This window comes from Lepidochelys olivacea (assembly GCF_965140295.1).
Source record: "Lepidochelys olivacea isolate rLepOli2 genome assembly, chromosome: 7".
NCBI classification, from domain to species: Eukaryota; Metazoa; Chordata; order Testudines; family Cheloniidae; genus Lepidochelys; species Lepidochelys olivacea.
The window spans coordinates 21,021,064-21,165,242 of record NC_140417.1 but is presented as its reverse complement, the minus strand read 5'-3'; the positions used below and the strand labels follow the sequence as shown (position 1 = coordinate 21,165,242).

The window sequence follows — 144,179 nt, the reverse complement described above, 5'->3', positions numbered from 1 at the left end:
GGCAAAGTTATGCCCAAACCACGGACCAGATCAAAAACTTTAAAAGAAATGCTAAGATTCAGATTCAGATTTATTTGTAAAATAGGTCTGAAGGAGGACAGAGCCAAACCTCCTTGAACTTTGGAGAAGGTCAGGCGTAGATCTGAACTTGCTGGTTTAGCCTCATCACGAGTGTATTGGTGCTATATAACTATTCTCAAGTATTAATTTATTATATCATGTATCCATTATGTCATTTAACACAAACATCACCGGCCAAATCCTGAGCTCCTTACTCAGTCTTTACACAGGCACAATCCAAGGTGCAATGGGCCTAGAAATATTATTTTGTTATGCATTACAAATCAGTGTTTGAAGTATTTGGTCAGACTCAAAGCTGTTAAAATAGGCAAATGCTTAAGATCCCAGTTCAGCAAAGTACTTAAGCACGTGATCAATTTAGAACTAATACATTTTGAGGATTATAAAAATAAAAGAACTACTAGTCAATGTCCCCTGCATATAAAGGATTATTCCTGGCAGTGTATTTTCTAGTGTACTGTCCAATTTCTTTCCATTTTTGGATGTAGGAATATAGGCAATATTCTAAGATTGTCTTTTTTAAATAGTGCACTGAGAAGTTGTACTATTGCATGCAATAAATCACATTGCAAGTAAATCTTCTACCAGACTGTTGTTTTATAGGCTGTCTCTGATAAATTATGCTTGTTAAGCAGTGGCCTCCATTACTCAAATCTAGAGATTAATTTAATCTTCTTCCTTCTTCTTCAATGATTTATCTGTTCTATCAGATCTCGTACAGGGAGTGCATGTGGATTGTTCCTCCTACTGTTTTTTGTACCACGTTCTCTGGAGAGAACCCGTTTTCAGATCTAATGCAAGGAAGGAAACCGTCTTCACCAAATTCTTTTGAGAAATAAAACAAAAACAGACCACACCAGAATTGGCAAACAATCACCTCAGATGGTCTGAGACACATCAAGTAATTATGAATAGGCAAAGTCTTCCTAAAACGCAACAAATTTTGTCCTTTATAATTTTGCTGTATGTGATTATGCCACTGTGGGGAGTTGTCTACAGAAATTGAACCCAGGACCTCTGGATCTAAAAAGCATGAGCTACTCCTACTTGATCTAAATTACCACCTCTAGTAGCCCAAGCATGAGAATAGAGTCATAAACCCATATTGGTCTAGGTACTAACGGAGGACAAACACTCTGTGTTAGTATGTGTTACACTCTCCCTCAGGCCAAAGAAACTCAACCCAAGCTCATAGTCCATTGCAGTTCAAATAAATAAACTGATTTGTGTTTGCACATAACTAGCACTTAGTACTAAACTCTAGACTGAGGGACTTGTGGCATGTACCCAGGAATAAAAGTGGCCACAGGTGCCTAATGTAAAGGTATCTTGAGGTTGCTCCTTTTCCTGCTGACAATATTGGAAAAACTCTCATTGATAAAGATAATAATGGAGATAAACAGGCCTTTTATGCATTGGGAATTCAGTGGGGGTTCAGGGTGCTCTGGACCTCCCAGGATACGGTCCCAAAGCCCTACATTTATTGGGTCTCTTTTTTAGGGTCTGACCCCAAAGCCCATTGAAGTTGTCTAAAGTTGATAGAAAGACTCCCGCTGACTTCAATGGGGTTTGGATCAGGCCCACAAATTGTACGATCAGAGAAGAGTTAGCAAAGTTAGTTACTCTGCCTATTTCATGGTACAGCTTGCATATTCCTGGGACACCAAGCATTTTTTATGTTTTGAAGAAGAAAAGCAATATTTCAAGTCAAAACAGAAGGCAGATTTTGCTTACTCCATTGGAAACATCCCAGCTGAGCATCATCTTAGCTTGTTCCTCAGCCTCTGCTGATCCATCCAGAACAAGGCCAAATCCTCCATTTATCACTTCTCCCCTTTAAAATACAAGTATTTACATTTAAAAAAAAATTTTTTTTTAAATGATACAAACCAATCCTATAAGGTATCCCTCCAATCAGATGCACCGGGGGAAAGAGAAAATCTAAATTAGGCCTGGATAGTATTGCTGAAATTGGATACAGGACGCCATCAGTGAGTCTTTGTACTTAAAAGATGGAAAGTTAGCAGTACAAGAAACCAAAGTCCTAGTGTAGAAAAGGGTAGGAAGCCCATTCTGTACTTTCCCACACTATGAGCCAGCAAACCTATTCCTGACCCAAGTGGCAGTGCCAGAAGCTAAGCCCGCTGTAAGTCTCCTGAGAACAGTATGTTCCACATAGCCCTTGCTTTATTTAAAAAAAACAACAAAACAAATACAGAAATGCCAGCATTCCTGATGATTAAAGAGCTAAAGTCACAGGGCTTCTTAAAGGTTAAGCCTTTCATGTTTGCTACATTCAGGTCTAGCATTCAGATAGTATGGTGATGGGGGTTCTGTTGGTATCTAGATGAGGGATCTCAAACACGTGGGGTTATTTCCTGCAGCCCGCCAGACTCCCCTCTCCCCAGCGCGCCACATCCCCACTCCTCTGCCTACCTGCAGGCGCTTCCCACCACCAAACAGCTGTTTGGTGGCACTTAGCACTTTCCAGGAGGGAGGGGGGAGGAGGAGGTGAAGAGGTGGGGTGGGGCGGGGGCTCATGGAAGGGGTGGAGTAGGGGCGGGGCTAGGGGCAGCACAGGCGGGGGCGGGGATCAGTAATGCGGCCCTCGGGCCAATGTACTTGTCTTCATGTGGCCCTCGTGGTGATTCAAGTTTGAGATCCCTGATCTAGACAGACAGACCAACCGACCTATTCATACTCCCATAATCAGAGTGTCACAGCTAAATACAAGATGGAACAGTTTGTTTAGCATAAGGCGTTAAAATACATTTCAAGGGTCCATTCAAGGTGAAGTGGCCTGTGAACACCTCTCCAGTCATATGGAGGAAAGGACTGAATAAAGGCACTGGATTTATGGCCTCCTACAATAATCGATAACTAAGGCAGCACGTTTGTCATGGAGGTCATGAAAGTCACAGATTCCGGGACTTTCCAGGACCTCCGTGACTTCTGCACTGGTCAGTGCAGCTGGCCAGGGGGCCACCTGAGCAGCTCGGGCAACTCCTAGGCCAGCTGCACCAGCCGCTGCTGGGACAGTCTCAGGCCAGCCCCACCCCCAGCAGCAGCAGGAGTTTGGGTGCATATGGGAGTGGGCTGAGGGTTGAGGTGTGGGAGGGGGTGAGGCTCTGGTCAGTGCTTACCTTGGGGGACTCCCCAGAAGCGGCAACATGTCCCTACCTCAGCTCCTAGCTCTGTGCGCTGCCTCCACCCACAGGCACCACCCCCACAGCTCCCATTGGCCATGGTTCCCAGCCAATGGGAGCCACGGAGCTGGCGCTTGGGGCAGGGGCAGGGGTAGGGTACGGAGCTAAGAGAGGGACACGTTGACGCTTCTGGGGAGCTACAAGGAGCTGGGGAGGGAGCCTGCCAGCCCCCCCCCCCCGGAGCAACCGCAGCACCCCCGGACTGCCCACCCCAAGCACCCACAGCACCCCCTGGGCTGCCCCCCCACGAGCATCCGTGGCACCCCTGGGCTGCCCCCTCCCCAAGATTTAGTCAGGGGTATACAATACAAGTCATGGACAGGTTATGGGCCGTGAATTTTTGTTTACTGCCCATGACCTGTTCATGACTTTTACTAAAAATACCCATAACTAAAACGTAGCCTTATGTATAACCCCACAGCTGCTTCCTTCACTCTCCCCCTTTTCTCTCTGTTCTTTTCCTCCCTATGACTGGAGGAGTGTTAACAGGCCACGTCACCTTGAGTGGTCCCTTGAAATGTGTGTTAACTACTTATGCTAAATGACAGGTTTCAGAGTAGCAGTCGTGTTAGTCTGTATTCACAAAAAGAAAAGGAGTACTTGTGGCACCTTAGAGACTAACCAATTTATTTGAGCATAAGCTTTCGTGAGCTACAGCTCACTTCATCTTTCACCTTGCATTTAGCTGTGACACTCAGAACGTTTCCCAGACCAGAAGAAGAGCTCTGTGTAAGCTTGAAAGCTTCTCTCTCACCAACAGAAGTTGGTCCAATAAAAGACATTACCTCACCCACCTTGTCTTTGGTCCACTGAGTGTGACTGATAACCTAGCCAGAATTCCAAATTCTGCTCTCAAGTACACCCATGTAAACCCAGTGTAACTCCTGTTAATTTCTATGCAGTTACTCCAGTATAAATGAGATCAGGACCTGGTTTAATATCTCAGATCATCCCACTACTAATATAGAACAGTAAGAAAATTAGATGTCTAGTTTTTTTGTTTTGTTTTGTTTTGTAAAATAGTCTCTTTGGCAAAACACTTGCAGAAATGTTTTTTAATGGCAAAAGATCTCCTCTGAGCCCAACATCTCAAAGACAATTCTTTGAAGCGTGGAAGTTAAGCGCTAGATTCCTGATCTCAATAATACTCAAGTAAATCCAAAGCAACTTCACTGATTTCAATGGAATTACACCAATGTACATCAGGAATAGCTGGTTAGAATCTGGCCTACCATCTAAAAAGACACCCATAAATTAAACCCCAAACAAGTCATGTTTGTTAGGATGGCTTTGCCAACAAAACCTCTCACTTTTAAAGGAGAGTACTCTGCCTTCATTAGCATTGGGTAATATTTTCAAGTAATTAAAGAAACATGTGGCATTTTGACCTAAGCTACCTCCTATAATTTCCAGATGCCTCCTCGTAAGGTGATCAAAGAAAACCAGGCCCCTCTCACAATCAAGATGTCACACTGTCAACTGTGTAGTTCAATGTTTAAATTACCTCTGCTTTTTTGTCACTACAGTTACACAGACCTCATGCTAATATATATTCTAGTGCAAATGAACAGGCCTCGAGAAATCAATGACATTCAGTTGCTATAATTATGGCCAAGCCTGAGTTATTCTGTACCCACATCAACAGTGCATGTGATGCAGATCCAGCTAAATAAATACAAATCCTGTTTTTTGCTTGTGTTACAAGGTTATAACTTAGTGAATCAAAATGGAAGAAAAACATTTCTTGAGCCGTATAAGGAAGAAGCATCAGATTTGTCAACAATGCTGGTGAAAACAAAACATCTACTGCGAAGGCTGGCTGCCAAATAAACTGTGATCCTCTTTTCTGAATTCTCTAAACAGAAACATTCCAATGTCAAGTTGATTTCTTCCTAACATACGTATATACATACACTCCTTTATCAGTTATCATGGAAATGAAAGAGGAAAAATAAATCACACAGATGAAAAGCCTACATCGACTGAGATGAAGGAGATGAGGTGGCTAATTTTCACCATGCACAAGGAGATTTGTGTATTGCAGGGCCAGCTGATTTCTCATGTCCCCAGCAGTCTTTACAATGCAACACAGGTTCTCAGTTGCTGAAGTGCAACATTGCTGGATGAAAATGGAGGACCAAAGAGCATCTGGCTCTGTAGGGCAAGGAAATCAAATATATTTGTAATGGCTGGGGACTGTATCTTTTTTTAGGAAAAACGTCCTATTATCCCTCCCTTTCTCCCAAGAAGCAAATGCAAGGAGGATGCAGCTCCAACTAGACTGGGTGGCATACAGGTAAACAGAACAGAACCACTGCAGTGCTAAGGCTTTTAGAAAGCTCTCCGACTGCAGCATCTAATAACATGACATTGTTACGACATCTGAGTCTCAGTATAGTGGCTTATTAAGGCTTGTGCAAGGACAGGCCCAATTTTCAACTCCAACGTTCTTTGTGGAAGCCAAACCCTTTCATCACAGAGGGCCAAGTCTACCCCCATGAGTAAAGTGAGCAACAATGAGCCCGTCAGGTACTGTACCAAATACCCAACCCCAAATCATCCATGGCAGTTGGTAGGCTGGGTTACCAGTACCTGCCTTTCCATGAATATTTGGATTCCAGTAAACTTCCATTTGCTAATTTTCTGAATCATTTTGCAAGCACCCCCTTTGTTTTACATTCTGACACACATTCTACTCACTGGTGTAAATCCACTTAAGTCAGTGGAGTTACTCCAGATTTACATTAGTGTAACTGAGATCCCAATCTGGCCCATGCACTCTTCAAGCAAAAGAAGTAGGACTAGATTCCCAAAATGGGGTCCACCATGGGTTATACAGGGGTCTGTCCCTTGAGCCAGGGCCAGAACTGTGTTCTGGCAGTTTTGCTGCATGGAGGATGCCATTTTGTTCTCAAAATGGCATCCTCCAAACAGCGTGAGAGGTCGCACTGGTGGAGGTATTCCCAGGCTGGCAGGGGCATTCCAATAGTACCATTAAGGACCACACGTTCCCTGTGAGGGTTTTTTAGAAGTACTTTTTTTGCCACAGATGTCAAGACTCATGTCACTTCTAAAAGACAGGAAAGTAATACCCCCATTTAGGAGAAACAGAAATACAGATAAAATGAAGTGTAAAGGCCAACATGAAACTGACGTATGAAAAACGAAAGGGGTCCAGGGCGTTTAGGCAGCTGCCAAAGGGGTCATTTGCAGAAAAAAAAATTGGGAACTACTGGACTAGATAGTCTTTTCAATCACTTGAAGTTTGAACAGTCACAATCAATGCATAGAATAAACAATTCCTAAATACAAATCCATTTAAATAACAAATACATTCATGGACATAGTGATCTTTCGGCAGATTTTCCAGCAGCTGACTAAAAAGTCTAAATTCAGCACAGAAATGACTCATTATGAATTATTCGCTCAGGATCTAGTTGTTTTCCATCTCTACAGCCTAAGGTTGAGATCTTCAGAGCAGTTTTGAGGATTTAGAGACATATCCTCCATTATAATTAACGGACATTATGGATGAAATCCTGGCCCCACTGAAGTCAATGGCAAAACTCTAATTGACTTCAACAGGGCCACGATTTCACCCTGTGTGTCTGACTTTCTCAAGACTATGGCCTCGATTCTGATCTCACTCAGGTGTAAGTCAGCAATAACTCCATTGAAATCACTAGAGTTAGAATAATGTAGACAGAATGATCTGACCAACCAAAATGGGAGATTGTTTTAGCTCTAATTAACAAGGCCACATAATAGTCAGTGCCTCTGTGGATAACATCTGTTGCAAGCTCTTTAATTCTGGTTCTCTGTACAGTTGTTCTGTAACATGTTGGAAGGAGAGTGGGTTCTTTACAGCATTTAACAGCAAAAGCTGTGCCCCTCTCAGCAACATGCTGTTCCACTGGACAATAGCCTAGAGACACTGCAACCAGCCAAAGTACCAGTAACTTCATGCCCCTCACACTACATTTTTAGCTGTAGTTTCCAAACTTGCTAGCATACGTTAGACTTGCAGTCTTGGTGACAAGCATTGCAATAGACTTTCCTGCTCTTAAAGTCATGGGCCTGGCTGAGATTTCATCGAAACTAGCAGCCTACTGCAGTGACCTTGGGGGGAAAGGGACATCTAGTGAAATGTCAGACACTGTCCTACAGAGCTTGGGAAAAATAAATGACAGCAAAGCAGTATTAACATTTTTCTTTCACAGATTTGAAATCCTTGATCAGACACCCCTATACTACAGGCAACTACCTTAAACTTGCGAACTAGAGGGTCAATCAGAAAACACTGTCACATTTAACGCCCTACAGCTCCTACCTGACTCACCCAAGCAATACCATGGGACTGCTTGGGTGGATAAGGCAAGCCAAACTTAATGGTATGAGTGATGATGTAATTTTATTTGTTTTATTAATAATCAATAATAAACCCAGTAGATCTATGTAACAACTGTACACCCAGAGTACTCAAGTGCACAAGTTTTCCAGTAAGTCGTTTGCAGATGGGCCCAGTTGGCCCTAAATACCACCCTCTAGCTGTGTTTGCTGGAAGCTCATGCCATGAACATGGAGATTCATGGAAAGAGGACAGTTTTTTTGCTATATTTTGAGGAAAACTATTCTTAAACACTTTTAAAAACTAAATTTTCTGCTTCTTATAAATGAGCCAAAGGATGCCTAAAGAAACAGCCAAGGCTTAAATTCTGCTTGAAGCTACACCAGTGTGAACCTGACATTGCAGTTGATGGAGTGATTCCAGATTTACATTGGTGTAACTGAAAACAGAATGCAGCCCTCAACAATAATAGAAAAGCTGTAACAAATTGCTATATTATACCGTAACAATCTGTCTCTCTACTGCAACATTTACAGAGCACCCATCATCACAGTACATAGAGTCCCATCCAGCAAAGCACTTAAGCACGTGCTTAACTTTAAGCTCTTGAGTAGTCCCACTGAAGTCACTGGGATTTCTCACATGCTAAAGTGCTTTGCTGCATCAAGGCCTAGGTTAAAGAGCCATAATTTAGTTTAGTATATTTTTTTCTGGCATTGTTTAACATGAGAAGGCACGAAGCTCTAACAACACACTCACGTGCACACAGGTAGGGGGAAGAACTTTTTTCCAGATTGTAAGTGGTGATCATCCTATGCCCTGAAACAGGAAGCCTGATCGTCATTAGTTTGTTCTTCCAACTTCTCTGTCTTTTATTAATGGAAATCTGCTAGAAATGAGTCATCTGAACCATCCTTGAGTAGTTTGAACAATCATACAAAACAAAGCAAAAAAGCATCCTCTTAATATTTTATTAGCCATGCTTCCACCTAGCTAGGCATTTCTATCCATGGTGCTTAGATTACATGATGAAAGTCATCTTAGGCAGCTACTATATTCTGATCTGAGATAAGTGCCAGTCCAGAGTAAGTTGTTAGTGGAGTTACTGTGGATTTACACTGGTGTAACCAAGATCAGAATGTGACCTCTGAGAATTCTCTTGAAAATATACATCCCCATCTCTCTCTATGGCAATCATATTGTTCTGCTTCTCACTTTAGAAATCCCTGCAGGTTCAGCATGTAATGCGACAAGGGGGCTGTTGTTCAAACCAGTCCTTGCATTGCTGCTGCCTTTTATCCTGCCAGGCCTGAGCAAGGGAAGAGGAGCAAAGAACTGAATGAAGAAGGACAGAAAAAAGTTTCCTGGCACCTGAGCTGTTTTGTATCAGTAACCCTTTGTTGCACTTTAGCACATGGGCATGTTATATTGGGGTCCTAAGGTCACAGATTTAAATGCAGCTTAAGGGGAAACCTAAACACAATCCATCCACTAACACTCTGGCTCTTCATGTGTGAAGACAATGTTGGAAGTGGGGTCTGTTCAAAAAGACTAAGCCAGTCTGTCCTTGTTTAGCAAATTAAGTTTCCCAAATAGTGCTATGGCCAATGTCTAAAACACTTTTTCTTGACATATGGACATTAATTAAAAAAGCGTCATATAACACCACTCTTCGACCTATAATATACACTTTGAGCTTCCCTTCCCTAAACCTCCATTTTTCCCATGAACATGGCCTTTTGCTGCCGCAGTAGCAAATGTTGACTCTTCTCTCTCTTTCTCACACACACACATCAACTGGATGGAACTGCTCTTCCCTTCAAACAAAATCAAGTTCTCCTTACCAGCCAACTCCACCACCATTGTGTAAGGCAACCCAAGTGGCTCCTCTAACTGCATCTCCTACAAAATTCTGTACTGCCATATCTAGGAAGAAAGGAAATGAGTTATTGCAGCACCAGAATGCTTCATTTATTTCATGTAACGCTTGTTGTTACTTCATTGCTTTTTCTCAGTCTGGGGGAGGGCAAAGGGAAGAGACTATTTTTTCCATCCTCTTTCTTTCCACACAGGAGGAAACACATGTCAGTATCACAGAATGCTCTGCTCGCTCAGGATTGTCATGCTCTTTATACACTGATAATGTGGAGATCTAAAACGAGAGGCCTATGCAAGAGGAACTGTAGAAAACTAGAAAATAAGTAAATAAGGGTATGTCGGCATTTCAATCGCTACAGCAGCACAGCCAACGGGAGGGGTTCTCCTGTTGGCATAGGTAATCCACCTCCCCAAGAGGCAGTAGCTAGGTTGGCGGTATAACTCTTCTGTTGACCTAGAGCTGTCTATACTGGAGATTAGGTCTGCTTAACTATGTTGCTTAGGGGTGTGGATTTTTCACACCCCTCAGAGACATAGCTAGGCTGATGTAAGTTTCCAGTTCTAAAACTTCACTGGAATAGATAAGACTTTGCAGAGATGTGGCACTTTTCATGGTAGAAACATTATTTAATTATAACCCTCAGTTATAAGTCAGAATTGGGTGGGTATTGTCATTTCCATTCACAAACAGAGAAACTGAGGCATGGAAGTTAAGGCCCCAATTTTTAAAAAAAGTGCAATAATTCTGGATGCCTCAGTTATGGGGTCTCACCCTGGGCACCCTTCAGCATGGGCATCCAAAATTAGTCGATGCTTTTGAAACCCTAGACACAAAGTGGAAGAGCCAAGGACAAGAAATCAGGAGTTGCCGATTACCAAGCCCGTGCTCAGACCACAGCTCCCTGTTACACGCAGAGAACAAGCTAAAAGGCCTGTGCATCAATGAAGACTGAGATTTTCCATGGGACTTAAGTAGTGTGAAGGCTTTGCCCCGCACCTCTGTACAAGAGTGAGTTTAACCCTTAATGATTTGAAGTTGCAGAAGTTACCTAGAATATTTCTTTCTTTAAAAATCACACTTAAAAAAGCAAAAAAATAAATTAGAGGCCTGATTTTCAGTGCATGGCTTCCTCTGAAGTGCACATAAACACACAATATACACTCGCCCATGCAACAGCGGGCACTTACACTTGCAAATCCAATTCTAAAATTTCAGCTTTGCATGTACATTTTAGTACATCGAAGTACACACAGAAGTGTGCATATGTGGAAGACATTGCGCACACCAGAAGATGACGGGCTAGATCCCAGTGAAAACAAAACCCTAGGATTTTTGATTCAGGAACAACAGAGCAAGTGCTTTGATTTTATGAGTTCAAAATCAACCCAAAGAAACAAACAAACACACCCCTGGAATCACATTTGCAATGGTGTATGTAATACATATTCAGTGTAAGAACTAGCTAATGTATCCACTGATCCATATTAAAACCCTGTCCAAAAGCTTTCATTATGGCATCATCTTGTCTGGCATAATGTCACTTTAATAACCCAGTTAACATAATTATTACTTTGTCAGATGGCACTGGGGACAAGAGGGATAAGAGTGTACACTCAACATGTAAAAACTTCCATTCCCTTCTCAGGCAAACAGCTGAGCAGAGTCAAGATTAGGAGGGAAGCATGGCAAGCAGAGCAATGATGCAATAATTTGCAAGCCCTCTGCTTTGGAAAAGGTCACTAATTGAGTGAACGACAGCACGGAAAGACACTTTCTTCAACAGAATCTGCCTGGGCTGAGGTGACCCTGATTGTCAGGCTGCACTGCTTAATGCAAAACCAAAACAGATCGGCCAAAGTTACAGAAAATCCCTATGTTCAGTAATGAGAGGACTTCAGATGGGCCAGTTCAGATAAACTACCAGATATTGCAGTGTTGGGGGGGGAAAAAAGAGAAATGAAGAGACCTAAAATGTTCCCCCACTCTCTCTGAGAGCTCGTCCTTAGGAGCTTGGAGAGCTAGGGACTGATCTACAGACCACTGAAAACTATAGAAAGATTCCCATTGATTCCAATGGGCTTTGGAGGAGATCTTTCAAGAGGGTCCATATAATTCAAGAAAACAATTTTATTAAACACTGATAAGCAAATTTCACTCTTAAAAAAATGAGCCTCCATTACAAACTGGAATCCTCAACTAGCCGACAAATTAGTCAAATTTTGCAACTCTGGAAACCTGCTAAGAATACTTTGTCCTTATAGCTTTGTAGCACCTTGCATCCAAGGACCTCCAAGCACTTCACCATCAGCAATTCATGACACCTTGCAACACCCCGAGGCATACAAATTATTATTATTATTATTCCCATTTTATGGTTGGAAAATTGAGGCAGAGAGAGAGATTTACGCCAACATTTTTGAAAGTGTGCACTGATTTGAGTGCCTCCATTTTTGGATGCCAAATCTGAAATACTTTGGGCTTGTTTTTCAGAAGTGCTGAGCACCTTCATTTTCCCCTGGCGCTCAGCACTCTACAAATCAGGTTCTAGGGCTCCCAAAATTACAGGCCCCTTTTGAAAAGGGAACCTGAATGACTTAGCCAAGGTCATTCTGCAGCTTGGTGGCAAAGCTTGGAATCTAATCCAGAACTCCTGATTCTCACTGCTGTGTATCAACCATCAGCCCATTTTCCCCGATGACAGGGCTGGCTCATAGAATCTGAACTGTATTTTCTCGTTAATGCACAGAGTAAAATGAACAGGGCTGTGTCAGTATCAATTCTGTTCAAAACATTTTTGTACACACAAGGTCTGATTCTGATCTTATTTCTACTGTACCAGGTTAATACTGCTGTAACTCCATGGAGAGTTCCTTTGATTTACACAGGTGCAAGATCAAAATCAGGTATAATGTTCCACCAGCTGGGGCAGATTCTACTCTTTAATTACACCAGTGTAAATCTAGAATAATGCCAGTGACTTTGTAGCATTAGTCTAGATTTGCATTGGTGTTACCAAGGGCCCTTCTACTTTAACTAGTTCCATGCTAATTTCTGAAACATAATTATATCCCATAAAGCCGCCATGTCAAGATAACAGGAAATCCGATTAATTGGGATGAAAGGGTTAAACAAAACCCATTTAAATTGTTCTATAAAAACTAATTTCTTGTTTTAAGCCATTTCTTTTGTTTGCCTAGACAGATATGTCTCAGCTGCTCTGCTGACCTGCACAAAAGGCTGATCCATCACAAATGTCTGAGGTCTCTCTGTAAGGACTGTCGGTGCCACTCACATCATGGTGATCTCGACTCAGGACAACCGGTGCCTGCAAGAAACCAAGGACAAGGAAGTGGAATCCTACAGACTGTCAACTCTGTCATTCACAGACTGTTTTTTTGCACATTTCACTCTCCACCTTATTGATTTACCATCTCATTTCATATCTCATCTAAAAAGAACTCGTCACTCCCTACCCTAATCCTCTTAATTTCCTTCTCCCTCTGTCACTAATTTTTTATTATAACTGGTAAATAAATGCTGACTTTTTGTGTGTGAAATCTGGTGGAGAAAATCACCATCATTTCACACCCAGAGATGAAGGGCCCTTTTTTTCGTTTGAGAGCTCTGCGTAAAAATTATATTTTCACACTAGAAAAAAAAGCAAAATGTGGCAAGTAATTGATCTGAATTGACTGCTATCTGAAATTTTAAAGACTTTGTGGAATTGGCTAATCCTCATGCGAAACAGAACAACAAAAAACAGGGCAAAGTCATATTTCTTCATGAATTTGCAACATTTTTGAAAATGTGAAATTAAGTATAATATCTGAGGCTATGAGAGATTACATAGATACTTTTAAAAAGCTCCACATTTCATTTTATAATTTAACTCTAACTTTATCATTTAGTACAATTATATTTGTAACTCTACAGCATTTAAGGAAACTGTTTGTTTTTATGAAAGATGCTATCCAAAATGAGAGACCAGTCCCGTGAACCTTACTCACAGAGAATTCTTTATTCATAGAATATTATTGACTGCAGAGGTACCGCCTGTGTGATCAAAGCTTTGTGAGATCAGGCCTTTAGCTTATCTTGTATTGTTTTCATTGATTCTTAACCACAAATCGCAACACATATGTGTAACTTAAACATCACTATAGATTGTGAGCTCTTTGGGGTGTTTGTACAGCACCTCGCACAATAGGGTCTGGATCCATGTCGGGGTTCCTAAGTGCTACTGCAATATAAATAATAGAGCTGGGTAGAAACTGGAAATCCCATTCCACAGTAAATTCCAAAACAATTAATGTTGTTGAGAAGTAGAACAAGAAATGAAATTTTGAAATTTCTCTTAGAACAAGAATTCCAAAATTTCATTGAGAAAAAATGAGATTTCATTCTGACCTTTTGGAAATGTTTCTGAGGCTTCCTGAGCTGCCCACAGCCCTGGCAGCCCACCAGATGGGGAGCCCAGCAGCTCAGAGGACTTGAAAACCCTGGGCACCCCGGCTCCGCCTGACAAGCTGCCTTGGACCCAGTAGCATGGAGGCCCCGGGAGCCTGGGCTGCTGAGGAGCAGAGAGCCTGGGCAGGCTGGCAGGAAACCAGACAGGATTCTGCTGGAAATTTGTCGAAATAGACACATTCCCCTGGAACATTTCAATGTTGTCAAATGGGCATTTTCCAGTGAAAACTGTTCCACCAGAAAATTTCCAATCAGTGCTAATAAATAATAAACTAAAAATAAGGGAACACTGAAAACTAACAGCTTCCTACAGCTCAGATAAATCTTTCTTGGCCGGCGGATATCTAGCCCATTTGATCAGGCCTGATTCTCCTCTCACTTATGCCAGTTTTACACCACAGTAACTCCATGGACTTGGCACGATCTGGAGTCAGTTTGCTCACTCTGCTCTGTTCTGCCAGTGAATTATGAAGTAACTTCAAGGGCATCTCTATGGCCAGCTCATGAGAATGGCTGAGAAGGGGAATGGAGATTCTGAAAAGATGAAAAAGATACAGAACAAAATCCAAAAGGCATGGAAGCCTGCCCTTGACATTCATAGCTCCGAGGGCTTGGTTTGTCTGGCCAAGTTTAGTTTTTAAGACTAGCTTGCAATGACATTCATTTTGAATCCTGACAAGATGAACGGTATTTGAAATATGTTAAACATTTTCTGAGTAACAAAAACCAGATATTGCTCCAATGACATTCATTGTAAGCATTACATGAATTTGCTTCTTTAAAAATGATGATAATTGAGCTCTGACACTGGAAAGACAGAGACGCGTGATTTAACATCTTTGGGCCTGATTCCAAGTGCACTTAAACAAGTGTGAATCTGGAGCAACTCCAATGGAGTTACACTGTTATAAAACCTGTCTGAGAGGAGAATTGGGCCCTTAGATTTTATGAGCAACAAAAATAGTAAAGATGGGTTTGAATCTCTGGATTTGAACGCCTGTCTGATTTGGGGGGTTGGAGATCAGACTGGGCTCAGAACCCTCTCTAAAACAAACACACATGCTGATTATGTTATTCTGTTGAATAGAAAAACATGCATGCCAGGCCCCATCATACTAAAATACAGGGAGCAAAATGCCACCACAGCATGCATCACTTAAACACCTTTCATGAGAATAAAAGCAAGAATTCAATTTTGTTCACCAGAGGTTTGTATACCACATAGTTTTGCTGTAGTGTAAAAGCCTTTATTATGCATGTACCACCGAACCCAACCATGAGCCCTAGATTCTTTGCAATAATAAGTGTGTATTATCTACAGCAGTGCCCAGGATCTAGGTCCCACAGTGCTATGTTGCTGTACAATCATATACAAAGCCCCAGAGACCTTAGAAAATCCCAATATGTACAAATTCCTGCACACGTACTACATTTCAACAGGGTAGATTCTGCCTCCATTACTCACACTGACTAGTATCTTACTCCTGCAGTAAGGTACCAGCCAGCGTGCACAAAGCTGGTAGTATCAAACACTGTGTTAGTTTCTCTTAATTTTTCACTAGCATATGAAACGTGAGTGAATGTCGACTGTATGACGCCCATACACAACACCAGGCAGATTTCTGGCCTGGGGATTAAATGTGGTATCTATGAAGACATTCTCTTGGTCAGACTCTCCTCTCATTGAATATGTTCCAGTGTAACAGGGAAGAGAATTTGGTTCTACATTTTCTAATATACTTTTTTATTATCATTGGTTGAACCATTCTACTTCTCCCATCCCACCCTGATCTCAGATACTAAACACAATTACCAAGCTGCATTGAGTGGGAAAAGCCGTACCTTAATCCTTTTCTCAGCAATGGCTCGATTAATAGCCACCGCAATAGACACACGACCCTTCCGATCAGAGTACAAGATTCTAGCTTGGGAGCCAACTACCTGGAAAATGAAAATGTCAGAGTGATAACGTTCTGTCTGCAACTGGCTTATCTCCAGACCCCAGCAGTAGACTCTGCCCCCTCCGCTGGAGAAAGCATGGAGTATTAATTTGGAAATAACCAGAAATAAGAAATTAACCCCCTCCCACCCCATTGAACTGAGTTTTATCTACACTCGCACAATGAGACTTATTTTTCTAATTAGCTGCTACAGTCCAGTAAATCCCACTTTTTAAATCAACCTCATTGTCAGGCCCACAATCCCCTATCAACAATCCCCTTATCAACAGCTGAGAAGCAGAGATTGGAACCGGTGGTGGTGGCAGTGGGCTGGAAGGGCAGAGAAATCTGGAGACAAAGAACATCGAACATCTGTCTCACATAGCTATGCTCCCATCCATCCCTTACTTTGTGGTCTTTAGTCTGACTTCCAGCTGGGGGATGGCATGCTTGAATCCTGAAGTGCCCACTGTTAACTGGCTGTGGTGCTTAACTGTGCTTTAAAAAGAGAGAGTCTGTCTAATACACAATGCCATAGGAGGAAATAGCCCTTTCCCCCCTTCTCCTGTAAAAAGCGTTACAGGACTAGAACAGCAGTCCTGAGGGGGACAGGACAGCTCCTTCAAGGTCAGATTTCAGCAGTGGAGCTCAGGGGAAGCTAGTTATGAATAAAGTGTATTGTGAGCCTATGATGCTTTGTTGAAAAATAGAGGTGGACTCGAGCCACAAAAGTTGGCTGTAGACCCAGTTTTCGAATATCTCCAAGTTGAGAGGGTGAGGTGTTAGTTTGGTTCATTATGAAGATGGGGCCATTCACAACGTTTGGATCCGGAGCTAGGATCAGATTTCAAACACCCCTGGGTGGACAGGGCAGTGTTTGGAGTCAGAGTTTTCACGAGGGTCCTCTTTCCTGCTTTTTGGTATGGCCACATGCGAGAAAGAGGCTGTGTATTTACCAAGCTGTGCCTCCCGGCTTGCCGAATCCAGTGGATATTGTCGTGGTATTGCTGCTTCACAGATGCACTGACTGCAAGAGAAACCAAGAAACCAAAAGGTTTAGAAAAATAAAGGCAACATGCTCTAAATACTACGGAATTCATAAAACATCTCCAGGGTTCAAACCATACCCTCAACACAGGCGCAACAGAGGAATATAGGAGCGACCATACTGCATCAGACCAGCAGCCCATCTAGTGGCCAGCTCCAGTTACTTTCGAAGAAGGTACAAGAAATCCTGCAGCAGGCAAGTGTAGGATGATTGAAGCGCTCTTCCAAATCCATAACGGATTGATTTAACCCAGACACAAGAGGTTTCCAATACTTTTGTTCACATTAACTATAACAGCTCTGGATATTCTTGCTGTGCCTATAAATGTCCCATCTCTCTTTGAATCTTGCTAAATTATTGGCCTGAGCAACATCCAGTGGCAATTAGTTCCAAAGTCTAATTCCACACTGGGTGAAAAAGTATTTCCTTCTAGCAATTTGAACTTCCAGCAATGGAACTTCAAAGGGAGTTGCTTATGTGCATCTGAAAGCATAATCTGGTACAACGGTTGTAATCAGTGGGCCACATTCTCTCATTTACAGCTATGTAACTCCATTTAAGTCACTGGGTCAAACTGAGCAGCAACAGAAATGGAAGGGGGAGCTACATGTGGAGTGTAAGGTTAGAAAATGAGTATAAGTGGCAAAGAAGTGTAGCGTGCATCAGTCTGGCATGAGTGGGGGTGTTATAATACAAATCTAACATGTTGATGAGACTGAAGGTAACTGTAGCAGGTAAGTGACTAACGAGATAGAGGGAAGGTGTAAAATAAAGTAGGCGCTGCTTTATTTTGCACCTTCCTTTTAGGTGTTTTTGCTGTTCTACCTTTCCTTCTGCCCCTTGGTGAGTACAGTACAATAATTTGCACACCCACTGAATGCCAAATCAGTACATGTTACACTATACAGCTCACACCCATTTCCTCACCAACTTACAATGGGCATGTAACTTATACCAATATTTCCCTCAACACTGAATTTGGCCCAGAGACTCTCATGAGGTCTGAAACTGACTCCAGAGGGGGCTTCATGGGGGTAAGTGAGGAGTATTGAGACTATTGTCTTTTCACAAGGTGTACATTCAGGCAAATATGAACAGCCAAACTAGAAACTGAGGAAAGAGCCCGATATTGAAGATCAGGTTTAATATATTGCTAAAGAGAAATGTAAAATATATTAATTTCTGCATAGGAAAGATACATTACTGCAGGCCTGCACTAGCAGTGAGATAGACGCGAGATTGTTTTAATGATTCTGTAAGGAAGTTTCAGTGCTTTATGGGTTGGCTATGAGTGTCTCTAAATTATGCAGCAGGGATTAATATGTCAGCTCTTATAATCAGAAGGAGTAAAGGCTGAAACATCTGCTTGCACCGTCCTTTCCTAGAAGACTTGCACTGAACTTTAAAACTGTTACGGAAACATCCTGTAGAATTTAATAGATATGACAACCTTAGGGTACTATTAAAGTTTTACAAGGGTTTATAAAAATTGTTCTACAGAATTTAATAGAGAATGAGATCCTTTCGATAGTTTTAAAACAATATCCTATAGAGTATAATTATCTATTCAGTCCAGGGGTTCACATAAACCTACAGAAAGGACCTCATTCTCTACTGAATTCTATAGGTCTTTTCCTTAAGAGGAGCTAGTTGAGAAAACTGCTGTCATTCAACTAAGACTATGGGGACATACGACAACTAAATAAATCTGACCCTTCTACAGAGCCCGACACATTATCAGGCTCTCTTTTCTAAACGTTGGTGTGTCCCATGTTGAATTTCCTGTTAGTTCTGTGGGGGTGGGGGATAGCATCCTTTCATTAAATCTGACCTGCTGGGATTGAAAGTATTGACGCTCCTTCTTGAGCTGCTGTGGCTCAACCTTGGACTAACTCCACGCCTTTCTCATTTGTTAAACTGTTGCCGTCTCTCTCAAGAATATGTTCCTAAATCAGACAGGCTACTGTGTTGCTTCTGGTATTTCACAGATACTGGTCTTTATTTAGGCTTTAAAGCACATTCTGATCTTACAAAAATAATCCTCATCAGCAAGGAAGTTGATTCCTTGTTTGTTTGTTTTAATTTATTTTTTGCTGTCCAACCCTGTCAAACTCTGACTAGGGTGGTGAGCAAATTCCTCATTTAAATTAGTTATTACTATCTCACTGCCATTTGGGCCTTGATCCAGAGAAGTCAAGTTTCCCAGCAAGTGTCACAAGTGTTTTACAGGTCAAGCGTGGAAATATACACAATAATATGCAAAGTCCCTAGAGGGTTTAAACCATTCTCCTCCCTTTTATTACCATTGGTTGAACTGTTCTACTTCTCCCATCCCACCCTGATCTCAGATACTAAACACAATTACCACGCTGTATGGAAATATACACAATAATGTACTATTCTCCTCCTCTGTTGTGGGTTCACAGATTTTAAACAGAATATGCATGTGTCACAAGTGTTTTACAGGTCAAGCGTGGAAATATACACAATAATACACAGTAACACGCATCACTAAAATTGGAGAGGAGTCCAGACTGAAAGTCCTGATCTGAATTTGAAATTCCCCAAAATTCAGGATGTTGGGCTCCCGTCTTTTGATTCAACCTTTTACTGTAATCTGTAAAATTCAAATTTGGGTTTAGCTTTTGAATACCACTGATGTTAGGGGATGGCCAGATGCAGGATTTTGGTTTAGGCCATGTATATATTTACAATGGCTAAACAGCAAATAGAATAGTCAAGACCATGGGAGGTCAAACTGGAATCCATGAAAGGCTGTGTTTATTAAGCGCGTTTTCCATCCAAGTTCAGTTTTAAATTCTCTCTGAATTCCTCTCTCCATTGTGCTGCCAAGCACAACAGAAAATCCAATAACAGAGTTGCCCCCAAGTCTGCTCCCATCTGCTGGGTTTTAAAGTACCATTTTTATATCAATGTAAAAATACAAATAGCATTCCAATACCTTTACTGCCTGTAAGAGGTGCTTTCTCATATCCTTTCCATGCATTTCTCTGTGTGTGTATATATATATGTATCTATACACACACACCCCACTCATACGCATGTACTTACACAATATTCAATTAATTTGGTATATACACAGTGTGAAACATTCAAATGTCATGTGTTGGCTCATTCTGGGATGGAAAAAATGACTGGAGAATGAATCACATGCCAGATAAGTTGTTGTGTATTTATGCTGCCCTGGTACACAATACAGCACCACAGTTGCCAACTTTCACGCAGTAAATAAGTATCCCGACTTTCACAATAAGCCAAAAATCAAGCCAATCCCTAAGAACCCCAACACTCTATGTGACTAGATCCTCCCGGCGTGCAGTCTGGGACTGTGGTGGGCCCGCTGTGCACCCTGACTCTCTCCCCCCTTGCCCCTGCTTGCCAGGAGCAGATAAAAAAAAAAAGAAGCAACAAGCTACAAGCCAAAAACTAGTCAACAAGCAACTCATAAGCTCATTAAGCCAAAAACAAGCCCAATTTCTACATTTTTTTCATGGGTTTGGCACGTCTGTCCCCCTGCTGCCCGGTGCTCCAGGGTCCCCCCACCACCTGCAGCGGCTCGGAGCTCTGGGATCCCCCTGCCGCCCACAACAGCTCAGAGCTCTGGGGTAGCCCCACCCGTGGCAGAGGGACCCTACAGCTCCCGCTGCTGCGGGTTGAAGTCACAGAGGTCACTGGAAGTCCCAGATTCCATGATTTCCACGACCTCCGTGAAAAAATCGGGGTCTTATTCATCAGTGGTTAGGTTACTAGCCTGAGACGTGCGTTCAAGTCCCTGCTCTGCCACAGACTTACCTTGGACGAGTCACTTAGCCCTGGGCTACACTATGAGTTTAGGTCGAATTTAGCAGAGTTAGGTCGATTTAACCCTGCACCCGTCCACACGACCAAGCCTGTTTTGTCAACTTAAAGGGCTCTTAAAGTCGATTTCTGTACTCCTCCCTGGTGAGGGGTTTAGCGCTAAAATCAACCTCGCTGGGTCAAATTTGGGGTAGTTTGGATGCAATTTGACAGTATTGGCCTCCAGGAGCTATCTCAGAGTGCTCCATTGAGACCGCTCTGGACAGCGCTCTCAACTCAGATGCACTGGCCAGGTAGACAGGAAAAGCCTCGAGAACTTTTGAATTTCATTTCCTGTTTGGCCAGCGTAGCAAGCTGATCAGCACAGGTGACCATGCAGAGCTCATCAGCAGAGGTGACCATGGAGTCCCAGAATCACAAAAGAGCTCCAGCATGGGCCGAACGGGAGGTACTGGATCTGATCGTTGTATGGGGAGAAGAATCCATGCAGGCAGAACTCCGTTCCAAAAGACGAAATGCCAATATATATGCCAAAATCTCCAAGGGCATGATGGACAGAGGTTACAACAGGGACACACAGCAGTGCTGCCTGAAAATTAAGGAGCTCAGGCAAGCCTATCAAAAAACAAAGGAGGCAAAGGGTCACTCCAGGTCAGAGCGCCATACATGCCACTTCTATGATGAGCTGCATGCAATTCTAAGGGCGGGCCCTACCACTACCCCACCACTGTCCGTGGACACCTGCAAGGGGGGAGTCTCACGCAACAGGGATGAGGATTTTGTGGATGAGGAAGATGAGGAGAAGGATGAGGAGGTTGAGGATAGCGCACAGCAGGCAAGCGGAGAATCCCTTCTCCCCAGCAGCCAGGAACTGTTCATCACCCTGGAGCCAATACCCTCCCAACCCTCCCAAGGTGGGCTTCTGGACCACGAAGCTGGAGAAGGCACCTCTGGTGAGTATACCTTTGTAAATATAATACAGGGTTTAAAAGCAAGTGTGTTTAATGATTAATTTGCCCTGAAGACTTGGGATGCATTCACGGCCAGTACAGCTATTGGAAAAGTCTGTTAACGTGTCTGGGGATGGAGCATAAATCCTCCAGGGACATCTCCATGAAGGTTTCCTGGAGCTAAAAGCCTTTGCAGAAGGTTTCTGTGGAGGGCAGCCTTATTCCGTCCTCCATGGTAGGACACTTTACCAGGCCAAGCCAGTAGCAAGTAGTCTGGAATCATTGCAGAACAAAGCATTGCAGTGAATGGGCCCAGCTTTGGTGGCATTCAAGCGACATCCGTTCTTTATCCCTTTGTGTTAGCCTCAGGAGAGTGATATAATTCATGGTCACCTGGTTGAAATACGGGAAATTTGCTTAAGTGGACATTCAGAGGTGCCCATTCCTGCTGGGCTGTTTGCCTTTGGCTGAAAAGAAATCATCCCCACTGTTAGCCACGTGGTGCGGGGAGGCCCGTTCATGCTGAGCTGTTCGCGTTTGGCTGACAGGGATCTTCCCTGATACTAGCCACGCGGGGTGTGTGTGTGTGTGTGAAGCGATCATCCCAGAGAATTGGGGTGGGGGTTGTGCTGAACATTCACCCTAAAACTGCAGCCCCTCCTTTTAAATGGCCAACCTAACGGGCTTTGCTTGGTATGGGAAAGGAGGACAATGCTGTTTGAAACCATTCCCACATGTTATGAAGGTTGAAGAAGCCGAAACCCTTTGCCTTACCATGGCTGCCTGCAAGCCAAATTCTGTTGCCCAGCTGAGCATGTGTGATGTCTCACACCAAACCAGCAGGCACTCAATATAAGAGGCAAAATGCAACCTTGTACAAAAGCACATGTGCTATGTAATGTGAATTGCTTGAATCAGTGTGAAATGGTCTTCCCTTTGTTCTCTAAAATGTATCTTTTTAAATACTACTCTCCCTTTTTTTCCTCCTGCTGCTTCAAATATTTCTACGCTCCCCCTATCATCTCCGTCCCAGAGGCTAGCGCAGATTAGAAGGTGAAAAAACTGCACTCGTGATGACATGTTCTCAGAGCTCATGCAGTCCTCCAGCACTGAAAGAGCTCAGCAGAATGTGTGGAGGCAAACAATGGCAGAGTCCAGGAAAGCGTTAAATGAACGCGATGAGAGGAGGCAGGATGCAATGCTGAGGCTAACGGGGGAGCAAACTGGCATGTTCAGGCATCTGGTGGGGCTGCCTGAAAGGCAGCAGGAGCACAGACTGCCGCTCTAGCCCCTGTATAACTGCTTGCCCTCCTCCCCAAGTTCCATATGCTTCTCACCCAGATGCCCAAGAACGCAGGGGGGTGGAGGGAGGCTAAGGGCACCCAGCCACTGCACCCCAGAGGATTGCCCAAGCAATAGAAGGCTGGCATTCAATAAAGTTTTTAACTATAGTGTGGCCTTGTCCTTCCCTCCTCCCCTCATCCACCACCCTATCCAGTGCTTCCCTCCTCACCCACCCCTCCCAGGCTACCTTGCGAGTTTTCCCCCTATTTGTGTGGTGAAAGAATGCATGATTTTGAAACAATAATGACTTTATTGCCTCTGAAAGTGGTGATTGAAGGTGGGAGGTTGGTTGGCTGGCTTACAGGGAAGCAGAGTCAACGAAGGGGGTGGGTTTTCATCACGGAGAAACAAACAGAACTGTCACACTGTAACCTGGCCAGTCATGAAACTGGTTTTCAAAGCTTCTCTGATGCACAAGGCACCCAGCTGTGCTCTTCTAATTGCCCTGGTGTCTGGCTGCACGTAATTGGCCACCAGGTGATTTGCCTCAGCCTCCCACGCTGCCATAAATGTCTGCCCCTTACTCTCACAGATATTGTGGAGCACACAGCAAGCAGCAATAACAATGGGAATATAGGTTTTGCTGAGGTCTAACCTAGTCAGTAAATTGCGCCAGCAAGCTTTTAAACGTCCAAATGCACATTCTACCACCATTCTGCAATTGCTCAGCCTATAGCTGAACTGCTCCTTACTACTGTCCAGGGTGCCTGCGTATGGCTTCATGAGCCGTGGCATTAAGGGGTAGGCTGGGTCCCCAAGGATAAGTATAGACATTTCAACATCCCCAACGGTAATTTTCTGGTCTGGGAAGTAAGTTCCTTCCTGCAGCTGTTCAAACAGACCAGAGTTTCTGAAGATGTGAGCGTCATGCACCTTTCCTGGCCATCCCACACTGATGTTGGTGAAATGTCCCTTGTGATCCATCAGTGCTTGCAGCACCATTGAAAAGTACCCTTTGCATTTTACGTACTGGCTGCCAAGGTGGTCCAACCCCAGGATAGGGATATGCGTTCCATCTATCGCCCCACCACAGTTAAGGAACCCCATTGCAGCAAAGCCATCCACTATGACCTGCACATTTCCCAGAGTCACTACCCTTGATAGCAGCAGCTCAGTGATTGCGTTGGCTACTTGGATCACAGCAGCTCCGACAATAGATTTACCCACTCCAAATTGATTCCTGACTGACTGGTAGCTGTCTGGTGTTGCAAGCTTCCAGAGGGCTTGCGTCACTCACTTCTCAACTGTGAGGGCTGCTCTCATCTTGGTATTCTTGCGCTTCAGGGCAGGGGAAAGCAAGTCAAAGTCCCATGAAAGTGCCCTTATGCATGCAAAAGCTTCGCAGCCACCGGGAATCATCCCAGACCTGCAACACTATGTGGTCCCACCAGTCTGTGCTTGTTTCCCGGGCCCAGAATCAGTGTTCCATAGCAGGAACCTGCCCCATTACCACCATGATGTCCAAATTGCCAGGGCCCGTGCTTTGAGAGAAGTCTGTGTCCATGTCCTCATCACTATCGTGATCGCACTGTTGTCGCTTCCTCGCCTGCTTTTGCAGGTTCTGCACATGCTGCAGGATAATGGGCGAGGTGTTTGCAATGCTCCCAACAGTAGCGGTGAACTGAGTGGGCTCCATGCTTGCTGTGGTATGGCGTCTGCAGGAGAGCAGAGTTGCAGCAGAAGCAGTGGACGACAACGGATGCCAGGAGAATAGATATTTATACAGAACAACGAGAGGACCTGCGAGGTGGATTCATGGCACCAGGAGAGCAGAGTTGCAGTGGAAGCGGTGGAGGATGACGGTTAGCAGTCCGACTGCACTGTCTGCTGACAGCTGCACCCAGGACCCAACAGCAGTGGTGACGGTGAGCTCAGCTGAGCGGGCTCAATGCTTGCTGTGGTATGGGGTCTGCACGGAAAAAAGGCGCGAAACGATTGTCTGCCGTTGCTTTCACAGAGGGAGGGGCGACTGACTACATGTACCCAAAACCACGCACGGCAATGTTTTTGGCCCATCAGGCATTGGGAGCTTAACCCAGAATTCCAATGGGCGGCGGAGACTGCGGAAACTGTGGGATAGCTACCCACAGTGCACCACTCCATAAGTCGATGCAAGCCATGGTAGTGAGGATGCACACCGCCGACTTAATGGCTTAGTGGGGACATACGCAATCGACTGTATAAAATAGATTTCTAAAAATTGACCTGTATAAAATCAACCTAATTTCATAGTGTAGAAATTAGTCTCTCTGTACTTCAGTTCCTCATCTGTAAATAGGGAACAATAGTACTGCCCCATGTCTGGGGTGTTGTAAGGGTAAACACATTCATAGATTGTGAGGTGCTCAGATACTACAGTGTGGAGGGACCAAATAAGTACCATAGATAGATAGACTGACTGTATAAAAGTGAGAGTAGAATCAGGCCCGATATTTTCAAAAATAGCTGTCAATTGTACAGGCATTGTACAGGGAGAATGATGGGGAAAAATTATTTGCCATCAAAACTGCAACCACAGATCAGGTAGTGAGGATTCAAAATGGGTGGAAGGGTAAGTGCAGATATTTGAGGCCACATTTAATTCTCAGCACGAAGTTGCACCCACAAAACTGGAGATCAGCTGGAGGCCCAGACAGAAATTAAACTACTGGATTAAATGCATTTTTTGTTTTTCTGCAATAAACACATCCCAGTGAGGACTTATCTTGACCATTTTCTTTAGTGCATTTAATGCTTACGAAAGGTGCCAGGTGGACAGCTTTAGACAACAATGTTTTGAGCATTTATCCTAATAACAGGTACGGTATAGCTAGCAGATGTACAGGGCTCCCTAAAACTGTCCCACCTGGGGGCCTCACATACAACCTGGTGGAACCACCCAGGGGTAAAGAAGTACATCAGCATCCCTGGCCTCTATTTCAGTTCATAAAACCCCAAAGGTGCCCATCCCCTAAAGCTGTGGATGCCATGACACAAATGACATCACACAATATCATTCAGGGTCCATGCAAGGAACTAACCCTTCAGCACAAAGCAATAGCACTCCCCTACTTCAGTCCAGTTCACAAATGCCTCAAAGCCTCTCCTGCAGGAGAACACAGGAGCCTTGCGGCAAGCCCAGAAGATTAACATATCTGGGGATAGGCAGACCAAGGAGGGACGTGAATTCTAGAGTCGAAGGGCCCTCATAGTGAGTGCCCTGCCAGCAGCTCCCTCTCAGTTTAATTGAGGGAACTGTCTCCAGCTTGAGCACCTTTGATGACTTTAACTGCATCATCACATATGCTGGGTGAGAGGTGGTCTTGTAAGCGGACTGTTCTCAAGCTATTTCCGGCTTTAAGATCATCCTCCTGAATTCTACAGACAGCCAGTGCAGCTCCCAGAGCACTGGTGTCATGTACTCTTGACATGAAAGCCTACTTAATAAGCAGGCTACTTCATTCTACCCCAGCTTTAGCCTCCAGTTCTCAAGGCCTAGCCCCAGGTGCAGCGCATTACTGGGCTATTGGCTAGATCACTAGACACAGGAGACCTGCATCTTATTTCTGGCTCTGCCACTGGCCTGCTGGGTGACCATTAGCAAGCCACGTCACCACACCGTGCCTCAGTTTCCCCATCTGTAAAATGAGGACAATACTATTGATCTCCTTTGTGAAGCATTTTGAGCTCTACTGATCAAAAACTCTAAATAAGAACTAGGTATTACTACTATTATTATTAGCTGAGTCTCAAGCTGACAAAGGCATGGATAGATGCAGCAAAATCCACACCATGTGCAGATGGGAAATAGTGCTCTTAGTCACAGCTGCAGTTTACGCATCTAATAGCAGCCCTGGGCTCCATAAACCCCCTAAATAGTGCTTGTAAGTCATAAATATTGGCTGCACTCCTTACTGACTTTAATACCTATGTGGAGCAGACAAGAGCTTGGTTTTTCAGGTCTCGTCTGAAAGACACACTAAACTCCTTTGATTGCACCCCATTCTTCAAGAAATTTGCACCTTTTATGATAGAAAAAGAGTTGACATCCTACCTCCCTGATGTATAGCATCTTCAAGCACTGACGTGGCGATTAAGTCAGCGGTAGCCAAATCCTGTGGGTCACCTGACGTACAAACCCAGCGGAATGGTCCAAATCCCAGGGAAAAAATGTCTCTGGGAAGAGAACATGTTTCATTAAGAGATAGTTGAAATTCCTGTCTGATTTATCCTGGCAGTTAGCAATGCTTTTCTTTCATTAACTGAAGATGGAAGAATTCTAAATATTTCAAACAAACTAATCTAAACAGAAAGCACTTGGGATCATTATTCCAGAATTTAAACAATGCTGTCTCACCAAGACATCAGTGGGTGTGGGGAAAATTGCAACCACACTTGTAGTGCTCACAGCCTTTGATAGAAAACTCAAGGCTGTTAATCAAACAAGGGTGTTCCCCAGTTGACTGAAGGTCCTTTCATAAAATAAGATGTTGGAGGCCTGGTTCTCTCCTTTCTTACACCAGGGTAGCTGATTTACACCAGTGTAAGAGGAACACCCAGCTCCTTGTTTTAATGTCCACAGATGAACCTGTAATCATTTACAGAGTGAGGGCTTGATTGAGCCTCTCTTTTGCACCCTTGTCTAGTCATTTATAGCTATGGAAAGTGAATGCAAAGTGGGTGTAAATGTACCCATCCACAGAAGAGAGTGGAGAAGTCTGAGCTGGTAGCATTCTACCTTACACTGCACTTACCGGGCCAGAGAATCTGGCCCTTTCTGCTCCCATTGTGCTTAGGCTGGCCCCTCGTCCAGTATTAAACCGGACAGTCCTGCTTTTCTAGGGTTTGTCCCCTATCCAGAACTCAGACAAAACTGGATGTGGTTTTACCAGATGGGGATGCCCTTTTGAAGAGTGTGCTGCTTAGTCCCCGCTGGCGTGACCTGGCACGTGAGTGGAGGTGGAGTGGTGCGTTCTTAAAAATGGCTCCCCATGTGTGGTGTGACCTCACACGCACCATGCGTTTCAGGTCATGCTGCACAGGGGCAGAGTGGTGCGTTCTTAAAAATGGCTCCCCCTGAGTGGTGTGACCTCGCATGCAACATGCATCCAAGGTCATATCGCGAGCGGTGGAGTGGCACGCCCTTAAAAATGGCAACCTCCATGCACTGTGCATCTGAGGTCACACCAGTGGGGGCGAAGCAGCATACTCTTAAAAGTGGTACTGGACAAAACCACATCCAGTTTTGTCTGAGTACTGGATAGGGGACAAACCCTAGAAAAGCAGGACTGATAGGATACTGGACGAGGGGCCAGCCTGAGCACAATGGGAGCAGAAAGGGCCAGATTCTCTGGCCCGGTAAGTGCAATGTAAGGTAGAATGCTACCAGATCAGACTTCTCCACTCTCTTCTGTGGATGGGTACAGAAAGGGCCAGATTTGGATGTGTGGCCAAGGTCATGCCAGTGGGGAAAGGTTTATGCCAGCAAGAGCAGGCTCATGCCGTTCCCGGAAGACTGATATGTCTAGTATTCTGGGAATGCATGAATGGCCACCCTAATTGTGCCACTAATCCAAAAGGAGTCAGTCTCGCCCCAGAGTAGTGAGAGGTAGCAAATCTATGTATACAGCCACAAACCAACAGGGCACCGCTGCAATGCCAACTCTGCTTTCTGCATATATATAAATGTCTTCCAGAATTACTGAGCTGTTAAGGGTCAAGTCCTGCTTGCCTTAGTGCATATGAGATGTCCCCGGAGGCCTGATTCTGATATTACACTGATGTATATCAGGAATAACCACAGTGAAGTCAACAGTGTCCATAGGCCAGACTCTTGGCCTTGTTCCGATTGTTTTACATTGCTCCAGCATACACACATTCTTCTTAGCCATGCTGGGCACTGCTCCCGTGCAAATGAGCACGTGGCCCACACAAGGGTAATACTAGTGCAAGTGACATAGAACCAAGACATGATGGGATGTCTTAGATAATTCATTGCTGAAGCCCCCTTCCCATCACCATCATTTTACTCTGCAATGGGACTAGGCAGGATTTGGCCATGTAAGTGGGGTCTCCGAGTTAACATATTTTTTGGATATTCTCGTAAAAAGCAGTCCAGTTTGTAGTTTTACTTCTCCAGTAAATGGAAATAGCTCATTGCCCCAAGTTATCTATTCCTTCCAACATACCCCATAATGTGCTGAACATAGGAAGGGTATCGGAATTCTGTTTTATTGGCTCCTCTTTTCTCGACATCAGCACCTGCAAAAGGATTTTAAATGCAGATTAGTTGATGAGAAGAAGAGCTACAAACTTGGGCCCGATTGTACCCTGAGTTCATGCCCGACTGCATCCCTGCCTGCTCAGCTCTTCCCCTGCCACACCGAAAAAGGGGGTCAGACCTCTGCTTGATGGCACTTTCCTTCTCCGGGATCCCTCTCACAGGTGCTGTGTGAAAAGAGGGGTGGGGACTGGGTGGTTATGGGGAGGTCAGTGGGCAGCAGAGGATCTTCTTTTAAGGGAATGATGGAGGCAGCTGTGGTTAGGGCAGTCCTCCGTTGGAGCTGCTCTGCCAGAGAGCTGGATGGGTAGAGGGAACAGGATCCCAGAATCAGCTTTCAGACAAAAGGCTTCTGTATGGAAGGCCATGGCCTCCTGTATATACCAGGGGTTGTGGAAAGTCACACAGCTCATACCATGGGGATGAACAACCCCCTCCCTAAATTGAAAAAGGCAGGAAAAATCTATAGGAAGACCTCTGTGATTTCTTCCCTCTTCCTCCTTTCTATGGGATTTCCCACAAGGGAAGCAATACAGGCTGCTATAAATTAAACCAGAGCAGAGAAGCAAACTGACACCCAGCCGGCCCACCTCGGCATCTCCCCGGCTTAGAAACACTATACTTTCCTGGGCCTTAACATTTCAGGCTCCAAGAGAAATTCTCTTAAAATCACTCACTATTTCTTCTATTTGTTTTAAATATTCTTGTTAGAAGAAAGAAAACAGGGAATAAATGAGTGGCAACGGCAGCTGAATGCAACCAAACAAATTAATGATATTCAAGAGGTCCTATATTTTGCAGAAGCCACCTCCCAAGACATCCTCAAAGCCGTCCCTACTGCTTTCTTTTCTTTATTTTTTTTAAATGGCTCATTTTTTATTTTCATTTTCTAGTTTTAAAATGTCAGCTTGTAAAAGAAAAGAAAATACCCTTGCCAAATCCTGCAGCATCAACAGGGCAGGCTTAAAAAGTGACCTGAAGCCCTTGGGGTGAGATTTTGTGCTGCGCCACAAAACGCATAGCCCATGGGGAAAGAGGGAAGGCACTTTTGTGCCCTTCCAATTCTAGGCTGCTCCATGGGCAGAACCTGCCCCAGCCAGGCTTGTATCTCAGGAGGGCAGGTGCAAAGGTGGGCTAGCCATGCGCCCACCACCAGCTCTGTAACACAGAGCAACTTAGAATGTTTGTCCCTCACTTAGCCCTGCCTTTTAAACCAGGGGACCTCATAGATCAGCATGTGGCTAGTCAGTACAGTGCCTGAACCAGAGAAATTTTTCCCTGGCTGGCCAAGGGACTTTTACAGCCACTGTACATTGTGAAGGGGCCATAGTTGAAGAGGGAATCCCTCCCCAAACATTTTAAGGGGTCAAAACATGTTCCTTGTTCATATATTTTAAGCAACCACTCTGCATGGAGATGTCTTGGCAGCTTTTTCATGTTGATGCTTTAACGATGCAATGGAGTAAAAACAGAAATCCTGAAGCTGTCTCCTTAGACATTTTCTGTTACACAATGATTAAGGGTGAAAATCACTAGTGCTTTAAATGTTGATGCCTTACCAGTCACAGAACCTAGCCTGAAGATCAGGTTTAGTGAAGGAAATATATTGGGCCAGATGCTCAGTGGGTGTAATGTGGCATAGCTCCACTGACTTCAATGGAGCTAGACTGATTTACACCAGTTAAGGATCTGGAGCAATATATTCTACCCCTAACAAAGGCAGATGTCTGCTACATTTTCTTTGTACTTTCAGTTTGTCTGATCTGCATCCTGACAAGCCGCAAGGGTCTGTTTGCAATGCTAAGAAGGCTTTAGAAGATTCCCTTGTAAATCTCTGGTGGGCTTGAGTTTAAGGGCAGCAGGGCCATCTGGAACTGTAACATTTGCCACCCCCTCCTGTCCAGGATAGAGAGGGACATTAAATAAAAAATAAGCGTTGTGAGGAGCGGGACAGAGAGGGGAATTATAATCCTAGGCCCTGGTCATGAAAATGCCTCCACACAGGCAGACCCCTGCACCAGTGGGGCTCTGCATAGGAATCCACTCACACTGAGGCAACTGCAGGATTAGGGCCTTATTTTGCAAATTTCAGACTGGGATGCTGTTACCTTGTGTAGAATGGAGGTATGAGTGTCCAGATTGGAGCCCACAGTTCAACTGCCGGCAGTTGTGCCCACAGAATGGAGGTTTGTCTTTAGAAAGCTTGGCCACTGGAGTCCATCATCTGTGCCCAACATTGGGTGCAAAGTTGTGGATGTGCCATTAGAGGACACTTCAGAAATGTGTATTTTATTTTTCTCCTTTGAGGAAAGACAGACTTTGCTTCCCATCGACCCCCCACCCCACAAAAAAGTCAGTGCTGTTACTTTAAAAACAACGGGCCAGCTTTTCAGTGGTGCTGAGCACCAGTTTCTCCTACTGACTTCACTTGGAGCTGTGGGGGCTCAGCACCTCTGAAAATCAGAAACAAACACTACGGAATAAAGCCCAATACCACTAGTCTTCATGAGAAAAAGAATGGCACCAATTTAACGTCCAGGCAGGACTGACTCCTACCGATACACTCCATTTGGAAGACCTGCTCTAACAAAGATAATGAACTATATGTTACCTGCTGGAAAGGAGAGAAGTGCCCTGGTTACATCTAGGAAAGCCAGCACCTACTCACCGGCTCTCTGAGCTTCCAAGAGAAAAGCATTGCCATAGTCCCAAAACACCATGCCCTTATCAGAGAGCCTGTTTATAGCAGCCACTTGTCTCCTCAGACTGAAAATAAAAAGGCAGAAAGTTAGCTCTGAGATTCATTCACTTATATAAAAGGTTAATGTCACAAACACCTTAGCATTGCTGCCCTGGGCTGTGAAAAGGTGGGGAGAGTTAGATAGATGACTTTGAAAGACTCAAGATCAATCCATGTTCTAAGCCCACCAGACACCAAATAAAAATACTTTCCACTTCTGTAGCACCTGTTATCCCAAGCTCTCCAAATGCTTTACAAATATTAAGTGAACCTCACAACACCACTGTGAGGTAGGGTAAGTAACACACAGGAGTCACCTATTCCAGCTCAGAAATGCAGCCAGCTCTGGGTTGGAACACAACAGATGTTTAACAGCACACAGCAATACTGCCCATCAGCTCAGAAGAGGCAGTGAAGAACAGTATCTTAACTAGCTGAAACTACAGAGATGAATTCAGAGAAGCAGAATGTGGTTATTGTACCTGAACAGGCATTTGGCTAACACAGCCCGGTTATCACCCATCCATTATGAAAACTGCCATTGGATCTTTAATGACCACAAGTGATCAGGAGCTTGGTTTTATGGGTTATCCAGAAGAGACCTCCTGTATCAGCACCATACCTGCTAGCAAGAAGCTGCAACACAGGTTAAGTACTGAGCCAGGGTGAAGAGTGTCACCTGCTAAATTAACAACAGTATTTCCTGAAGGTCTGCCACCCAGTTAAAAAGCCAACACAGCTCCTGAGATCTAACAGGAAAAATTGCAGAAGGTGGTACTGCTAGAGACTGCCTCCTAGCACAGAGCTGGCAGTTTCCAGTGACGAGGTAAACCTACCAAAGGCCAAATAACTTCAGACCATTATATAATGTGAGCAACTCCCATCACTGTCTCCTTCCTCCTCCCTATTTCTAGAACAGAGATCTAAAAACTTCAGGCAGCAAGAGAATTTCACTGCCACTGCTAATCTTTGTAACCTCATTCTTTAATTCCTAGTGCCGGTGGTTATGGTCTGAAACCCCCCCAGCAACTGGCAAAGGCTCAAAAGCAATACAGCTAGGGCTCTTAAATTTGTAACGGTCTCAAAAATAAAGTCCACTTCCAGCAAAGTCATTTGCTAACTTGGTTTTAGATCAAAAATCAGGAAGTTAATGAAACTGCTTCAGTCCTCTCTGACCCCTTCTTTGGAGATTTTTGCAATTCTCTGCTTCTTTTCCTTTTGCTAGCCCTTAAAAGCACGCACAAGGTCTGGGCTATTTTGAACTGGCTGCAGTTTCCACCTGTTTCTTGGACTACAATAGAATCACAAAAAACAGAGATTAAAAAGATCCCAGTAGATTATTTAGTCCATCCCTTGGCCAATACAGGGGCCTAATTTTCCTCTTGCTTTCACTGGTATAAATCATGAGTGAAGGCAATGGAATTAAATTGCTAATTAAGAAGAGAATCAGGCCCTAGGCCTATTCTTGAGAGTACCCTTTTCACTGCTTGTTTTCACAGCTCCCAATTCTAATCTCACTTGCAATGGTGTAAATCAGAAATCAACAGAATTACACCAAAGCATAACCAATGAGATTGGGGTCCCTAAATTATTCTTCATCTTACAAAAAGGTCCTGCTGGAAATTAGCTTTGCTGTTACAGACAGCATCGCCCTCAGAACAGCATCTAAAATGAAGACCTGGGAGACCGAAATCATCATTTTAGGCCCCTGGGCCAAAGCCAAACAGATGACAAACACAAATTCTAGCCTCTAATGGTAAAAACCTCTTCAGCAGGAGTGTTTCCAAGAGGAAGGAGAACAGCAGGAGTGAAAAGTAATAGCACTCAGAGCCAAAGAACTTCTGTAACTGCAAGCACCTGCTGGGTTTTAGTGAAGAACAGTAGCACTGTTCCCTGCTCCTACCCAATTAGTGAAGCTACTAGCAAGCCTGGAAATAATACAAAATAAGGATGTTGTTTATTTTCTGCTCTCTACGTTTAATAACAACTAACTCACATGCTAGGTACCTTACATAGGCTACAAAGCCCAATATATGGTTGAAATAGATCCAAGCAGATATTTTCAGACTTTAGTTCTTATACAAGAGAGAATGACCCTGCAATGGCAGGTAGAGGGACTAAGCAATCTGATAGACCGTTTCTCTTTCTAGAATCTGTGGGGTCGATTCTATGTCAGTTACATCTGTGTGAAAGCAGTCACGCCACAGGAGCTAAAAGAGTTACACCAGTGTAACTTCAATGGCATTACTCCAGATTTACACTGAGAGAACTGAGAGCAGACTCTGACCCACTGATTCTATGAGTCTTATTATGGGGAAGACAAGAATCTGGTCACTGGAGAAGCAAAATAAACACTGAGCCTAGAAATGCTGAGCAACCAAACCTGCATAATCAAGGCTGGATGTTTTTCTAACAGATCTGCTCTAGCAATTATTTTGGGGAAGTTCTATGGTCTGTGTTATGCAGGAGGTCAGACGAGATGATCACAATGGCCCTTTCTAGCCTTGGAATCTATGAATCAGGTAATTGTTTACCTTTCTTGCACCAGGGTACGGAACCTCCCTGGATTAGTAGACATGAGCTGGTTTGCCTCCTCAAAGCTGAGCTGCACGGGGTAGTATCCTCCACTGAATGGATTGTGACAGGAGGTTTGGTCGGATCCAAGATCAACTAGCTGTTCTCCTGTTGTATCAAGTTCATAGACAAGCCTCTCCCTATGGTGAGGAAAGATAATATATAGACTGCTTGTCTGGTGGCTGCCATTGCCGGCATCACCTCGTAGTTATATTTCTTGTGAGCATCAGCAGCACCAATTAGAAGTTCTCAGGAATATCCCTAGAGATTTTTTTATAATATTACAAGGATATCCTGGATTGGCAATGTCTGTTGGTGGATGCCTGATAGAAGTATAAATAATGCTTGTCACTGATTTCAGTGGGCTTTGGATCAAGCCACTAAAGCAGCAAATTTCTTTTCTCAATATTCTGATGACCAAGGGGTTGTCTTTCATTAAGACACCATTCTCCAGTTTCTGATTACCAATGAATTATCTTATTAAGACCCCACTTTGGTTTCCAAAACCAAAGTTATCCATCCTTGTGCCTAAAAGGGGTACTTTGGTCGGCAAAATGTAATTCACCCATTTGGAATTTGGACACCAGATTTACCTCCGAGAGTCAAGATGTAGCTTCAATGGTTGGTTTGAAGGACAATTCCCTTTGTCTACAAGCTTGGACATTGTTCCAGGCTAACTAACAAGGAAAAGTGCCATCTACCATCTGGTACTTACCAAAGATCTACCACATTCCCATGGTAGCCCAAACTAAGGGTAATTTTATTCTCTCTTGCATCTCTATAATAGAGTAAAAATAGAAATGGTTGAAGAAAATTCATCATCTGGATAGTTGCAGTTTACAAACTACACATAAACAACCAAAGCAGTCACTCAAAAGAGCAGAGAAAAGCCTATGTGGGTTCAAACAGCAAGACAGGAGTGATGAACACTTTCAACCTAAACTGACAAGAGGATCCTTATGCTGCGTGGGATTCCTTGAGTAGACTGGGAGTTCTAGGTGCATAAACAATACAAGATTAGGCACTGTACCGGGAACTGGACAATGCACTGAAGAGTCAGTGTTCTTATTCAGACAGACTTTCTGTCTGAAAGAGTTTCAGAGCAAACAGAGCTCAGACTGTGCTGTTAATAGTGAACAGGTTACGGTGCCGGCAAGCCAAATACCATTCCTTTCACTTAAAAACCTCAACAATATTCTTTAAATCCACAACCTCAATATGGAGATTTTATACTTTCACCTAGCTCATCCTTTTCAAACCAGAGTGATTCTGTAAGGGGCTATGGAGTAATAATAACAAGACAGGGAATTCATGAGTTGAATTTCTAATACACGGGCCTGATTTTCTTCTCATTTACCTCATTTAATAGCAGAGGTGATATGAGGAGAGAGATCCTGTAACCCCTCCCCTGCATACCCATGTAGGGGAATTCAAGGGCTGCTGCGGTTACTTCAGCCCTTGAGCAGGATTTAGCACATAGGGACAAACACAGCACTTCATGAGCCATACCTAAGCCGAGCAATGCAGTGGTCCAGGCTATCAGTGATTTCCATCAGCCAACCTTGCCTGTAACGTTTCAAAAGTGCAGCTTCATCAACCTGGGACAAATTGCATAATTATTTCAGGACTGTCATCTCACCTACGGAAGAACTTCTCCAATCCATCTTTAACTTTAAAACAATCCTGGATGAAACACTAACAAATGTACATAAGACCACACTCCTGCATTGGCTTCAAGGTGATGGGCTGGGTGAGCTAATCGTTGTTTTTTATTTCTAGCTTCTAATATTCCATCAGTTCTGGTTTCTGTTGTTTCAAACCAGGAATGGAACAAGAGCGGAATATTTTCTCCAACCACCTCCCAACGCCAACCTTTGTAGTTTTAATAAAATGGGAACCAGATCACTGCTTAATTTGTAATGAAAGAGGTGCCGGGGCTCAAGCAATTTTTTTACTTTCATAAACAACATGGCAAGCCCAGAGGTGCCAGGGATATGAACTGCCAAGCCCAGAGGTCCCAGGGCTCAGCCCTGGCAAGCCCTAGCACAAATTAAGCACTGAGCCAGATCCAAACCAACCTGGCTTTAGAAAAACAAAATCCTAATGAGAGCTGGTTAGGAAACATTTTTCCCCCACAAAAAAAATTAACAACAATTTTTTTATTTCTCTTGGAATTGTTCATGTTTTAACTGAAAAACTGAAAACAAAAAGTGTTTCTGCTTTCAGATTTTCAATGACCCCCCCCCACAATTTTACAATAACCCATTTAAACTGCCATGCATTCCCACAGCCCACCCCCTGCATTTTCTTTCCATCATTTCCAGCCACCAAACCATTGATACGTAAACAAAAAACGTTATATATTTGGGGCTTGATCTAACGCCCATCAAAGTTGATGGAAAGCCTCCTCTTGCCAAGTTATTTCAGTGTGTGAAACGTTCCTTCAATTCCCATGTCACTGATTAGGCATATCATTAAAAAACCCTGGTTTGGGGCAACACCAGTGGAGCAGCAGACTAAGAAGTCAGTTACACAGAGGAGACTGCTTCTCTTGGTATGCTGTTTTAGTACCAGGCAAAACAGCCGTGATGGAAAAAAGAATGCAGACTGGTACATGACAAATAAATGGGTTCTGATACTACAGTTCAAAAAGTCTGAGTGCAGCGCTGATTGGACTATCTAAATCCTCTGTGTTATAGTATCCTATATACTGTATTTCTGACCTATCTTGATAGGGTCTTGGATCTCATTTCATAGACCCCACCAACACACCCAAAGAAATTAACTTCCTTTTCATCAGATTCTAGAAAATCTTTTATGCTCTTTGATCAGCGAGTCAACAGGTTTTAAAATGACATCAACCACATGGGTTCACATCACACCTGGAGTAACTCCATGGGATTAGTGGAGTTACACTAGGGATTCTCTTCAACCCTATACCCCTGCATAATAGTTTAAACAGGCCCCAGCAGGTAGTTTATGCCCCAAAGTGAAGATATGAAAAAAAACCCGCTTTTGTTTTGATTCCAACATACCTATGCAGGGTTTGCAACCCAAACATTGCAGCATTTTGCTAGCATAATAATAGTTATCAGGGAACCTGATCTTAAAAAATGAGAAAGAGGGCCAAGGGGTTCGGAGGCCAGGAGGGGCATCAGGGCTGGGGCAGGAGGCTGGGGCACGGAAGGGGGTCAGGGTGCAGGCTCCCAGCAGCACTTACCTCAAGCAGCTCCCAGAAGCAGCGGCATGCCCCCCCTTCAACTCCTATGCGGAGGTGCGGTCAGACAGCTCTGCGCACTGCCCTGTCTGCAGGCGCCGCCACTGCAGCTCCCATTGGCCGTGGTTTTTGGCCAATGGGAGCTGCGGGGACGGCACTTGGGGCAGAGACAGCGCATGGAGCCTCCTGGCTGCTCCTATGCATACGAGCTGGAGAGGGGACATGCCACTGCTTCCAGGAGCCATGCCGAGCTACGTGCCATCAACCGGACTTTTAACGGCCCAGTCAGCTGTGCTGATCGGAGCTGCCAGAGTCCCTTTTTGACCTGGCGTTCCCTGGCAACCCTACCCAGCACTCACCCCACAGTGGCAGCTCCTGCAGCTCCTATGCTGTGGGGCTGGCTGGGCTTGGCTTTCTGCTTTGAGCATTAAAACCTTCGGGGTTGCAATGCCACTCAGCTTTGGCCCCACCCCCTGACTAGACCAAATTTGTGTGAGTGGAGTTGTGACCTGGCTCATGGGGTTGCAGCGCCACTCACTCAGATTTGGCCTATCTGGACTCCTGTCATCGTGACAGCTGGGCCAAACTTGAGTGGCACTGGGATCCCAGAGGTTGCATTACCTGGAGCAGGAAGGTGAGCCCAGCCAGCCCCATGGGACAGGAGTTGCCATGTGACCCTTTGAAACATTCTGGTGACCTAATTTGAGGTCCTGACCCACAGGTTGAGAAACCCTGCCATAGTTCAATATGTTTCTTGCCTTTAAACATCTATAACTCCTTCTACTGATGTCAAAAACCACCTATCCACCCTCCCACCAAGCCAATGGCCTCATCGGGCCGGCACAGTTAAGGCACACCAGTTTCATAGCCAATGGTACAAAAAGGAGTGAATCAGGAACCCATTTTGCAGCTGGGTGAACTGGAGGTGCCCTTTCAGTGTCAGATCAAATGCGGCTTGAACCCATGACCTTCTACTGATGTGCTTACAGCTATCTATACTATTCATTTCTATAACATACTTATAACCTCGATTCATCATTTATTAACTCTTCTGAAATAGTTTATAAATGTAACTTTACTATAAAGTGTGAAATGTGACTGATATTTCCCTCCAAGTAAGAAGGACAGGATGAGGTTCTATAGAGTTGAAAAGTTTGTTAAAAAATTAAAAGGGAAATAAACTGATCTTTCAGCTCCCTTCAGTGGAGCAGAATTGTATTTATATTCTTTAGAAAAAGAATAAATGATTATATAATGAAACAGCCCCATTATTCCTAGTCTATGCCTGATCTCTGTTTATTACATTTTGGAGTATAGAAAATTATTCTGATCAATTCTGGTTAGAAACCAAAGAAAACTTTAGAAGAACAGAATCATTATAAGGAGCATCAGAACTTAAAAACAACTGAAAAATGCAGGCCCTAAGAGACTTTATTGTTTTTCTTTATTTATATTTCAAATCTGGGTGGATTTTATTTTGGTCTTATGGATACTTACATTTATCAACATTAGAATTCTAGTGTTTGGCTTTTAGATGTGTTGCTTATCCATCATTTTATAAACCTAATGGGCTCATAACATCCAGTGTGCTGATTGCTAATGCATTAGTGGTCTTTAACTTACAGATAAAAGGTAGCTAATATTAGCAAAATATCATTAAAAATTGATCTTACTCTAGGTGGGAATAAGAGAAGAGGCTGTGTTGCTACTTGCTCTCATTTTTTTAAAAAAACTGTCAGACAACTTTCCTCTAGGCCAGCGGTTCTCAACTCTGGTCCACTGCTTGTTCAGGGAAAGCTCCTGGCGCACTGGGCTGGTTTGTTTACCTGCCGCGTCCGCAGGTTTGGCTGATCGCGGCTCCCATTGGCCTCGGTTCACCGCTCCAGGCCAGTGGGGGCTGCGGGAAGGGCAGCCAGCATGTCCCTCGGCCCACGCCGCTTTCTACAGCTCCCATTGGCCTGGAGTGGCGAACAGCGGCCAGTGGGAGCCGCGATCGGCCAAACCTGCAGACGTGGCAGGTAAACAAACCTGCCCGGCATGCCAGGGGCTTTCCCTGAACAAGCGGTGGACCGGAGTTGAGAACTACTGCTCTAGGGGATCAAATAGATGAGCCATTGTGGCAATCTTTGCACAGGCAATGCTCCCATTGGGCCAAATGATAAATTCCACCTCCCCCAGGCTGAGGCTGCACATCAGTGGTGTGCTGTGGTGGAAGAGGAAAAGGCACTCTAGCAATTCCCCAGACAAAGTACTTGCCTCTAAGAGTCCTTTATAAATTGGTATAATTTAGAACAGCTCTGAGGCTGCTCTAAATTATGCTGGGGGCAGAGGGGTAGGGGAGGAGGGGAACCAGCCCCTGGCTGCCCACTCCCTACAGCATTTGGGAAGGTACACCCGGGGACTGACACAAAAGACTTCAGTGCAGGTTCAGGGTGTTCAAAGTCCAAATGCAGAAGCACAGAATGAAGCAGCCCCAAGCTTTGTGTACCAAAATGGAACATTTGAAAGAGAAATTGTATTGACCTTTCATATCTGGTCACTATAATGAGATCAGGACTTGCTGGGATAAAGGCTTGAGACACGTGCTGCCCCAGTGGTCTTTAGCTGATCAAAAGTGTGATGGGCCTTCTTGCTTAAGGGTGGGATTTTCAAAAGCACTTGGTATTGATTTAAATCTGCTCCCATTGAAGTCAATGGTAAAACTCCCAGTGACTTAAACTCCCATTGACCTGGATGGGAGCAGAGTAAGGCCATCGCTGAGCACTTTTGAAAATCCCACTAAAATAACTAGTACATTCCAAGATTTTGATGTGAAACTCCCATGTGAAGTTAAGCACATGGAACCATGGTGAGTTATTGACATGGGATCTTCTTTTTGCTGCTGGTGGTTAATATCTTACTCTTAATGCAGACAGGATTCATTTAAGATTTGAACTTGATCACAACGGATAACATAGTTACAGAAAATGTTATTTTCATTTTTGCCTTATTCTGAGTTGAATAAAAGGGACATCTTTGTGTTCACTGAAAGTGATAGGTAGGGGACAGGTGACAGCAAGGAGCTATTGCTCCATTGGACCACAGGGAATAGTCCACAGAACTGTCGTAAGAGATTTGGGAAGGGTCCGTACATTTGGGGAGAGTCTACCATTAGGCTCTCTTATAACTCTTGATGAGGCTGCTAGATGCATTAACCCTATTATGCTCACCCCTGTTTTAATACCTTGGGCCAGACTGAGTCCTGGTATAAAAGGGCATAATTCCCACTCAAGTTCATTGAAGTTAGGCCTATTTATACTAGGGCCGAATTTATCCCCAACATTAAAAACTGGCTCACTTAGAGAATGATTGTTTATTACTTAAATAGCACTAGGCATGTACCTGGCACTTTGCAAAAGGCAAGGTCCATACTCTGAGGAGCTTATAATTAAATACAGGGAACTGAAAACAAACTATAGAGGGTGGAGGACTTTAGGGAAGGGAGAGGAGCTTATAATAAGTAATGGGAAGGGTACACAGCTGTTGGGGGAGAATATTTTTTTTAATGAGGATCACATAAATTGCATGTTTGACACAATTATTGCCAGTTACACATTTGTGGGGTAGAGAGTTTTATAACTGAGCAGGCGTAGATGCTATCAGAATGGAGTTTAGCACAGGAAGGCAAACTGAAAGGAATGAGGAACAAGCCCCAAGAGAGTAGAGAGATCTGAGACAGTGTATAAAGGAACCCTGCAAAGGAAATACAGAATGAAAACAAAGAGGTGTTGGTCTTACCTCAGCAATGATCCCCACACATCCAGCAATGACTGCAGCTTTAGCCTGAGCACCACTCATCCCTCCAAGACCAGAGGTGACAAACACCCTCCCAGCCAGGTCCTCCTTGCCTAAGTAGCGACGACCTGCATTCAGCACTGTTAGCTAACACACAGTGCAGAACAAAGCAATCATTGGTAACCCCTGTCCCTAAAATCCTGAAAATTTAAAGATATTTAACATGTTTGTGTCTCTATTGTACTTTTGCATTGATTAGGTATTTGTTAAGCCTACATTTGTTTACAAGTAGAATTGGTTAAGATACTCTAAGACACTGGTGTTTTTAGGAGGGTCAAGTGCTCTTCCCAGCCTTTTGCAAAAATGTAATGCTTGAAACACAATGTAACTGGTTTAAGGGATCATTTACATTCAATATCGGGAGAAACTATTTGAATGGTTAAAGAATAGAACAAGCTGCTGAGCAAGGTTGTAGACTCATCATTCCTGATCCTGAACATGTTCAAGAGACATCCAAATCTCATGGATGGTTTAGGGATGCCAGAATCAATCCCTCCATGAGGCCAGGGAATGGAATACATTTTAATTAAAGGTTCCTTTCAATCCGAAGGAGTCTGTGGATATACTCATGGGTTACAGAATCTGTGCACACAAATCTTTAGACAGGATTTTGAGACACTATGCAGGAAGAATTTGGCAGACAACAAAATACTGTATTTCAATACTAAATAAAATGAGGGATCAAGAACAAGTTACATTCAATGTACTAGGCAGTGGTGAGCTGGAACCGGTTGTTAAATTTAGAAGCCCACAAGGGACAACCGGTTCTAAAAGGGCTTCTAAATTTAACAACTGGCCAAAAGTGGTGCTTTAGGTTCCACTTCTCTGGGTGCTCCGGGGCTGGAGCACTGACGGGGAAAATTTGGTGGGTGCAGAGCACCCACTGGCAGCTCCTCGCCCCAGCTCACCTCCGCTCCGCCTCCGCCTCCTCCTCCTCCCCTGAACGCGCCGCCCCGCTCTGCTTCTCCGCCCCCTCCAGTTTCCCCACAAATCAGCTGTTCGCGCGGGAAGCCTGGGAGGGCTGAGATGCAGGCGGCAGCTTCGTGCTCAGGCCCAGGGAGGCGGAGGCGGAGGGGAGGTGAGCTGGGGCCGGGGGGGGGAGTGCAAGGAGTGCAGCAGGTAACCTGGGGCGCTCAGGGGAACTGCTTCCCGCCCCAGCTCACCTCCGCCTCCACCTCCCTGAGCCTGAGTGCGAAGCCGCCGCTTGCTTCTCAGCCCTCCCAGGCTTCCCGCACGAACAGCTGATTCGCAGGAAACCGGGGTGGGATGGGGCAGAGAAGCAGAGCGGGGCGCTGCGTTCAGGGGAGGAGGCGGAGGTAGAGACGGAGCAGAGGTGAGCTGGGGCCAGGCGCGGGGAAGGGAGCTGCTGGCGGGTGCTCTGCACCCACAAAATTTTCCCTGTGGGTGCTCCAGCCCCGGAGCACCCAGGGAGTCGGTGCCTAAGGCGCCACTTTTGATGTGATCGTGGGGGGGGAGCGGCTGCTCCCCCTGCTCCCCCTCAGCTACGCTCCCCCGCCCCTAGGTGCCAGAGGGACCTGCCGGATGCTTCCTGGGAGCTGCCCCAGGTAAGCACCTCTGGGACTCCCCACCTCGCCCCCCAGCAGGTCCCTCTGGTTCTTAGGGGCAGGGCGCGGTGGGCACCCACTACAGTGGCCCACGAGACCCTCCTGCCCGGTTCTGGGGGCAGTCAGGGGACAGGGGAAGGGAGTGGATGGGGCAGGGGTCCCGGGGGGTGGAGGCAGTCCACGACCCCCTCGTGGGGTGAGGAGGGAACCGATTGTTAAGATTTTAGCAGCTCATCACTGGTACTAGGTACTAGGACAATGCATGTTCAGCCAATTTACCTGTTGTTACTGGAGATGAGCCCAGATTAAAACCCTGGATCTAGACACTCTCAAATTATGGCTCTGGATCATGATTCCATCTCTGATTTGAAGAGTTTGGGGGGAGCTAAAGTTCTGTTAATGAGGTGGCAAAACTCATTTCCTTTAGTAGTCAGGAGCATCCTGATATCAACTCAGCACCCACCACCTGTCTCGCAGACAATGTATGACAATGCAGACAACCCTCCCCAAATCTCTTACCACAGTTCCATGGACAATTCCCTGTGGTCCAATGTAGCAATAGCTCCCTGCTGTCATCTGTCCATACCTATCAGTTGAAGTGAACACAATGATGTCCATTTTATTCAATTCAGAATAAGGTTAAAATGAAAACAATATTGTCTGTGGCTATGTTCTCTGTTGTTAGAAAACCTGATATTATCAAGTTTACAATTTAACTGAATCCTGTCTGCATTATGAGTAAGTGATTATCCAGCACCATCAAAAAGAGGAAACCATGGCAATATCTCGCCACTCTTCCATGTGCTGAACTTCAATGGCAGAGTCACCTCAGAAGCCCAAAGCTGGTTATTTATTGCAAGAAGGTCAAATATGGGTATAAAAGGAGCTTTGGGAGTGCACAGCTGCAGCACAGACAAGTAAAATGGAAACATGGCTTTATGTGGGCTAAGCACTCTGGCTGTGACTCCCAGTGTTGATGAAGTGATGTAGACACTGAATCCCCATTGAAAGTCAATGAAAACAGAGGATAAATTTTTCAAAAGCACCTAAGTGATTTAGGAGACGTCTACACTGCAAAAAAAAAAAAACCTCACTGCGGTGAGTCTCAGAGCCCAGATCAACTGACTTGGGCTGCTGGGCTTGTGTTATGGAGCTAAAAAAGAGCAGTGTAGACATTCCCACTTGGGCTGGAGCCGACTCTCTGACACCAGGTCGGGGAGAGGGTCTCAGAGCCAGTGCTCCAATCCGAGCAGGAACGTCTACATGGCTATGTCGAGCCTTGCAACACAAGCCCTGCAATCCTAAGTCAGTTGACTTGGGCTTTGAGACTTGCTGCAGAGAGTTGTTTTGGTTTTGGTTTTGCAGTGTACATGTGACTTGACTTTCAGTGGAACTTAGTACTTAAATCACTTAGGTACTTTTGAAAATTTTACCCTAGATTCCTAACTCGCCTAGGTTCCTTTGAGAATGCTAACCTCCATATTCATGCTCCATATTAACCCCTTTCATATGTGCTCCTTATTTATGTGCACCTACTTCCCCTTGACTTTCACAGCACTGCAACTATTAATTCTCACCATGACATGCAAACTCTTGGATAACTGAGTGAACAATTCCCCTGCTCCATAAACTGGATGAGCAATGAAAAAATAAAATGCAATCACATTATTTATTCCCAAAATATCAAAAATATCATGTCTTGGTCATGACTGAGGCTTTAGACCTTGATTCAGCTGAGTCCTTATACATGTGTTTAACCTTAAGTTCCAATGGGACTTAAGTATGTGCTTAAATCATTTGCTGAGCACAGATGGGATCACTCATGCTTAAAATTAAGCATATGTTTAAGTGCTGTGCTGAATCAGGAGCTTACTTTAGTGATGGAACACAGTTAAAGTTCATCTATATTAGAAATTTTAATCAAAAGGTAACTGGTCTCTAACTCAGATTTAGTTAATATAAGACTGCAAACCTTTGAAACAGGAGTAATAATGAAGCATATCTTACATTGTAACTCCCATTGCAAACATTTTCTCATATTCATCTCTGGAGGAATAGTTGGGAATAACCTAAAAAGAAAAAAATAAAGCTTTGGAACATAGCAATGGTTCTATTCCACAGGCCAAATTCTGCTAGACTTACTCATGCCAGTAGTAAATCAATGAACATCAATGGGACTAATCCCAAGGGTAAGGAAGGGGGCTTTGGCTCCATATGTTCTAATATTATGGAAAAAGTGACTCATCTGTCATGCAGCTTACCTGCTTTCAAATCTTACAGAGGTAATTACCTGTCCACGTGAATAACAGATGAAGAAATGGGTTTCAGAATGGTAGCCGTGTTAGTCTGTATCAGCAAAAACAACGAGGAGTCCTTGTGGCACCTTAGAGACTAACAAATTTATTTGGGCATAAGCTTTCATGGGCTAAAACCCATTTCATCGGATGCACGGAGTGGAACATACAGTAGGGAGATATGAAGAGATGAGGACTGAATGGCTTAGAAGACTGACAATGGAACATAGAAACCACCTCTAGGTCACTCATTCAAATCTGCCCTAGGCTAACTCTGACAGAAAAACATGGCCATCTGATGAAGGCAGAATTCTGCCCTTAATTATCCCAATGCAACCCCACTGACGTAGAGAGGGTTGCACTGGAATAAATGAGGCAGAATTTGGACTTATGCGTTTTCTTTTATTCATGTAATGATAATCTAATAAGGAATAAGTTTAAAAACAGCCTAAGATGAGGCAAACAGAATGAGATGATAATACCCACCATGCCATTGGTGATGATTAATCGAGGTGCATACCGATGGCTGGGGAAGAGGCCCAAAGGATGTCCACTGTACATCACTAAAGTTTGCTCTTCTGTCATCTCAGACAAATAGTGCATCACCAACCAGAACTGAAAATTAAAGCAAAGGAAAACTAGTGAATCTGTTTCTATCTTGCAATGATCTGTCTTCCAAGAGCTCTTAAGTTTCTAGTATAATAACAGCTGTGTGGCTAACATAGTGTATTTATATATAGAAAATCAACCAGAACTTTTGCTACATTCTTACTTTTAATAAGGTCTATTAGAAGGACATTGCTCAACAGCAAACACATACATTACTAGTGAGAACATTCTGAATGAGCTCCAGAAAGAACAGCAAAAAAATCAGTATTTTTCTCCAGTACAAAACTCAGAAATGACTTGCTAGCACTTAATGGATCATTTTTTGAATTGTCCTGATTTTAACCTGAAATCAGCCATTTGGTTCTGGCACTTTTCTGAAAATCTTCCCAAGGCCAAATGCTAAAAATTTCTCTTTAAAATAACAGCTACGAAAACACACACAAACCTCATTAATCTCAAGATTGCAAGGTCTCCTACGGCTTCTCGCCTTTGAAATAAATCTGGATTACAATTGGCACTAGAAGGTGAAAGAAGTTTTCGTCCTAAACAAAAATCAACTCTTGATAAAAGAAAATACGGTCCTTGATACACATTCAGATATATAAAAAAAAATTCCCAACATCATCTGCAAAATTACTCTGGAAGTACACTAGAGAGCAAAATTTGTCCCTTAGTCTATAAACTGGCTGCAGAGTTAACACAAGTCCATTATTTTCCCACAGAACGTTCATATGATTTCAAGTGAATTTTCAAAATGTGATTATGGACTGAAAACACACAAAATAGTCACATTTTGCTATATTTTATGTACAACCACCATCTTTCTGGCTGATTAGCAAGCAGCAATGACTGTCTCTAAAGCAAGACCCATTCTGGCCTTCTTGGTGGAAAAGAATAGCCCAGGTCACAATTTTAAGTCTTGAGGCTGGTGGGGCTAAAGTGAGGGAAATTTGGAACCAGAAATGGATTTTTCTTTAGTAATCTACTTGGAAAAAGCAAGGGGCTGTGCAGATGATGTCAGCACTTTCAGGATAAATTTTGCAATGGCAAAAAAAAAAAAAGCACTCTGATTTCATGACATGAACACAGAGAACAAAGTGTTCCTATTACAACCCAATCATTCATCCGATTGCTACTCTAAGTAACCAGGAACAAAAAAGCATTGTTTGTTCTGCAGTGAAACTCCTGCAGTTCACAGCTCTATCTAATTTGGACAAGACAGCTGGAAATCGAGAAAGGACAGAGTGTTATCAAATTTTGTGTTGCTTGCATTTCACCTTGTTGTCTCACATTTGCCCTGAGGCATACCAGCCTCTGAGACACATGCATGCATCTAATTTAACTGGAGGTGCTGTTCACACTAAAACAGGAAAAGGGTCTCACAAGTAATTTATAATCAATTTACCCTCAAAAAGCCCCTGGTGGGGGTAAGGACTACAATCCACATTTTATCGGCTCGGAAATTGAGGCACAAGTGACTTGCCCAAGGTCACACATGGAGTTTGTTACAGAACTGGGAATAAAACCCAGGTTTCCCATCTCCCAGACCTGTGCCATAACCACAAGATCATTCATATTCCCCTACCTGTAAGTTAATGACAGGTTTCAGAGTAGCAGCCATATTAGTCTGTATCCGTAAAAAGAAAAGGAGTACTTGTGGCACCTTAGAGACTAACAAATTTGAAGTGAGCTGTAGCTCACAAAAGCTTATGCTCTAATAAATTTGTTAGTCTCTAAGGTGCCACAAGTACTCCTGTAAGTTAATGTATTTTTTGCAAAACAAACAAGGGACCAAAGTCAGAGAAGCTTCAGCAGGGATACATCTGACCCAATGCATTTCTGTCTTAAGGGTATTTTTGTTTGTGAGAGGTACAGGAAGCCTTAGAATAACGTGCACCATCTTCAGGTGAGCTCTGGGAGGACTTTAGAGCCAGAATTCCAACTAGATCTTCCAGTCTGCAGGGGGAGGTGCATGCCTGATGCTACATCCTTTCCAGGGGATGCAGCATATTCCTGTCTGCACACCTGTCCAGCTCTACCAGCAGCAAGGAAGGACTATAGCCCCAACTCCTCCTTTCACTTCTCTGCCCCCTTTGTAGTACCCTTGTGCCTCAGAAGATTCATGGAGGGGGCAGTTTCTGTGCTCACAGCAATTGCATTTGTGCCCTGCTGTCCATAGGGGCACATGAGAGCTGCTCATTGAATGTTCTTCCACTTCATCCCTGTTGAGCAACTGTACCCAATCTGGTTCTGAATGACTAAATTGCCCTTGTATAGGATGTAACCGAGTACCCATGTTATTGATGTCAGTGATTTCATTGAAATGTTTTTTTATGTGCAAATTTCAGTGTTTGCAAAGTGTTTGTGTGACAACTACACTGTACTGCATGCCATTACTGGGAAGAATGGGGACAACATATAGTATGCAGACGCTTGTTCTATGAGTAGAATAACACCTAATGCTTCTGAAATCTTCTCATCTAGCTGGGAAAGCAAACTCCCACAGACAATGGCCTGAGAAGAGTATCTGTACATTAGTGGAGAATTGACATTATGTCTCAGGATTATTGAGCTTTTGGGCAATGTGCGTGTCTTCCTCTGTGTTCTGCAAACCTGGCCTTGACCCTAGGTCTCAGATTTGGACTTTAGGATCCATTATACATTCCAGCCCCAGAATTTAGACTCAAGCCTCGACCACACCTCTTTATCAAAGGAGATATAATTCAATGTTACCAAAACTGAAGCTAAACTGGACAAAGAAATGGTCAGCTAGTAATTATGAAATGTCTTCAGCTGTTCTTTGATATTGTTGGAAACAGACTCAAGATTGTGCTTTTTAAGTCATTATTAGTAAGTTGCATGTTATCAAACTAGTGTGAAATTAGTAGAAACAAACAAATATTCCTTATTACATATTAAGATTCAATTTGCCTCTAAAATTATGTGAACAAACCAGAGGCGCATGCAAATGTACGATAGAAAGAAAAGAAATTATCTTAAAATACTCAATTGTCGTCACAACATTCCTATTTGGCAGCATGTCCTCTCCTCACTAAATAAAGCTCTGTACATCTCTACAGTTCATAACTCAGGATTCATCTACTCAGACGGGATGTTTTGGAATATTACGAGACAATGACTGCCAAGAATTTGTCACAAACTCTGCCTAAGCAGAATGGAGTTCCGGTGGGTGAAATATGAATCTGATCTACTTTTTCACAAGACCTCTGGTTGCAAATGTATCAATGTCATACCTGAGCCCAACTGCTGAAGACTTGTCCGTTTCCTCCGTAAGTTACAAGCTCCTGGGGAAACTAAAAAAGGCACATTTTCATGATTTTAAAACTAGTGCTTTCCTGCAACATTTCTGCATGATTCCTTTAACAATCCCAGAGATTAATTTAATGTTAAATTCAACTCGTTATATTTTTGCATCAACATTCTCTTGACTTTTGAAACCAGAAAGTATCATAGTAAAAGTGACAATTTAAGCAAATCAGTGGATTGTAATCTCTCCCTTAGAATAAGGGCTATTAATTATTGCAAAAATGTGGTTACCTATATGCCAAATTACAAAAATTAATCCTTGGCTGCTATTCTTTTAACTAGGCAGGCAATGCAAAAAGCTTCCTTAAAGTCAGTGTGAGCGATCTTGCTTCTGAGATGCATGCTGCACTTTCAAAGATGCAGAAAGGGTTAACATCTACTTTTTGATATATATTGAGGACATAAGATATTGAGTGCTTAACCCTACTCTCATTAAAGTCAATGACTTCAATGGGAGCAGGATTGAGCCCTGATTAATTTGTTGTGCCTGGCAGCCCCAATCAGAGTCCGGCCCCGCTGCGCTAGTCGCTCTGTAAATATATAGTGAGAGATGGTCCTTTCCCCAAGGAGCTTCCAGTCTAAATAGAGAAGGCACAACAAGTGTGTGTAGCAATGAATCGAAAAGAACAAGGAAAGGAAGACAAGTGAAATCAAAAACATTATTGCTTTACGGGGAAGTGGGCGTGGCAGCGGCAGGAGCACCCATCCAATAGCAGTATGGCTGCAAGAGGAACCATACCACTAGGTGGAATGAGAGCCAGCCCTGCCACTCAAAGGGTGGCCATCTATGTGTATGGCTCCTGCCCACATTGATTGGAATGGGGGTGGGGTGGGATGTCTCTTGCCTGCAGATCCCCAGTATCCATGGGGAAAGGAAGCATCACCCTCCAAGTTCCACAGCCCCCCCAGCTCCCCACAAGAGGGGAGCTATAACCTCCATGAGATCATCTTGCTGTGCTTTCTTGACTCATTGGCTTCCACTGTGGGCTTCTTTGAGGGAGGAGACAATACTTTTACTATATTTACTGACATACAGAGGCCTGTTAATTTGAACAACCAAAATCCCTTCCCCTCCCCACAGCCAAACTGAACACCTTGGGTCTCCAGATGCCAGCCAGTACTCCAGACTCCCATGACATCAGAGCCTAATTAATAAAAACGGTCAAATAGTTAAAGGGACTCCAGTAGTCACCATCTCAACCTCAGAGTGATCCAACAGGAGTTGAAAACTCTGAGGAATATTGTGGTCGGTGATAAGGTCTTTATAAAAATCATAGCTTTACCATCTAAAAACCCTGCATGCCTCTTGCATGCATAATTCCCACTGAAGTCATTAGGATTACAGCATATGGGACTGGCAGGCCTAAGCCCTACACAGATCCCTACCCTGAGAAACACAGTGTGCTTTCAGGCCCAACTGAAGCCAAAGGGAGTGGCTGGCCCTCAGTCCCCCCAGGAGATGCTCAGGAACCCTTGGAGGATCAGTCCCACAGAAAGTATCATTTTGGCATGCCACGCTGTACATACACTCTCTTGCAGATACTGAAAATGGCCGGTTTAACTAACACACATAGAAGCCAGCTCTACAGATGTTATGGAGGAAATGCACCCTTGTGTAGAGGACCAGCACAAGGTCTATGCAGCACTACTTCACTCCCATTTAATCATTATACTGAGGGTTTAAATGGGAATAAGTGGTGCATAAACCTTGCACAGGTCCTAAAATACTCCATTTATATGCGAGCATATCCGGAGGGAATTACTTGTAGATTTGCTCCTGTTCTGTGAATAATTTCTATCCCTTTATTTCCATGTTACATTACCTGGGCCACGGAGGGATCCAGATTATTCATGATCATGTGCATTATTGCAGCAGCTGATTTGGTTTTGCAAGGATATTCCTCTATGGGGTAAGCTCTGAAACAAACACACACAGACATTAGGGAGGATTTTGCTTAAGCACATGTAAAGAGAAGGAAAAAAACTGCAATGAAATATTTAACTGCCACCAAACTTCCCAGAGTTGCAGATATTGATTAATAAGGAAAGAAAAAATAAAACAAAACACAGCCCATGCCTGAAAAGACTTCTGTAAATTGAGTTAACATATTTGAGATTGATCAGAGCTAATCCAAGAATATTTGCAAATAGTTTTATTCAGCACTTTTCTACCATTAATTGTTGAATCAATTAATCACAAGTGGGATCTAACTTGATTGACATAAGCAAGTTCATATTACTCCTGAGAGCCCTGAAGAACCAGCACAAAGACAGCTGGATATTTCTGGTGCCCCATCACCTGAATTGTTTACTCCGCCAATTACAGGGCCACTCAGTTATATCTGTGCAACTCCGCACAAGACAATGGGGCTTGAAAGGTTTCACTGGTGGCATAGTTTGGCCTGCACCACCTCTGTTATTTCTGCTCATGCTTGAGAAGAAAAGACTCCAGCTTGATTCTCCATTCCTAGGTTGAGTTTGCAAGGCTGGCAGTTAGGGGAAAAAACACCCACATTTTCTTTTGATCCAGAAATCATTGAGGCATAATGTACATAGAATCCCACACTGGTATTTCTACAGAGCCACTTTTCAGAGCAAGATTATTCTTCAAGGCTAACTACTGTAATTATCTAATTGCTACCCTATGCTCTCCTTCCCACCAATTTGTTCTAAGACATCTAAATATCTCCTCATAGTGTAAGCTTTCCCGGGCAAGGACTGTTTTTTCTTATATGCTTGTACAGGGCACAGTACAACAGGTCTGGGGCCTCTAGGGGCTAACCCAAATCAAATAATATTAGAAAGTGTAACCATTATAAAAAGGTTTCACTGTTTTGCTTCCTCCTGTTCCACAAGCAGAAAAGTTGTTATGGCCATTGGAAGGTCATTCTGGCAGGAAAGATAACGTGGCATGTTTTACATGTCTAAACCATCTTTCTTCTATTTGCACACAGACCCTTGATGGCTGGGCTTTTGCTTCATATAGAAAGATGTTTAATCTGGAAAGGTTCGGATGAAACCTGCCAGTTACATTGATCAGACGTTGGCTGACCAACTTCTGACCCAAGACTGAAAATGTGTATTGTGTAGATTTAGCAGCTGTTCTCATCCCTTGGGTATATTTCCTTTTGTTTACCTGTATTCTGCAGGATAAAGAGGAAAATGTCTTGTAGTCACAGCCAAACTAGAAGGAAAGTCATTTTTAAAAAATGCACAGGGTTTCGTTTGTTTGTGGGAATAACATAGCAAGTACTGGGTAACTTTAAAATAATTTATTACAACATAAGATTACTGGATACATATATCAAAGTTGTATACACTTTGCACTAAGATAGAGGTGATATCATAGATGTGGTCAATTACCCAGACATCTGTTATGGAAATAATTCAGCAAGGCACAGATTATTTAACAAGTTCTTGGAATGCATTGGAGACAACTTTTCACTGCAGAAGGTGGAGAAAGCGACTAGGGGAGAATCTGTTCGGGACTGGATTCTGACAAATAGCAAGGAAGAGGTTAGGTGGAAGGCAGCTTGGGTGAAAGTGATCATGAAATGATAGAGTTCAGGATTCTAAGAAATGGTAGGAGGGAAAACAGAAGAATAAAGACAATGGACTTTAAGAAGGTAGACTTTAGCAAACTGGGAGAATTGGTAGGTATGATCCCATGGGAAGCAAGTCTACAGAAAAAAGGAGTTCAGGAGAATTATCAGTTTTTTAAAGAGACATTATTAAGGGGACAAGAGCAAACTATTCCAATTTGTAGGAAAGATAGGAAGTACGGTAAGAGACCACGCTGACTTAACCAGGTGATCTTCAATGATCTGAAACTCAAAAGAGTCATATAAAAAGTGGAAACTAGGTCAATACTGAAAAGTGAATAAAAGAACAATACAAGCATGTAGGGAGAAAAATAGAAAGGCCAAGGGACAAAACAAGATTAAACTAGTTAGGGACATAAAGGGTAACAAGAAAAGATTTTACCAAGACATTAGAAGCAAGAGGAAGACCAAGGACAAGGTAGTCCCATTACTCTATGAGGAGGGAAAGACAATAACAGAAAACGCAGCAATGGCCATAGCGTTAAATGCCTTCTTTGTTTCAGTTTTCGCCAAAAAGATTAGCAGTGTGAATGGGATAGGATCTATGTCTAAAATAGGGAAACAACAAGTTAAGAATTACTTAGACAAGTTAGATGTCTGACAAAATACATGCTAGAATATTTAAGGAAGTGGATGAAGAGATCTCTGAGCCATTTGCCATTATCTTTGAGAACTCATGGAGGATAGGAGAGATCCCAGAGGGCTGGAAAAGGGCAAATATGGCGCCTACCTATAAAAATGGGAATAAGGACAAGCCAGGGCATTATAGACCAGTCATCTTAACTTCAGTACCCAAAAAGAGAATGGAGCAAATAATCAAACAATCAATTTGTAAGCACCTAGAGCAGTGGTTCTCAACCCTGGTCCACCGCTTGTTCAGGGAAAGTCCCTGGCGCGCCGGGCCAGTTTGTTTACCTGCCACGTCCGCAAGTTCAGCTGATCGCAGCTCCCACTGACCACGGTTCGCCGCTCCAGGCCAATGGGGGCTGCGGGAAGAGCGGCCAGCATGTCCCTTGGCCCACACCACTTTCTGCAGCCCCCATTGGCCTGGAGCAGTGAACCGTGGCCAGTGGGAGCCACGATTGGCTGAACCTGTGGACGCGGCAGGTAAACAAACCGGCCCGGCGCGCCAGGGGCTTTCCCTGAACAAGCGGTGGACCAGAGTTGAGAACCACTGACCTAGAGGATAATAAGGTGATAAGTAACAGTCAACATATATTTGTCAGGAACAAATCATACTAAACCAATGAAATATGCTTCTTTGACAGGGTAACAAGCTTTGTGGGTAAGGGAGGAAGCAGTAGGTGTGATATATCTTGTCTTTAGTAAGATTTTTGATACTGTAAGCAACCTAGGGAAATATAGTCTAGATGAACCTACTATAAGGTGGGTGCACAACTGGTTGGAAAACCATACTCAGAGAGTAGTTACCAATGGTTCACAGTCAAGCTGGAAGGGCATATCAAGTGGGGTCCCTTAGGGATCTGTTCTGGGTCTGATTCTATTCAATATCTTCAACAGTGTTTTGGACAATGGCATTGAGAGTACACTTATAAAGTCTGCAACAATACCAAGCTGGGAGAGATTGTAAGTACTTTGGAGGACAGGCATAGAATTCAAATGATCGGGACAAACTGGGGAAATGGTCTGAAGTAAACAGGATGAAATTCAATAAAGACAAATGCAAAGTACTCCACGTAGGAAGGAACAATCAACTGCATAAATACCAAATGGAAAGTGACTGCCTAGGAAGGAGGACTGCAGAAAGGATCCAGGATTATAATGGATGACAGACTAAACATGAGTCAACAGTGTAACACTGTTTTCAGAAAAAGAGAACATCATGCTGGGATGTATTAGCAGGAGTGTTGTAAGCAAGACACAAGAAGTAATTCTTCCACTCTGCTCAGCACTAACAAGGCCTGAACTAGAGTGCGGTGTCCAGTTCTGGGCAGCACACTTCAGGAAAGATGTGAACAAATTGGAGAAAGTCCAGAAGAGAGCAACAAAAACGATTAAAGGTCTAGAAAACATGACCTACGAGGAAAAAATTGAAAAAAAAAATGGGTTTGTTTAGTCTGGAGAAGAGAAGACTGAGGGGGGACATGAAGGATGTAAAAGGTTGCTATAAATAGGAAAGTGATAAATTGTTCTCCTTATCCACTGAGGACTGGACAAGAAGCAATGGGCTTAAATTGCAGCAAGAGAGATTTAGGTTAGGCATTAGGAAAAATTTCCTAACTGTCATGGTAGTTAAGCACTGGAACAAATTACTTAGGGAGGTTGTGGAATCTCTGTTATTAGAGGTTTTTAAGAACAGTTTACACAAACACCTGTCAGGGATGGTCTAGATAACACTTAGTCCTGCCTCAGTGCAGGGGACTGGTTTCATAAGCAACCATACAATCCCTGGTCTTTGATATCTGCTAACACAAAGAATGTTGCTATGTGAACAAGGATATTAATGAAACAGAAGCACGCTGAACCACATTCCATAGGAAACACAAATAAACAAATGAAAACAAAGTGTGCCAGGTGGAAAAGAACAGACTTTTTATTTTTGAGATTCAAAGAAACTGTTATAAAAATGGAAAACGAAAAATAAACACACTATAAAAAGTATCTGATGCAATCAAAGAATTATTGACATTAGAGATGGAAATGATCTGGTGGGCCATCTAATCCAATCCCAGTCAGGGCAAGTTCGTCCCCAACTTTTTAGTGTTCAGTGCTTTGTGCTACCTAGAGTCCAATCCTGCAGTCCAATTCAGACAAAACTCCCATTGTCTTTAGCGTGCAGTTTGTCTTAGTTTAGGTCCGCAGAATTTGTCCCCAGTCTCATGCTGAGAGCTTGGAGACACAGTTGTCTGCACAAATCTGAGTGCTTTATAGTTACTTGTTTTATTTATTTAGATTTCTGTTAAGATATTAAACATGACCTTGTCTGACACAAATTAGAACACAATTAATCAGACTAGAAACAACAGCTAACCCACCAGCAGGCCCTCAACAAAACTGCTCTGCTCCACAAACCTTTGCCCCTCTCTGAAAGCTTGAGTAAAGTATTGCCCCTTACAGCACTCTCCAAATGTTAACAGGTCTAGTATATTTCAGATCAGGCTCAGGCAGCAGGTTCCAAAGCTGAGGGCCCCTCATGGAGAATGCTCTACCTCTCTTTTAAATCAAGGGGGATCCAGCTCTGAAGCCTCTCCTATGTGGCATGAGGAGAGAGCCTGTCTCTCAAATAGGTGGATCCAAAGCCACTCAGGGCATTTGACCTCTCCCTCTGATTCACCAATTGTTGGCTTCAACATTCCAGCAGTCTCTGGATTGAAATCTACAGTCTAGCAATAATAACCGAGGAGTTTTGCCAGCCAACCGAATTCAGCTTCAGCACAAGCTGCAGTGCATATAAGACTTATTCAGAGCTCGTACAGTTGGGACTGTACTTCAGATGCTTGTGAAACACTACAAGGACCTCTGAATGTGGCCATGTGTCAGACTTCAGTGGTGCATAGGCCTTGTGCAGTCTCTCTGCACAGAGATGAATTTCACCCCAAGTGTTTTACAACCATTCCAGGAGCTTGAACTGATGATGTAAGAGCCCAAAGTAAATGTCTCCAGAGTAGACCTGCTTTTAAATAAGGAGCACAGTATAATCAGAGATAGAGAGGGGAGGGCCTAGTTCGTGGCCACCCACAATATTTCCCTGGTTGGACAGTGGAATGCTCACTAATGCCAAGGGGAATTTTGTGGAGCTAGAGAGCAATATAGAGCCCGGAGTATGAAGAACCTCGGTTATGCAGCTTATGGGGTAGCATTCCAAAACTATGACTGAGGCTCAATATGAACAAAGCTACTGATTTCTAATTACATACAAGGCACAATATTTATTTGTTTGATTGATTCAGGTCATTAATATGTCTTGACACTGTTTCGAGATGGGTGTAAGCGGGGCCTCACTGGGGCATAGGCTTTGGGCTAGCCCTAGGCACAGAAGTGAATTTCATATCCAGAGTACAACAAGCATGGCAGTGGCAACTGATTGCAATTCTGAAAAGTGCCCTCCCAGCCTTACCTCATCTCAATTTCTGGACAGAATCGGTACATGTATATGTGGCCGTAGAGCTTGAGCTCTTCTGCAAATTCCAGCGCCAGCTCTTTGTGGACTTCGGGTGGGAAATAACGCAAAGCATTTTGCAAAGCCAGCTGTCAAAGAAAACGGCAAGGGTAAAATGAAGGTGACGAGGTGGGTGGTTATCATAACAACATGAGCTTTTATGAGAAATGATGGGAAACCTGCCCAGATCATAAGAGTATTCAAGGTTACTGCCCTTAAAAGAATAAGGACCCAAGAAGTGAGAAAGCTGAGCAGTTCCGATGATATTTCTTCATCCTAATCCTTGCACAACAGAAAAATACTCTGGCTCAGATTCTCTGCTACGCCCAGTCTCCATCAACCACAGCAGTAGAGGGAGAGGAGGACAGCAAAGGAGCCAGCTGAAGATAACCGGGCAGTAGGGTTCTGGCCACTCCTTTCCTGCCCCCAGCATCCCACTACACTCAGCCAGGAAGGCAGTGGTACAGGACACAGCTTTGCTATCTCTAAACAAGTTGAGGGCTCTCAGAGGCCAGGGGAAGCCTTAACTGTGGGGATGCAGCCAGTTTATGGCCCCTTTGCACCTCCGGAGTGGCACAAAGGGACTAGATTGGGCTAGACAATCTGAGCCTCTAAGATGTTTATTAAACAAACCCAACAATAGGGAGTAGAACAAGCTTCAGCTCAACTCGAAGGCAGCAACCATGTCTTCAGACTTTTGGTAAAATTTCAGACATATGGTGCTACGCACAGATGTTCAATAAATAACCATAACACCATGATGTGCAGTATTCCATTCGCAGTCTGGTGCAATTTCTGGTCTTTTTTTTATCTTTTCAATGTGCATATGTAATTCCCATTAATTTTAATGCAAGTATGGTATGTAAATTAAGTAAAGATTAGCCATAAATACTTGTGTACCTAGTTATTTCTAAAGATGTTTGCCCATCATTTCTAACCCTATACAGAAGAAAATGTTCACATTTTCTTTATATTTGTTCTTTGCTTCTGTAAGTCAAGTTATGATGGTGGAATTTTTAGGAACAATCCCACAGAGGGAGTAAAAATCCAGTAGACATGAGGCAGTTTCAATTTGTTATGCGCAAAATTATATGCAGAAGGCTTGCTCAAAATAGGACTTTAATGGGATTTAAGTGATGCATAGGTCTTGTTCGGGCTCTCTGCATAAAGATAAATTTCACTCAGAGTATACTCATAGCAGGATACCTACACTTGATAGTGGATTCTTGTAGGATCTTTCCCATTAAAAGTAACCACTAGATGTTTGTGAAATCCTCATAATGAAATGTAAATTCAAGGTTTTTCACATTCCTTACAAACTGGAAAATGGACTAATTTTCACAGAAAGCCTCGCTAAGGTATTCATATTATTTAGGCAAAACCAGGACCAATTTCAATTAAAAATGGACCAGTTTTTGAACAAAAATGTGAAAAAATAAGACTATTTTTCAGGAAAGGAAAACATATAAAATGTGTAAAACATGCAGCATTTTGAAATTACTGGAAAATCAATTGTTGGAATGAATAAAGCCATTTCGTCCAACATTTGAATAAACCTAAATGAACGTGAGTGAGAGAAATCATACAAAATTTTGTATATTTTATGTGAAATTTTAAACTCCAAAATAATCACAGGTGGGTGGGATTTTAGGCAAATCACACATACTCTTTTTGATACTTATCAGATATTTATTACTGTTCCATCAGTGAGAAAATCAAATTATGAATTGATAAGGTTATTTAAAGTTATATTTTGGTGGAGTTATTTTATTTTCAGTTGTTCAGCACATCTAGCCCGAAACAACAGGAATTGCAGGAGGTGGCTTTGGACATAAGTAGTGTTCTTTCCTGTAAATCAGTACTGAACCAATCTCCATTGTTGTGCTAGGGGGCGCTGTGCTGCCAAAGGAGCTATTGTTCAGAAATGACAACAATGAGGTCCTGGGCTCTGGTGGGCGTTGAAGATCTCATGGCACGTTCCATAAGAGTAGGGTTTTCTCCCCTGTGTCAGGGCAAATTCACATTACATGCTGCTTGCCTAAGAGTCTTCCCGCCTAAGTTCCAGTTGGATAAGTATTCTCATCACTTTTCGTCCCAAGCTATTGCAGAGTGTGTTGCTATGCATTATTATGCATTTGCTACAATTTTCTACAGTGGTGGGTGTATTTTCATATTAAACTGATTCTTGCACATGGAATCAAACTCTGGAAGCTGTGCTAAGGCACTGTATTCCCTCTGCCTGCAGAGATGTTGCCCATAGTTTGCAAAGCACATTGGTATCTTTTGAGATGAAAGGTGATACGCATATGCTATTATCTTTATGTAACATTTTGTTAAATCGTGTAGCCAATATGTATTCCACATTCTGGTCTATTAGAGCCATAATGAGGCCAAAGATTTTACAACCTTTAAAAGGCTAATTGCACACAAAGGTCACGAAAAAGATTTTCCACTTGCATTATAAATGGCAGCACTATCCAAGCTGCTTTCCGCTGAAGATAGTCTCAAACCATATTTAACTTAATAGCTTCATTTGGGTGATTTGTAGGGAGTGGAGATATAGTTTGCTTTAAGATCTGATGAGATCACAACATCTCACCATGGGGGAGACTCTTGTTTTGGAGAGGGGAGAATACAGCACATATACCCTGCACTTGCAGCACCCTCTAGTGGCTGCATGAGGGAGTCATGGATGCAGATAATTTATAGAGAATGCGAACTGGAGTAGTGCAATATGGGAATAATGGTGCTTAGAACAGAGAACAGTGAAAACCCACAGACTCAACCTATTTATTCTCAGCATAGTAATTGTTCTGGGGAGACAAGACACTTTGGCAAAAACCCTTAAAAGCCATACAAAACCCAAGCCTTGGCCCAGTGGCAAATCTAGTTGACTTCAATGGGCCATGGTTTGCTCTTTATGGTTTAGAGTTCTCCAGCTAGCTCACCACTTGAGCCTGCAAGCCTTCAACACACAAAACTCCCACAGGCTTCAATGAGAACTAGCATCCACAAGGGCTGCCAGAAAAGACAAGACGATGACTATGTAAGAAAATGTTCCTGGCATAGGTATGCTTGCTTTTGAGCACGTAGGGTCAGATCCTCTTTGAGGTCAACAGAGCTATGACCATTTACACCAGCTAAGAATGTGGCCAATAAAATCCAGGGGCTGGAATTTGCCATTTTATCGACAGTAAGAAAAGAGAAAAAAATTCCATTCACTGGATGTAGAAAATGCAAATTATTTTTTCAAATTTAACTACCCCTCCAGCACCGAGATAAGCAGTTGTTTTTCAAGAGCATGTTACTAGCTAACACAAAAATCCCAGCTATAATTAATATATGATATGGTTGGGTGTTTTTGTTAGTTGACATAACAGCTGCAATCAGCCATAACTACAACAATTTAGCTTTGGAGAATTTCAAATAAGAGAAATGCCACACACACTCTTAAAAATAAAATACAGTTATCTGGGATAAAATTCTATGTGTGTGTGTGTGGCCAGGGGGGAAATGTGTAACAGGAAAAGGGAAAATATTGCAACATTTGGAATTATGGCTGTGTTCTATGTTGACTATCAAGTGCTGGAGGAATGAAAATGTTATTTTTCTAACCTGGCTAGAGTTATTCAATAAATATCCTGCATTATTTGTAGTCTAATAGGATTGCTAGGGATATTTTTACCTAATCTACAAATACAGCTTGGCAAATTCAAACAGTTTAACATGTAAGTAAATACTAGAGCTGGGCAAATGATGTGAAAAAATTTTTGTGACTATCTGCTTGGCTTTTTTTGGCTGACCTTATGCCCTATTTGTGTTCCCTTTCCAAAAGCATCCAAGTGATTGAGTTTTGTAATACAAACATTCATGCAAACGAATTCCAAAGTTGCATGTGCTTGTATTTGCAGAAACCAAAGTGAATTCTCAGATGAAAGTATTGACACCAAAAGCGCTTGTATGTGTGTCCAATCAGGGAAGATAAGCAATACCATGTGACTTATGTGACCAATCACAACTAAGCAGCATATCTTGAATTCTGTATGTTCCTGCCCTCTACATCACTTAAATCCCACTATGTCATCAAAATATGGAGCCTTGTGCTAGACCTTAGCACATGAGTGAATTTCATCTATAATAAATGCATTTCTGGAAATCAAAATTTCCCTGTGATTATTCTGCAAGCAGAGAAAAAGATGAAGAGGATGATTTTCAGAGATGCTTGGTACTTACGACTCCTATTGACTTCATCTCATGCTGCAAGTGCTCAACACCTGTGAAAATCAGACTTTGATCTCACTGAAAGTGTACATGAAAGTCAATAGGACTTACGCTCCTAAGTCACTTAGACTTTTTTTGAAAACCCCACCTTGAACTAATTATTTGCTGAGAGTATTTCAAGCTGGTCACCTAAGTACAATATAAGAACTTGACACAAAGTTTCCTTCTTAGACATGCATGGTGGATCATGACTAATATTTTGCTCTCATTTTGAAGCACTCCACTAGCAGGTTGTTTTTCTTGCCTTACAACCTCCTTGGGAGGTAGGTCACTATCACATTTTACTGATGGGAAACTGAAGCCCAGAGAAGTGACACCCAAAGTCACATTGATTTCTTGGTTCCTTGTTCTGTTCTTTAACAATGAGATTAACTTTTTTTTTCCTCCCATTTATCTTCTTGGATTTGGTGTTTATAAGGCATTTATAGAGGGATTATTCTCTGAAAAGTGATTGTAAAAATGAGATTGTGGGTTTCATGTGTTATTCTCTCTCAATAGCATCCAATACAGATGACCTCAGTTTAGAAGTAAAAGTGGATCTTTCTGATTGGCCATTGTTGTTAACTCCACATGGGTTCTGAAAGTCCAGCTGTGTTCTTTATGGCTAAGATTTTCAAAAGCAGAACCCTAGAGTTAGACTCCTCCTTCCATATGTGGATTTCTAACTCAGTGGCCTGATTTTCAGAAATGCTAATCAACCAGAAGTTCCCACTGAGGTCAAATGTCCTCCCACTTCTCCACCAAGGTCAAAGGGAGCTGCTGGGGGGCTCTGCACTTTCGCAAAAGAGGCCACTTCAAGCTCCTATTTTTGAAATTCTTGACCCATGCCTATTACATTATAACTACTAGCAAAGATACTCCAATCAAAGCTTTCTGTCTGCAGAATGTTTAGCTTGACAGATGGAAGCTGAAGAGCAGAAAGCTTGAGCTTTCTGAGACGGGGAGGGAAAGACAGAGGATATGGCTGTTTCAAGCACTCGGCCATGAAAGTGGAAGCAAGTGAGCTCAGGAAACTTATAAACAAAATAGGTCCTCAGAAATGGTTTGGTTTACTGAAGGAGATTAAATATTGTAAGGTAGGGAGAATTGAATATCTCGTCAGCAAGCCCCAAGGCACATGGCTTTTTCTAAATCTCACTTAAAGGCTTTATATTATTACCAGAAACAGAGGCACACGAAAACAAACATTGCAATGGCTTAGAATTATTATTGCAAATACAGAAAAACTTAGCCCCAAGGGATATAAACATCCTCAGCAAGTGTAAGTCAGTATAGCTCCATTGACTCCATACCAGCTGAGTCGCTGGACTACTTTTTTCCTTTGCTCATTAGCTATTTTTATTAGAAAATAAATGTATCATTGCACACAAAGAAAAATCTCCAGATAGTCCCAGCATTACACATCACTGATAAAGGCTGAAATCCTGTCTCAAGGTTTTGAAACCACCTTGTAGAAAGACTATATTTGTTAAGCATGGAAGGGATTTGGGCTTTCAGGTATCAAATAAATACCAGCTGAGACTCTAAACCTGTTAGGAGTTTAAAGGTGGAGGATTAAAAGCCAAATAAATCAGAAAGGAAGCTTTTAAATCTTTAACAGGCCAATAAAAGATTCACAACCAGCCTGACCTTTTATTAACTATCAGAGGGGTAGCCGTGTTAGTCTGGATCTGCAAAAGTGGCAAAGAGTCCTGTGGCACCTTATAGACTAAAAGACGTATCGGAGCATAAGCTTTCGTGGGTGAATACCCACTTCGCCGGATGCATGTCGTGGAAATTTCCAGAGGCAGGTATAAATATGCAAGCAAGAATCAGGCTAGGGATAACGAGGTTAGTTCAATCGCTAGAAGAGGGCCTCATCCTCCCTGATTGAACTAACCTCGTTATCCCTAGCCTGACTCTTGCTTGAATATTTATCCCTGCGTCTGGAAATTTCCAAGACATGCATCCGATGAAGTGGGTATTCACCCACGAAAGCTTATGCTCTGTTACATCTGTTAGTCTATAAGGTGCCACAGGACTCTTTGCCTCTTTTATTAACTGTTATTGATAAGGAGGGGAGAGAATAGGGTAGGATGCTGGAAACCAGATTGGGACTAAACCAATTTCCACGGGGGTTTGTTCCCAGAAAATACTTGATCTGAGGAAATAATGTGGAGCCCATGATCCATATTATCTTCCTTGTGCGGTTATGGCAGGCAGGAAACTGTACTAGTTTCCATTCATAGAGTTCCTGCCTCATAAGAGAACAAGGGTGAGGATCTCTCCATGATGGGAGGTGGTGGGGAGGGGTTGGCCTGCTAAAAGGTGAATATCTGTAGGTCCATAGAGATCTCGGAACATCTATGGAGACCATATGCTTCTTCACAGCAGCTCCACTGATCTCCCCTCCTCCTGGCAGCATGGCTCCTTCAAGAGCCACGGAACCATTAATTCCCCCACCTCCATCCCATGGCTGTGCTGTAATAGCCGAGGAGAGCATTCCTCAGTAACTAATGTTGCTCAAAGCAGCATTAATTCCTAATTAGATCTCTCATGGCTGTTCTCTTTTTGTTCCAAATACCCCTGGTGTCTCAATCCTTAGAAGTGGGGCTTCCATAGAGTCCCAAGGACCTAGGGAGAGATCTGAGATCTGGGTCTCCCCAGATACACACCTCCACCCTAGCTGGTTTTTAACTATTTTGGTTCCTCCTTGCTTGTGGAAATGGACAGAAAGAATCTGACCTCAAGTGCAAATTCAACACTCACATAAGCAGGTTGTAACACCAAAGAAGTCTATGGAGTTGTGCCTACTTTCATCAGTTGTGAATGTGTCCCTGTGTGTCTAGCATGGGGGGTGGGGGGGAAGAGTACAATGTTATATTATTATTGCTATTATTATCTGATGAAAGATGGCCTTTCAGACCATTAAGGAACCCACTTGCTGCCCTTGAACACGCAAAACTCCTGTTGACTTTTGTTTTAATGTAACCTTTTAACTGTTAAAATTTTAAAAATCTCTAATAAGGATTGAGCCTAACGATTACCTAACAGTGCAAGCTACCTAGTCAAACAAAAAAAAGAGATAGAATTGCACAACCAAGAACAAATCATTAACCCAAACCCGAGAAGTCTGTGCCTCAGCAGAGAACACCAGGACGTTTCTGATTAGGCTTTTAAATATATTTCTCCCTGTAACATCTTAAAATGCAAAACCAAAATGGAATGTATGCGGATGGTTAGTAAACAGGTGTTGAGCTTCCATACTTTGTGTTGATCAATTTTGTGGGCTAAACCTTGTACGCATACACGAGGGATTTTTTTTTTAAAGGGGATGCTCATAAAATGTCCAGTGAAAAGTGCTAGATTGACAGCTACAGAGCCTAAAGTCCCATTTACCCCAGAAAGCACCAAAAAGTTCTGTGCAAGCTTCTCCCACACTGCCCCACCGACGTGTCTCAAGCTTTTCTTTGGGGAGAAGCAATGAGGTGAAAGCAGACAAGTCCCCACGGCATTGTCCGTTAGCTGACAGCTCCGTGATATTAAAGCCACAAGGAAACTTATTTAGTGGCCTTGTACTTTGGCTGCCAAACCCTGCGGAGCATTTGAGGCAGAAGCCCTGCTGCTTTGGATGGCTGGTATCTGGTGGGAAGGGAAGCTTGGTCTCGCAAACCCCATGTTACCTTTTCTTCCTGAGCAGTGAGGTTGGGGGTTCTCACAGGAGCATGAGGTACTCCTTTCTTTCGCCCTCTGTTTTCTGGCAGGGGATGTAGTGGAAGCCCCCCACAAATGTCCTCCAGGCTAGACATGTCTGCTGGGAAAATAGGAGATGAAGAAAAGGCTGGTTCAAGGGGAATGAGAAGTGGAGAGGGAGGTGTGTAAGCACCTGGGATGTGCAGTAGCTATGAGATCACCTCAGAGAGAACAGCCCACCCTGTGGCTTTTGCAAACATGTCTCCCAAGTTCTGAGGACAAACACCCCAGGCGACACACCTACTCACACTGTGAAGTCCCATTGGTTCTTCCCTCCTTCCCTGAATAATGAATCATTTACCATTTTGCTGTTTATTCTCTGAATTTTTTTTTTTTTTTTTTTTTGCAGCTGCTCTGCTAACATTTTGGGATACCTTTGGTCCAGTCCTACATTCTTTGCACACACCAAAGTCACATTGCCTTCCACGCAAAGTAAGGCTGCTGGACTTCAAAAGGAGATTTGTCTGAGTAGCGATTCCATGATTTGTGCCTTGACCTGTCTATAATCTCATAACTGAATATTGGGAGCTTTCTCTGTCACACCTCTAGATAGTACTGTACCTCACTCCTGACCAGTTTCTCTTTCTGTTAACAGCTGTTATCCATAATAGCAATAAGGATGCCACCCCACATAGGTTCCTGTTATTATATGTTCCTGAATTTTAACAGATTTAAACAGAATATATATCAGTCTATTCAATATTGCTACTGATTTTGCTGTGCTACATAATAATAGCAGGGAGAAAATAAGGTTTCTCTTCTACCTGGCTTTTATACACCATGATCAACAACAACCAGAGTGGCTAAGGCTCTTCCCATTCAAACATCACAAACAAACAAATATGCTTCCTGTGACTTTCCTCTTAACACAAAACATGAACTTTAATCTTACTTTTGAACCTTTGTTTAAATTGTGCAGCTGCTTTTTGGCCCTTGTTGCATTCACAGATCCACAGCCTATTTCTGTGCTGACATCCACTGGGAGAATTACCTGAGTAAGGACTCCAGGATTGAGCCCATAATCTGGAAAAAAAAAAGAGAGAGAAAAAATATTAAAAGAATGAACAGGTGTGAAATGGGAACATCTCAGACTTAAGGTCCATCGTTCTATGAGGTGTAAAAGGGTGAAATCAGTAGGGTTCTTAAGAAATTAAATAATGTTCTATAGAAATTATTCTGAAAACCTATAGCATTTAAAAGAGAATGATGCCCTCTCTTATAGGTTTCCTTGAACAATCCTATAGAATCCTACAACAGGGATATTATTGTCTATTAAATTTGACAGAAGGGTTGAAAAATGTATAGAAAGGTTATTATTTTTTGCTATTAAATTCTACTGGACTTTTCCATAAGTGCAGCAATAAACAAAATGGCAGGTGAAATTTAATGCTGATAAATGCAAAGTAATGCACATTGGGAAGCATAATCCCAACCATACATATAAAATGATTGGGTCTAAATTAGTTGTTACCACTCAAGAAAGAGATCTTGGAGTCATTGTGGATAGTTCTCTGAAAACATCCACTCAATGTGCAGCAACAGTCAAAAAAGCAAACAGAATGCTGGGAATAGTTAAGACAGGGACAGATAATAGGACAGAAAATATCATGTTGCCTCTACATAAATCCATGGTATGCCCCCATCTTGAATACTGTGTGCAGATGTGGTCGCCCCATCTCAAAAAAAATATATTGCAATTGGAAAAGGTTCAGAAAAGGGCAACAAAAATTATTAGGGGTATGGAACGGCTTCCGTCTGAGGAGAGATTAATAAGGCTGGGACTTTTCATCTTGGAAAAGAGATGGTTAAGGGGAGATATGATTGAGGTCTATCAAATCATGACTGTTGTAGAGAAAGTAGTTAAGGAAGTGTTGTTTACTACTTCTCATAACACAAGAACTAGGGTTCACCAAATGAAATTAATAGGCAGCAGGTTTAAAACAAATAAAAGGAAGTATTTCTTCACACAATGCACAGTCAACCTGTGGAACTCCTTGCCAGAGGATGTTGTGAAGATCAAGGCCATAACAAGGTTCAAAAAAGAATTAGATAAATTCATGGAGGATAGGTCCATCAATGGCTATTAGCCAGGGTGGGTAGGAGTGGTGTCCCTAGCCTCTGTTTTCCAGAAGCTGGGAATGAGTGACAGGAGATGGATCACTTGATGATTGTTTGTTCTGTTCATTCCCTCCAGGGCATCTGGCACTGGCCACTGTTGGAAGACAGGATACTGGGCTCGATGGACCTTTGGTCTGACCCAGTATGGCCATTCTTATGTTCTTATCTTAAACACTGATAACAGTGCATTGTGAAGAAAGGCTTTCCATTAATGTTATATGGAGCTTGATCCTGTGAGGTGTTGCACATCCTCTGCTACCACTGAACCCTGCTGGTCTGAGTACAAGGACAGTATTCACATGGTTTATAATAGGTGACTAATTATGCAACATTCTAGCAGTTTTAAAAGAAGGGGGGAAAATACACAAAAATATACGAATAACCTTCTCTCCCCCCTCCCCAGTTACTCCCTTCCCTAGGTTTCCCACTGTAACAAAGATTCTTTATTTCTGATTTTAAGATCTGATCCTGCAAACACTCAGGCAGGTGAGTTGCCTTTCTCCTGTTTAGATTCCCATTGGGCCTGCTTCTGTCTCAGGAGTGCAGTTTAACTCAGGAATAACTCCCCAAAAGCCCAGGGAGTGACACTGGCATAAGGTAGGTTTAAGAAAGACAAGAGTCAGGCCCACACTAGTCACCTGAAAAAAAGTCAGACAGGGCTGTGTTTTCAGGATTGGGCCCTCAAGCAATGAGTTCTGTGCTCTGAACAACTTGCACCCTCTGCCAGCCCCCATGAAGACAAACGAGTCCTAAAGCTGGGACCAGGCACTGCTTGTGTGGCTCTGCTGTCTGCTTGCAAGCTCAGGGCTATAGACTGTATGTTCTTTGGGGCAGGGACTGTCTCATTTTGTGCCTTGTACAAAGCAGGGCTCACACACCTAACACATCTTGCCTGGCAGGTTGGCCTAGCGGATCAGTTGCAATTGGTTTTGAAATCCCCTCCTACCCTCTGAGCTCATTGCTCCCTCCTTGCTTTGGATGCTATTTCCTCCCCGCTCTCTCTGTCTGGTTAGTAACCTGCAGCAGGCAGGTGTCGTTTGCCCGGCTGCCTGATAGAGGGCGCTGCAGAGGCGACAGCTGAGCAGCTGGTGGGAGGAGCCCCCGGGCTCACATGCTGGGTATTTAATTTAAAGGCACAGGAGCAAAGTTGGGGCGCGCCTGAGTTGAAAGTGACAAGCCTGCTCTAACCTCTCCCCCCCCGCACCCCCCCAGCCTGGCTCCTGGAGGAGGCAGAGACGGCTGGCAAACAAATAAGACATGCATCTGAAGCAAGGATCGGCCACAAGCCCAGCCGAGGGTGTGTGGAAACGACACCCCCCCCCAACCCGCCGCCTCTAAAAAACGTATAAAGAACAGGAAGAAGATCACATGTTATAATAATCCCCTTTGCAGCCAGACAGGACCGGAGGGCAGAGCTGGTCAGTTAGGACGGAGAGATGTGCTAGCTGCTGAAGGGAGGCAGAGAGAAAACTTGAAGATTACTAAATAGCACTACGAGGGGGCGAAACCCCTGTCCAGATAGGAAAAGGGAGGCTTTCTCGCCCCCTTTTTTCTGCAAGGCATATGGGAGGGAGGAATAGTTCCTCCAATCCCCTCCTCTCACACCCGAACCCCCAGCTCCCCTTAACCAAATGCTCCCCCTAAAACCCCTCCCCACCAAGAACCTAATCTGTCATAATTTCCAGGAACAAATCAAGTCCCAGGAGGCAGAGAAGAACAGTAAAAGGGGGCAATCGATTCTGTGTGCATTGACACCAGCGGTGACTTCATTATTACCCTTTGACGACCAGTCTGTGAAGCTAGCCCCTTGGTGGAGAAGTGAGAGCAGGGACAGAGAGAGAGAGAGAGAGGAGTAATTGTCCGATCATCTCTCAGAAAGAAAAGCAAACTTGGTTCTTCCTATGACCCTCTGCCTCAGGGAGCAAAAGGGAAGAGCGCACTGTCTAGGACAAAATTCACAACAAAGCAAGGGTGCATAGCCCCTAATTGCACCCCCATTAGCAGCGGGGGGGGGGGGCGTAGGGAGGGGATAAGGGGGGCGGGGGACCCAAGAAGCAAGGACCGCAAATGAAAGTGAAAGATTAAAAGAGCAAGTAAAATAACTGCATATTATCAGATCTGACCGGAGACCTGAGCTTTGCTTTGCTTCCTCAGTGATGGTTTGTCTCAGGGTTGTGTCAGAGATGTGAATTTCACCTACTTTCTGGATGCAAAGGGGTAACATCTATCCATTCATTTATTTATTTGGAAGCAATGTGGGTCACGCATATAGAAGCCATCTGAGACCTGGAAAGCTGTCTGGATTTTAAATAAAACAAGAAGAATGAGACACCAGCCAGGACCCCTGCCCTGAGAGGAAGGTGAAGAAAGAAAGAAAGAAAGAAAGAAAGAAAGAAAGAAAGAAAGAAAGAAAGAAAGAAAGAAAGAAAGAACATGCAGACACCAAACCTGTAGATTTATGAAATTCTTTTTGCTCCACTAAGGACAGATATTTTCCCCCTTACAGACATGCAGCATAAAGGCATCATGCTGATTGTGTTCTTGGAATACATTGTTTCTGGTCACGGTGAGGCAGGTAAGCAAAAATCAGTCAGTATTGTCAGCCATGGGACAGTTAAACCTAACTTTAAAAAAAATAAAAAGAGCAGGGGATGGAAGAAGGGAAAGTAGATATTTAAAGTCTCTTAGTAAGGTTCTTTCTTTCTTTCTTTCTTTCTTTCTTTCTTTCTTTCTTTCTTTCTTTCTTTCTTTCTTTCTTTCTTCAAGGAATCTGGGCCAACCAATATACATATTTTTCTTTCCTCCTATATACCCCATTCTCCTTTCCTATGAATTAAAATAGGATGTGCAATTTATCAGCTCATTTTATTACAAGAAAATCACATATTGTCTTTATAGAAAGAAAGAAAGAAAGAAAGAAAGAAAGAAAGAAAGAAAGAAAGAAAGAAAGAAAGAAAGAAAGAAAGAAAGAAAAAGAAAGAATTCAGTGGATGGGTGGGGAAGAATTGAGATATTCCAATAATTTATTTTGATAGGGGATACTATCTTCTTAGATAGGACAAGAGTCAGACGCCAGTTTCTTTGGATGGCACTGCTGAAAAGATCTGAACTATGTTACGGTTAGTTTTATTACAAAAATAATTAAAAGACAGAGCCATTCTATCTAGGAAATATTATTGGTACTGTATAAGGTAGACCATTCACTCAAGTTTCTTCTTACTTTGATCAGGATTTGATGGGCAAGTTTAAATTAAAATGGTTAATGTTTGAAAGTCAGTAGGACTAGGACCAATGCATAGCAGCTGGACATTTTTCATATTTGATTAAACTGCACTGGTATTTACATAGGATTCTAAAAATATCTCGATTATGATAAAGAATGGCTCCCCTGAGGGCATGGAAACTGGACATTGGAGTGGAAGAACAGCTTTGCCTGCCATGGTTTAATACATCTTTAAGGTTGAAAGAATAATAAAAAACAGGTTGAATTATGATGAACTAAGGTGATCAGATCAGAAAAATATGAAAACAGTATTGATAAAACAGGAGAGGAGCCAGTGGGTTGGTTCATGTGTCTTTTTCATCAGGGAATTGACTTAGGATCTCTCTTTCTCTCTTTAGAGAAGGCTACAGACTGCTTTAAATTTCACTTGCGTGTCCAGAGTATTGCGCTGATAACATCATTTTCCACACAGTGTCTTGAAGAATAATTACATTTTCTGCTTTCTGCCTCTCTCTGTTAAAATCAGATGCAGACAAGATTGCTTCAGCACAGGTTATTCCTCGACTAGACTATATTTTATGACATGATTAGACATTAGATTTCCATAACTGCAAATTTTTTTTAAGGTAAAAAGAACTGAAACCACAGTAACCAGAGAAATATTCTCCTACATCATACAGAGGTTTATCTTCAATCAGATCAGAGTCTGGCTATCCCAGCATTATAGGGAAAGGTTATAGGGAAGTGCATAGAATCTCCCATCATGTATTTACACCTCCTGCCCCTTAGTCTCTCATCCGAGGCAACAGCTAGTTTCCCTGCTTGAGACTATCCCAGCAGCACACAAGTGGGGATGTGTACAGAAATGTCATTTGTCGACCTATTGGTACTATCTGGGGAACACATAGTTAAAAACGAATTTAGGGGAAAATCTATCGTAAAGGCAGCTGAAATTTGCCTTGGGTAAGATTTGCAGAGCCAGAGTGAATTTTTAATGAGCCGCAGCATGAAGCAGATTGCTCAGAAGGTCTGGAATGGTTTGTTTTTTTCTGTATTGTCTTACAGACACACAGAGCATAAGGGTGTGGGACCTAGCGGTTAAAGACAAAACAGGTCTAGTGCTGCTCTGAAGGTTGAAGATTGGGCAATCTAGCTGAAGAGTCATGACATTTTAAAGGACTCGCATGCTGTTTATTCAGATAGTTGGCCAAAATACTGTACAATAAACTCCCCTCCCTGCCTTGGGAGTTGGTCCTTCCTGGCCAGAATTGAAGCACCCTGATGGAGGATGGTATGTATGTCGGATGCATGCCCTCTGCCAGTGCATGGTCCCTTAGACCATTAAAGGTAACATAGTAAGGGTGAAATTGAGGGTGTCAGCAATTTTGAAACTCATGCTCTCTCTTGCCTTAGTTCAGTTAGACTCAGGGCCTTATTCCCTTTGCCATTGCCGAGCTCTGAAAAGTGTCCTGAGTGGGGGGTCAGCTTGAAAGGCTGACAGCAGTTCACGCTCTTACGATCTGATCTGCCAGCATTCTGCCCTCCCTCCAGAGAGTGGGCGGTTCTTCATGGCTGCGTTCCTAATGGCAGCTCTCCAAAAGGGGGTGTGGGTTGGCCAAAAATGGCCATTTGTAGCACAAAGCTTAAAATCAGATGTATGTTCTTTTTGAAACAAAATTGACCTTGGATAATTACCTGTCAGACTTTCACTAAGTAATGCCAAGTAGCACAGATTTTTGCTTATTCTGCTTTTGCCAATGGGCACTAGTGGGCTAACTTAGCAGAGTGGCTTGGCTTCCTTGGGATCTGTGAGTCCCCAACACCTCTGAAAATCACGCCAGCCGTGTTCAATATAATTGAGACTGTAGGAGGGATTTAGACAAGCAGAATGGAATTGGTCGAGCTGGGATTTGGCCAGGACATTGGGTCTAAGACTCTTATACTCTGTCATATTCTATGTGATCTTTTACCTCCTGCTGGTGTGCCACAACCCTCATGTGGAATGGGACTACCCATAGGAGTGGAGATAGTCTAGTCACCACGGCTCATACAATCTTTGGCCTCTTAGGTAGCAAAGGGGGACTGTTAGTGCCAGTTGTGAGAGAGGTTTTTGTGATGTGAATATCTAGCCACTGTTAAATGGACTGAGATCCACCGAACTCATTTCACAGGGGCCATTGACCAGCCAACAAATGCTAAAATGTTTTGGTTGCTATCAAAGGGAAGCTAAAGAGTCTATAGCTCATTACTAAACCCTAGAGACATCAGTCTCCCGACCACAGCTGTTTCAGCTGTTAAGAAGACAGGTAAACAGAGTAAAACAAGTGAAATCTGCACACACACACACACACACACACACCCAGTGTGAAACTGGCTTATCATAAACGCAGCTGTAGTGAATCCACCAATACTAGAGATAGGCTAGGGACAACCCCAGATTTTTAGGGTGTCCAAAATATGGATCAGAACTTTGTGATTTGAACAACTGAAGACATTTAAAACACTGTTTCGTGGTCCTCTATGTTGACAAGAAATAAAGGACCTGATCCAAATCCCACTGGAGTCAATGGGCATCTTTTTATTCCCTGCAATGGGCTTTAGATCAGCCCCCAAATGAGTGGCCTGGTGCCATTTCTTCTGTTTAGGCCTCTAGAGAGGGTGAAAAATGCACTTTTTAATATTTAATATGGCTTCAGTTAACATTTGTCAGGCTCTGATGGCTAATGGGGATTTGAAGTTAGCCACTGCTGCCTGAACAGTTGTCCAGTACGTCCTTTCAGCCATGTGAGCCATCTCCAATTGAATGGCTCAATAATCATCAGAGACTGTCATTTGCCAGCCGCCCTCCACAAAGCTGCTGCCTCACTGCACAGCATTTAGGGAAGCAACAAATAAATAAATAAATACACGGCCTCGTTTATTGGGCCAAGCCATCCAGCGCAGGAGCCAGAGTTAATCAGCCTCAGTAATAGGCAGCACCCATGCGCTGGTCTGATGGTTTAGCCTCTTATAAATTATTCAGTGAGCCCCTCCTGGCATTCGGGGGAGGTTGCTGGCTTCCTGGCTGCTGTTTCCCTTCTTCAGCAGTGCCCTCGCCGTTCTGACTCCACATTTCAGGTCATAGCCATGAAACAATTGAGTGATCTGTTATCAGGAGGCCGAGCAAGCTCCTGCAGATTGATTTCTTTAAATGCAAGGCTCCCAATCGACTGCAGAACGTTTCCCCTCTCTCTCCTTCCCTCAAACACCCCTTCGCTAATTTGCAGTTTGTGCTCTCCTTTTTCCTAATGACACAGCAGTTCAGACAGGAACTGTATATTGCTGTTGCTGCATTAGCAGGCAAAACAGATAAACTTCTATGTCATTGCTGATCAGAAGGGCAACTGCATTCTTTCTCACTTTCCATGTGTCATTAAATACAGTTAGAACATTCAGTAGCAGACTGATAGCCCACCAACAGGAACTAAAAGAAACAGCAGTTTCCTGTCCTTACTTTCACCCATTCTTGGCTCCATGATTTCTTCCATGCTGTTTCTAATACTTAGAATTCCCGCATTCCCTTTCCTTGGGTACCAAATGATTTGTGTCTTCCTTCAAATCTTTGCTGCTGTATACTCTGTGAAGGCTTTCCATGATGATTCACCAAAGAGAGACAGTTGTCCACACAACTTTATAGACTGACCTTCCTCTAGCCATATGGTATATTACATGTCTCAATGGCATTTTTAACTCAAGGCCTGATCCTGAGAAGCACTAAAGGCTCTTAACTCTAGTTATGGCCAATACAAACTGAAGGCTTTCAGCATGAAGTAGGTAGGACCAGTCCAATGTCAGCTCTTTGGAACCAGAGACAATGTCTTCTGCTCTGGTTTGTACAGCACTGACCACATTGAGGTGATAATATCTGATCCATTTTAAACACAGAAACTTAATACAGGAACAACCGTATTTTCCATTTCTACAATGCCTTTCACCCAAGGGTCTCAGAGCTCATTAATGAAACCTCACAAGACAGAGACCAGACATTAACAAGCTAGGCTAGGTAAAATAAGGAAATTCAGATACCAAAATGCCATGAAAAGATATCCTCAGAGCACTGCAGTCTGAGAGCCTTAAAATTCTACCTCATCTGCCAGAAGCGAGGTGTTTTTTTAAAAAAAGAACTCAGTGTTATTCAATGGAACTCACCCTGCAGAGCAGATGGAATTGTAAGGCTTCAGGACTGCAGCAACAAGGCCGAAACCAGGAAGCGCTAGACATCTTGTCCAGGTGTCTGACCTCAGAAGATCTCTAAGCCCTTTCCCAGAAAAAGAGAAGTTCACATAAACTACAGACAAACTTTCAGATTAAGCTTCTGAACCTTCTGACGTTCTCCCATAACCATGCAATGCGTAGATGCAGTTCAAAGTGACAACTGATAACCTGAGAGCAAATATATCAAAACTGTGGCAGGCCAGTCAGAGCAGTTGTTGGCCAACCAAGGACTCTACTCACCAATGGGGTTATACTGTACTAATGGGGAAAAAAGTGTGCGTTGCAAACCTCAAAATGTATACAAAATTGTGGTCTGCGCAAAGTAAGCCAATTAAAATAAAAATTATGGTGGAAACCTAATATTGCAGGATCCTCAATTTCCGCAATATCGCAAATTAAGTAGGACCTTACTTACAGGATGAGTCAGTGCAGCTGAGTTGCTGCGGCATGCCTGAATGATGAGTCCCTGCTGGCTCTGTTCGAGGGGTGAGTCATGGGACCAATTGAGGTTCCGGGGGTGTGCCCCGGGTGAGTCATGGGAACTGAGAGAGCAGCTCTGGTCTGGCTGCGGGCCTGATTCACAGGCAGTGCTCTGGCCAGTAATCCTTGGCCACAGGAACTTGTAAGCTGTATTCAGGGAGTAACAAGCAGAGCCTGAGCCAGAGACCCCCAGCCAAGTAGCACTAGGCAGAGCTAGTCACCCAGTCAGGAGCTAGCAGCCTGGCTGAAGCATCTCCAGCTGATGGCAGGAAGTAGCCAGATCACCATCCTAACACAGGGCAAGCAGCAGCCAGCACCAGGGGTTAGCAACCCAACCACAGTACTATACCCAATTTGGGACAAGGAGCAGAGAGGGCCAGAGCCTGAGGGCACCACCAGTGTTATCTGGACACCAACCCAGCGAGATACCATAGCCAGTCAGGATTGTAGTCCTAATGTTCTTAAAACTCATCCCATGCTGGAGCCTTCTCGTGGTTAAGTTTTGATCATCCGGATATTTGCTGTCATTCATGTAAATAAAATAATTCATAAAGTATGTAACTTAGGTTACATCATTTGCAAAAAAACCTCCAGATTTCTGGACCTCCAACCTTAAAAGACACGACATCTAAAAATAAAAACTGATACCAAAATGAAATGGGCCATGATCACTCTCTCTGTTCTGCGAAGAGAGGCAAGTGCAGGGCAGGGCATAAAGGACAGATTACAAGGGGAATGTACTGTGTAGAAACCCTAGATACAGAGATATTGATAAATCAATACAAGTCTTCCCCTTAAGTCTCTCTTGATTTGGGGTGTTCAACAGGAAAATGTTCATTTCCCTTAGTCTGCAATATTGTGCTGTGGTAGAAAATCCATCAGGAGAGCTAGGCAAAATGTTTTGGATGAATAGGTTATTCACTGGAAAATGCAGTTTTGACTGAGAAAAAAGAAAATAAAATTAGAAAAGTCAAAATGATTTGTTTCAACATTTTAAAAACAAAACCTTTTGACTTTTTGTTGTGAAACGGTGTTTTATTTAGAAATTTAGCTAGATTTAGTTACCCCTTCCCCTCCCCCCCAAAAAAGGATTTAAAAAATCTGGAAATGAAACATTTTGTTTGCTCTGAAACATTTTTTTCAGTCTTTCATTTCAGCAAGAAAAACTGAAATATTTCTAGCTCTACCTATCAGCACGTACTGACTTGTACTTAGCTGGACTATTGGCCTCATTCGGCATCACACAGAACTGCTACTTAGGTTCACAAAAGATGAGATGCAACCAGAAAAGGGGTCGGAACAAAATGGTTATTGAGCCCATATTGCACAGTACACTTGGCTCAGACACTAAGCGAGGTTAGTGTGTTCATCAGGGTAAACTGAATGTCTTGAAATCGCTGCAAAGGCTGACCAGTACTACGGATTTTGAAGAATTCATGATATTAAGGGAAAATCTTGGGAAAAAGATCTGCATTTTGGACTCCAAGAGATTATGGTTTGTGCCTGATTTCTGGTTCTCATTACAATACACTTACAGTATTAGTCTGTAGAACTATTATTATCAGCAGGCCTTGGAGCTCCATTGATACACATATTTTTTAAAATCTTCTTAATTTTTCAGTTAATTTACTGCGTCTTTAAGATGCCAGATTGATAGTTTGGTCCCTCCGACTCCTACATTTTAGCCTGTGGTACACAAATACGGGACAAAGGTGCAAAGAGCAAGATCATTACAGGCCCTTGCTCAACAATGCAGTGTTGGAGGCATGTGCAAGAAGGCTCCAACAATCAGGGCTCCAGCAGGCTTGAGGGACTGCTTGTTCCTGTTTCTCCGCCCTGCAAGGAGAAGGTTGCTGGGGCACGGCTGGCCTTTGGCTCTGCCCCCTCTTTGCACTAGTCTGCATAGTACGGCCAGCACTTTGTGGGGGGCATGGAAACGTATTACACATGTTCACAAGGCAGCCCCAAAGACATAGGTGCTAGAACTGGGGGTGCGCAGACTTGAAGTGCTTTCCATTCTATACAGAGTTTACAGTTTGGGTCAATGGCTCTCAGCACCCCCACTATAAAAATTGTTCCAGCGCCCCTGCCTAAAGACTTTGCACCTGCCTGTACGTCTGAGACACAATCTGTGTCCAGAGCTTCTCTTAGACCAGTAGAGATCCTCACCACTCACTCCTGAGATCTGCAGCATAAATGCCACCATCTACCTCAAAATGAAGGACAGAAGAGAAACAAGGAACATGAGCTGGGCTCATTTTTTTCTCCATAAATTGGACTTTATGGTTCAATGCTTATGATTTCCATATTTTTATTGGGCTAAATCCTCACGTCTTTTCCCAGGCCTAACTTGACTTTAAAGGGTATTTTGCCTGAGTAAGGACAGAAGAAAAACCGAATAGGGATTTCAGGATTTGGCCCATAATTTGCTAAATCTTGAATGAACAGTTGATCTTTGAACTTCTCCTAGACTACTAAGCATTTAAGGCCATTCCAAGTTTCTCTGAAATGGTTATTTCCTGTAGGATTTGTACAGAGTCCTAGGGTTTGACTTGTGACCCCCTCTCAGATTAGATTTATGACCTTGTAAGGTCAGACTTTAACTCCTTCTGGACCGTTAAGAAATGAAGAATGTGTCGTATGTCACTAAAAAGATGATTCTCCTTAGACTGATAATAAGGTCTTGGGAGAGACCTATAACTTCAATGTCACAAGGTATTAATGATTTCCATATAGGAACTAGAGAGATGAACAAATGTAAATATTAGGTTTTTTTAGTTTTTTTTTAAATTTTCTTAGTTTCTAAAGAAATAAGTATATAAATAGTAGAACTTTTGTAAAGAAAAAAAATAATGTATAATCAGTAGAACTTGGTTTCTAAACATTTTGTCCAGCATTTGCAAACCTGGTTGCCTGAACTTCATCACTTGACAATATATTTAGGTACTTAAATGAGGGAACTGATACTTCAGAGCTGCTAAAACCCCACAGTTCCAGGTGATGTTAATGCTCAACACATCTGAAAATCAGGCCACTTAGGTGGAGCCGAAATATGGATGTAGGTACCTAACCTTAGGCACCCATATGTGAAAATATTGGCCTTAATTTTGGGGGCAGGAACCATCTTTCTGTTATATGTTTGTACAAAGCCCAGCACAATGGGGCTTCAATCCCTGATTGGAGCCTGTAGGCACTTTTGCAAAACGAATAATATAGAATACATGGAGTATACCTGTTCTGTAGGTGCATAGCTTCACTAGGGTACAATAAAAGTGAGATAACACAAAAGTGAGATAATATTAAAGAGATATATAGATGTGTAATACTGGACAAGACTCATTTTCAGAAGAGATCAAGGCCAGATTTTTAAGTGCTCAGTGTTGACAATTGGGGCCAGGTTTTCAGAAGAGTTCAGTTCCCAGTTAGGCACCTAAAATAAGGCTAGATTCACCCAGAAACTAACACTGTGACAAGTAGGTCAAATTTTCTGAAGAGACCAGCACCCACCACGCGGAGTTCTTTCAAAAAATCTGTCCTCAGTTGTAGTGCTGAATGTTCTGACAATTCTTTAGTGGTATAGATGAACAAGTGTCTCCATGATGGTTTAGACTGTCAGAAGTTTGTATCTCTTTCCCTATATTTAATAATGAGAGCGGCCTGAGAAATTCTGTTTAGTTTTGTTTCTTACTACTGTATTTCAGATCCAGTAAAGCTACGAACCTTCCGCTGTGATGGCCACTCCTGCAATCCTCCTGTAGGGAATCTAGCAACAGGCAGGACTCCAGTCTCTCTTACCACATGTGGGCAGAACAGCACAGAACTTTACTGCTTCTACCCAGACCAGAACCTCCTTCATTGGGCCTCCCAAGGCTGTGGGCAGCCCCGATGCACTAAATGCAATGCCAATCAGCCTGATAACTCCCACCTTCCCTCTGATATGACAGATAATTTCTTCCTAAACCCTGGCTCCTGGTGGCAGTCTGCACAAGGGGTACACAGGGAAGAAATCAGGCTGGACTTGGAAACAGCATTCTACCTGACTCATGTCATAGTAGTGTTCAAGTCACCTCGCCCAGCTGCTATGGTATTGGAGAGGTCTCAGGACAATGGACAGACCTGGAGGCCCTACAGATATTTTTCTGTCAACTGTACAGCAACGTTTGGGCTTCAAGATGATCTTATTGAAGAGGGCTCTCTGTGCACTTCCAGGTATTCAGATGCGGTGCCTTGCACGCGAGGTGAGGTAAGTGATAACTGACATTTGGACCATATTTAGAGGGTCAGTTAAAAACTGGCTAAAATTCAGGGACTACGTGTTGAAAGGGACACTGTCCAAATCAGTAAATAAAGGTAGGCAAAACATTTAGGTTTTACATTAAGAAAATAAAAGAAGAGGAGAAGGGAAAACAAAGAGGAAGTTTCAGTAAAAGAAAGGGAATACAAATGCTTTCATGGGTTTTTTTAGGTCAGTCAAATCGCCTTTAATGTAAACAGTCACTTTCAGTGTTGCCACATACAATATTTTGCTAATGCCTGAGGATTAGGAAGTGAAACTGTTTAAAAACAGGAAGTGAAACTATCCCGCCTAGTTTCATTGTCCAAGTTGAGTGAAGTTAGGGGAAAAATGGGAATCTAGCATAAATATTGAACAGTAAATTAGATTTGTAAAACTCGTTCTGTGTTAATCCTCTAAGGTGCCATTAGATAGAAAAGGAGATTATTTTAAAGAAATATATATTTATACTGATAAAGTCTCTTTAAAGAGGAGTTATTAATTATTTACTAATAAAATAGCTACTTCATGTACAGGTATAGCACTTTTTGTCCATAGATCTCAAAGCACTTCAGGTGGCAAGGCGGGTAAGTATCATTATTCACATTTTACAGATGAGGAGCTAAGGCACAGAGAAGAGAAGTGACTTTCCTAAGATCACACAGCAGGTTGATGAGATAGCCGTGCTTAGAATCTAAGTCTCTTGACTCCAACCAAGTCCAATGCCTTCTCCATTAGACTCTATTGCCTCTCTTATGTTATGTGAACAAATCAGAAGAAAAAGAGAACAGTTATACAAGAATGGCCAGACATCTCCTAGGTTCACTTGGCTATAATCAGAGATATTCATATTTGAATAAGTGCCTCCGAGAGCCTTACAACTACATCTTCTCCAAGATCCTTTAATGAGGTCACAGTCCTATTTATGGCATCACAATACGTAGTCACAGAAGTGATCATGCTGTCACGGGTTTGGCATTGGGACTTCACTGCAAAATAAGCGAGGATGTGCGAGGTGATGCCCTGGTTTGCTTAAAATGAAATTATAGGAATTCCAGTGGTGCTTATAACTTCACAACAGCCTGAAGGGTTAAGGAATTATTATCCTTATTTTCAGGCTGGGAAGCTGACGCATAGAGGGGTGAAGAGTGAAATTCACCCCTGTGCATTGGCAGCATATGACCTATGCATATGGATGGTGCATGTATTGGAAATGTGTGGCAGTTGATCTGACTCCCAGACCATCCTGTTGTTTGAGTTGTAGCTCTTCTAATTAGTGAATATGATTTTTTTAAAACATGAAATAAGGAGAGTGGAGTTGCATTTAAGACAACTGTACTTGTATGTTTTCCGTTTCGTTATTTCTTTTGCACCCATCAAAATACTCTCTGAACACCTAATACCATTTTGCATTGTTATAGCACCTTCTGATCAAGGCTCTTAGTACTTTATAAAATCTAATGCATCACACCTCAGAACACACATAAATGGCATTATTGCCATTTTACAGATGGAGAAACTGAGGCGTGGAAAGGTGAAGTGATTTGCCCATGGTCGCACAGGAGGCTTCTTGTAAAGTTAGGAGTAGAATCCAGGTGTCTTGAGTCACAGGCCTTAATCACAAACAATACTTCCTTCCCCTGCCTCTGTAACAAAAGCCCCTGTCTCTGTAACACTTTGGTTTGTGCTCACATTTTTATTTAACCTTGGAGAATATCATTAAGGCCACGTGTTGCTGCTAAATTAAATCGGAGACGTGAAGGGCAGAAAATCAAACAGTAAAAGCTTCATCCAACACAAGCCTCTGCAATGACAAATCTCAGTTGGTGTAGCAAAAAAGGTTCCATGTATCATCTAGCCAATATATATATGTGCTGGAAATGTAGATTATTATTATTAATAATATATTTACATTGACCTTACAACCTTGAAGATCCCAAATAGTTCTACAAGCTGATGAATGAACTAAAAAACAGACAGGGTCACTTCACCCACTATTGAAGTCCAGCCACCTCTGCAATGAAATGTTGCAGGTGTAGAGCAGCACAGAGCAACACGATCCAACATCCTCCCAGAGAACGAGAAGAGGATTACTGATGTGCAGCATTGCAATTCATAATCTTTCATTTATATAGCACCCATAATCCCAAAGGATCCTGAAGTTATGGACAGACTTTATGAGGACCACTTAATTCACCATCATCACTGCAATGTGGGTATGTCTGGGGTACAAAGGCATTACCCATTCTGAGCCAGCACCATGACACACCAGACTTTTTATTCGAATGAAACAGATGGAGGGAGGAAAGGAGGTGGAATGTAGTTACCAAAAGTGAAAGTTGATCAGAACCATTGAGCTAACAGACTTACTCTCACAAAAAGTGCCATGGGATTTTTAACCACATGTGGTCAGTTTTTACATCTTAGTCGAAAGACGTCACCTATATCTGCACAGTGCCCCTGGGACACTGATTCAATACTAAAAAGAACAGGAGTACTTGTGGCACCATAGAGACTAACAAATTTATTTGAGCATAAGCGTTCGTTGTTAGTCTCTAAGGTGCCACAAGTACTCCTTTTCTTTTTGCGGATACAGACTAACACGGCTGCTACTCTGAAACCTGATTCAATACTGACTCAGAAGGAAGAGTGCCACCTAAGGAATCCCCAATGATATTTCCTGCAGCATTTCTGTTTTCTTTGGAGTTCCCACATCCAGTTGCTGAAGAGCCTTCCCCAGGAAAAGGGGTGTAGGGCATGAGAGCTGGTGAACTCATAGCACAAGCTGGTAACTTCTGAGAAATTATCTAACTTGTTCCCAACTGAAGTCACCAATTAATGTTAAGATGATTAAGATGCTAGTGTTACCCCTTTTGACCTGAGCTGATAGCCAATATTCAAGGTCTTGCAGGTTGTTTTTGTTAGGAGGAGAAATTGATAATAGTGTCAGGGATTTCTTTGATGCAAACCTGCTTATTTACAAAGAATGTAAACAAAGTTCTGTTTCCCTGAACACAGTAAGAATCAAACAAGAGGAGACTATTTCCTTGCTCATTATTCCAAGCCTCTTTTTCCAGCCAGCACTGTACCCCAAAAGCTCTCTTTTACCTTTTTCTTGATCACATTGCAAATTCTTCTCTAGCTATACTTGGCTTTCTGCTGCCTTCTCTGTCTATGTCTGTGATGTTTCTGGCTCCATCTGCTCACATATAAACACAGGCCTCCACCAAAGCAGTATTCTGCCATCTGTGTTTGCATTCAACCCCCAGTGAAACCTCTCCATCCACATAGCTCTGCTCCTGACCAGCCTTGCATGTGGCATGTGTTTTGGGCAGTGGCTCCTATTGGCTTCAGCTATTTTACTCCAAAAGGAGCTTAGTTGCTTCTTACATTTAGCCTGAATGAAAGATGGCTGTTATGCCCACCAGCTTCACCCAAACCCCAGCATAAAACTATGGAATAACATTTTTTAGAAGATTTGTTCACCTCCAGTAAAACATCTGTCTACAGTAATGCTTCTGTGTGGCATTATGCATCAGTAGATGGAACTTTTTACTACTTGTCTATATGTCTACATTTCTAATGCACCACTCACTATTGTATGTAGGTACCAACACTAATATTATCGTTAGGGTCAGACAGTTTAAATGAAGATGTGGCCAAGGCAAAAGGTTAAATTAATTCAACACTGCAGTCAGACTTTGGTGTGCTCAGAAGCCTGGGAGTTCAGATCCCATCTGGTGGAGATAAGGATGGGGATGCTTGAACCTGCATATTGACAGCACGTGCATTCAAGGATGTGGGACATCAGGAGCGCATTTTTAAATAAACTAGAGCATCCGGAAATGAAAACAAATGTTCTTCTCTGTAGAAGAATATGTTTGTGTAAAAGGAAAACATTAACATGCAGGGTCTGTATCACAGTGTCCCACTTACAGCCTCAGGAGCTGATGATCAGAAATAAGACCTTACGCAATTGGGTCTGAAGAGTATAAGTGAGTTTTAAATCAAAGGCCCATCCATTTATGTGTGTGTCTGTGTGACAGATGACACCAATGAAGTGTGATATAATAAGCTCATTACTGGAATTCACTCGGGGGGAGAGGAATTGTGTATGCCTGAATAAGGTAACTGGTTCCTAGGCAACATGTGAAATGTGCCTTGGTTGGAAGACCTGTACACTCTTCATTGTCTAAACCATTGTGACCCCTTTGGGTATGGAAGTACCCCGTGCTGCCTTTTTGTCAAAGATGTCACTTTTAAGCTAACAGATTTTTAATTATTCCTATTTTAAAAAACACAGTGAGGGTCAAATTCAGACCTGGTGTAAGGGGGTGCAGCTCTCTGCTTCACAAGCACCAATTTGTTCAAACATGGGGCAGAGCCATCACCATGGAGGCCCCGGGTCTCTGTTCCCTCTCTAACTGCCATGGAGCAACACTGCTAGAAACTCTCTGGGTAGCTGCTAGCCCAGAGAAGGCTCTTCATCACACTGGGGGAACCTTCTCAAAAGTCAGTGCTCCTTCATAGGGACCAATGCGGGGGACAGGGTTATGTGTGCATAGCATACCTGGACATACAGATCCCTGACCCACAGAGGGTCCTGTTCTGAGTCCAGAAAGAGGAGGACAGTGCTGCAAAGGGGTGGGAAGAGGGATATCCATGCACAATATTTGCTCAGTCCTTTCTCAGGCAAAACTCTTATTGACTACAATGATAATTTTTCCTGATTAGGGACAGAGAGGTCAGGGCTGCAAGATTTAGACCCATTGCTTATTCCTCCCACTTGACACCATAATCTACTTGTGGCATCACAACGATTAGAGAACTGACAATGTTAAGGCCTCCGCAAAGGGATAAGCAGCAGGACCAGGTGATCTCTTAAGCAGGGCCAGCCTTAGGGAATATGGCACCCTGGGCGAACTTGCATTTTGGTGCCCCTTTAAGCAGGGGAAACTATTTTCAGGCAAATGCCCTTAAATTAAAGATGGAAGAGCCCTCTCTTTACCTGCAATATGTGGATACGTTAATAATTTACAAGGTTTTCAATGAGGCATCAGCAGCTATTTAAGGGTCTGATTCAACAAAGCATTGAAGTCAATGACAAATGGGATTGCTCATCTTTCTGCAAGATCAAGCCCCCTAATAGCGGAGGTGCAAGGGACAGAGTTGAATGCTCTAGTGAAATGTCCAGGAGATCTGCAGCAGGCATAGCAAACAGAGCTCAGTGTGATCCATGGGTTCTTCCAACTTCCAGCTGGAAAGGATTCGATGAGGGATTAGTCACTCTTGAAGGCAAGTGCCCGAATGTTATGACTAGGGCTGTCTGTTCAGCGTTTAGTTTAACTTGAGCTGTAGAGGAGAGAAAATGCAGAGGCATATTGGCGGGAAGTAGTTAACACCAGCAGAATAAACAAGTGGATAACACTGCCAGGCCTCACTTCTCTGGAGGACAAGCTTAAGGAGACAGAGCGGATTGTGTCTGAAGGTGACTTGAACCTAGAAGAAACAAATGGGGCTGAGAGAGGACAGGTCTGGGGGCCTGCCTCCCTGTTATATGAACTGCAGAGAGCCAGGGGCAACCCGTTCTGACCAGGTTTATAATGAGCCATGTCAGGGATATTTGTTTGGCACCTTGAAAACCAGCCAGAAAAACACACTGTTTTTCTAGCATTATTTCTGCGAGTCCTGACATGCCGGGCAGCAGATACCAAATAGATTTCTCATCCTCACGCTGTTATGTAAAAGCTTGGAGAAGCTCCCATTTCTTTTTTCAAGTCTCAATTGAGAAAAATCTCTTTGTATGAGAAGTTATTAGCCTGGTGGATAATTTACATGGTTTTTGTTTTTAACTCCATGCAGAAGATAATTTATTAATTGCTCTGTGGTTTTCTATATATTACTATGATCACCAAGACAGTGGCAGCTTAGATTTCTGTTAGATCTCTGTTCTGCAGGTTGGTTCTTTGGAAATCTTTCAGACAAGCTTTGCATAGGAAAGGTAGAGAAGAAATGGCATTGGTGATGGGCAGTGGTGCATTTCCCATCAGAATCCAGCCTAGGTCATCCATTCAGGGAGTTGATTGGCATTTCAGTATTGTCCATCTCTAACCTTCATAGAATCATAGAAGATTAGGGTTGGAAGAGACCTCAGGAGGTCATCTAGTCCAACCTCCTGCTCAAAGCAGGACCAACCCCAACTAAATCATCTCAACCAGGGCTTTGTTAAGCCAGGCCTTAAAAACCTCTAAGGATGGAGATTTCACCACCTCCCTTGGTAACCCATTCCAGTGCTTCACGACCCTCCTAGTGAAATAGTTTTTCCTTCATCACACAGGATCCTTTCCCATTGTCTTCTGACCTCTAAGCAATGAATCATTCCTCTAAGACTATGCATTACTCTACCACCAACAAGCAACAGCAACCATCAGCAGCAGAAAGCTGCTCTGACATACTGTTTGGATTGCCCTGCATAGGTATGATCCTTAGACTCCTGGCAAATTGCTATTGTGGCCCAAAATTTGGATACTCCTTCCGTAGTGCTTTATAATTCTTACCAAATGGAATGTAACACTTTGTAGAATGGGAATAGTAGCTTGTGGTACTCAAAAATATTCTTGTGAGGTGAATTTAGGAGAAATGTTTTGGATATTCTGAATCCAAAATGGAGCCACCATACTGATGACAAGGGTAGATGTTGAATGGAAGATTTGCTCACTGAGATAGCCCAAAGCAAATGCAAGTTGAAGAGGTATCAGCCCCCTCACTGTGTTGGAAAGCATAGAATTAATCCAAGGTGTCACTTTGTAGCTGGGTTTAACTGGATCATAGGTGCAAAACAAAAATTAAATGCATAGATATTTCTTTAATAAACTGCCATATTCTGTTTTTTAATTGCTCCATAGTTTTACTGTCCATAGTGGGAGGATGGAAATGCCGTAGATTTGGAGCCAACCTGTTCTGCGAATCAATGAGACACTCAAATAGCTAAAAAGAAAACTGGGATTTCTTTGTGTTTCTAATGATGTGTTTTTCTGATGATGTTCTGAAACAGGACAAAGATCACTCTTGCATTGCAGGATGGAATAAAACAGGACAAAGATTACTCTTGCATTGCAGGATGGAATAATGCATTTAGCACTGTAGTTCCATTAAACTGGTCATATAACATCTGTTAAAGGGTAGGAAAATTTGAGAGGTGAAAATGCTTACTACACCCTTAAGAACTAAATCAACTTGCAAGCAACCTACTACTGAAGAACATTTTGAATTGATGGAAGTTTTTATTATGGCTTCTTTCTGATGGGCATGCTTTGAGTGCAGGGACATTATTGTCCTCATTAAGCCAACGTGATCAGCATATCTTAGTGATGATTTGCAATATTCATTTTTTGTTCTGCACAAGGATCTTCTTTTGTAGGAGGGCATGCATAGGAACTTCCCTGCATGCGTGACTCATATTCCTTGACCTGAGGCTATGAGGGGAGCTTTTGTTGTGTCCACATCTTTTCTGACTACTGCAGGCTGGGAGATCATGTTAAAAAAACAGAATTAGCGGCCTCAAGAGTGGAGAAGCAAAACGTGGATTCAGTGAATGGCAAGAAATCAAGAATCTGAGACATTGTCTCTTGCATGAAGATGACCCTCTTGACTGGAGATAAAATATCATCCACTATGATGCTGTGCTAGCTGGTGAACAGAAAAACACATCCCCTAAAGATGGCTGTCTTGATTAGTTTTGAACTGGATTCTGCTAACTTCCTGGCTATTAGGATGGTCAGGGCAGACCAGGATAATTAGGGTGACCAGACAGCAAGTGTGAAAAATCGGGACGGGGATGGGGGAGTAATAAGCATCTATATAAGACAAAGCCCCAAATATCAGGACTGTCCCTATAAAATTAGGACATCTGGTCACCCTAAGGATAATCTCCATCTTTATGAATCATGGCTGAATGACTGATGAAAATTAGAAGTGTGAGCGGGAGGGGGAACTAAGGTGACGAATGGGCACTCGATAGCAGATCTGCACTTAAGCACGAAAATCCTTACTAAGCTTTCAGCTACAATTTCAGTTTCTGGTAATAAGGGTAACTCAAGACTTACGATCTATTTCCATAAGATGTTGAGAGCCTCTAAGGAGATGCTGAGAGCCCGCAACTCCAATCAAATTCAGTGGAAAATGGGAGTTGCTCAGCGTTTATCAGGGTGGGATCTGTAATGAAAATTGAGAAGACTCTGTCCTTTATTTATGCATAGACAACTCTCACTAAACCTACACACTAATGTTGGGGAAAGGTACTCAAAATTTTAGGGCAAAAAGCGTGGTAGCAGAAAGACTCAGATACCACAGTGATGGATTTAAATAGAATAGAATATCCTTATGATGAATGTCACATACTGGGAAGCCATCTTTGAATCAAGAGTTGGCATCAGAATAATAGGAACGACACAATTGTTTATTACATTCTCCTGACCTTTTTCCAGGAACGTAGTCGGGATGCCAAACTTGCAACTGACCCAGGGAAAGCTAATAAACAAATCAATTTTTCCATAAGGTAAACAAAATGTAAAAGTCAAATGTCTATTTGTATGCCAAGAATCTGCCTCGTACAATTCAGAATGCACAACCCAGCCCTGTAAACTAATGATAAGGCCAGATCTCAGAGCATCAGATAATTGATTGAGAGCTTTCAGTGTAGACTATCTCTTTCCATGGCCCATGGCATTATAAGTTTATTAAGCCGTAGATCCACTTCTAATCTAGTGATCTTTCAAACCACCAGCACAGACATTATTTAGATGGCCACCTTTTAAAAAATATTGATAATAGTTAAAATTAATATTTTTCACTTTATCTTCCATCTGGGAATCTCAAAGCACTTTACATACATTAATGAATCAATCCCCTCACCTCCTGTAAAGGAGGTAAGTGTTCTTATCCCCATTTTACCAATGGACAAACTGAGGCACGCAGTGATTGAGGTCACTGATGTCACTGGGAAAGTTCCCATGGATTTAAACAGGAGCAGGCTCTAAGTGACTTGCCTAAGGCCATGCAGGATGTCTATGGCAGGGCTTTGAATAAAACCCAAAAGTCTGAGGAGATCTCTTTAGCCACAAGAACACCTTGCCTCTTTTTTTGTACTTCCTCATACAATATAAAATGAGTAACTAATTGAAATGACTTTAGTGTCTTCCTAAGTCACAAAAAAAATCTATATACAGCACATAAGTGATATATACAATCATTGGATATATTTGGCTTCTAACTAGGGCTTCATTCGTTCCGATGGAATGAAAACAAACAAATAACATTTTATCATCTCTTTTTTTAGCAAAAACATTTTTAGTAGACGGTTGTATTTATTAATGAATTATTCCTGGAAACATATATCAGATGGGATGTCAGATCCCACCTGATAAATACCAGTATTTTAAATTATGCCTACTGGCCTTCACCGTAACATATATAAAAAACAATTGATCAACTAATGACAAAACAATAATAAAATGTAAGCAGGGTCAGAAAAAATAATAATAGCCAACAAAGAAACAGTAACTACACAATCATTCGTGTCTAGCAGATTTTATCTTCAGTGTTTCAAAGACCAGGGTTCTCCTCCAGGGAGTGTGATGGATTGAAGAATCTGAAACTCAGACTCTGTGTACACCAGAGAAATTTGCACTGGTGTTGCTAAATGGAATCAAACGCTAAAGGTGTGCTCCACCAGTGCAAAATGGGGCATGCATTCAGGTGACTCACTCCAGACACCTGTGCAAACCCTTAATGACTCACTGCACTTGTAATAAACAAGATTTGCTCTTCTTTGACATACTGCAGAGTAAGTCACACCAGTTCAAACTCCACTTTGCATCAGTGCAACATGTCTACGTTAGCTACTCCGGTGCAAATTTCCCTAGTGTGGACAGACCTTCAGTTTCTGTGATTCTTGTAATAGTCAAGGCTAGCAAGGAGCCAGTGATTGCTGAGCCCAGGAAGAACATATACATGAGTTCACTTTTGTTATGTCACTGGAATTAGGTTTTAATGTTGTAAAAATCTTTCTTTGGGAGAGACTGGGATAAACAACTCTAATCTCACCACTGAACTTATTCTAAAAAGCAGAAGTACATCATGAATAAATCAGGTAAGCAATTTCTTGTGTCTCAAATGGAACGGAATATTGCTGTTCCATAAATGGAGGCCATGATCCCTATGGGACTTCCAGAGCTATTAACATCTCTGCTGATGGGTAGATACTCAGAGCTCTAAGAGGATTTGGAAATGTCAAAGCAACTCCCCTGAAGAGATGCAAAGCCTGAAATGAAAATATTTGCAAAACAATCAATTCACAAGGAGCCCGAGTATTTTCTGAGCTGGCAGGTTAAGAAAGGAAATGCAAAACACCTTCATGACAGCAGGCAGAGCAGTAGTGAGAGCTTAGCACCCTGTAGCCGTTCTTTCAGCCTAAAGAACTCATTGCTACATAGGATACCTATTAATATCTGGAGAGGATGGGCAATTAACTGGATACCCAAATCACTAATCACTACCTGAAAAATGTGGCTTACACTAATATATACGAGATTTCTAATATTATACTAGACAGGGCCAAATGTATTGCTAGCATATGCCAATGCACTTCTATTTCCCTCAGATTTAAATATGATTCAGGATATGTAATTATAGTAAAAATACTTCTTTGAACCTTCTATAGCACTTTTCTATTGAAAATCCTAAATCTTTGCACATACATTAATGAATTAAATCTCACAATCTAGCCCAGGGATTGGCAACCTTTGGCACACAGCCCATCAGGGAAAGCCGTTTCAGGAGCTGCGATCGGCCGAACCTGTGGACACTGCAGGTAGACAAACCGTCCCGGCCTGCCAGCGGCTTTCCCTGATGGGCCACGTGCCAAAGGTTGCCAATCCCTGATCTAGCCTGTGACGTAGATCAGTATTATGAGCCTCCATTTTACAGATAGGGAATCTGAGGTACAGAGAGATTAAATTATTTGCCTGTGGTTATACAGGAGGGCTGTGGTAGAGCTGGGTCTAGAACCCAGATCTCCCAGCTCTTACCCCATGCCAGTCACCATTCCTCAGCTGACATGTCGCGGAGCAATATGCCACTAAAATATTTTTTTCTCAAACTTGTGGTCTCTCAAGTGTCCTAGTGGCTTGCTAGTACATATGAAGAATGGAACTTGTACAGGGATGACAAGAAGACAGATTAAACAGACTGATCAACTTTTTTGGGCCTCAGCTCCCTTGTGCCAGTATGAGAGACCTTCAGAGGGTTGTTTCAGGGCTTAATATGTTATTATTTATAACTTGCTTTGAGACACTTAATGTCAGAAGGCTCTAGAGAAGTGTCAGGTATTAGGTTTGCACATGGTATAATTAAGAACTAGGAGTGAATACACCAATCTATTCCCACATTGCTCTATCAGTCTAAAAATGTTGATCTTTGGGTCGATCAGACTGGGTCATTTGCCCATGACTCCACTGATAAGCAAATGAAGGATCCTGTTCTAAAGAGATTTGGTCATTGACCTATGGTTCCATTGATCAGGGGAATGTTGGGCCCATGGACTAAACAGAATGGACCATTTGCTTATGGTTCCATTGATCAGGGGAATGTGCACATCTGGGCAGAAAGGACTAGGCTATTTTATCATGGCTCCATTGATCAGGGGAATGTAAGCACCTGGGTTGCACAGGCTGGGCAATCTGCCCATATCTCCATTGAACAAGGGAATGTGGACATCTCTGGTCTGAACAGACAGGGTCATTTGCAACTTTGTGGATGGCTCCGCAGAATAAAAGAAGAGAATAAAAAAAAGGGAAAATTATAAAATAGAAAATGCTGTGGAAAGGCATGAAATGTGCTGTTGGCACTGTGGCATAACTCTGTCAGGTGTCGGTCTGCTACTGAGTCAGGCAGCTGACTCTGTTATTTTAAGGGGGTTTATCTCCCATGTGCCATCAACACACAACAGAGTTATCTGTTAGGCACAAACCACCAGTTCTTTTCTGGCCCCTGCAAACAAAAAGGAACAGAAGAAATATTTTACACACAGCAGGTATTTAAACTTGTCTGTCCACAAAAAAAGAAAATCCAGAGAGAGAGAGAGAGAGAGGGAGAGGGAGAGGGAATCCCTATGGAAACAAAGCTTTCACTCCACTAATATGGTTAGTCAGACAGAGACTGTCACTACTCATAAAGCAGGGCCAAAGAACCCTGAGGGCAAGTACCTCTGCTATGATGGCAAAACTCAGCCAGAGGAGAAAATAGCTCTCAAATCAGAGACAGCACATCGAAAAGGGAATCTAAGCCTGGGAACTAATGCGACCAGCTCTCTAGTTCACTGTCACCCCTCTATCTCCACCACTCACCCTCACAATATAAAAAAAAAGACCCTGAAGAGAGGAAGAGTCAAAGTGGAATCCAAGCTAAAACAGGACATATTCCTGCAGCCTTTGTTAAACACAAAATCAGAGTCTTGATACCAAGAAAAAAACTATTATTCCGTTGGGATTCTGTAATCTGTAATATGAATAGCCTTTCTCAGCAACATGGAAACTCCAAACAAACAATAACCTTGCCTCTTATGTCCAGCAGCAATAGGATGCCTTTATTCGTGGATTTTAACTGTTTGAATACTGCAGATTCTCTCTCTCTCTAGCCCCTCCTAATTAATAATTTGGCTCAGCCTTTAAAATGATCTGCTTATCCTAATGTTTAACAGTGGTGTGACAGGCTGTGTTTGCTGGTTGTTAGTTTCGGGGACTGACTCATGACTCCTGGATTCTATTTTCAGCTTTATCACAGACCAGTTGTGTGGCTTTGAGCAGATCACCTCACCTCCCTGTGCCTCGGTTTATACTACTCTAGAATGGTGAGACTACCTCACAGAGGTATTGGGAGGCTGAAGGTATTTTCTTAAAATGCTTTGAGATGCTCAGGTGGAAAGTGGTGTAGAAAAGTGGACAGTGTTGCATTTACAACCCCGGTATTCGTCTGAGTTGTCACAATCCGTCACTACCTGGTGCCTCATACATGTCAACCATGACTAAGGCTGTGAGAAGCCTCCCAAATGGCAACTATTATTCTTTCCTGAGCATCCCGTTTGTCTGGACTGCACATATTCAGGGGTGCTGCATCTCCTCAAGGATGTGTTTTCTGTTTGCCTCCTAGGTGATCTATCGTGCCTTAACTCCAACCAACAAGATTGAAGACCCATATAGTCCTGAGGCCCAAGACCTCCTGAAACTCACCAACCTGCGCCTCCTTTTGTTAAAAAGGCAGGAGTGTCCCTGCCAAGGCTTGGGATTGCTGGAGAAACCCCAGAGGTTTGCCCACTATGCTATCTATGATCTGATTGTCCGGGGAAGTTGCTTCTGTAATGGGCATGCAGAAGAATGTCAGCTTGCCAATCGGACAGGGAACACAGAGAATGTGGTGAGTTCTTGAAATTCACTAGTTTACTTCAATTTGTATTTGTTTGTGCTTCCTGAGACAAAGAGAGGCTTCTCCATAAGACCCTGTCCATCTTCCCCATAACAGTTTAAAATAGGGTACCACTGATAATCCACATCAATGAAACCTAAACCTGCTTCTTAGTATGGAAGGGGCTATATAACACTAAAAGCTGTTCCAAACATGATCTGTGTTAGAGATAGGCCTGAACCAAAACCTTGGATCTGAACATACCCACACTTGTGGAGAGGTTTGACATCTGAACTGGGATCCAGATCCAAATATAGTGGCTGATATACCTCTTCTCGTATCTCAGCAGGGAGATAAACCAAAACCTTGGACCCAAACATTGCCCGTGAAATTCTGGAATTTCAAAATCTGTTCTAAAAAAGGAGTACTTGTGGCACCTTAGAGACTAACAAATTTATTTGAGCGTAGCTCACAAAAGCTCATGCTCAAATAAATTTGTTAGTCTCTAAGGTGCCACAAGTACTCCTTTTCTTTTTGCGGATACAGACTAACCATGGCTGCTACTCTAAAATCTGTTCTAGTTATCTGTCTTAAATCACATAAGGAAATCTCTCTTTAAACAATGCAAAGAATCTCATTTACCGCAAGCTAGGACATTAAAAGTATTGCTTGAAATTCCATTTTTACTTTGCACTGTATTAGAGTGCAAATGATAGCGGAGATCCCCACCACTGGAGACCCTTGAATTTGCAAAGCACAAGTAGTTGTGTTATGGTTATGATTTCAGCTTTTGACTCTGAACTTCCTGGGTTTTGTTGGTTCAGCCAGATGCTAAGCATTATTGGTGGGAGAAGAAGATTGTGTGAGTGGTTTAATTATAGAGTCCTACAGCCAAATTCATAACTGTGGAATACTTCAATTATTTTCAATGAAAATTTTGCTTGATTAGGCACTGCAGAGTTTGACTCTAGATACCAGGCCAGAAGAAAGAGGCATGATTGGTCTTGTTGTTCCTTCTCTTGAATCACAGCAATGTGTCAATGTTCTATTGGGTTTTTTTGAAAGGTCTTAGCTTGACCCATTCAATCTAATCTTTGTCTTGATATATAATGGACTTCTGTACAAATAATTTGTTACTCATTTGTGACTCTAACAGAGAATATTCTCGATAAAAGGGAACATAAAAAGGGTAAAAAGAAGAAAAGAAAAAGAAAACGAACGTTTTGCCAGTGCAGTTATTTATGTGCATGTATGTTTTCGGGGCACAACTGTGGGACTAGTGGTTCAAAATGTGGCCGAGAACATATTTGCTTGTAATAAACTCCGATCACTTTTTAATTTTAATATCTACCTGGCTGTTCTTTTAGATACTTGGACCAACAATTTGCTCTAGTGCTGACACTACGTCCCAAGTTTCAATCTGGAGGGATTTCTTCTCCTTTTGCGCACCCTCGTGCACTCAAGTGTGTAAACTATTGGGCTTGATTATCCGAGGGGCTGAGCATTTAAATCTCCAACTGAAGTCAATGGGATCTGTGGGTGTTTAGTGACTGAAAAATCAGGCAGGACATCCCTTTTATTTTCTGGATAATGGACTAGAGAGGAAGTGAAAGTCTCAACAGAAATGCAGGTGGTCTTGAGCCCAGCCTTGTCTTGACCTCTGGAGAAAAGCCAGGTTTGCAAGGAGCTTGGGAATTATTTTTTGTGACACATTTGGATCAGCTTGTGATAAGATTCATAACCAAACTTAAAAAAAAAAAAAGACAGAATAAGTGCAAATTTACCAAGTTTCTGGTAAGATTTTTTTGTTATTTACTTAACCTTCTTGTAGCACAAGGTTCAGAATGTAAAGGTGATTCTCTTTCCCCCTCCACTCAGCTTAAAACAGGTTAGGATAAAAAGGATCTGTCATACATACCACAAGTTCACTCTTGAATGGTGCTAAGCCTGAATTTACTTCAAAGGTTCCGTGCGCCATTTACCTGACACCACCCTAGTTCACAGTAGCCCTTTACATTTTATGAGGAGACCAGATTCAAACTCCTAACCTTTTCACTGGTATTATACATGCCAGGTACATGTATAATACATGCTCCAGTCCAAATAGAGCAATTACGATACTGTGTGCTATAGTTTTCAGTAGAATGTTAATTGGCTGAATAGTGAAGAGATTAATAATTAATGTAATCTTCAACAGTCACTTTGGAATAAAATTTGAGGCCTTGATCTAGGAAAGCCCATATTTACACTGTGGTATGTGCTTTAGTGCTTTCCTGAATAAGGATGTGTTCCTGAATCAAAGCCTTAAAGCTGTGCAGGGTGTTCGAATGCTGCTATTCAGACTTCACTACCAATAATGCCCCCATTACTGTCTAAATACTGATTCAGCTGTACATATTGTATGGAGTAACCTTAATAACAGTCATGGGAGAATTATGTTAACCAAATATAGTGTGTTATCCAAGGACATCAAAAAAGATACATTCCAGGCCAAGAATTCAAGCCATTTAACCAGGAGCAGCAACACAAGTCAACAGCTCTGTGGTTTTCCATAAGGCTTTCTGTCTCTATAATGGGATCTGAAAACAAAAGCGCCATACATACTTTATTCATGATGCACTCTGACATTATAGACTCAAGAAACCCGTTCCACAACTAATTTCATGTCCATATAGGTATATGGTGCGTGTGTTATTCTGGTTTTTTTCGTCTGGAATGGATATTCCTAGGTGTCTTTTAAGTTTTCTACTTTTAGAGTTAGATATTGTACAATTAATAAAGATCATATGAATTTCACAATATTTAAAAGATTTTTTCTGAATCACTACTAGCCATGGTATAAATCAAGCATCTTATGTATGCTAGCATTGGGTGATGTTATCCACCCACTGTAAATGTGGACCCGTTTAAGACATAACTGTAGAAAAAACACTGTTTAAAGAACAAATTCTCTACTGCAAACTGTTTAATATACAAATGGTGAAATAGAATAGATGAGTTACTCATTAAATGAATACAGCTGGTAGAAGAATAAACCCTACCCGTCAAAAGGGAAAACACAATATTGTGCATGCTGTTGGCACAGTCATTGTAAACTATGACTGGATGTCTCTTTTTTTTATTTTTTCCGTTAGTCTCAATGGAACAGGGGTTTTGTGCCATCAAATGACTTCACGGGGCAGAAGGTGAAATAGTTTTGATTAAATAGATTTCATGAGTGACTCATACCCCAGGAGACAACAAGAAGTATGTATCCTAGTACTTACACTGAGAGACAAGGGTGAGTGGTTTGCCTGGGTAGGACTCAATGAGAACTGAGGATGGGCTTCAGGATCCCTGTACCAATTCCCCTGAAGGTGCAGTGCCCATCGTGTGGCGGAAGATGTTTTATAGAACATATTAATAAAGAAAATCAATGGGCATCTTGAGATTTAAGATTGTTAAGCCTTTTTAAATCTTTTGATTATTTAATATATGGTACTTATAGGAAATGCAGAGCATACAAGCATTTTAAATAAACTATTCCTCTCAATGCTGGGTTTTGCTTTTTATGGATTATTTCACTGGTATTTTTGTCTGGAAGCATCTGATATTTCCTATGTTAAATTTAGCATAATCTCTATAACTACGCTCATATTTCTCTGTACAAAGTTCCTGTAAATTCCTTCCTTAGTCAAATAGGTGGGACACAAGACTAGGTGAAAAGCCTGGATCCAGCTCTTTTGCGTATTCTTCCATTTCAATGCAGAAAGTAAAAAGGAGAAGAAGTGATGGCCAAGAAATCTATGGGCAAACATCCCAAATTTGGGGGTTTTTTGCAGCAGCAATTACCCTTTTTCTTGTTTTCCCTTTCTCCTCTCTTACCCCCAAGTCATTTGGCAGATGCTGCAAAGATATGAAACATGATTTATGCATCATCTTGTAGCATCCTTAGGTTTACACTCAAAGGGCAGAATTCTTCTCTCAGTTCTGCACGGGCTACAACATTTGGTTCTCCCTACATTATGGTGACATGACAGCGAGTGTGAAAAATCAGGACAGAGGGTGGGAGGTAATATGCTCCTATATAAGACAAAGCCCCAAATATCGGGACTGTCCCTATAAAACTGGGACATCTGGTCACCCTACCCTACATGAGTGGATCTTTTATGGATGTCAGTGAAGGAGAACTACTTATTGAAGCTGGGTGATGCCATGAAAGTTACAGAGAAGCATTTTTGTTGTAAGTGCAGGACATTGGCACCAGTTTAGAAAGGAATGAATGCCCTGACCAGGCACATCTGTGTGCCTCCTTGCCAGAGGATGTTGTGAAGGCCAAGACTATAACAGGGTTCAAAAAAGAATTAGATAAGTTCTTGGAGGATAGGTCCATCAATGGCTATTAGCCAAGATGGACCTGGAAGGTGTCCCTAGCCTCTGTTTGCCAGAAGCTGGGAATGGGAGACAGAGGATGGATTACATGATTATTACCTGTTCTGTTCATTCTCTCTGGGGCACCTGGCATTGGCCACTGCCAGAAGACAGGATACTGGGCTAGGTGGACCTTTCTTATGTTTTCTATGTTTTTTTCATTGCTGGACATAGTGGAAAGTAGCCCTCCCCGACTCCCTCGCCAAATACTGTTTCTGTAGGAGGTGCAAAGATAGCTGTTGTGATGTGCTGAGGGCCTTGCTGTAGGACACTGTAGGGCATGAGGAACAGTGGTCACGTTTAGGCTGCAGTTAGCTAACAGATGGTAGCTAAGACCAACCTTTCCCCTAGCGTACATCTAGAACATACAAAGGAGCTTAGAGTGCAGACAGAGAGCGCAGACAGTGAATGGCTTCTAGACAAGCTTCCAGTCCATTTGCCAAATATTTCCCAGTTCTTTTTTTAGTGCAAATGAAACAATAATAAATATGGGACAAAGGAAGATCATTGTGTATCCAAAAAAATGATTTATAAAACACAGTGCAGAACCACTGGCTGTTGACAAGTGTTGGGGGTGTTTTGTTTGTTTTTGGTGCCCTCATTGCCAGGAAATTCACATGAATTGCCTCAGACATCAGTTCCTCTTCTTTATTATCTTGTTTACAGAGGGGAATTGTACTTTTTTCTGGGCCTGATCCTACACAATTTCAGCCAAAGGAAATTTTCTCATTGATTTAAATGGGAAAAGGATCTGGCCCTATCTGCAGTTTCTTGTTTGGGGTAAGGGGGAGTTGAAACAAGGGTTACATAGGGTAAAACTTGTTTTTCTACAGCACTTTGCTTGGTGACTTGGCTGTCATCCCCCTTACAAATATTATCTCCTGACAAAATACCTTGTGCTGTTCCACTGATAATTCTCCAACTAAGTTTCCACAGTCTCTGATGGATCCAAGTTGTGCCAGACTATGTGACTTCCAAGACTCAGTGCTGCCAGGAGCTGCTCTCTGTTGAAGATGGCAATTCAAAGAGCAGTTTTTGCTAGGGGAAAAATTAGCCTCAGTTAGGTGACTATCATCAGAAATGTTAATGTATTGTAGGCTACCTCAGAATGAGTTCTAGGGTCTCCCTACTGTTTTGCCTGAATAAGGACTGAATTAGGACTCCAGGGTCTGGTGCGCCCCATTTGAAAGAACAGGAAGAGATAACACAGACTATGTAACAATAAGTAGTTTGTTTAAGTTACATGGACCACACGTAAAGAACATTATATCCCTGGCACGTTTGCTAGCCATGTTAGATACAATGTTTTTCCAGGACTCCCTGCTGGAGCGGTGGATGAAGAAAGATGGCTAAGTTTCAGATATTGTCTGAGAGAGAAGCTGCCATAGCTAGCATCACAGATAGGTTCACTTGGATTTTCTTAGGAGCAGCTGTGGTGGAGCAGAGGGCTCCATGCAGTATGGTGCCCTGTGAGCCACAGATGAGAACCGACTTCAAAACTGCGGCTTTGAGGGTATGTTTACACTGCAGTTAAACACCCATGGCTGGCCTGTGTCAGCTGACTCGGGTTCGCAGGGCCCAAATCCAAATGTCTACACCACAGTTAAATAGCACAGTAATCCCAGCCCCGTGAGCCCGAGTCAGCTGACACAGGCCAGCAGTGGGTGTTTAATTGCAATGTAGATATACCCTGAGTGACAGTCAAGTTCCCCAAAATGATCTAATCCAAGGCCAGAGATGAATGTTCAGACCCATCTAAAAGGCCAAATCCAGAATTTCTTAGGCAAAACTCCCACTGAAGTCAATGGATATATTGCCTAAGTAGTGACTGAGTAAAATCTGAGTAAGGGCTTCTGGACATGGCTCAAGTAGCTGATATCTCATGTAGACTGTGAGGAACATTCCTACGTTAAGCTAAATCTCTGTTGTTGCCTGGCACTAGAAACAGGGCCCAAACCAAAATGCAGCATCACTAAACTTTGGAATTGTTTGAGATTCAGACCAGAATGTTCTAAACAGTCTCGCCTTTATTATGGGCAAAACCTAAACCCCTGATTCAAATACCCTCCAACTTTGGGACTGACACCATCCCAGTCTGGAAAATGCATTTGTCCTGGTATGAATTTCTTGTGGACTATTCCCTGCTAGTACATCTAGCAGCACTAAACGGGTCAGGTTTTTTTCTTTTTTTCTTTCAGATAGAGGACGTAGCAGATATTAAACTGATAAGGGCCATGGTAGACAGATCTCTCAGTTTCAGAGGTTCATTTCAGAAGTTCATTTCAGTTAAAATAAGGACCCAGTAGTTTGAGTTCCTCTGCAAAGTATTTCTGAAGTTTCTGAGTTCCTTGGGTCTCCAAAACTGAGCTCAAAGTCTCAAAGAGCAGGCACGCTCAGAGGATTTCTGCTACTTCCTACTCCCAGATGGACTAGAATACCTTGAGAAAAGCCTACCCAGTGGTATTTTGACACTTTAACTTCCAGCTACAATTGCAGGGGCACTTAAAAATGAAAAGTAATGAATAAAGTAGTTAATCAAACTTTTTAGAATCACCAGTGTTTGGGTTTGCGTTTTGGGTGAGGGTTCAGGTCAGATTGATTCACAGCGCCCTCATTTTTGGAACGCACCCACTCTACTGCTGAGTGCTGAATGAAATTCGGCTGTTGGCCCCATTCCTTTTTACAAAGAAGGCTAATTTGCTGAGCCCCTACTGATATTATTGACTGTACCCTGTAAATATACTGTAATGCATGGCATCTTTCTGTGTCCGCTGCCCTTTGCTGGACTACTCAACCTGGGGTCATAAATCCTGTAGCTAACATCTAATGGAGATTTGAGCAGGGGGTTGGACTAGATGACTTCCTGAGGTCCCTTCCAACCCTGATAGTCTATGATTCTATGATTCTCCGTTGGCTGAAATAGGGATCTGTGCTTTTAAAGCAAGAGGATCTGAGTTCCGTCCATGCTGTCAGTGTGAAGTTTTGAGTGGCTGTGGTGTACAGCATAGCAACAAACATGATAAAGCCCTTGGTGACCATGCTATCATACAGTGAGCATGTAGTCTAGGATTATAAATTCAAGTAAAATATACTTTCCCACATCCCTCTGCCAAGAACCACATGTGGTGCTGAATTACTCTTATTAATGTCTTGGAAATCTCTTTTATTAATGATTAAGGCTCTGAATCAGGAAACTTACCTATTCAGGAAGGCTGTTTAAGTGCTTTCCTGAATCAAGGCCTGAAAGAGCATTCTTTGTTACTTACTTACACACACACCCCCACACACACGCCAGGGAGCAGCCTCTCTATCTCTCTCTCTCTCACACACACACACACACACACACCATCTTTGTAGGAAGCAACACTTCTACTCCACTTCTTTGACTTTAAACTATTTTGTGTGATGGGGTTACAAACTAACTCCCTATCTGAGACTGTATTAACTTTTAAACACAGCCTTTTATTAAATGTAATGGTTAAGAATGAAATGTAAGCCATTCAAAAGTACGGTAGTTTCATTTTATTGCTTAACTGGTTAATTACTGGTAGGTTGGGGCTTTTTTGGTTATTTTAATCACTTAATTGCTGCTTTCATCTTCTGTGAAAGAACCACACTACTCCTGCCAGTAGAGACCTTTGATTGGAAGCACTTGTAAATACCCTTAGGGCTGGTAAAATGGTTTAATGTTCCTTATATTGCCTTCAGGGGGTTGTTTTTCTTTTTAAAGATGGGGGAGGGGAAGAAATAATCAGCTCTGTTTAAAACTATCAAAGACCATTTGAGACCAACATCTATCTCTCCAAAGAGTCAAGTACAGCAAATTTCAGAGGGTGTTTATTTGGTTTCCATTCGATACAAGCTGTCCAAAATTAGACTTGATTCAAGCCACACTGATACTCTAGCAAATCCCAGGGTCATGGCAGTTGTTTTGTACAGGTGAATATCCACAGTAACAATGTAAGTATACCAGCTGCTGAGCTCCCTGCACTCTGCTACATGAGCCTCACACGCCAACTAAAAATAACAATATCACCCAGAATGTACTTTACTGTTTATCATTATCAGTAGTTAATATTAACTGAGTACTGTAAAATGAGATAAAGGAAGGAATTTATAGCCACAAACATTGGTTTGACCACTGTAAATCCCAAGTAATTCCATTACAGTCAGTGGAGTTGCATCAGATTTACACACTAGTATAAGTGACAGGAGAATTTGGCCCACTGGTGTGAACAGATGTTGTTCAAGTTTCTCCATTACACAGCCATGGCAGTACTCCCTGGTGCTAACCTGTTATGTCTGTGCTGGGAATCCAAAGATCTCTGATAATGTACTTTAGGTATGACAAAAAACACTTCTCTTCTCTCTTGAAACCCAGTTCCGGGTCTCTTCCCAGCAGAGCTGGCCACTCCTGCCAAAGTGTTTTGTGCTTTTGTGATGTGGACCAAAAGAATCTAGGATGTGACCACCAAACTCATTTTCACCATTTGATCTGAGAAGATTTGAACTGTGGCAAAAGTTCAGGTTAATGCATTGACCCAGTAATATACTGAGCCTCCTTTCTCTTCCTCACTTGAAATAGCCAGTCTCCATTCAATGGGGCAATCACTGGAACCAGATGACCTACTGCATCTCATTATTGTAATTGTAATGTCCTATGTTCCTCGGGCTTTATGTCAACATAGCAGCTATTATTTGCATGCTATTTGGTAGGCACTGACAATATGCTCATCGCTATACAAGACAGACGAGGGCAGCCCTGCCCAAAGACACAGAAAAGTCAAGCCTGCACAGAGACAGAAAATGATAAGAAACCAGACTGAGATGTTGGCTGGGGTGGAGTCATGCATGAGCTTGAAGGTGCAGACAAGAAGTTGATGCTTGATGGATTAGGCAACAGAGAAACACAGGCAGCTCTCAAATATCCCCCAGCAGGCTTGACTTGCAGACATAGGAGATTGGGTACCAGACAAAGGCCAGATTGGCGACTTGAAACCCTCAAAGGCCCAGCTCACTCTATGACATCCCTTTGTTGTAATGTATAAATTTTGTCTCTTTGTGAGATCACGCACAGCATTCCCTACATTATGCCTTTGTCACTGTTCAGAAAGTGACTTGGTCTGGCCAGCCTGTGGATTCACCTAACTCATACAGGCCACCTTACTGACTTTCTTCATTGTTGTTCTCTAGTGAATTTGGGGAATGCTGATTCATTAGCAGTCTGGGAGACTGAAGCCCTCTGTTTATCCACAGAACAGGTGCCACACTGCCAACTTCCTAGCTCACCTTCCCCTGCCAATCCTGTTTTACAGAAGCTCTTTGGGATGGATGGACATTCTCCTTGGAGAATGCCTACAAGGGTAACAGTCATGATGACAGGGGTAATACAGACATGAACTTAGACCAACCTACTCATATCACATAGTCCAACAACACATGATGTGAATGGGTAATAGCCCTCAGTCACTTCTAACCTTGTCAGGATTTGAACTGGTGACCTAAATGCGGAAAGCACTGCAATTCATCACTACTTCCCTCTGCCATTTGGTCCCCTAGGGCTTTGCATGCTTGAAAAATTTGAAATATTTTTTTCATTTGACCACACAAAATGATTGAACTGGTTCATGAATTTCCCTCAAAGGCTCAAATATTGATGATATTATCAGAAATCACAGACATCTGATATAGCCAAAAATCCCTTTGTGGAACCAGAGAGCATGCATGCACCTCTCAATTTGGGGAGGTCATAAGGACAACGGGGATTAGTTTGAGGCAGAACGGGCAGATGAATGTTTCACTGTTTCTCAACTACCCACAAATGGTGCCCTTCCTAAAAGCCTGTAAATGACTTGCTACTGACATGGTTGCAAACTGCTATGTCCAAAACTGTTCTGGCGACACTACAAAGTGAATACACAGCCCGAAGACAAACATTTTCTCCGAATCAGCAACAGTTGCTCAGTTCTGGATGGCTTCCAAACTTAACCTTCATTCAGTAGCAAAATAATGAAATACACTGACAGCAGCCAAGGAGCAGCAGCAAAAACAACAACAACAATTACTAAAAAGATAAAAGAGCCCAACCAGACTGAGGGAAAATCAAAAGAGTGAGGTATGATGTAGAACTGAATGGAAATACTATGCATATTCTGCTTTACATAAGGGTTCCAGCCACTTAGAATTCTCTCTTTTCAAGTGTGGTTTGCATGCTCTTTATTAATCATTTTATGTCTGTTAACATCAGATATGAATGGTTAGGGTTCAGGAATTAAAGAATCAGAGAAATTAAAGATGGAAAAGACCTATTTGATAAATCTCTCTCTCTCAACTGCTCATGACAATGATATGTGTGGATGATACTTGATATTGGGCAGTCAAAGTATGAAGGAGTCTCTAATGATCACTTGGGGTCCTTCAGTCAAGACTCTGTGTCTTTCTCATAGATATGCTATGATTCAACTATAAGTTACTGGACTCAGTTCAGGAATCATGGGATGTAATTTTGTGACCTTTGTCATGCAGGAGGTCAAACTAAATGACCATAATAGACCCTTTTGAAATCAGATTTAGGGGTTTGACATGGTTGACCGTCTTGCATCCTGGTCTGGAGAGACACCACATAATGTGCTCAATATCGCATCTCCCTGAGGATTACTGGTGTTGAGTTCTGAGAGAGAAATGCATACCCTGAAGTCTGTGTTCATTCTTCCGTGAGGAGGCAGCCAACCGCTCTGTGAGGCGGTCAGTCTGCCAGCTGGCTGTAGAGGAGCAGTGGCATCAGCTGCAGCCTGTCCCCTCTGCTAGCTACATGAAATATCTGGTCTGAGAGGATTAGAAACTGGAGGAATAGGGAGCAAATTGCTGCAGGGAGCTGGGGTTGGGATAGGAGAGAATGCTAAGGTAACTATTATTTTTTTAACATTCTTCTCATCATCTCAAATTACCTACAATGATGAGGGTGGGGAATCGAGGAAACTAGAAGTTCAAATATAAAATCTGACTTTCAGGAAAGGCTATGGAAAATTATAACTCACATTAGCGGTGAGATTAATAAAATTAGATTCACGCTCCAGTCAAAAATGAAATCTCAGTCTTCACTTTTTGTGTCACGTGCACTGGGCCAGAGTTGTGACCATGTGGCTATAGGGCTTAGTCACCAGTGTGCAAGAAGGGAGGGGAGTCTTAAGTTCTTGACTTCTTGGCATTACCTGCCCTGCTGTTAAGACCATTTCCCGTGATGTACATGTCAATGATGGATAGCCACTAGCCTGACAGGTGGAAAAGCAGAATTGTCACTTGTGAGTTTACCTTTTCCATCTCCTGCCTCCTAGGCCAAATATCAGGCACTTCCTGAAGGAGATTCATTCTTCTGAAAGTAATTCTCTTCCTTCCTTTGCAAGACCCTGCAAGCAGAGAACTTGGTTCTCCCTTTTTAAAAGACGCTCTTGTGTCACAAAAGTTCTCAAGAAACTAGATTTGTAGAGTTCTGTGTGCTCAGGTGTTACCAGTTCTTGGATGCACTCAGACATTGTGGCAAATGCATAGAGGGAAGACTTTGCTCTCCACTATTTAACAGGACAGTAGTACAGTGGAATACCAGATAAGCAGGCAAAGAAGACAAGAAGCCCCCTGGCTCCCATTAGTGGTGGTTGTTTAATGCACAATCTGATACTGTACTGTGCGATTACTTGGAACACTTACACTAGCATCTCTTATTCTGAGGGAAGCTCTTCTCCTCCGCTCACTCCTCCCGAAGTGAATATATGGTTTTGCTATTCACATGTTAGCCTTGTAATGACTTTGCTAACTGGGTACCCAGAAGGAGAGCTTTGTTGCCATTGGCACAGGTTCACTTGAACTAGCAGAGCAACTTGCAAAGCAGAGCTCCTTTTAATTTTACAGCACTCCACTGATATCCAACTCGGGGCTTTAAATTCAACCCTTTAAAACAAAACAATATTTTCCTGGCTACACTAAAAGATGCAGTCAAAGTTAGGCCCCTGACCAAGCTGGGCATTTGGATTAAGACAGTGGAGAACCTTCCTTCCCCACATTCCCATCCCAGCTTCACCCAGAATTCCCTCACCTAGAGGAAGCACCCAGTCCTTTTTACCTTGCCTGCTGGGCTCTGATTGGCTTCTGCCTGCTTCCACCCCTTCTAGCTGCTGCTGGACCAATTATTGTTGGTTCCACCAGCAGCTGATCCTGGGTGGAAGCAAGCTCTAGGAGCTCTTGGAGGTCTAAACTCACTGCTCTTTTCACCCAAAAGGTGGGCAGGGTGTGCCAAGGCAGCAGGGCTTCAATCATTCACTGGTTCAATCAAAATAAGCAGTCAGAGTTAGGCCTCTGACCAGGCTGTGCTTTTGGATTAAGACAGGGGAGATCCTTCCTCCCCTGTCCCTGCTTCGCGCAGGACTGCCCTCCTGGAGGAAGCATCCCACCCTTTTTTACCTTACCTCCTACACCCTGAGTAGTGTGACCTAGTGGCTAGTGCACTGCACTGGGATCCAGGAGATCTGGGTTCTGTTCTTGGTTCTGCTGGTGGTCTTGGGCAAGTCACCAACCTACTATGTGCCTCGGTTTCCCCATGGGTAAAATGAGGATAATAATACTGACTGACCTCCTTTGTAAAGCACTTGGAGATCTATGGTGAAAAGCTCCATATAAGAGCCAGGTATTATTATTCCAGCAGGGGGCATCAAATGCCTGGCACACCTCATCACCCATTCAGAATCTGACCCCAGAGTTACGGGAGGGCAGAGAATGAACCCACATTATTAGAGACTTCATGAGGCAATAAAGCTGAATGTATAGAAATTCTAGATGGACGGTGTTGGCGTTGTGAGAGTGCTGGGGAACTGTGCAGGAGAAATCCTCCTCGCTCAGAGGCTGTGCTGTGCTCTGTCCTGTTAATTCTTTCAGCTGCTTGAATGTATTCTCCTTCCCTGACAGGTCCATGGGACATGTGTGTGCAGACACAACACAGCAGGGAACCACTGTGAGAGGTGTGCACCATTATATAATGACCAGCCTTGGAAGCCAGGAGATGGAAAAACTGGGGCACCAAATGAATGCAGAAGTAAGTGGCGGGGGGAGTGGGTCGGGGGGGGGCCTTAATGTGTCAGGGCAATAAATCACCGTCCAAGTAGGCAAGGCTCTATAATAGACAATTCACCCAGTTTGGATTTATGGTGCTCTTGCAGCAGATGGGGAATGAATTGCTAGGTAACTGCTAGAAAATCCTTTCAATCAATGTATTTTTTTAATGTAGCTGGTCTATTTGATCTATTGCAATATAGAACATACAAGGCAGAACTCTGCTCTTCAAAGAGAAACATTCCCTCATTCATTTCACCATTCCCAAGCATGAGTGTCTACAGAGCTGCAGTAGGCTAAGAAAGCTTAAGGGGATAAGTTTAATGGGGGGAAAAGAAATGTTCAGTGATCTCTGTCCTTGGCATGTGCATGGGAACAAGGTTTCAGGAATGTTTTGATTTGAGTTGGTTCCAAGTCTATATTTAATATGAGATATAATTACATTATGTATTTATTAATAACTAGAAATGGATTTCAACCAACCTCCAGCCCCTCCCCTTCCCCAGCCCAAACAAACGAGGGCATTGTGTGGTGAGAATCAGAATCCAAACTTGGATCTGGATCTAAATTTGTTTATACAGTGGTCTGAAACAACACCCCAGTTCTGAGCACTCCGAGACTTAGGGAGGTTTGATGTCTATATGGTGGACTCATCCAAAACCCTGGATCCAAACACCCCAGAACCTTGGAGTGAAGTCCAACTCTGGATCAAATCTGTCCATCTCTATTTTTTCCTCCTCTAGCACTAAAGGTGTGCATACTTTACAAAACACAAAGTATAGCATTGCTGCCCCAAACAGTTTACAGTCTAAACTGGATGGGAAAAAAGCCAACAGTGTTTTAATGTGGGGGATTCTAACTGGAGCAGAACAGACAGAGTCATAGCTGATCAATCTCGGAAAATAAAGTGGACTTTCAAGTTTACTAATGAGGGCTACAGGTTTACTATAACATATATTAATTTTAGTACAATCAGCTTGCATGCTTCAAGCTAGAATTGCAGGACATTGAAACAATCCTGAAAAGTCTTTATCTTTTTGTTATATTTGCGTTGCAAAAGCAAAATTATGAGTGGCTAGAGCTGGTTGGAACACAGGGGAGGTTCTGCGGAAAATTTTGACAATATGGCGAAAAATCAAAATCTGGTTTCAGAGTAATAGCCGTGTTAGTCTGTATTCGCAAAAAGAAAAGGAGTACTTGTGGCACCTTAGAGACTAACCAATTTATTTGAGCATAAGCTTTTGTGACTACAGTATGCATCTGATGAAGTGAGCTGTAGCTCACGAAAGCTTATGCTCAAATAAATTGGTTAGTCTCCAAGGTGAATCAAAATCTGAAATCTTTCAGTCAAAAACTGAAATATTTTGGCCAAAAAACAAAATGTTTCAACCAAATATTGAAATATTTTTATTCTAAAATGCTGTCACAGTGCCTCATGTGAGTTGTCATTCAGTTGTCTCATGTTCCCTTTCTTCTCTACAGGAGGGCTGCCTGGTTGGACTGCCTCTCCATGGTGCCTCATGGTTTCCCCTCTTGCTGAGGAGAAGTGGTGTATCCTGGGAGTCGTACAGCTATGGTGCATCATGGAAGATGAAGTCCAGCTGAGGAACCCAGCCATAGAGAATGGGGAGATGAGCCAACTGAACTACAAATTTCATAAGGCACTGCGGCAGCATATCTGAATCTGAATTCTGGGGGTTGGGCCAAAATATTTCTGTTTTCAGGCATTTGGTTTTTTGACAAAAACAGACACTTTAAAAATAATTTAGTTGAAAACCCAATTTTCTGTCCAAAACCAGTTTTGACAGGAATTTTTCAACTCGCTGTAGTAATGATAGATCTGTTATGGCCCAAAGGGCTCAGTTCTACAGGTGGAAATAAACAGGACAACACGAAAAGAAAAGATGGTCCAAGACGCATAGTTTAGATCTAGATTTGGATCTTAGCTTTCCCAAAGTTAGGCAGTGTTCAGACGTGGGGTTTTGGTCCAGGCCCACCTGTAATTAAATTTAGATACTTAGATAAGGTATACAGTTCGTGACAATTGGCTTTTTCACCTGACTGTCAGTCTTTCTTGGGATTTACTAGGAGTTTCATTCTGCTTTGACATTTCTGTTTTTAATGTAAACCCAGGAAGGCAGGCAAAAGAAAAATGTTTGGCATAAATTAATTTGGTCCTAAGTTCATTTCAATGAAACTGTCACATAAGTGATACTGTAGGCTCTGTGCTTTATAAACATGAGTGAGAAATGCATTTCCCTGCTCCCTAACAGAGTGCCGCTGTCACAACCATGCTGATAGCTGTCACTTCAACCTGAGTGTTTGGCTGGCATCTGGGAAACACAGCGGTGGAGTATGTGACAACTGCAAACACAACACGGAGGGACATCGATGTCAAAGGTGCAAACCAGGATTTTACAGAGATAGGGGAAAACCTATGTCTTCCCCAGAGGTCTGCAAACGTAAGTCCAATATACTACAGTGCAAATGAATGGTGAAAGTTGTTTAGGTCTACACTTTACAGAGTGAGCTGAGACATGCAGCCCATTAAAAGTATCTACAGGTATCTGTGGAAATACATCATAAATACATTATCCTTTCCTCCGACCCTTGTTTGCGAGCTCTGGTTTCCTGGTCAAGGACACTTTCCTCCTGACTCTGGCACCAAAGTCTGATTTTGGTGTGGGATTGTGGAATGGTCTGATATAAAAAAAAAAAAATTATTATCTGAAGCCATTCTATTTTTAGGGAAAGTTTTATTCTGGTTGCGTTTGCATTTAAAATGCTCCTATGCTAGCGAGGCACACATTTTATTTAGTTGGGTTTATCTGTATCTCACCCAAAAGGGGCCTACAGCGTCCATGGGTGTATGTTCTAACTGCTGTGAGGCTCCAAGGAGCCACAGGTTGATTTTGCATTCTCTCCACAGACAAACATGAATAATATTGGCTGTAGGGGATGGGTAGGGAGTTTGAGCCTCTGAGCTCTCACCCACATCTGACACCTTTGATCCCATCTAGTATTCCCCAGGAAGGTTTCTGTTTGTAACAATCCGTCATTTCATTCATCTCTCCCTCCCCTTGGATACTTCCCTTTCTCTGCCTCTGGATGAAGCTTGTTCTCTCCCCTATGCAATCATGATTCCTCCCCCAGCCCTGTCCACGCAGTCGTCAACACAGAAGAACTGCCTCCTTTGTCACCTATGTTCGTTCCCATTGTCAGCCATTGCTTCTGAAGTTCTCCTGCCCCTTTGACAGCCCTGATCAAGGTTTCTCTAGACATTTGGGTTACACATGCACTTCTTGCTGGGACCAGCTGGCCTGCGATAGCGCTTGATCATTCCGGGCACAACATGCCCTATGTTTCTGATCCTTTGTATTCACCTTTCATTGGATCTTAGAGCCAGCTCTGTCTCCCCCCAATTCTTTCTTTTTGATTTCTTAACCTTGCGACAAAGCTCATTGATCAGGGGAGGAGGCAGGGCTTCCTTGGCTGTCTTCCCAATTGTGTTTGATGATGCCCAGATTTCTAGGGATTTTTCTGCTGGTTTGTTTCTGCTCTGAGAGGACTTGCCGTATGCAAAGATTTGTAATGAGAATAAATTCTTGTTCCAGTAGATTAGATTTCAAGTCTTATGGCACCTGAAAGAATCAATGTACAAGCTCTTTTATTTGACAGCAAGGTGACAGTGTAGTAACCAGCACTGTGTGTAATATGAGATAATCATTAAGGCTAGGAACATTAAAGAGTAACAGAGAAGAGAAAACATTATTTAAAAATACAGCCTATCTGTGAGGAAACCCTAGAACAGGCTGCCCGGGGGGAAATCAGACCCTGAGCCTACCTACAACTCTTTTGTCCGGTCTGGGTACCACCTTCTCAGCACATCTTGCCAATGTTCTGCAAAACGAACAGGAAAACATTTCGGAAGGATGCAGTCACACAAGCAGAAATATACCCTGTTCAAACAGAGCTAGTCCTGTGGTGGCAGCATTTTAAGTAATAGCGTTTTTCCCAGCAAGATGGTTAATGCCAATAGAAGGCTCCCTGCAACTGTTCCCATCATGTATAACTTCTGCATTAAGACTCCAATTCTGCATAGCACTTATGCACATATGCATGACTTTAAGCATGTGGGACTGAAGTCAAAGGGATCACTCACACACTTAAAGTCACACACAGTGCTTAACTGTTTGCTGGCTCCTGACCTAAGGAACAGGTAGGCACTTTCCTCTCTAGAGAACCCCCTTAGCTTTCATGGCTGATTTGTGAACTGTGGTTGTATTTGTGTGGAGCAGGGAGAAACATTCAGTCTTCAGAGCCTGTTCAGAGAGACGTATTTTCACTGGGTATTAGTCTATGCCCTTTCCTATCTTATTTAAAGGTGAAGTGGAGAATTCCTACAAAGACATTCAGTTGGTTATCTAAATGGGCAGCTTTTTGAAGCTAAGAGCTGAGCTCCACAAATTTCCCAGTGAGGGGTGTGGGTCGGTGTGGGTGTAAAATGCTGCATCTACACAGGTAATTTTCAGGAAATCTCCCACTCTTCTGCTATCACTGTTTAGCTTGACCAGTGACACTACCTGTGAAGGCACTAATGGAGATAGAGCCCCCATACTCCGCCGATGCAACAGTTGTGGGGAGGAGAAGCATTGCACTGGGTGAAGCAACAGTAGGTTTGGTGCGGGGAAAGATTCACCCCACAGGGTCCCCCCAATGCAAGGGCATTTACGGAAGCTTGGCACAGGGTTGAAGATTTATCCCATAGTGAACTTTAACCCATGGAGGTGCATTTCTCTCACATCTCAGCCTGCTGATCACGACCTGAAGAACTACCAAATCTGGGTGAATAGCTTTGTGAAGGATTGGGCATGCCACCTCCTACACATCCACTCACGTTGGCTGAGAAAACCCTCCGAATAGTACCAGAGTCACAACATTAAATAACTAAATGTTTTCGGAAAATGATGAAGAGAGCCATAATGAATTGGTCACGGCAGACTGCACGGATGCTTTCGGGGTGAGCAACGTGGTTCTTGGCTTCACATTGGTGTGGAAGGGAGAAGAAATACAGGGGATTAAAACTCACCCAGTATTTACAGTAGACACTGACCTGGGAACTAAAAGATGATGAAAAAGATGAATGAAACGCTGTGTTAAGCCTTTTGAGAAATCATGCTTTAAGAGAGTGCTCTTCCATCCAGAGCAAAGTCTCGGTTAAGCTATGACAGCCCCCAAAAAGTTAGCAGGACTCTGCTAAGGCCCAGAAGGAATCTTTAGGCATTAGTCATAATAATCGGCAGCATTCTTTCTTAATCACTGCTAGGGGGGGAAAAGGGTTGTATAACAACTGGCTGCACTGCTGCTATCCAGATCCCCCTTCCCTGACTTCTCCATTTACAAGACTGAAAAGACATTTGCTTTAAAAAAAAAAAAAATCCCAGCTGAGATTTAACATGTAAATATGATTCTGCCATTCCTTTTCATCTGGAGAGATCGCCTGTCTCTGACCTCTTTGCTTCTGCTGTTCCTGGCAGCTGGGGATGAATGGGAGCCAGGTCATGCACAGAACCTTGTTTTGACACTGCTTAGATTAAAAAAAAAAAAAAGAAAGAAAGAAAAGGACATGAAAAGAGCCACAGAGCCCAGCACACACCTGCTTGTTATTGCGGGTGACAACACAGGATTAAACAGTTTGGATATAGGCTTGTATGGGAGCTTTGAGTCAGAAGCCTCGTGAAGCCGAATCGTTTCCCAGCCAGTGGTCAGAAAAGCTGCTGTATCCTTGGCTCTTTCCTGTGGCTTATTTGGAGGCTTAAAGGATACTTCTGAACTGACACCATCTTTTGTATTCACCCTTTGCTTATCCAAGGGGGAAAAAAAAGCAAGTATGTAGGACCGTCAGGCCAAAGTCTTCAGGGAAATGGGCTTTTTACTCTAGCAATCAGCTTGAAAATTAAAATGTGCGCATGCACACACGCACCCCATCGATAAAGCTGTCCCTTCCCTTCCCTTCTTTCCCCTCTAGACAGATCTGTGAACCTCCCAGTTGTAATATTTGGGATTAATCACATTTTTGTTAGAGTCAATATCTCAGTCGGCCACACAGATGGTGACCACACCCGCACAGCCTGTAGTGTATCTAATTTCCTTGATTTACGGGACATTGTTGAGTGGTTTTGGCCCCACATTTGACCCGCTTTAAAAATTGTTCGAATTTGGTTGGGATTATATTCCAGATTCCAAAGATTTTGTTTTGAAATTTGGAAAAGATTGAATCTGCTGTTAACTGTGTTTTGCACCGTAGTTTTGACAGAAATGAAAGGTTAGTTATCTTTGTCGGTATGTCTACACTGCAACCAGAAACCTGCAGCTGGCCCGTGCCAGCTGACTCAGGTTCACAGGGCTCAGGCTAAGGGGCTGTTTAACTGTGGTGTAGACGATCCAGCTCAGACTGCAGCTCAAGCCCTGGGACCCTTCCACCTTGCAGAGTCTTAGAGCCAGGGTTCAAGCTTAAGCATCTAGCACTGCAATTAAGCATTCCCTTATAGCCCACGCTCCATGAACCCAAGTCAGCTGGCATGGGCCAACCGTGGGTTTTTAATAGCAGTGTCGACATACCCTGAGAGTCTCTTACGTATGAATTCATTGGAGTACTACATGCCTGCTATATTCATGTTGGTTGGAACCACATTGTTGCAACTAATATTATAGTTAACATCTGTATCTAATTAAGATACAGCTGGAGACATCTGTGCTGAGAGCAGACAAATATTTATCTGCTTTATGACTGCTTTCATTCCTTGGTTCCCTCTCTGTCAACAGCATCCTGGCAAAAATCTTATAACTGCAGCTGCCAATAAAAATCCAAGTGGACATGTGGGATACTTCAGTGACCAACAACAGCCACCTCTAAGATACAACCATGTAATATTTTGTAGTGTAAATATTTTGCTGCTGTAAAGGGCAGAACCCAAATAAACAGGGCCCTACCAAACTCATGGTCCATTTTGGTCAATTTCATGGTCATAGGATTTTAAAAATCAGAAAGTTCATGGTTTCAGCTATGTAAATCTCAGATTTCACAGTGTTGTAATTGCAGGGAGATTTTGACCCAAAAAGGAGTTATGGGGGGGTCACAAGGTTATTGTGGGGAGGGGGGTTGCTGTACTGATACACCTACTTCTGCGCTGCTGCTGGCGGCGGCGCTGCCTTCGGAGCCGGGCAGCTGGAGAGCGGCGGCTGCTGGCCGGGAGCAGGGTGGCAATACCGTGACCCCGCCCCCCCAAAATAACCTAGAAACCTCCCTGCAACTCCCTTTTGGGTCAGGATCCCCAATTTGAGAAACGGTCTCCCTTGTGAAATCTGTATAGCATAGGGTAAAAGCACAGAAAAGACCAGATTACACGGTCTGTGATGCGTTTTTCAAGGCTGTGTATTTGGTAGGGCCCTACAAATAAACTAGCCAGCTCTGTGCCAGAATTGTCTGTCCACTGTCCCTAACATCCTTTGACAAAAAGGAGGTAAACCATCCATTGTCATGTTGGTTTGTGTTTCATTAGAAAGAGGTGGATGGAGAGAAAACTCGGGTTTGCCAAAGGGAAAAGAGCAAAAATCAGCAGAGAAAGACATTTTAGTTACAAACACTGGGAAATACAAAAAACTCAGTTTGTAAGAACTTACTTATGACTCTTCAATTGTGAGGTTTATCATCAAACCTGTTATGTTATTTGACAGATAAAACCTGGTCATCAACAGCTGCCCTTCAGCATGTGACATTCAGATTCATATTTTGGGAGTTACCTTAGCCTCAGAATTGTGAGTTTGGTCATAATACTCTAAAAGCCAGACAATGCACACACCCGAGTTGATATGCTAAATAAACACAGACTGAGGGAAGCATTTGTGAGCCACTTGTGTAACTCATCTGAAAGTGTCATGCATTTATTTGTTCAGTTTTGCTTTATGACCAGTCAAGAGCTGCCAAAGCTTCTAACTGGAAGCAATGCCTGCTTTTCATTTTTGGACCATCAACTTTCCTTAGTTATATCCCTGAACTAAATACATGCACTTTTTTCTCTACCTCCCTCCTTGGCCTCTGCTATAAATCACGGCCCACTGGAGCACTTTCCCTTTGGCTGGGATGGTGAAATTCACATTCTCCACCTATCTGACATCCTGTCCTCAGCTAGAGTAAGCTAGCATAGCTTCATTGGAGTGACACTGATTTACACCAGCTGAGGATCTGGCTCCAGATACAGAAACCTGGAAAGACAAGAGATGAGACCGAACAATCTGTAAAGAACAGAGATAGATCCAAACTAAAACTCTCAATCCAAATACCAGTGAACTTTGGGAAAGCTGGATCCTAATGACATAGTAGGGGAAATCAAGAACAAGGATTCAGACAAACCCAGACTGTGGCAAAGTTTGGATTTTTTTTGTCTCAGACCTATCTCTAATGAGGAAAGCACCCATTTCCCATGTCCAAAGACCAAGGACAACATTTTCAAAAATGTCAACTAATATTAGATACCTCCATTTTTGGAGTGGTGTTCAGCACTTCTGAAAATCAGGGCCACATTGTCTCAAGCTGAGCACCAAAAATCAGAAGCAACTTTTGAAACGTTGGTGCAAACGTGCCCTGTGATGTTACACCTGATTTTCAAATCCTGGTGAACAACAACCCTCAGATTGCTCTCAGGATCAAGACTCCTGTGTGACGGCAGCAGTAGAGCCTGATGCTACCGTGCCACTAGCCAACAAGCTCATTGTGTGGAATAAATTGCTCATTATAGTATGCTTATTTTCTGTTTTTAGGCTATTGTGCTAATGTTCCCTTGAAAACAACTGAATAGGATCCTTCTGCAGCACAGTATAATAATATTATTAAAAATATTGGCACGAAGAACACAGCTAGGACAGGGTGAAAATATAATATCTAATGGAAGATCACAAGAAAAATGCCCATTACTCAAACTGCTGGGCACTGCTTTTTCTCTTATTAGTATTCCCAAAAGAGATTTTTCCTTTCTAAAGAACAAACATGATGATGCGCATGAAAGTAAATCCACCATCACTGCCATTATCCTTCTTCATAGAGCTCCCTTCTTGGACAGGGACGTGTGGAACCAGTGTGTTCATTTGGTCTCTTATCTGTGAGCTCAGGAAGAAAAGTTGTTTGATCAGCAGTAGTGATAGGCAAACTTCAAAAGCACTGGAATAAAGATAATCGTCCAAAAGGCTGGCCCCTAAACCAAACATCTTGGGTGTCCAACATCTGACTGGAAATCCCTGTTAGGGCAGGTCTTATCCCCAAGATTTTTGTTTCTTCCTTCTTGCAGGTGGATGAAATTGTGACATCTTGGCACTTCAGGCTTTGGTGCCAGCAGAAATCAAGAGGTGTCACAATGTTCAAAAACGAGAGGGAGCTAAAATATGAGCCGGACCTGAGTTTGGGGTGAAGATTCAGCTCAAGTCTCCATTTGTCCAAACCTATTCAAACATCAGATGTCAGCGGGCCAGATCCTCTCTTGTGATCTAGCCTGGTAGAGCTGCCCTGACAGAACAAAGGGGCTGGCAGTCTGCCAGATCTCCCCAGTTGAGAGTTCCCCTGGTGGAGAGGTGTCCCAGCTAATGCACAGTCAGCTCTGGCCTCACCCACTCCCCAAAGCCCCTGGCATGGAGACTTTGTTAGGGGCATGGCCAGAACACCACTGAGCTCCAAATTGTCTTAGCTGGCATAGTAGCCCCTGGAGGCCATAGCCAGCTGCTCTACTTTACAGCAGCCTCCAGACTATTCTGATGTATGCCAGGGCTGGTGTTGAAATGGCACCAGAATCAGAGAGCCGCACCTGGCTCTTCTGTCCCCTCTCTCGCTGCACTCAGCAGATAATGGTCATAACTGAAATATACACAATGGGTTTGGAGATCTCTCTCTCTCCCCCTCCCTCTTGTAATGTATCCATTGATGTGTGCATGCAAACTTCAAGTTCACATTGGGAAGAGAACCTACGGCCCTACAGCTCTCACTAAAGCAGAATCATGGACTCCTCAAATCTAGAGCTGGAAAGGGCCTATCCGGTTGTCTGGTCTGTCTCCCTCGGCCAGTGCAGAATTGCTTTTCATGTTGTACTTTTACTAGTGTTTTGTCCAGTTTAGTTTAAAATATACCTAGCAGTAGGAATTCCAACACTAGCCTGGGGAGCCTGTTTATCCCGATCTTCAGCCAAAATTATTTCCTCCTTGTTTTCATCTCCTTGCTTGGCACATCCTCTCGTATATCACACTAGCAAATCCTCTCTCTCTCTTGTGAATATTCTCCCTCTCACTCTCTAAATGTTTGGGCACTATTATACGGCTGCCCACTGTTGTAAACATATCCCTCATGCTGCAACCAAGTGCTCTTAGCGCTAAACAGCCTGGCTGCTGACCCTTGTGGTGCAAGTGTGCAGCACAGCGGGCACCTGAGAGGTCTTTGTGCGTACACAGAAGACTATGACTGATTTATATTATTTTATTGTATAGCCCCACACGGGGCAAATCCTTCCAACCCACAGCCTACAGCCACATACCATCCAAAAGGCAAGTTCACAGATGGGCATAATGGGAAGCCCACTCTGGCGACGTATGCACCTTGGGGCCCCAGACATGGTAGCCCAGTCAGGTGTTTTATAAATTCACTTGCCTGCCCCTCCCACCTACTTGCAGAGTGAGTCCACACCAGTAACACAGGCTACTGCATATCAGTATAACACTCTTTATTTGAGATTGGTGCAGGGGGAAGGATTTGGGCCACAGGAAATGGTGCTGGCACATGAATCGGTCTCAGGTGAGCATTTAGCAGTTCGGGTTTTATTTTGAATCCATTGTTATGCTGAATGAGACAACACCCCACCAATGCTTAAAAATTACATTTCCATTTTGAACCAAGGCTGCCTGAGAATACAATGCTTCTCAGTGCTGATGTAAGAAGACTGGCTGTTGGGAATGAGTGGGACCCATGGAGGTTATCAGCCTTGCAGAAACATCACCTAAATTGCTGACCCTTGGGATATCATCTCAATCACTTCTTATGTCTTGTTAGCTTGCTCCTGTCAACCTATGGGATCGGCCAATGCAACCTTCAGCAGAAGCTGGCGGTGCCACCCAAAGACGGGGTTCTGTTACTGCAAGCCAGGCGTGGCAGGCCCGAACTGTGACAGATGCCTTATGGGATACTGGGGCCTTGGAGAAAATGGCTGTCATCCTTGTGACTGTGCCAGAGACTGCGACCCCCACACTGGAAACTGTTTCAATGGGTAAACAAGGCCTCTTTTATGGGGAGATAATCCTTTGGCTCACTTTTGGGCCTTTAATATGAAACTCTGATTAACACTTGGAATCCTGCACAGATGGCATAAATTCAAGGAAGTGGGGGGAGGTAATAGGGGAAACAAGACAGTTCTCTGCATCCACCTGAATTTGAGTGGATTGCAGCACTGGGTCATTCAGATGCCATTTGACTGCTTCCATGTAAGTACATCCATAATACTCTTTAAAGGCAGTTCTGAAGCAAAGGTCTTTTCTAGTTATGATAGGTAACTCCATGACCCTGCTTGTGTCCATGAAACTACTGTTTGCTTTAGAAAAAGTAAATGAAAGCATCTGAAGAGCTTGCTGTGCTCTGTGGCCTAGGTGAAACAAGTTGGAGAGTCTCACTCCAATTCCTAGTGTGCAAATGTTCTCATCACATAAAACACAGACACACACGTGACTAATTGGTGACAGACTCAGCAAAGGCCAAGCCTGAATGGCCCACAGAGACTGAAGTACTCTTCCATCCATAGTGGTAGTCCTTTTAGATCACTGGTGGTGTGAGGAAGCCTGCACAGATGCTTCCAGTGCTCGTCATTTTCGACAGATAACTGCAGGAATTCAGTCCCAAGGACCATTAGTGAAGTGTTTCACAGTGTGAGTCAGTGAAGTTGAAGTATAAGCCCAGATATTGTAGTCTCTCTATAGGGCAGTGAGGTACGGTTTTGCTCTTATTTGCATTCAAGACTAGATGTGTGATTAAGTTTGCTCATCATGGCCTCTGAGGCCATGTTCCTTTCTGGCCCTGAATGCTGCTGCCATGTGGTAGTAGCTTCCTCCCTGCTAAACATCAGAAATCCTAACATGAGATTTTTCTTCTATGTTTATCTCCTCCAGTTATGAAAATGAGCCATTTTTCAACATCCCCATGGGTGGGCGAATCCCTGACCTCCTACAAATGCCGGCCAATGAAAGCGATGAGTGGAAATGGAATGATCATGAGCAGGGATTTTCTGCATTGAGACATCCAGGTATGTTTAGCGTTATAAAATCCATCGCTCAGTGTTTATTAAATAAATAAATAATTCTTATAGAGTGCTAGAAATAGGCACGGCTTTTGAACAAATGCATATATTTATTTTATTTATGATTTGTTTCTTCACATTTCTAAAATGAAGGTGTCCATCTAGTGTTCTGGGTGTCTATCCCATAAATTAAAAATCACAACATAAACAAAGGACTGCCTATAAAATATAAGTCTTCCCTCCTCTTTAACTGCTTGAGTGAAGAGAGTAAAAAGATAGCTAAGATAGGTTCTCTGTCCCAGAGAGTTTACAGTCTAACACAAGACAATACACAGGACAGCAGCTCAGGAGAGGGTGAAGGAAGGGAAGAACGAGGCTGCTGCATCAGCCTGCTCTGCAGCCCTACGGCACCCTTCAGAAACTTAAAGCCACAATATAGCTGGCCCACATATAGCTGTCCAGTCTGATCCTTTGCATCTTTGTAGGACTATTCCCTGCACCATTTCCTCTCATATCCTATCAAAACTGCTCCTGCATATTGGAGATGTAAAAGAATAATGGTGGCATCATAAGTTATTCAAATGTGGAGGCAAATGTGAGCATCCCATGAATGGGTCTGAGACTTCTTTGCCCCCAGCTCTGATTATTTGTCAGGACACTCCAGGATGAGTTCAAGGAGAGATCTGAACTGTGCTGGTTATTTGTATTTTCCAGTGCAGGTTGAACTATCCAACTCTGGCTTTGCAGTCAAGAAATGAAAAAGTCATAATTTAAATCAAATCTCAGTGAAAAATACGCTTCCCATTTGTATTATTCATTGATTTACATAGTGCCCTTTGGAATCTTTCAATTGCTTTGTAGTACTACAGATGCTATATGTAGAAGGATCATTTGATCCATGGCTGAAGTGCAGCCACCTGTGGGATGGAATGTAGGTGCTTTTAAGAACACCTTATGGCCACACTAAGCAACAATTCAGGACAGGCAGTAAAGAAGTATATTGTATTCAGCTAAAGTAAGAGGGAAATTAGTCCAACACAATATAGTGGAACCTTTAATGCCTAAAAGTGGTCAAAACCTCAGTTTTACATAGCATATTACAGACAGCACCAGTTAGTTCATCGCTGGTTCTATACTGACTCAGAGGAAAACGTGCCTCCTGTTGAATCCCCAACATGTCCTGAAGCACCAGGGATTTTCCTTAGAGGACTTCCATCTAAGTACTGATAAAGTTTAATATTGCTTATCATATGACATCTAACAACAGCATTATTTATATTACATTATTCACACCTGGATCTGATTCTGATTTATCTGTTGTTAGCATCAGTTTATGAACTCTGTAATGGACCCGATGCAGACCGCTTTTTACTTCACAATGCGGACCAGATTTCAGAACCATTTTTGTATTGTTTAACAAGAACCAGCTTTGCAAATAACTGAGCTCACTCTGAAATCTTCTTTAACCATCTGTGTTTATTCAGATAATTGGAGCAATTTTTATACATAGATGTGTGTGTGTATATGAATGAACATCATTTGCTTTGCTTTTCTCTTTCATGTTCTGGCCCTTCTTCAACCCCTTGTGGTCTCCGGTTCCTACACTAGAAAAGTGTGTGTGCAAAGAGAAAGAGCTCGGAAGTGTCACTGATTTCTGCCAGATGAAATACGCATATGGTAAGTGGCTGATGTGCCTTCATGGTATGATCATTCCACTGTTTTCTTAGCTGGTACCTGTGAAATCATAGATCGGTTTCCTTCCTCCTTTTTTGTCTAGTGATACCTCCCAGTCCTGGGAAGAGCTGATCAGAGGACAGCATACTTCCTGTAATGATGATTTCTTCAATGCCAAGCAAATCAACATGGCCTTCTTGAACTCAGGCACATGCTTACACCTATATGTGTATGTGCTGTAGACCAGCAGACCATGTCAGGACTCCTTTTTTCCTCTGGTGCTCCTCTTCTGTCTGCACAGCACCTCCCTCCCATTTAGCAATAGAGGAAGGGCAGGGTGGTCAGGATTCCCTGACACCTGCCTGCTACTCCCATCACCCTGAGGTTCAGAACCCATTCTATAGGTCTTGCAGTAGGATTGCCACCCTTTTGCAGTTTGCCCTGTAGGATAAACTTGCTGTGTCTGTTTCTCAATACCTTATTTATCACCCTGGCAAATAAGCAATTATGTCTTGTCATCACTCTGTGAAGGGTCATGGCCACCAAAAGTCACCACATTTTGACTCAACATAATCACATCGTGATCAAACAAAGCCTATTTGTGGGATTAGCCTGTTGAAAGTTGGATGATCTTGCAAAATCAGGAGGAGTGGCAACCCTGTTAGGTCACAAATCAAAGTAGCTTTTTCCAGCTTATCATTATCATCTTAGAATTCTAGTCATGTGGCATTCCTGCACTCCAGTAGGAAATTTCCTGCCCTACAGCGTGAATTCCATTGCTTAACACTGAATTATTGTACAGCGGGCAGGAGGAATTTTAAAGGCTCAGGACTGTAGCTATGTAAATCTATTGCAAGCCTTCCAATGTCCAAACAAAAATCTGCCCAGGCTCTGAGTCAGTTTGCTTAAGATCATACTGTTGGCTGCTGGACTTTCTTTGTTTTTTATGGCATTCCTATTATCACGGGTTCCACTCACCACAGTGGCGCCTTCTGCTGGCCACCCTGGGGATTAGCTCTGCCAGTTGGTGCACCCTCTTCCGGAGGTACCTCTCCTGTCATCGTCTCTGCCTGCAGATCTGCATCACTCCAGGAACCAGAGAGTCCACTTCATGACTCGGCCCTTCGACTGGGTCACCATCAGTGTTTCCCCCTTCTGGGATGTATCAAAGTTCAATATTTAGGCCACTTCCCCAGTGGCTGATGGGGGGAAACCCAGGCCCTCCCACTACTCCTGGTCCTGACCCAGGGACCCTGAAGATAGCAACCTCCTGCTGTGACTCTTTAACTTCTCCCAATGCTGCTACATTTCCCTAGGCCACTTCCTCACAGCCCCAACACCTTCTTCGCCCTCACCTCAGGGCATTCAGTCCCAGCAGCCAGCCAGGAGCTCCCTCTTGCTCCCCCGGTCCCTGCCAGCAGCTGCTCTGTCCAAGGTGCTACAGTTCCCTCAGCCTGCTAGGGACACAGTCCTCACTCCTTGAGCTCCCAGCAGCCATTAACTTATTCTACCTTGCAGATTCTCTTATATGGCCTTGTTGGGCCTGGATTGATTGTTCCCTGAAGCTTTTCTCTGATTGGCTGCACCCCAAACAGCCACTCTAGGCTGCTTGGAGGACTCACCTCCATTGCTCCACTCTGGGGCAGGGCATGCTAGGACCATGAAGCCTCCACTAACCCCTTCCACTCCTGTGTGGGGTGGACACCCCATCACACTATACATACCCTAGAGGTTTCCTATGACTTTTGAGCTGTTGGCAGCAACCCATTGGAGATGAGCTGATAAAATTGGGAAGGGATTAGTTAACTGTCTAAATTGAAAAAATCCAGCATTCCTTCCCCAGATTCATTTAAATGGGTGCTGTGATTGAACCAGAATGCTCATATGTCCCTGACCAAGAGTCCCTGACATGATTGTTTGTGCCTCATCCAACAGTCCCTAACATTCTACCCTCTAGCCATATAAGGAAAATACCACTGCTTACTTTGAAATGAATTACTGGTTTGTGCCCATGTGTGTATTTTCTGGCAGTGATAAAAGCAAGAATCCTATCAGCTCATGACAAAGGAACCCATGCGGAAGTTGTAGTGAAGGTGAAGAAGGTCCTGAAATCAGGCAAAGTGAAAATTGCCCGGAGTAACAGAAGTATCTATCCGGAGTCCTGGACCAACAGGGGATGTACATGTCCCATTCTCAATCCTGGTAAGTATTAAATGCTTATGGCGTGGATTCTGTGGGGAAAAGACTATGTCAGTTGTTAAGGTATTAATGTTCCCAATTCTTATGTCACTTTCACTAGTGTAAATCAGCTATTGAAGCTAATGAAATTGTATTGGTATGGCACCTATGTGAGAACTACACTAGTTGACCATGCTGCTGGAATAATCCATTGAGGAAAAGCTGGTCCGGGTAACATAAAGCAAATGAACAGATTAACAGAGTAAAGCTGGTACGCTTATTGGAGTATTAAAGAGAGAAACATAACTGAGAAATCCTTTATTCAAATAGTTAGGGCTGAACTATGCCTCCCTGAGGTGGGTTTGCTACAGGGGAGTGGGCACAGAGACCCATTCTCCCTTCACTGCCCAAGCATCTGCACAGTGACCAGGCATAATCTGTTTCCCAGAGCTGGGGAGTGCAGGGCTGGGGGGCAGTTAGTCCTGCCAGCAGCTCTAGCAGGTTCAAACTGGTTCAGTGATGCCTTTCTGAGTTTGAAGACAGCCTGAAACAATAGCTGTGAGGTGTGAACTGCCCCAGACATCTTAATGTATTGTTACTTTGAAACTTAAAGCTCACAATTTGCAGCATGTGGGAAACTCAAAATATGGGGCTAACATACAATAAATGAATTTAATGCCACAATAAATGAGACAGGGGCTTCGGTGCTGATTGGATTATTCACCTTTAGATTTAATTCAGTAAAAACATCCCTTTTAAACATTTATCTGTAGCCACCGCAGAATTCCCACAACAGTGCCATAGAATCTAGGGCAAAACTGCCGTTGCATACATGCCTTGCATCATATACAGTATGCATAGAGAAAAGGAAATGCAATCTCAGTGTTAACCATAATGCAATCCTAGAATGTAAATAAATCCAGATCTCACATTTCAGTTCATTACTACATTAGATTTACGCTTCTGAATATACAGGTTTGAAAGAAAAAGAGAGAGAGTTAGAGAGGGAGGCATTGTCTAGTGGTTTACGCACAGACTTTTGGTCCAGGAATTCCTTGAATCCCATCTCACAATGACTCCCTCTGTGGGCACGAGAAACCCTCTGCCACAATTGCTTCATGTGTCAAGTGGAGCTAATGTTTATCAGAACTTATCTACTTCACAGAGGACTTGGAGGATTAATTAGTTAGGGCACAAGTGGGAGCCTTGCTGTGCACCTGCACAGGGGAGGGGCTTGTATGAACTAGTGACAACACCAGAACGAGCAGCTATTCCCCCTCCCCCTCAGGTAGGTAGAGGGAGTAGAGCCAGTAGAGGTAGGGAGGGAGTAGAGCCACTCCATACCTCTGAATACCACACCCAAGATGGCACAGAAGGGGAAGTAACTTGTGCCAGCAAAAGGGCTGGTGCATATTACTTCCCTGCAGGACAAGGGGGAAATAGGAACCAAATGATGTCTTGGAGGCACAAGAGCAGCACTGCACAGCTTAAAAATTGAAAAGCACATCGGCGCTGATTTTTATTTTTCCCAGTGGGTGCGCTACCCCTACTCTGCCCAGAGGCCCTGCCCCCACTCCACCCCTTCCCCCAAGACCCGGCCCTCGCTGCCTCTTCCCGCCCCTGAGCACCCCCGGAGTCAGTGCCTATGCCAGAAAGCAATATTATTAGTAGCTGAATGGATGGATTTTTCAGCAGAGCCCTCACTACTGCCTTCTTTCCCATCAAGCAATTTAGTGGACTGGAGACAGAAATATTTGTATTGCCCCAGCTGAAATCCCATGTGGATAATTATGGGGAGATGAGCTAGAGAGCCCACGTAAGTGCCTTTAACTGTGCTAACTGGAGTCTGGAAATGTCTTTTGGACCCTGCTTTCTTTTTTTCATCCAAGTAGGCAGCAAAGGGCTTGATCCCGAGAGGTGATGAGCACCCACAGCTCCCATTCACTTCAGCAAAGGCTGCAGGTGCTCAGCACCACTTAGGATCAGGCCCTGAATGAGACAGGTAACTTGGGGTTTTTTTGGATGAGCTAAACAGTGTCTCCAAGGATCATGTTTCACTACTGTGCCTTACACCATGGAGAGTGGGGACTTATCCACATTCTAAAACAAAAACTTGTTAGATAAGTTACCCTACATTTTTTCCTCTGAACAGATTAAACACACTTTCATGCTGAGTGAAAGAATTCCTTGTATTTGGTCTGAAATCCAAGGCTTACCCTGAGCTCTAAGGCAAATTCTCATCTGAAATCAGCTACATACAAAAGAGCCAATTGTTCTGGGATTGGCTGAGTCCAATCAAATCCAGTGTGAATTCTTCCAATCAGTCCAAAATGATTTGTGCCCTCTCAAAAATGATTTGGGTCTTGCATTATCTGTACCACCAGGTGAGGAATTGGGTTTGAATTTGCAGGGATGCACTATATGGTCTCTGAGAGCTGTACTTCAGCAATGTAACTCAAACTTGGTCAAATACATTTTACTGACTGTGGTGCAAATGATTAAGGTATTCTCTTACACTTCCTGTCCTAAACTCTTTTATGGTATAGCTGTGGACCATTAAACAGCTGCAGGGCTCCCTGCTCAGCAGTGGGAGCTGTAGGTCAGGGTTGGTGAAGATGTGTTTAATATAGGGTTAGACTGTGTTCGACCCTTCACAGAAGCTCAAGGAGGGGAGAGGGCATAAGGAGTCCAGCCCCCTTGTTTCTCTTTAGCTGTTAGGAGTATGGGGCCCCTGAAACACTATTGTACAGTTCTGATGCTAGCCAGTGTACCTGCAGTGATGCACCTGCACACTAGCCAGTTCTTCACAATAAGTTTGTAAACTAGATTTTCATCACAAAATTATGCACTAGATTCACACGTGGTGTAAATGAGCATAATTCCATTGACTTCAGGTTTCTATGCCGATTTCTACCCACTGAGAATTTCACTGTACATGCTCACTCATGTTGAGATTCCCTGCTTTTATTCGGCTCATGATTTTTACACACCCCTTTTCCCTTACTTCTGCATGCATATTAGCTTTTCATTCCCATCACTTTACTTCCAGCAAGGAGGGAGCGGGGTGGCGGTGGGAGGGGTAAAGGGTAAGCAGCAGCCACCAATGCCAGTCCAAACTGCCACTGTCGTCAGCAGGGCTTTCTGCTGTGCAGGGTGATCTGGCTTCCTGCCCAACCGTCTCTGCAGCATTGTGTTGTATGTTCTTCCCTGGCTGATGACAGGAAGTCCATATTTAATCTCACAGCCTTTAGAGTTTAATCATAAAACTTTACTTATGGAGCTACCAATGGATTTGCTGTATGGATACTAAAGAAAGACCTTCTGCTTTCCATATTAGTAACTCCCGGCAGAATAAACTATTGAGCTGCCCTCTGCTTTGCACATGAACGAGCATTTCTTTAAAAAAAGCATAGGAAACCTCAGGATTTTTAAAGGCCGAAGAAGTATAATTTGGGGGTAAATACTGCCCTCTCTCTCCCCTTCCAGGGCTGTGGAGTGCTCTGTCTGCAGTGAAATTGGTGTGCTTCCACTGTGCAAGGGGTTGCAGAGCAGGATTTGGGGGAAGGGAGGAGTGAGCCAAGGCCAGTGACTCCCATCACTATCAGCCTCAGTCCTTCTTAGGGAGCGGGGTTGCAACAGCAGCCTCTACTGAAATTGCAGGGCTGCTGAGTAGGGAACATAGGGAATGTATAATCCCTCAGAATCCCCTTTCATCACTACACATACTTGGGGGTATCAGGGGATTCGGCCCTGTGTTTTTAATAAACTTTATAGTATAATAGTGGGGTTTGTCCGCTTGAGTAATAAATCATTAGCAGTATCTGTGTCTTGCTAATGAACTGATCACAGTTGGGTGTCTCACCTCTGTGGTTATGCCTCTAATCCTATGGGGATGTGGTGGTTACATTTCCTGGAGTTGCCTGAGCTGCTGTTAAAGATCCTTATTGTGTCAGGAGAATGTGCATTGTTGTACGAGAAGAATACCGAGCTGGCAGTTGTCATGTCAAACAGCCATTTCAGCTAATCTGTGTGGCGCACACAGATTAATCTAGCCCTTTAGACTGCTCACCAGCCAATCGGAACACTGTCTCAGCTCAGGCGCTTTAATAATTGTGTTTATTTTGTTCCTCACCAGAAAACACTGACTGACAATGTGGTCTTTCTGTTGCTGCAGGTTTCAGCTATGATGGGGGAGGGAAGGCAAGATCTGTACCTTCCCCCACCCCCCTTGCCTATCATCCAGAAGTTTTGTTCCACACATTGAACCCGAAGTAATAAAACTTTGGATATTAACAGGTTGGATATAGAAAGGCTGCCAATCCCCCCCGCCCTCTCCCGCAGATGGATGTCCAAGCTTCATTTCAATTAAAAATCAAGCAATCACATACACATGACATAAATACACAAGCAACCAGATTCCATACAACAGCCATATGCAATAAGGCACAAACAAAAAAGAGAAACTGACACAGCAGACAAATGGATACATAATAACAGACGCGCACACACACCAGGCGTATGGATAGGAATGCACACACGTTGCTGAAAATAAGACAGTGTAAATTGCGAGCCAAAATCTAGCCATCCTTTTCAGTTGGCGGATGTTTCTTTGTTGTGTTTTAATGACTAGGGAATTTGCACCTTCCACTTGTGTTTTGTGCTATTAAACCAACAAAATCAAGATAACTTCAGAGGGACACAGCTCCCTTCATAACATGCCCCAAGGTGCTTTAGCTGTTACAAGGGCCTCTGAACAGTAAGGGAATTTTACATATCATACCCGATACAATACACAGCAAAAAAACACCTCTGTGTTTAATGCAAAACATCGTGATTTTCCGTGGTGCCTCAGTCTGGCCTTTCCTTGAAGGTGTACAATTTTGTATGAACTAGCACATTTTCTGTACATTAGCAGTTGCGTGTGCAGATGATAATCTAACAGGGATGCTTTAGAATTCTCACATTCAAAACCAGCCCACACCTGGCAAGACCTGATTCTGCTGTCACTTGTACCTGTGCAAACAAGGAGTAGTTCCACTGAAACCTATGGAGTTAAATTGGTGTAAAAACCAAATCAAACCCCAAACGCCACAACAACAAAAAACCAGTGACAGGGAGATCAGAATCAAGCCCAATCGCTTGCTGGTGTGGGTGTTAAGATTTTGAAAGGTCTTAAACCCCTTGGAACAACTAAGGTTTGTGTGTGAAGGTTCTAATATGTGCACACACATGTTAGAATGTATTGCTGGTGTACAGAGGAATTAGTGCAAAGAAAATGTATGCACATAGAAATGTATGCGCACAACCTGGAATATTCATTTTAAAAAAAAAGGTTGAAGCTAGCTAAGGTGCAAGATCCTGATTCCCCGGGGAGTGGAGATATTAAGTAGGTACTCCTCTGTTTTATTTATTTAAGTAATTATTTTTTTAACCAGGAACAGACTACCTGATAGCAGGCCAGGAGGACTCAAGGACCAGCAAACTCCTCGTGAATATGAACAGTCTGGTGAAACCCTGGAAGGCATATTTGGGAAAACAAGTAGCAGACATTCTTCGAACTGGGTGCAAATAATTTCTTCTTCAGAAGTTAAAGTCATAAACTTTATATTTTAATAACACTGTGGTGAAAGGTATAGCTAGTTCATATATTACCATGCAACACCTTCCTAGCTAAGGGAACAAAAGTGGACTTACCCTCCTTTCCCTCATTATGTGTTTAAACCAGGAATCCTTGGACATAACTTTTCTTCCATAATTACACACTGTCTTATATGAAATTAACACATCACATCACATGTAGGTTACAAATCACAGTTCTTAGCTTGAAGCCATTTTCACAGCTCCCAGAGATTCACTCTCAGAGGAGAAGCAGAAGCTATGGTTTATGTGTTTCCACTCTTCAGGAATGAATCTGGTATCGATACTTATAAACCGCTTGCATAGTGCAGTCATTACTCTGGTGTCATTTCTTTATTTAAGTGGCCATTAATGGGCAAAAAAATTTCAGCTTTGCAGGTGGCAAAATATTGAACAGTCAGCATGTCAGATGACACTTGATTTGTTTGAAAAGAGCTGAGTTATTTTTATTTACCAAGCAAACTGCAGTTAGCTCAGTATAAGACACGTTGCTTTCTCGAGTGAAAATATCACATTGCTGCACAGAGACTAACGCTGGAACTTTATCTGGTGAGGGCCTCTATAGATGGGAGTTGTCAAAGTCAATGCCTAATGTGAAAGCACTTCTGGTTCAGTGTGGAATCCTGGCACCGCACTCATCTATTCTATCAAAGGTCTCCTCGTTCTTTGCTATTTGTACTGTCACACAACAGGTTTCAGAATGACTGCTGCTAAAAAGCCTTGAGCCAGTACAGTAGTGTCAAGCTGCAGCTCCAGACCCATAGGAGAAGGTGATGGAAGCTGGCCCAGATCTGAGTTTGTGAAGCTACAGTAGATAGAGGTGTGAACGGGCAGCAGGCTGTGCCAATTTGAGGATTAAGCAAGGTGTTGATGTCTTATAGGGCAGCTACCTTGTTATTTTGATCAATGCCCTTGAGGCCATGCTCATTATTTAATTTTCGCTACCGTTTTCAGTCTGCTGTTACTCTTGCCCCCTTTGTGTGTTGTACTGTAATAGTCAAGTGATGTTACCTTTCAGTTGTGCTTGAAGTTTGTTTAGCGTGAGAAGCAGGGGTGGTAGCATCTCCACTCTAAGTAAAGTCCTGCTGTTCTGCAGAAGGAGTCCCCAGTAGATTTATTTTAGTCTGCTCCACAGTTAGTAAGAAGCCAGTCCATGGAAATGTGAGTTCCTCAGAGTACCATGGGGAGGGGGAAGGGAACAATCTCCTCCTGGTCTCTGCCCAAGTGACAGGAAACTCATGACCAAACTGAGAGGGTAAAGGAGTATGTTCCTTTGATAAGTGAAGCATCAATCAGAACTTTGTTCAAAGATATGATTTTTTTTTTGGTTTGTTCATATATGCAGCTTTTGCACATCTTTGTCTATGCTTACAGGAAGAGGAGATGGGGTTTGATCTGCATGCCACTCAGTCACTGTGACATGAAGGAATCTAGGGGACAGCCCAATAGCCATGAAAAGAAAGTGGTGGGTCTGGGTTATGAAGCATCTGATGAGAAAGAGATAAGTTATCGGCACATTCAACTAATGCAGTTGGGTGACAAGAATCTGAAGACCGGGGATCCTGGAATGCCAGAGCTACTTTTTTATTTCCATTGTTTGTTACCCCTCCTTTTATGTAGGGCCTGATGCACATCAGAACAGCAAAAGGACACATTTCAGATCATTTGTAAAGAGAAGACCAGCAGAAATTTCTTGGAATATTCTTCCAGCTTAAGTGAAATTCTGGATGGGCATCACCTTGAAGTGACGCAGTGTGTGTTTACATAAACAACCTTTCCCTCCTCCCTTCACCCAGTCCCCTCAATCTATGGATGCATTATATATTGTCTCAGGCCAACATGACCTCATCCTATGTTTGGCTGTGAATTCAAAGGAGGTTCAGTCAGTTAGCTAGCTGGACTGATGAAATATTCCTAAACCCATTATTGCTCCTACAATGGCCCTGTTAAAAGCAACTTTCCATTTTGTGCCTGAAGTTTTGTAAATGCAAGTGCAATCAATATCACTTAGATGTCAAACTGTTTGGTTGCAAATAACATTGAGGATACCTTCAAATTTGCAGGCACAAAATGGGGAGCTGAATAGAAGCTCCTTTCAAAATCAGGTCCATACAGTATATTGCCTCACGCACAAGTGGATCTAACTGCCCTTGGATAATGTCACTTAACTATAGGCTTGTTCCAGTTTTAAAGCTATGCTGTGGGAAAGGAAGCTCCACATAGTTATTTCGGTAGTTAGTTGTTTTAGATTTCTGTGCTTTTAAGTAAATATACACAGTACCTTGGGGATTCCTTTATTTGTATTTAGTTCAATTTTCAAAGGAGCCCAGGCCACTCAGTTCCCATAGAAATGAAGTGGGACATCGGAGCCCAATTTCCTTAGGCACCTTTGCAGATCCCAGCCTAGAAGTATGTCCTGTTCACATTGAAACTAGCATAGAACGTCATCCCCACTTCATAGTTAACTAGAAGTATTCATGGGACACATTATGATATGGATGGAGGTTCCCATCTGAGCGTATACATTGACCCCACTTCCTCCCCAAAATTTGTTTTCTCCTAAGGAGCACAAATGCTGTGTTTTCTTTTTCCTATCATGGCAGGAAGAAAAAAGTCTATTATCCATTTGTTGCTACCTAAAGCAGTAACCAAGAATTTGGCATCTCTGATTAGGCATTTAATTAATGTAATAAAACACTATGCACCACTAAAGTGGCTTTATTTAAAATGTCAGCCCATTAAGTTGAGTAGCAATCAAGTGATATTGTTTTCATTCCTGTGTCCAGAATGAGACTGACTACAAGGATTAGCTAGTCATCTTCTTTTAAAGACCATTAAAAATAATGATGTGTTTAGATGACTTTACAGTCCATTCTCAAAGGGCCTATTAGGAAGAGTTTCAATAAAGTAAAGCCTAGGGTGAGAGAATGTGTTTGAGGGCATTTAACAAATGCATTTATATTTACCACTGTGTGTGCTTTTTATCTGCTGAAGGTCATATTCTGTTCTCATTTACCCAAGTGCTATCCCATTGAGCTAAATGGCATTGCAGAGGGTGTAAATCACAGGACTAGAAGGTTCCCCCCCACAGCTATTTTAATTTCCAGGGGTGAAACTTACCCTTTTTGTGGGAACCCGAGAAGGGAACCCCTTGCAGCGACCTTTTCAGGTTATGGGCTGGGATAGTGACCAGTGCCTTTGTTCTTTTCAGCGTGCAGGCTGCTGAATCCACATAGTCCAGTCAAGCCCTTCCTCTGATCTACCACCAATACGCTCCTCCATGCCAGTTTATTTGGCATCAGTAGGAGCCCACTATGCAGCATCCACTCAGTCTGCCTGCCTACTCCATGTAGGGCTACTACAGGAAGTGGGGAATCACCAGCTCAGAGGGCCTTGTACTAGCCTTTCAAGGGGATATGAATTCCACGCTTACAGAGTTTCTATGTGCCTAATCTTATATGTAAGGGAGGAGGTTATGTGAACCCCATTACAAAGCTACACTCACCATTAGGGTGCCTCCTCCTGGCTGTTCAGGTGATTAGCTCCATCCACATCTGATGACCTATTGTTTGCTCTCATTGTGGCCCCTCCCACCCTCTGGGACTCAGCATGCTCCCTCTCCATAACTTGGCCCTTGGACCAGGTCACTATACATGTTTCCCCTTCCAGAATACCAAAGTCTCTCCAGATCAATTGTCCAGTTGCCTTTCCAAGCCATCCTCTAATTCAAGACTATGCCACTTTCTTGAATGGGGGGGGGGGAAGGGGGTTATGGGACCCCAGCCTGCCTATTACTCCAGATTCCAGCATAGGGACTCTGTTCAGCAACCATGGTCCACTTACCCCCAGACCTCAATGCTATTTCCCTGCTCTTCTTCCTACTTTTCTCCCCTAGCTCTACCCCCCTCACCCCAGGTTACCAGTAGAGCTCCCTCTGCTATTTCACCCTTTTCAGTTTCTTGCCAATTTATATTCCAAACACACTTTCCTCCTCCTAGGGAGTGACTGTAGACTACTTCTCCTACAACCCCTTCTGTTTTCAGCTTGCTGGTTTTGTATGAGACCAGCCTACACCTGCTCAGCTGAAATTCATCTTCTATTAGGGCTTGCCTGGCCAGCCTAATTCTCTGCCAGGCACAGTTTACTGGGTTAATTAGCCCCTTCCCAGCTATCTTAACCCTTCCAGGTGATGTGTGGAATGAATACTCCATCACAAGCTTATACATACAGCTTTGCAATGTACCTTAACACCAACTTTCAACTAGGTGATTCCCGACCATATTCATCCATTTGTACCAGACTGTGGTGGCTTTGTGGTATATGCAAATGCCCACTGCAAACCAGAGTGGGACCAATACATTTACGTCACTAATGGTCAAGCTACTATGTTCTTGAATCTATTGCAGCCATTTCTTATAACCAGGGATCTGTCTCATCATGAAAAATATTCATTAATGTCATTCCCAAGTGTTCTATCAATATTAGATGGGAGATTTGAAACAAAGGTACTTTTATAATCTCTATCACTTGCCTTGGGGTCCATTGTAATAAAAACAATCAGGCTAACAATTTTTTTTTTGCATTCAGATACATTCTCCATTGTGTAGCCAAACATTTCCAAAAGTGAATCAGCTGACATACAATAATGTGAGAGGAGTGGGGAACAACTGAGGGCAAATGTGAAAAAATATGCATAGGTTTTTTTTCCCCTTCCTCTCTTTCATCCTATTTGATGGTGGCTGGAGAGCTGAGTCTACTTCCTATTCTACAATCTCCATTACTTAGAAATACTACACATTCCATTTTGACTGTCAGGCTAACTGCTGTCTGATGGCTTCTGCTTTGCAGTCATTCAGGGTAAGCAGATACCCCACCAGCGTGTGACACTGGTGAGCCTACAGGTTGAAGGTACAGAAGCCAGTTATGGTCAGCCTAAGAGCAAGTTGACTTTGCTATTATTCCCAGCTGTTCATGAGATCTCTGGTTAACTAACCCAAGAAGAAAGTCAAAGAATGGGGAACAAAACTGAAAATTATGCAGAACTATAGTGTCCAGCCAAACAATAGTACCAGCATGCTCTGCAGTGCTATAAAGCATGTAGCCTGCCTGAAAATAAACGTCCAAAGTACAAATGAACTCCACAGATTTGAGTGAGAACAGAGTTCACTATTTGCAATGGAATTAAGACTGTATAAAGGGCTGGTTATCTTGGGTATGGGGGAAAAAAATAAACCTTCATATACTGTGATGGCTCAGAAGAAGATTATTGTGAGACAACGTGACACTATCAATACTTCCCAGAAGTAGTTGCTATGTATTTCCTGTGACCAGAACAAACAAGGCCCTACAGAACTAACAAGAGGATCTGCCAAAGAAGATGCACCTATTGAAATGGGAAAAGAAATCTGTTGGTCTTGTCCAGGGGTTGCTGAATACAGCTCTCCAGTACTTTCTACCAGATTGTCCGATCATCAGCTTTGCCAAAAAGCAGCAAAGACAGGGCAGCTGTGTTACATTCTGATGCACCCCAAACACCAGGAAATCAAATCAAGACACACAGGTAGGTGGTCAATCAAAAACATGTAATAACCCTAAACCAGTTAAGTCAGCAACAGTCCAAATGGCAGGTATGTAGCAGAAGGCTCAGCGTAACTGCACACGCCCAAAACTGTGTGTACATACACACATGTGCACACCCACCCACACACAGAAGAACAGGAAATGGAACACTGAATTCAGGGAGCGGGAACCAGGAAACAAACAGAAACAAGGAGCAGGAAGCAATAAGCAGGAAGTCAACACAGACCAGTCATCAGCATCAATACTGAAAATGGTCATACAAACAATCCAACCCAAACCATAATAGACAGGTTGCCCTATCGCTAGCTGTTATCACATGTCAAGAAATAGCAAAGACAGCTGGTAGGCCCTGCCTAATGATGAAATAATAGCGTTTACCCCCAAGAAAAGTATGGAAAGCACTGGAGGAGTTAAACTGGGGCAGGGAAGGTAATAGGCTGAAAGCAGCCGCATATGTGGAGAGGAGGCAGCAGCACCATTAGGACAGTTTCAAGTCAGAGCAACTATCTGTGAGAGTTGTGCAGCTCATGTATCAAATAAAATGTGGCCACATCTATCCTAGTCTTGGTAGGGAACTTTAAAGGATCAAAATAGTTCACTAGGTAGTTCTTTGTGAGTGCTGAGCTCAATATGCAAGGTTGCTATGTTGTATTTAATCATGCTTCTGCATCTCTTGCTCTTGTACACTGGTACAGCAAGCAGATAGGAGGAAGGAGGCAGAAGGAAGGCAAACAGACCTACATACAATATTGTATTACTTTGGCAAGAGTGGCTCATTCTTCTAACGGCTATACAGAGCAAGGTTTCTCTGTCGTGTTCTCCATTTGTGTATCTCAGATTGTTTCAGTGCTGCCTGATGTAAGCTTTCCTTGAATTTATCTAATTCACATGGTGTTCTCTCCAGGGTTCCTCAAACCTGGAAAAGTGATTGTGTTATTTGTAACGTGTTGTGCACATTTTCTGTTTTGTACTTAAACTTTGATTAAAAATACTGATAGAAATGTATATGGATCTTGAGTTTGGGTTTTTATGTTTTAAACTATGTGATTTTCAAGCCAAATTACACTAGTTCTGTTGAAGTTAATAAACCTGAAACATTCCAGACATCAAACTCTTGGTTCAATAGTCTTGCACAGAGTAAAAGAAACAGGAGGAAAGAATTTAGTTAAGGAAATTGTACCAATTTTCCTAGCAAGCTAATTCTCACTATTTAAAAACTAATATGTATATTTTGTGTGTATGATAAACACACAAAAGAAAGTGTCAAAAATAGATGCTGATGACTTGTATCAACAGCATATTAATTCAGAATTTCAGCCCAGGTCCTTCAAAACCTTATATGGGTATTTAACTTTAGTAATATGAGTAGCACTTAGGAGCATAACATTACACATGTATAAATGCTTGCAAGTTTGGGACCTTAAAGCTCATCACTACATTCCAAAGTCACTCCCTAGAGCCTAATTATTGCCCACACCAGGCATCAGGCACAACAAAATACAAGTTCAAGGTGGGTGGAGAAGCCTTGACTCTGGTCTGCCCAAAACTTATGTAGGCTTAAAACTACTACTTTTTTGGGGTTCATAATTACTTTTGCTTTTAATACACAAAAATAAATGCATCACAGAGACTTGGCAGTGTGACTTTGGCATTGATTTTGTGCTAGCTCTTCGGGACATATTATGAGTTCAGGATCCTTGCAGGTCTTCCTACTGAGATGTTTGCACCTCCATTCTCAGCAGGCCTTACTCTGCATGCAGATGATTAACACAACGAACAACACTGAGGCTTCAATCCATGTCTTATTGACATGATATAACATAATATGTCAATAAGAAGGTGACCTTTTGAACTGTGGGGCAATATTCATTGCTGGCATAAACTGCAGGGGATTTATTACAATAAAATCAATTCTGCCTAGACAGGTGTAACTCCCATTGAAGCTAATGGTAGCTGATTTACCAAGGCAGAATTTAGCAATGGGAATTTGTGCCTATGTATCTGAAAGTAGTACTATATGTAGTGTAGTTGTAGCCAGGTTGGTCCCAGGATATTAGAGAAACAAGGGGGGTGAGGTAATATCTTTTATTGGACCAATTTCTGTTGGTCAGAGACACAAGCTTTCGAGCTCTGTGTGGCTTGAAAGCTTGTCTCTCTATCACCAACAGAAGTGGTTGCAATAGTACTGTAAAGTATATACTCCCTTAAGTACAGTACAGTATATACCCCTTTAACTAAAGTAGTTCCATGTGTCACAGCTCTACAAGTACATGACTCTCAGTTTGTTAACTGAATTTAAATTACAGGAACAATGTGGTGCATAACAACACAAACAGCTTCAGTATCTATAAAACAAGTGGCTCAGTACTCAGTCTCTGAACACTGCTGAATTTCAGGGAAGCTCAGATCTGGGTCTGTGCTTTCTGGCTCAAACCCATATCTAATTAATGCATTTGTAATGACTTTTTTAAAAGAGAGCAATGATCATAGGCATTAAGGACTTTTCCATATTTAACTGAGGAGATACAATGCCTGTTTATTATTGTAGCTGGCATGGCTACAAAAGTTATGTCATGGAGCTGCTTCAGGATGTAAACTGGTCACTTGGATGTTTGTTCTTGTTCCTCCTTCCACGTACACTAGTAAACAAGTGGGTAAGTGTATTATGAGTGGGGGTTTTTCCTGCAAAGTATCAGGTTTTTGTAACTTCCGGAGATAAGACACCAAACCCGCTGGACCAATAATCTGATTTGGTATAGCAAATCCTACTCCCACTTTCCCCCTTCACCTCACTGCTATGGGATCCGAGCTAATCGTCAATGAGCAATCACTACAAATCTTCCAATGCTCTTTGTGTTGGCTGCCATGGAGCCTTCATGAGCTGTCTGCTCACTGATATATTGACGCTAATCTGTAACACGCTTTTCTTTTTTTGTGCATTTACTCTTGTTTTAGAGACTGCCTCTCCTTTTGGTCTCTTTATGTTCGGCCTCTGAGTGCGGTTTATGCTAAGGATACGGAATTCGAGCCGGGAGAGAGAGAAAAATAAAAATAAAGGCCAACGATCCTAGCAGAAAATAAAGTTAATAAGAGAAAGGAGAAGCTGACAGTTCACTATTAGGAAGCCTCTGTCACACATTAACCCTTGACACCAGTGGTGGAAAACTGCCAACTCCAAAGTCTATTTTCCTTGAATTGCAAAAGTGTTTTTTTTTTAAAGCAACAACACTGCACTCACCCCAACAAGTAGGACAAAAGGCCCATTATTAATTATTTCAATTAAATCAGCAAATGACAGGAAATAAAGCAACATTCCAAGCATTTTAATGCGCTACGCAGGCTCCTCCAGTGGATCAAAACATATGAAAAAAATTGCTCTGGCTTAAACCGTTGGTGGCGGCGGGTACAAAGCCAATTGCAGCCTTTTACTGATACTATTAACATGTTAATAGCAGCCTGAGCTTTTAAAAGTTCATGAGTAAAAATAACCATGCATTGCAGTTGCTTACTTTCTACTGTTCAAAACCAGGCACGTGTTAAATTGGTGAGCCTCTCTTTCCCAACCCCATCCCCACTTTGCTGTTCTAAGAAAGAAGGGCTACTGAGCAGGGGCTGGCATGGGTCGATGACCTAGTGCCTCCCTCCCGTCTGTGGAAACTGGACTTTTGGTGTTTGATCGGTACATCTGACCGGACACTGCCAGGTGCCCTTTTTGACCAGACTTTCTGGTTGAAAATCTAACACCTGGCAACCCTAATGGGGGCAGGCGACAAAAGCCCACAGATAAGTCCAGAACATGGAAACGTGGGTGAAGAGTCAGAATCTGGGGAGAATGTGGGTAATCATAGCAGGGACAAAGGAGACAAGAGGGAATATAGAGGGGAAATTTAATGAACATTTTAGATAGCTGTACACTAATGCAAGAAGTATGGGAAATAAATGGGAAGAATTAGAAATACTAGTGAATAATCACAATTACAATACAATTGGCATCACAGAGACATCTTAGGATAATTCACATGATTCGAATACTGGTATAAAAGGTTTTTGCTTGCTCAGGAAGAACGGACAGGGAAAAAAGGGAAGAGGTATTATGTTGTATATCAAAGATATATGCACTTGCACTGAGGTTGAGATAGAAGTGGGAGGTAGACCTGTTGAAAGTCTCTGGGGTAATAAACAAGGATGATGTCACGGTAGGGGTTTAGTATAGGCCGCCTACATAGGAAGAAGAGGTGGATGAGCCTTTTTAAAAAAAAACAAAAACCAACTAACAAAATCATCCAAAGCACAGGATTTGGCGGTGATGGAGGACTTCAACTCTCCAGATATCTATTGGGAAAATAATACAGCAAGGCACAGATTATTCAACAAGTTCTTGGAATGCATTGGAGATCACCTTTTAATGCAAAAGGTTGAGAAAGCAACTGTGGGAGGCTGTTCTAGATTGGATTCTGACAAATAGAGGTGAACTTGTTGAGAATTTGAACACGGAAGGCAGCTTGAGTAAAAGTGATCATGAAATGGTAGAGTTCAGGATTCTAAGGAATGGTAGGAGGGAAAACAACAGATTAAAGACAATGGACTTCAAGAAGGCAGACTTTAGCAAACTCAGAGAACTGGTAGGAAAGATCCTTTGGGAAGAAAGTTGAGGGGGAAAAAAAAACAACTTCAGAAGAGTTGGCAGTTTTTTTTTAAAAGAGACATTATTAAGGGGACAAAAGCAACCTATCCTAATGCGTAGGAAAGATCGGAAGTATGGTAAGAGACCGCCCTAGTTTAACCAGGAGATCTTCAATGACTTGAAACTCAAAAAAAAGTCATACAAAAAGTGGAAACTAGGTCAAATTAGAATTATGAATATAAAAAAATAACACTAGCATCTAGGGACAAAATTAGAAAGGCCAAGACACAAAACAAGATTAAACAAGCTAGGGACATAAAGGGTAACAAGAAAACATTTTACAAAGACATTAGAAGCAAGAGGAAGACCAAGAACAGGGTAGTCCCATTACTCAATGAGGAAGGAAAGACAATTACAGAAAACGCAACAATCAGCAAAGTATTAAATGCCTTTTTTGTTTCGGTTTTCACCAAAAAAGTTAGCAGTGATTGGATGATGAACATAGAGAACATCAAGGTAAGTAGAGTAGGATCTGAGGCTAAAACAGGGAAAGAACAAGTTAAGAATTAATTAGACAAGTTAGATGTCTTCACCTTGGAAGGGCCTGATTAAATACATGCTAGAATAATTAGGGCACTGGCTGAAGAGGTCTCTGAGCCATTTGCCATTATCTTAGAGAACTGATGGAGAATGGAGAGATCGCAGAAGACTGGAAAAGGGAAACTATAATACCTATCTATAAAAAGGAGAATAAGGACAAGCCAGGGAATTATAGACCAGTCATCTTAACTTCAGTGCCCGGAAAGATAATGGAGCAAATAATCAATCAATTTGTAAGCACTTAAAAATAATGTGATAAGCAACAGTCAATGTCAAAACACAGGGTAGCAAGCCTTGTGGATAAGGAGAAAGCCATATATTTGATATATCTAGGCTTTTGATACTGTCTTCATTCCTTGCGAACACCACTCTTGTTCTAGCTAATCTGTTGTAAAGATGCAAAGTGTGTTAGATATTTTAAAAAGGAATACCTATTTACAGCGTTATAAAAAAGATATGATTAAATAAACCTCAAAAGTCCCATTGTAACCCCCAAGGAGCTTACTTGGTTCCTGGCTGTCTGTGCTTGTAACTCAGGGAGAGGCATACTGTCCCTGGGAGGAAGGGGTGCCAAGGGCAGACTAGGCAGTCTGCTAGGCAACCAAGAGGGAGAGAGGAGAGAGACTATTTGGGGCGCCCACTGGGTAGGGGGAGGATAGCAGGGTGCCTGTATAGCCACGAGTATGCCTGTTAAGAGGAGGAGCAGCGACTGAGTAAAAGGAGGGAGGTAGAGTCAAATGACTGAGGAAAAAAAAGCCTGGTAAGAAGAGCTAGCTTGATCAATAGGAAGCGAGATACCCTACCGTGGGAGCACTGGAGAGGGGAGAAGCCATTTTGGAGGAGTCGGGAGCCAGCCACTGCAAAAGCAGGATTTGCTATGTGGTGAGAGGTCCTGAGTCCCAGGCCTGCATGCAGGGGGCCCAAGAACTGGCCTCGGGATACCTGGCAGCAAGTCTTAAGCTTGGTCCTTTCCCCATTCAAGGTGACTCCCCAATGCATACAATTTTGTTGGGAAAACTCCCTACCCAGCCAGGTGAGTTAGCCCTCCAGCACCCTAGATCCACTCAGTTACTATGTAGCAAATACTGCTCTTGCTGCTAGTTTGGGGTGCCCACTTGCTGTGAGTGTATGTGAGCACTATGGTAGGAGGTTGGAGTTCAGATTTTAGTAGAGCAACTACATTCCTTTGCGGTGACGGGAAATCTTAGGAACAGAAACAGCTCGATTCCTGCATGAAGAAGATGCCTACCAACTAGTTGCTGAGGAGTCGAGAATGATTCATCTCTGAACCGGAGGATCATTTGTGGAGTTGTGAGTATACCATCTTTTAGTCAGTCAGGGAAACTGACTAAGCAGGGGACTATCAAACAGTTTCCCTGACTAAGCGGGGTACTATCAGTCAGGGAAATTCTTTGATAGTCCCCCTGCATTGTGTCCTCAAGCTAGGGGGCAAAGGTTTGGGGATTTTATTATCTGCGGCCTACTAAACTTGGGGAGGGACTTACCATCTTATACCCATGTGAGAGTTTTGTGGACTGTACTGAACCAAGTCAGCCAAGTTGCTTTGCTGCTACAGATGATCTTGTTCTCACAGGTCATCAAGGGCCCCCGCAAAGTACACGGAGCAATGGGACACTAAATTTTACTCTTGTTCTGAGGTCATGTGACTGGGGAAATTCATCAGTATTATCATGACACTGGTGACTCAGAGTAGTGTTTTACCCTGTCATATTTATTTTATGTTTAATAGAATTACTCTGTTGAATATATTGCATGTGTTTGGGTTACTTCTTGGGAGCATCCAACTATCTGGAAGTAAGGGGGGGGTTAGCCTGTGGTTAGAATTTTCCTGCCAAGCTGCCCTGGTGATCTTGCTAATGAGGCGTGATGGGGGTGGAGGCACCGCCAAATATATTCATAGGGGAAGAAAAAAGGGAAGTTACACCCTGCTGAGATGAAGGCAGAACCCTGACCTCTCAATCAAAACCTGTAAGGAGACTGGCGTTAAAAGGAGGTAACTGGGTGGAGAGGGATGTTACCTACTATTAAACAAACAAAAAGTCCTTCAAAGACTTTTTGACCTAGGTTTTGTCTGGTTAAGACTGCATAAAACGGATGCAATTGTTGGCAACCCTTTAACAGACAATTCATTCCAAACATTTAGGTGTATTGTTGTCTCTCAAAAAGATTTTTTTTTTAAATAAAAGGTTAATTAAATCAGTAATTGTTTATTATATTTAAAAAGAATTGTTCAGGAAAGACACTAGGGTCACGTCTAAAGCGCTTAGCATTGCTAGTGTAGTCACGGCAGAGCACTGGGAGAGAACTCTCCCAGCGATCTAAAAAACCCATCTCTGCAAGGGGTACTGCAACCAGCGCTGGGGCACTGTCTACACTGGCACGTTACAGCGCTGAAACCTGCTGAGCTCAGGGGGGTGTTTTTTCATACCCCTGAGCAAGAAAGCTGCAGCGCTGTAAAGTGCCAGTGTAGACAAGGCCTAAGGAAATGGGTCATACCTAAAACCCTAAGTCAGATGTCAGCAGTCCAGGTACACAACCATAAATCTTTATTCATGTGTAGGTTAGGTCAGCAACTTCACTTTGTCTTCTTTACTGTCTGACTCATAAGCTCTTTATTAACAAATTAAAGATAAATGTGATGCAATAAATTTACATAGAACTTGTCCACAATTCCTTTAGGCCTCTGCAAAACAAGCTCAGGAATATCCCAGATCAGACACTGAAGATCTGCCACTTTAAAAAAAATAAGGTACGTTTGTGGCAGAGATCCAGTACATATTGTTAAAAGTAGTAAACAAAAGAAATTGAAAAAGCAGCAATATTTGCCACATGCAGGTCTATATTCTATCTCCAGCAACTAATAAAAGTGACCCCTTGTCTACAATTTCACCAGCCTGCCATATAATGTTGAGAAGCATTTTATCATCTGTTACTTCTTAAAATAGCCTTGACTGATTATAGGTTTAAATTGGAGCGTGCATGTATAAAAGAGAAACAGCACCAACAAAAGGTAGTAGTGGTGAAGGTGTAGTATGATGGAGTTGTACCAGCCTTGCACAAATACCCATGTTAACATATAAAGTAAAGGAAAGGTTATAGCAACGATCTGTAGCCCACTAACACTCAGCTGTTTCTTTTATCTGTCCCTCTCTCCTCATAAGAGCAGCCATACTAGCTCAGACCAAAGGTCCGTCTAGCCCAGTATCCTGTCTTCCAATAGTGACCCAATTCCAGGTGCTTCAGAGGCAATGGACAGAACAGATAACCATCAAGTGGTAATCATCCATTTAAAACTAGGAAGTTTCCTTCCTATCCTGAGTAGGCAGGCTCTTCATACAATTTTTCTAATATTTCTAAGGACATGGATATTAATCAGAAGAGAGAACTCTTCTGGAGACTGATTCTAGTTGCAATTACCAGTGACAACAAGACTACGGGTAAGTCAGCTAGCCTCTCTGTGCCTCAATTGTTTCAGCTGTAAAATAGTAATATTTAAGCATCTGCTCTGTTAGTGAGCCCCCATACTTCTTCTGTAAGTGCAAAATACATTATATGACTAATGGATTTTAAATCCCAAAAGCAAGGGTTTTTTACACTGTTTTACTACTGTTAACACAGCAGAGTACTGTGCCCACATACCATGACGAGGAAAGCAGTGCAAGAACCTACACAGAATGAACTGCATACTATATTTTGGCTTGTGCATCACTCTCCACTAAATAAGCCTTTAGCAGACTTTTAGGTCTCAAGTGCAGTTTGTAGAGCTGGCAGTTAGAAGTGGTCAAAAAAAGAAAATTTTGGAAATTGAGCAGAATTGATCTGCAAGTCACTGAAAAATAAAAGTGTAATTATTCCATTTTTAGAGCCACTTTTCAAAGTGTAATTGCATTTTAAGGGACAGCATGAAGAATGAGTGGTGGCTCAATTATTTTAGCCACTAACTTCTAGATTTCTGGTTAAGAAAGAAACTTCTATTGAGTTCTCTTTAAAAGGTAAACCATCATCGCCTGCAATTCCAGAATTCCCTTTTATGAAATACTCAGGAGCTTTTAAAAGTGGTTGGCTATCTACACATCTTGTGTACATATAGACACTTTTGTAATTTTTACTTAGATTGTTTGATGCAGGGACCATCCTTTTCTTCTGTTTAATACAACACCTAGCACAATGGGGTGCTGGTTCATGACTGGGACTCCTAGGCACTATCTCACTACAGATAATTTAGGCCAAAAGAAACCCTAAAGTATGTTAAGCTATATGCTGTAAATACAACAATCCTTTCATCATCCAGCCTAATGCACTGGGGTAGAACACGGTAACTGATCGACAGTGCACAGAGTCTGGAACAAGAAATTATGAACAATAGAAATGGCATTAGAATGCCATTAGAAATGGCAGGAGGCAACTTAGTTTTAATTTATGACAAGTTACCCAATCTACTCTTAATTGTAAAATTGTATACTGAAAGTTGACATTGTTTTAGTTAGGAAATTAAAAATGTAAGCTCTCTGAGGAAAGGACTATATGCTCCTTCCTGTTTGTACAGCATACAGAAGGTACAACTAGGAACAAATACATAATGATTTTTGACAGTATGGGACAGGTTGACAAGGGACTGAAGTATGGATTGAGATGCAACACAAATACAAGGCTAGAACTCATGCATTCAGTACACAGATGCTTCAAATACTCAGTTACAGATAATAAATCCTAAAGCAGCAAGGTGACAAGGCAGTGTGGGAAAGAAAAGCACACCACAGAAGCACAACAGGCAAGCAATTCTGAGAACAGAGCACTCCTTCACACTCTGGTATTCCTTTAACAAATCACAAGCTGGGTTTCCTTTTGAAAGACAAAGGTTCAGGTACACGTGATTCGTTATCAGTGCTCAGTATTTTTCTGTTTGTCTGAAATTTCATTTCTCCATGACCCAAATGCCTAGTCATCAAGGTTTATCACTGTCACTTTTGTGCCCACTTTCTCAGGTTGTTAAC

The 144,179-nt window shown here is 42.8% G+C and overlaps 2 protein-coding genes across 4 annotated transcripts in view; one reads left to right on the top strand and one right to left on the bottom strand.

Moving 5' to 3' along the window:
• Nucleotides 1-65,423, bottom strand: part of UROC1 (urocanate hydratase 1) — a 66,248-nt gene extending 825 nt beyond the window's left edge. The window contains exons 1-19 of the mRNA XM_084633044.1: nucleotides 65,167-65,423; nucleotides 57,182-57,312; nucleotides 51,325-51,418; nucleotides 49,429-49,488; nucleotides 46,052-46,180; nucleotides 45,279-45,340; nucleotides 43,791-43,857; nucleotides 41,650-41,793; nucleotides 36,165-36,253; nucleotides 35,371-35,433; nucleotides 34,616-34,795; nucleotides 32,010-32,107; nucleotides 29,250-29,322; nucleotides 27,116-27,237; nucleotides 16,878-16,948; nucleotides 15,824-15,922; nucleotides 12,740-12,839; nucleotides 9,480-9,561; nucleotides 1,816-1,915 (exon numbers count right to left, since the gene is read on the bottom strand). Coding sequence (XP_084489170.1) covers nucleotides 1,816-1,915; nucleotides 9,480-9,561; nucleotides 12,740-12,839; nucleotides 15,824-15,922; nucleotides 16,878-16,948; nucleotides 27,116-27,237; nucleotides 29,250-29,322; nucleotides 32,010-32,107; nucleotides 34,616-34,795; nucleotides 35,371-35,433; nucleotides 36,165-36,253; nucleotides 41,650-41,793; nucleotides 43,791-43,857; nucleotides 45,279-45,340; nucleotides 46,052-46,180; nucleotides 49,429-49,488; nucleotides 51,325-51,418; nucleotides 57,182-57,312; nucleotides 65,167-65,292 — 1,890 coding nt within the window. The 5' untranslated portion in view covers nucleotides 65,293-65,423. The remainder of the gene's footprint in view (nucleotides 1-1,815; nucleotides 1,916-9,479; nucleotides 9,562-12,739; nucleotides 12,840-15,823; nucleotides 15,923-16,877; nucleotides 16,949-27,115; nucleotides 27,238-29,249; nucleotides 29,323-32,009; nucleotides 32,108-34,615; nucleotides 34,796-35,370; nucleotides 35,434-36,164; nucleotides 36,254-41,649; nucleotides 41,794-43,790; nucleotides 43,858-45,278; nucleotides 45,341-46,051; nucleotides 46,181-49,428; nucleotides 49,489-51,324; nucleotides 51,419-57,181; nucleotides 57,313-65,166) is intronic.
• A 3,260-nt stretch (nucleotides 65,424-68,683) lies between these two features.
• On the top strand, nucleotides 68,684-134,924 carry LOC311524425 (netrin-4-like). Of its 3 annotated transcripts, XM_084635506.1 has the most exons (11): nucleotides 68,684-68,772; nucleotides 69,606-69,929; nucleotides 79,013-79,554; nucleotides 92,791-93,054; nucleotides 106,408-106,534; nucleotides 108,825-109,013; nucleotides 117,638-117,851; nucleotides 118,744-118,877; nucleotides 120,480-120,548; nucleotides 122,577-122,747; nucleotides 128,159-134,924. In XM_084635506.1, the coding sequence occupies exons 2-11, from the start codon at nucleotides 69,863-69,865 to the stop codon at nucleotides 128,293-128,295; spliced, it is 1,914 nt and encodes a 637-aa protein (XP_084491632.1). In that variant the 5' UTR covers nucleotides 68,684-68,772; nucleotides 69,606-69,862; the 3' UTR covers nucleotides 128,296-134,924. The 3 variants fall into 3 exon arrangements, with proteins under 3 accessions (XP_084491632.1, XP_084491631.1, XP_084491633.1); XM_084635505.1 differs by lacking the exon at nucleotides 68,684-68,772 and having other exon boundaries at nucleotides 69,409-69,929; XM_084635507.1 differs by lacking the exons at nucleotides 68,684-68,772; nucleotides 128,159-134,924 and adding an exon at nucleotides 126,898-127,014 and having other exon boundaries at nucleotides 69,409-69,929.
• Nucleotides 134,925-144,179: the final 9,255 nt, after the last annotated feature.

What these genes read in the sequence shown, in the direction of transcription:
- LOC311524425 (XM_084635506.1), top strand. Translation starts at nt 69,863, where the DNA reads ATGCAGCATAAAGGCATCATGCTGATTGTGTTCTTGGAATACATTGTT. An exon ending in TTCTGGTCACGGTGAGGCAG is followed by an intron (nt 69,930 to 79,012) that starts GTAAGCAAAAAT and finishes ACTGTATTTCAG; the next exon opens with ATCCAGTAAAGCTACGAACC. An exon ending in TGCCTTGCACGCGAGGTGAG is followed by an intron (nt 79,555 to 92,790) that starts GTAAGTGATAAC and finishes TTTGCCTCCTAG; the next exon opens with GTGATCTATCGTGCCTTAAC.